General features: G+C 35.4%; 12 protein-coding genes and 2 long non-coding RNA genes across 25 annotated transcripts; 7 read left to right on the forward strand and 7 right to left on the reverse strand.

The window, feature by feature from the left end:
* Positions 1–2,793: 2,793 nt before the first annotated feature.
* LOC122526377 (ionotropic receptor 75a-like) lies at positions 2,794–5,446 on the reverse strand. The gene is made up of 9 exons (XM_043649756.1): positions 5,329–5,446; positions 5,045–5,214; positions 4,482–4,794; positions 4,290–4,413; positions 4,040–4,198; positions 3,754–3,962; positions 3,475–3,689; positions 3,094–3,362; positions 2,794–3,010 (listed from the first exon to the last, which is right to left on the reverse strand). Exons 1-9 carry the CDS (start codon positions 5,444–5,446, stop codon positions 2,794–2,796), a joined length of 1,794 nt encoding a protein of 597 aa, XP_043505691.1.
* Positions 5,447–5,826: 380 nt separating this feature from the next.
* Positions 5,827–15,151, reverse strand: LOC122526378. The gene is made up of 25 exons (XM_043649757.1): positions 14,618–15,151; positions 14,372–14,471; positions 13,464–13,612; positions 12,828–13,073; positions 12,552–12,758; positions 12,297–12,453; positions 11,502–11,545; positions 11,240–11,421; positions 10,847–11,155; positions 10,645–10,772; positions 10,399–10,563; positions 10,092–10,306; positions 9,788–10,002; positions 9,328–9,596; positions 9,061–9,270; positions 8,454–8,548; positions 8,212–8,381; positions 7,806–8,114; positions 7,605–7,732; positions 7,344–7,505; positions 7,071–7,279; positions 6,772–6,986; positions 6,290–6,561; positions 6,010–6,216; positions 5,827–5,920 (listed from the first exon to the last, which is right to left on the reverse strand). The coding sequence occupies exons 1-25, from the start codon at positions 14,664–14,666 to the stop codon at positions 5,827–5,829; spliced, it is 4,506 nt and encodes a 1,501-aa protein (XP_043505692.1). The 5' UTR covers positions 14,667–15,151.
* On the reverse strand, positions 8,795–11,306 carry LOC122526573 (glutamate receptor 1-like). Its single transcript, XM_043650076.1, has 9 exons — positions 11,235–11,306; positions 10,847–11,155; positions 10,645–10,772; positions 10,399–10,563; positions 10,092–10,306; positions 9,788–10,002; positions 9,328–9,596; positions 9,061–9,270; positions 8,795–8,978 (listed from the first exon to the last, which is right to left on the reverse strand). Exons 2-9 carry the CDS (start codon positions 11,138–11,140, stop codon positions 8,912–8,914), a joined length of 1,563 nt encoding a protein of 520 aa, XP_043506011.1. The 5' UTR covers positions 11,141–11,155; positions 11,235–11,306; the 3' UTR covers positions 8,795–8,911.
* Positions 15,152–15,815: 664 nt separating the features above from the next.
* Positions 15,816–16,759, forward strand: LOC122526341 (male-enhanced antigen 1). Its single transcript, XM_043649709.1, has 3 exons — positions 15,816–16,079; positions 16,172–16,243; positions 16,309–16,759. The coding sequence occupies exons 1-3, from the start codon at positions 15,903–15,905 to the stop codon at positions 16,528–16,530; spliced, it is 471 nt and encodes a 156-aa protein (XP_043505644.1). The 5' UTR covers positions 15,816–15,902; the 3' UTR covers positions 16,531–16,759.
* Positions 16,760–16,901: 142 nt separating this feature from the next.
* Positions 16,902–21,413, reverse strand: LOC122526340 (sodium- and chloride-dependent GABA transporter 1-like). Of its 4 annotated transcripts, none has more exons than XM_043649706.1 (14): positions 21,323–21,413; positions 19,934–20,266; positions 19,629–19,848; positions 19,367–19,468; positions 19,113–19,281; positions 18,834–18,966; positions 18,529–18,663; positions 18,330–18,433; positions 18,100–18,224; positions 17,911–18,023; positions 17,702–17,833; positions 17,412–17,615; positions 17,154–17,321; positions 16,902–17,080 (listed from the first exon to the last, which is right to left on the reverse strand). In XM_043649706.1, exons 2-14 carry the CDS (start codon positions 20,192–20,194, stop codon positions 16,979–16,981), a joined length of 1,968 nt encoding a protein of 655 aa, XP_043505641.1. In that variant the 5' UTR covers positions 20,195–20,266; positions 21,323–21,413; the 3' UTR covers positions 16,902–16,978. The 4 variants fall into 4 exon arrangements, with proteins under 4 accessions (XP_043505641.1, XP_043505639.1, XP_043505642.1 ...); XM_043649704.1 differs by having other exon boundaries at positions 21,171–21,407; XM_043649707.1 differs by having other exon boundaries at positions 21,304–21,405.
* Positions 21,414–22,933: 1,520 nt separating this feature from the next.
* Positions 22,934–26,655, forward strand: LOC122526329 (protein zer-1 homolog). The gene is made up of 9 exons (XM_043649690.1): positions 22,934–23,756; positions 23,852–24,140; positions 24,211–24,508; positions 24,581–24,786; positions 24,862–25,033; positions 25,176–25,499; positions 25,577–25,726; positions 25,853–26,105; positions 26,212–26,655. Exons 1-9 carry the CDS (start codon positions 23,300–23,302, stop codon positions 26,409–26,411), a joined length of 2,349 nt encoding a protein of 782 aa, XP_043505625.1. The 5' UTR covers positions 22,934–23,299; the 3' UTR covers positions 26,412–26,655.
* Positions 26,656–27,923: 1,268 nt separating this feature from the next.
* LOC122526463 (DBIRD complex subunit ZNF326-like) lies at positions 27,924–35,884 on the forward strand. Of its 2 annotated transcripts, XM_043649882.1 has the most exons (12): positions 27,924–28,123; positions 28,904–28,975; positions 29,091–29,293; positions 29,362–29,429; positions 29,520–29,597; positions 31,559–32,028; positions 32,862–33,021; positions 33,192–33,362; positions 33,519–34,013; positions 34,112–34,247; positions 34,341–34,566; positions 34,746–35,884. In XM_043649882.1, the coding sequence occupies exons 1-12, from the start codon at positions 27,939–27,941 to the stop codon at positions 35,311–35,313; spliced, it is 2,832 nt and encodes a 943-aa protein (XP_043505817.1). In that variant the 5' UTR covers positions 27,924–27,938; the 3' UTR covers positions 35,314–35,884. The 2 variants fall into 2 exon arrangements, with proteins under 2 accessions (XP_043505817.1, XP_043505818.1); XM_043649883.1 differs by lacking the exon at positions 28,904–28,975.
* Positions 35,885–36,900: 1,016 nt separating this feature from the next.
* Positions 36,901–38,727, forward strand: LOC122526466. Its single transcript, XM_043649885.1, has 4 exons — positions 36,901–37,215; positions 37,298–37,803; positions 37,897–38,082; positions 38,176–38,727. The coding sequence occupies exons 1-4, from the start codon at positions 36,980–36,982 to the stop codon at positions 38,427–38,429; spliced, it is 1,182 nt and encodes a 393-aa protein (XP_043505820.1). The 5' UTR covers positions 36,901–36,979; the 3' UTR covers positions 38,430–38,727.
* Positions 38,728–38,815: 88 nt separating this feature from the next.
* Positions 38,816–40,192, forward strand: LOC122526467. Of its 2 annotated transcripts, none has more exons than XM_043649887.1 (4): positions 38,816–39,210; positions 39,425–39,646; positions 39,727–39,933; positions 40,008–40,192. In XM_043649887.1, the coding sequence occupies exons 1-4, from the start codon at positions 39,066–39,068 to the stop codon at positions 40,169–40,171; spliced, it is 738 nt and encodes a 245-aa protein (XP_043505822.1). In that variant the 5' UTR covers positions 38,816–39,065; the 3' UTR covers positions 40,172–40,192. The 2 variants fall into 2 exon arrangements, with proteins under 2 accessions (XP_043505822.1, XP_043505823.1); XM_043649888.1 differs by having other exon boundaries at positions 40,020–40,192.
* Positions 40,193–42,681: 2,489 nt separating this feature from the next.
* On the reverse strand, positions 42,682–51,365 carry LOC122526465 (leucine-rich repeats and immunoglobulin-like domains protein sma-10). Its single transcript, XM_043649884.1, has 8 exons — positions 50,905–51,365; positions 48,943–49,111; positions 48,000–48,133; positions 47,008–47,269; positions 45,273–45,542; positions 44,757–45,002; positions 44,457–44,658; positions 42,682–43,572 (listed from the first exon to the last, which is right to left on the reverse strand). The coding sequence occupies exons 1-8, from the start codon at positions 51,294–51,296 to the stop codon at positions 43,355–43,357; spliced, it is 1,893 nt and encodes a 630-aa protein (XP_043505819.1). The 5' UTR covers positions 51,297–51,365; the 3' UTR covers positions 42,682–43,354.
* Positions 51,366–51,574: 209 nt separating this feature from the next.
* LOC122526468 lies at positions 51,575–57,708 on the reverse strand. Of its 5 annotated transcripts, none has more exons than XR_006306072.1 (4): positions 57,414–57,708; positions 57,011–57,359; positions 56,216–56,943; positions 51,575–56,128 (listed from the first exon to the last, which is right to left on the reverse strand). It is a non-coding gene; the product is annotated as an uncharacterized LOC122526468 (long non-coding RNA). The 5 variants fall into 5 exon arrangements; XR_006306070.1 differs by having other exon boundaries at positions 56,216–56,550; positions 56,626–56,943; positions 57,011–57,708; XR_006306073.1 differs by having other exon boundaries at positions 51,575–54,438; positions 55,185–56,128; positions 57,011–57,708.
* Positions 57,709–57,976: 268 nt separating this feature from the next.
* LOC122526469 (large proline-rich protein BAG6) lies at positions 57,977–64,971 on the forward strand. 2 transcript variants are annotated; one of them, XM_043649890.1, is made up of 21 exons: positions 57,977–58,298; positions 58,400–58,499; positions 59,224–59,344; positions 59,428–59,637; positions 59,719–59,917; positions 60,001–60,119; positions 60,184–60,325; positions 60,399–60,522; positions 60,597–60,800; positions 60,867–61,086; positions 61,166–61,285; positions 61,362–61,608; positions 61,718–61,977; positions 62,039–62,200; positions 62,290–62,374; positions 62,445–62,562; positions 62,637–62,940; positions 63,042–63,175; positions 63,247–63,546; positions 63,621–63,728; positions 63,840–64,971. In XM_043649890.1, exons 2-21 carry the CDS (start codon positions 58,437–58,439, stop codon positions 64,260–64,262), a joined length of 3,663 nt encoding a protein of 1,220 aa, XP_043505825.1. In that variant the 5' UTR covers positions 57,977–58,298; positions 58,400–58,436; the 3' UTR covers positions 64,263–64,971. The 2 variants fall into 2 exon arrangements, with proteins under 2 accessions (XP_043505825.1, XP_043505824.1); XM_043649889.1 differs by having other exon boundaries at positions 57,978–58,298; positions 62,039–62,203.
* Positions 64,972–73,452: 8,481 nt separating this feature from the next.
* On the reverse strand, positions 73,453–75,295 carry LOC122526432. Its single transcript, XR_006306051.1, has 3 exons — positions 75,041–75,295; positions 73,625–73,841; positions 73,453–73,543 (listed from the first exon to the last, which is right to left on the reverse strand). It is a non-coding gene; the product is annotated as an uncharacterized LOC122526432 (long non-coding RNA).
* A 944-nt stretch (positions 75,296–76,239) lies between these two features.
* On the forward strand, positions 76,240–119,409 carry LOC122526241 (protein groucho-like). 2 transcript variants are annotated; one of them, XM_043649526.1, is made up of 12 exons: positions 76,240–76,889; positions 94,579–94,676; positions 95,838–95,901; positions 101,022–101,066; positions 103,953–104,090; positions 107,313–107,598; positions 110,025–110,050; positions 114,153–114,296; positions 114,631–115,232; positions 115,316–115,591; positions 116,386–116,989; positions 118,140–119,409. In XM_043649526.1, exons 1-12 carry the CDS (start codon positions 76,827–76,829, stop codon positions 118,245–118,247), a joined length of 2,454 nt encoding a protein of 817 aa, XP_043505461.1. In that variant the 5' UTR covers positions 76,240–76,826; the 3' UTR covers positions 118,248–119,409. The 2 variants fall into 2 exon arrangements, with proteins under 2 accessions (XP_043505461.1, XP_043505462.1); XM_043649527.1 differs by lacking the exon at positions 101,022–101,066.
* Positions 119,410–128,332: the final 8,923 nt, after the last annotated feature.

A 128,332-nucleotide genomic window follows, 5' to 3' on the forward strand; every position in this document is an offset into this window, starting at 1 on the left:
ATGCCATTATATACGACTAAAACAGAATAGTAAAGTAAGAAAGAAAGGGAGAAATACTTATGTTAAACTTTCGCATAATAGCATAAGCTCGCGTCGTCTTGTACATATTAAACTTTTATTTTATCTTATATAAAAGAGAGATAGATCGAAGAAAAATAATTATTTCTATGTTAGAGAATCGAAAGATCTCAAAAACCCACGCAATATAATATATATCATTTTTATCACGCGAATATTCTTTTCAAAAGGAAATAAGATTTTCCTTTTTCTTTTTTTCTTCTTCATTTTCCAATATATAAGTGTCGTTCGTCTCATTTCGTAACGAAACGCAAACGTGAGCCTAAATTTATGCGAAAGTTCTATACATCGACTGAGTTGTTACGTGTACAAATGTTAATCGTCTAAACGATCCCCGTTTTGTTGATCTTCAACGTTCGTCTTCCGTGACGTTTCGTTGTTAATTTAATTTGATTTTTATTCATTTATTTGATTTTTCCTCGTCTTTTTAAAGAGCGAACGAATAAATAGCAACGTAGCACGTATGGCAAAAATAAAAGCAAACGAAAGTGCAAAAATCAAAGCACGATCTATTTTTCATTGAGTTTTTCTTTCGCGATAAGCAAAGACGTTTGGTAAAATGATGATGTTAAACCTTTCGTTACGAAATGCTATGGCGCGAGTAGGACCCGTATATGAATTACTGGAACGAAAGGATTAATATTTATATATTTATATAAATATATATATACATATATAGATATATACGTATAAATATAATTATCAGGCGTTAAACGAGAAAAAAAAGGGAGGATAAGAAAAAATCTTCATTAATTTGCTTTATGCCTTATTCATATTTATCGTAAGTAATAGTTTATATCGATAGTTGTTTATTGAACTAAAAATTTACTTGTGTATCAATGAAATGCGATTAAAATGTTGATATTACACTTGTTCAAATGCGAACAGCGTTATAATAAATGCGTTATTTTATTCCTACATCCCTTGTTACCTAAAGACTCATTTTTTCACCTTTTGCAAAACATGTTGCATTATTATATTTTAACTTTAGGAATACCTCGTTAATCAGTTCGATGATTCTTATGTAAAGTTCTATGAATACGATTACATCTTAATTATTATGTACTATATAATTAACACGGAGAGAAAAAAAGCACCATATCGGTAATAGTAGTGAACTTCCTTTATCTTATTTACAGTCGGTAACGGCAGTTTTCTACCTTTAAATAAATCGACCGTCGGTAATAGTAGGTTTCTAATTTCCAAATATCGACAGTTGTTAATGGCAGTTTCTACTTTAATAATATTGACCGTCGGTAAGATTTTCGTTTAAAAAAATATTAGATAGAAATTATTTAATGTTTCAAGTATGATAAAATAGATATGTAACATTTAAAACAATCTATTACTAATTCGTAAGCAACATTATCAATTAAGTATAAAGTGATATCTTATGTATCATTCTTTAGAAAGAAAGAGCCTATTATCTATCCATTGCAACTATGATTTAAAAAAGAAACCTGTAGAAAAAATATTATTCTAGGACTGTAAAAATGAAATGAATGAATCCAATGCAATCTCTTTCATACATCGCAACTTTAACTTCAACAATTTTGGACTACTCCCTGGTACCTGTAAATAAATAAAAGTTATTAAAAACATTATAAAGTAATTAGTTTCTCTATATTAAATGGATGGAAGAAACCAAGGAAAGGGGTAAAAAAATATGATATTAATTAGGGATTTAAAAGAAACTAATTACAATTATAATGTATATGGTAAGCGGTCTTTGGCTAGATTTTACTTGCAATGGAATGCATAACATATAAAATATGTTAAACATTATACTGAAAGTAAAATACCATTGCCCAGGTCTAACCACGAGGAGGTAACCGCTTCTGAAGACCCGGGATGTGCATCCTGAAGATGTCCCCATCCGAATTAAATTGAAACCAAAGAAAATGAAATGAAAATGATCACCCCGTGAATGATTTTTAATGAGTCCCACTCTTATGCCCCACCCTAAGAGTTTTATTCGGAAAATCTTTACAATTACTATATTAGATATTATTTTTTGTAGTAACTTAGTATTCTTATTTTTCCTATTTCTTTATTTTTATTTTTTTTATATAAATGTAAAATCACGCGTTTAAATTTAATTTTATTGCAACGGTAATTAGAGATTTGATAAAAAGTAAATAAAGGATTCAATTGAAAAGTGCATCTGAGAATTGGACCACTTATATGTCAGGCTATTGTATCACTTGACTGTATGACTAATATAGTTTGCTTTTTGTTACAGGTGATCATCGTTGGATTTATCATCAAACCTTCTGGATTCTTTTTTATTTGAGTGGCTTAAATTGCTTCATTTTAAAATATATATATAAATGCATTTCTGAAGGCACACACATGTTTATACATTAAAAATTAAATATAATTGTTTCAATTTCTTTTACAATATAATTATACTATATATATTATCATATACTATCAGAAAATACTGTGTTCTTTGATAGTATTGAACAAAAATGAAACTCGGTAGATAAAAAAGGGGGACTTGTAAGCTTCTATTAATTCTTAATTATTTTTTAAGACAGAATTAAAAACTATATTTTTGAAGTCATATAAGTATGTTTATTAAAAAAAAAGGAACACTTCTTTTAACCTATATGATTTTCTAATATCGTATTTAGTTTACAAAGAAATATATCGAAATAATTTTGTTTTTTAAAACACTATTACATTGATATTTTATTTTAACTTAATATTATACTATTGTTTAGGTTTCGTTATTAGGAATATAATATTTTCTATTAAACAAATAATAATAGATAATATCATACCACTTATTAAAAGTAATATGATTGGAGCAGCTTCATATATAGTTACACTTTCTATGGAACTTGCATCATGATTACAATAGGGTTTCCGAACGAAGGTTCTTTTTAATTCTCGTTTGAGAAGACCCGTGGCAAAAATTTTCATAAGCCTATATTTAAAAAAATTATCTCTCACAAAAAATCTTATAATTATAATTATAGTAAAAAATAAATTTATAAGATTTAATCCTACCCTATCTTTCCAACTTCGTGATAATATCCTTTTTTATTTGTATAAAGAGCTACTCTTGTTGGTCTAAGCCAATGAATTTCTGTTAATTGGCATATCATTTTTTGATCGAAATAATTATTCATGTAATAATATGCATGTTCAGGAACGCAATGATAAGCAAAACCGCCATCCATTATTTGTCTTACCCCTTCCTCTACTTCCATTATTTTTTGTTGTTGTGGTTTTTGCGACCAATAATTTTTAAAATATATCATCTCTGGATTAGTATCCTAAGAAATATTATTTATAATCGTTAGATAATTGATCAGTTTTTATTCAGAATAGTGCTGCTACATTAACGTAATTCATTTGTTATATATGATCTTAAAGACTTAAGATTACCTGTAATAAAATATTCATAATAACAGTATTTTCTGATGATAGTTTCATTTTGCTAGCTACTAATATATATAAAGAATCATTTAATTTATTAAGTGGTATGTTTAAACGTGCCGATACTATTGATGCTGAATAATAATTGTATATTAATAAGCCATAAACTCCTATTTGGAAAAGAGCAATGCGACTGGCAAATTTAAAAGGCATGTTTTGTGCACCTAATTAAATTCATTAGATTAGAAAATTTATATTGAACAAATTTACATGTTTAATATTTCGTACCTTGTTGACATATGGCACCCAAAGTTGTTAACAATGAACTTCCATAATCCTGACTTTTAATATGCTCTGATTTAATGACAAATGAAAAAATCAAAAAAGAAATGATAAAACAAGTGAAAATCATGTACCAGGAGTTCCAAGCTAATGGCCGGAAAATGCTACTTATTTGTATCGTTGTCGACGGTAGAGTTAAAAACATAAAGCACGTACTACGAAATAAATACTTATAGATTAATCAAAAAGTACAAATAAAAGAGTAATCAATTTGTATAATAAAATTTATTACCGTGCAGGCATAATTTCCATAAGCACTTTAGCAACATCAAGTCTTTTAGGAACAATAAGAGAGGGTTGATATCCTATATCAACAGTTCCTTCAATCAAAGAATCCATCATAGGTCCGTTAGTATAGTTCGACCATTTAGTGAATGCTTTAACATGCATGCTATTAGAAACATAATCATTTTTCATTAAGAGTTAAAATATTCAATGCTAGAAAATAATTGATAGCTAAATATATATCAAAAATATTTTACCTAAGATTAAAAATGTCGGCAAAAAGTCCTACCAAAGTAAAACCAAATTTAGGCCAATCTTCCAAATTAATATTATCGTGGTCTTCTAAATATTCTAGTAAAGGAATATTTTCGGGTTTTCTTTCTAACTAAAATAAATTTTTTTTTGTTAATTGATAGATTATCAGATAAAAAAAATTATTTTATATTCACTCACAGCACTAGATACAATGACTTTCAATTTGTGAAAGTTCCATCTTCTTAAAATTTTTGCTTTTGATAAAAATATTTTCAATCCAGTATCTTTATTCCATGTTGCATATCTGGTTATGTTGAGTATACCACCTCGTTCTTTATTAGGATTGTAAATATCATATAATTCGTAATAATCATAATTTGGAATGGAAACGACAAAGTCCGTGATAATACTGAAGGCAGTATCATTTAATTTATGCAAACAGTGACTCATATTTTTTGCCAATATTAACCAATTATATGCATAATCGTACATACGATGACTAGTACTCTAAATTTAATTCCATATTATTACAAAATTATATTATTTATATAAATAATACATATGAATATAATAAAATTATTATATTATTATATAATTTTCTCAATTCTTGACATTTTTTCAATGAACTTTTTATCAGATCTCAGTAAAAATCACGTTTTTTAAATTAATATTATAATTCATATTATTAAAAATTCTAAATAGATCATTTTTTTGGAAACTTTACTCTAAATATCGAAAGTAACGATAACAGTCATACTTGGTTAAAAATCGCTCTTGCATTTTGATCTTGACATCGTAAATCTACGAAAACACCTAATCTCCAATAACTAACGTTTAAGAATTTGTAAAAATTGTATTCTGCAGATGGTCCTTTTATGGATACCGAAATTCCTACTTTGTTTAACATCTTGATTATCTGAAAATCATCTATACAGATCGATCGATTGATTAATTATAATTATAATTATTAAAGAGTTTTTTTAAAGAAAATTACAACAAAAAAAAGAAAAAACAATCTATGCGAAGTAAGTTTCTACTCACTAGTAATATTCCCACAGGAAAATCCAACGACAATAGGTACCCTTTTGTAAATAAAATAATCTCGAATGATTTCGTTATTTTGCGCAAAAGCAAGATGAAAAAATAGAATAATAAGCATATTTTTAATATACATTGTTATAATTTTTTCTTAAAATACATGTGCACGAATACAGGATTTGAACGACAAACTAGACTGTCCGTATTTGTCCTTCTTCAAGATAGAAGTCTATAGTTAGTTTTCTATTTTGCATGTGACGTTCTGTCAGTTTCGTACACGACTGCAATCGAACACAGGAAAAATGACTTATTATTTAAAGTACTACAGACTAATGGAATTCACTGCAGATTAAAAAATTATAGTTAGCATTACAATATCGATTTCTCTTTATTTCTATTACCCTCTATTTCTACTTGGATTAATCATTTGGATTACATCGAAGCAATATTAATATGCAAGTTATAGTTTTGAGTTATAGTAAAATATAATATTTTAGCAAATCAAATACTAAGTAATTGAAGTCCATTAGTGCTATCCGTTTTATTACTACTTTGTTTCGATAAGCTAGAATTGTCTCTTTCCGATGTAAATTTTCTGCAATTTTGAAAAAGGAAAATCATAAAATTTTCAAACATATCTCGAATGTATGGATAACATAAGAACAACAATGTAGAACAACTTACTGTGTGAATCGATAAAAATAAATATTTTCTATCAAGCAAATACCACTTGAAATTAAAACACCTAATGACAGTAAAATAAAGGCTGCTGCTGTTTCGTAAATAGTAATACTTCGCGTAGACAAAGCATCTTGTTGACACTGAGGTTTTTTCGAGGACCAATACTTAATTTGCCGACTTCTTAAACCACTGCTTTGCATTTTGATTAGACTTAAATAAAATTATATAATCGTACGTGATTTCTATTGTAAAAGGGAATAATAAAATTGTTAAGATACTTTACCCTACTCTCGCTATTTCCAAAAATTGAGCATTGTGACTGGAATACATTCCCATGACTGATTCCTTGAAGAGATGAATTTCCGTAAGCTGACATATCTGACTGGAATCAAACATCTTTTCGATGTAGGGATAAGCAGTGTTGGGATCTGTGTGATAAGCAAGAATACCTTGCCCAACTTGTCTGATACCTTCTTCTATAGGCAAATATCTTTTTGATTGCGGCAAAGGATCCCAACGTTTTTTCCTGAAATAATCTGATTCCCAATTCCATTTCTAAAAATAGAATAAATATTAATGAACATTTTTTATCGTTCGACATAAAATACAGAGTGTTCCAAGAGTTGCTTTACCAAAAACAATCTTGACACAGACCTGTAATATGAAAACATTGTACACAACATTTAAATAGATAATAAATGTTTTTCTATTCGAAAAAATAACTTTTGGGACACCCTGTATAATAATGATTTAACAGTATTATACTTTTAATAGATAATTCAAATATGGTACAGCTTCAGCAGCAATACGCATATGCGTATCGGCAAGTACAGCAACGGAATCTTCTATTTTATCAAACGGTTCACTCAAACGAGCCGAAACAATACTACAGGAATAATAATTGTACATCATCCAGCTAAAAAAGAGTATTTGTACCACGGCCATACGACCGACCAAACTTCTTGGAAATAAATACGCTCCTAAGATCAAATATTTCAATTTATTATAAATTTCTATTTATTTTTTTTCTTAAAAATGAAAGAGAGAAATATATTAAAATGTACCTTGTTGACCCATGATACCAATAGTTAGCACTACAGCTCCAAAACCTTTTTCGCTTTTCACATTTTCACGTTTCAATATTAATCCGACGATGATCATAGAAATGATCATGAAAAGTGCATAAGCATCCCAAATACCTGTTGTAAAAGGTTTTAGGAACAAATCCAATTTGATTTTTTTCGTTGGAGTTGAGAGTAACATAAAACAGGGTCTGTAAAAATATAATTAGATGCGACGAGTATTTTAAATAAAAAAGAAATTTATTTTTCTCTAACCGAACTGGCCAAGCTGCGCCGATCAGACTAGCAAATTCTAATCTTTCGGACACCATAACTCTCGGATTGCTGGCAATATCGATATAATTGTCTTTTAGAAGTTCAAACATTCGTCCATGTATACTATTTCTATCCCAATAATATATTTCTCCTGCGTGTATGCTATATAAACAAAATTATCCGTTGTGTAAATACGTATGTGTGTGAGTAAATCATTTCATAATAATTAAGTTTATATATAAACAAAAAAATTAAAATTACGTAAAATTAAAAAGATCACCAGTGTGTGATATCATAGCGTATACAAATTTGTGCATACTTTCTAAGGATCTAGTATTGATATCTTTCATGTAATCAACTAATCGCATATTTTTAGGCCTGTATTGAATCTACAAAAAATATGTAGGTACTAATCATTGAAAATCGTTAAAAGTAAAATTAAAAAAAGAATGAAATACTTACTACACCAGCTATTTTTAATCTTAAACCATTCAAATTTCCTCTTCTGATCAATTTTGGTTCCTTTAAATAAATATTCAAATTTCCATGAGAATTCCAAGTGCCATATTTAATGACGTTTAGTGAACCACCCCGATATTTGCAATGATTAAATACATCATACATTTCATAACCATTTTGATTAGGTATAGCAACAACTACGTCAGTGGCCATGCTGTAAGCTGTGTCGTTCAAAATCGATATGCTTTGATTCAGATTTGATCCTAATATCAACCAACTGTATAAATAGCTGTACATGCGATGTTCCGAACTCTGATCAATAAAATAGATTTAAACAATTTTTTTTATTTTCATATCTTTCCAAAGATTGAACACCTTGAAATTATTTTTAAAAGTGTATGTATCTTACTTCAGAAAAAATATATTCAAGACTTTCATTACGACAACGTAGGTCTACGAAAACACCTACTGCCCAATGATCGCTGTTTAAAATCAAACGTATGTCTGGATTTGAATAGAAATCTTTTATGATCGTGAAGGTTCCTAAATGATTCAGCTTTCTCAAAAGATTAAAATTACCTGGTGAAAAATTCAATGTTTCATAGAAGTTGATTGTTGTGTTTTTAAAGATATTTTGTTATAATTACGTACTCGTAACATCACCACACGAAAATCCAACAATATTCTTGACATTTTTAAATGCAAAATAATCACTAATGAAATCATTGTCCTCGGCATTAGTATATAGAATGATAAATAATAAAATAATAACTCTGATATTCATCTTATTTTATTATCTCTTCAATTGTTATACGATCGAACGCTCCGATGTCATTATGAGTAGTACTTTTTCTATTCTAATTGTATAAGGATATATTTTTATATATTTTTATATAAGCGGTTTATAGATTTTTCAAAAATATATTTATTTATTCATACATTTATAGAACTAGAAGGTTATTAATAATTCTTATCTTTTTAAATATTTCCTTAGCTACATCGATCTATAGTGAGTATTATAAATTTTTAAATATTTATTTATTTATTCATAAAACTAGAAGGTTATTAATAATTGTAATCTTTTTAAATATTTTCTTAGTTACGTCGATCTATAATTGGTAATAATTAAGAAACATTTCTGCTACTTGTGTATCAATCCATATGTTTCCTATTGATCTATCAATGATCTATAAATGTAATATACGTAGAAGAATTTTTTGTTGATATTTTTTATTATCAAAAATAGTTTAATTTCTACCTTTTAGACCAAAACCAAAAAATGATATTTTCGATGGCGCATACACTCAATGATAAAACCATGCCAACGATTAAGAACAACAAAACAGGGGTAGCTTCTTGAATCGATATGGCTTCGGCTATAAGTATGTTTGATGGACAACGAGGCTTCCTAGCAGACCAACGTTTCAATTCACGATCTCGTAAACCCGCATTGTTCATTTTCGTAAATCTAAAGAAGAAAAGTTTTCTCATGAATACGTTAACAAAATATTAATCATTTTTATACCCAATTCTCAGGATTTCAGTGAAAGGACTGTTTTGTCTGGTCCATAGTCCCAAAGTCGTTCGAAGAAGATGAACTTCCATCAATTCGCAGATCATACGAGTTTCAAAAGTTTTTTCGATATATGGATAAGCTGATTCCGTTAACGTGTGATAAGCAAAACCACCTTGAGCTACACGATTTAATCCTTCCTCTATTGGCAAGTGTCTCGTTGATTCAGAAAGCTTTAGCCAACGATTTTGATAAAAATATCTTACTTCCAAATTTGGTTCCTGTAATATATATATACAGTATTTACAGTACATTCAATATTTAATACATTCACAGAGTGAACTAAAAGTTTCAAAATCAAATATATTTTGTTAAGAAAATAAGCGTTTTTCTTCTGACAATTAGATTGTTAAATAACAAAGCTAAAAACTTTTAGGCTTACTCTGTACTTACATGTATTTTTATAGTTTACCTGTAATAACGACTTAATATACTGAGTAGGTTCCATAGCAATCTTAAAATTACTATTGGCTAAGCTAATTAATGAATCATTCATTTTATCTCCTATATTTTTTAAACGATTCGAGACCATACTAGCTGAATAATAATTGAAGATTAACAAACTGAAGAACATGATATGTAAAAATGCAATACGACCCGCAACTCCTAAAGGAATTACAGCTGACGCTAGTGTACAAAATAATGATTTATTATTATTAATATTAATTATAATATACATATTTTTATTGATAATTATGTCATTTAGATAATCGAACCTTGTTGCGATAAAGCTCCCATAGAAGAAAGTATCGAAATCCCACAGAGTTCGATGAAATCATGAAAACCTTCTTTTCTTAAAACAATGAGTAAAATAAATGCTGTGAGAGCTATTATAATTAACATAGCGTACCATACACGAATAGCTAATGGTCGTATGAATTGCGTTGGTCGTAATTGAGTAGATGATATCATACGAAATAAAAAGCATGTCCTGTTTAAATAAAAATTACTTTAAAGGAAAATAAAAAAAAAATATAATTATAATTATATCTAAATATTTAAGTATATGTATGCGTTATGTACCGTACAGGCCAAACAGGAGCAATAATGTCGCCATAATTTAATCTTTCGGTAATAATCATGGTTGGATTTACACAAATATCTATTATACCTTCTTCAAATGCTGCGAATACTGGTCCACGATTACCACCACGTTTTTGCCATGGATCTATTTCCGTAATATTCATTCTAATATAAGATCAAACCAAGTCAAATTTATAAAAAATATTTATACAGTAAATTAGCACAAGAGTTTGAATATTTATTTACGTAAAATTGTAGAGTTCAGCAATATGAATCAAAATAGCGTACATAAATTTCGAATGACTATCTTTCGATCTTTTGTCGTAATCCAATAAATATTTTTCGATTGGAATATTCGGTAATTTGTGATCGAGCTGTAGGAAGAAATATTTTTATATTAATTATGACTTATATGTGTAATAAGAATATTTGAAAATTAAATACTCACGAGTACACCAACATTGAATTTCATTCCTTGAAAATTCGCCCTTCTACTGAATTTGTGTTTGACCAATGTAACATACAAACCAGTTTCTTTGTGCCAAGTACCAAATAATACAGTTTTTAAGGATCCACCATGATCCTTGCATAAATTATAAACATCGTATAAAATGTAACCACGAGTCGATGGTTCGGCAATAATTACATCAGTAGCGATATTAAAAGTACTATCGTCGATGATTTTTAAACTTTCTTTTAAATTATGACCAATGATCAGCCATTTGTGTGATTCGTCATACATGTGATATTTCGATGCCTAAATGAATGTTAACGATTAAATAAATAAATCAGATACAAAGATAATTTAATCTCATAAACGATTTAATAATCTTCACCTTACTTTTGAAATAAGTCTGCTAACGTTTTGATTTTCGCATCTCAAATCTAAAAATATACCTAAATAATGATTATTAGGGTTCAAAAATCTCTGTAAAATCTTATCGGATTTAGCCAAATATTCATTCTTTAAGATTGCAACGTAAGTATGTATATCGTTGAACGATCTCACCAATTTAATGTTATCTGTTTCGAAGACAAAAAAAAATAAAACGATCATAAAAAAATGACCACACAATTTACCACACAATAATTAATACACTTACTCGTCACGTTGTAACAAGAAAATCCCACGACATTAGGGATTTTTCTATGTTCAAAGTAATCTCGAATGAAATCATTTTCGTTGATACAGGATATGTAAATAAGTATATTAAACACCATGAAGCATTGAAGATAGAAGCGATACATGATAAGAAACAACTTCTTGCGCTTGTTAGCAAGATATTGATGAGTTCAATACTTTTGTTTCTTCATTTATTAATCAGCCGTATTCTTTAATGAACATCGATTATAATCGCGCAACGTAACGAAAAGTGACAGGAACATGAAATATTACATACTATACACCCAACCATACGATTATTTATTTATCGTGCGAAGTACAGAGAGAGAAAATAAAAGATTTTCACATATTGAACCTATTGAACTTAATTAACATCGTAATTTGTACTTACATATGTACGTAGAGATTTTGTAATTAATTTATTTGTTTTGGTATTCAATCAAACAATCGCAAATGAAACTTTATGGAGATCCGAATGAAAATTGAGGTACACGTGCATGTGTGCATAATGCGTAAGCAAACACGTAATTCTACATAAATAAAGTAACTTACAAATGACTAGTACTGATTATTTAATCGCATATATATACACGATCGTTATTGTCTTCCATTTCAAGTTCGATTAACGATTAATAATTCCTCATTCTATTGCGAACGGTGGTTCATTGTTAGTGGACAAGTAGAATTTTCCTCGTAATCTGTTGTTAAAGATAGTCGTTAATATTTATATTTTTGGGAGAATTTGTAAAATTAATAAATATTTAAAAAATCTTACGATGTGGATGCGTATTCTCCCATTAAGACGATCGGATTGTAATCGCAACGACCTTCCTTATATTTTTCCCAATTTTCACAAGTTCTTGCTTTAAAACCCGAAGTACTGCCAATGCTCTCCGTCATAAACTGATGTGCACGAGAATGACTACAATAGGCTGCAAATACAAAGTAATCAAAAAATACAATGTCAACGTATATGAATAATTTATAAAATTTCAACAAAACATTTTTGTACTATTGAAAATACACTAACTGGTCGTTGGTAAGAAAGAACATCCAGGTTGAGGGAATTCCCCATTATTGGGATAAAAATCAGCATGACCTAAAGGTGCTAAAAATCCAAAAGCTGGTCCACTCGTGTGAATAACGTCAACAAATTGTGCATCCGTAGGATCCAATCGAAATTCTGGATCAACGATTCCAGAAATCGTTTCAAACAAAGGACTCGCAGGATCCAGACCTTTAAACGATTATTTTTTATTCAATATTTTATGCAAATCATGATCAATGATCTTTAAATTGTTCTTACCAGTTATTCTACCGATACGACCGTCGAGATAAGCACCGGCAAAACCTGCCACGTGAGAACCCAAACTATGACCGATGATATGAACATCTTTATACTCAAGATTTGATTCTCTGTTAAGAAATTCGAGAAAATCACCAAGGAATTCTCCAACTTTGCGTGTGTTATTTGCAGCTATTGGATAAACGTCTGTTGCTAATATACCCCAACCGACAACTATCACATTTACATCTTCGTGTAACAAATATGCTGAAAAAAAATAATGTTGTCTTTTCAATTATTATTATACGAAAATTTATATGCATTATTTATATTATAACTTTCATTTCAATGATTCTCTTAAAAAAAGGTCGATGAGAAATCAGATTAGTTTTTTTTCTTCTTCTTAAAATTACGTCAAAATCTTAGGAATGACTACAAGATAAAGAGCATTAGTTTCTTAAAACGATCAATTAAATGCGTTATCGTGTTGACCCTTGAACCTGACGGCGTCGATTCCGTGTTTACCGAAACGATTTGACCATGATTGTCATGAAATTTCTCTAACTTCTCTTCGACATTTCAATATTCTAGAAAATTCTTCTTTTCTTTCGTTTTATTTTTGATTATTTTTTATTCTATTTGATTAATAACGCTCACCGTCTATGAGTCCTCGTATCCATACTTCATTACCAGTATCGCTAAATCCATGAACGATGAATTTGGTTGGACGACTTTCGTTAAAGTGAGATGCATAAAGGACTTCTGTATTATTCAAGAATAATTGTTCCTCACCGAAAGGATTTTCCCTGTATAATCATATAATTATATTTAATTCATCGGTATTTAGATCGTTACGTTAATTAAAAAAGAAGTTAATAATTTCATCGTTCGTTATTTCATTTTATCCAATGCAAAAGATATTGTATCTCAAAAGGAATTAATAAAATTAATTAATAAAAATAAAAAGGCACAGTTCTCCCTTAAATTATTTTCTTTAAGCAAGAAAATATCGAGACACCAGTTTAACATCCATTTTTAGTAGTGGCGCCTCATTTTATCCTCCTTTTTCAATCTGGACTATCGGCATAAGACGTAATGAAAGAAGAAGAAGTAGAAGAAGATGAAGATGAAAAAGCAAAATAAAAAGAAATAGAGGCGCGTCTGCGATATTTACGCATGAATGATAGTAAGTCGAGCATCAGCGCTGAGAATAGAATGCGGACGCTCTTTGATTGCACGTATCATTTAAAAAATTAATGGTTCGTTTATAGCAGCGCATAACATTGGCTCCGGCACCAGCAAAAATTTTCTCATATCGATCGATCCACGACAAGAAAGGGCAAACGTGCGAATCTTCGACCTCGCGACTTTGCATATTGATCATAATCTGATTGTGAGTAATGTACAAGGTATAACGCGAACATCATTTTTTTATTTATTATATTATTAAATTTCATACGTGTGTGTATTGATTTATGCACAAATTAATGACGATGCTAATTTTATACTTTTTTTTACCGTTAATCATAAAAAAATAAGAGAAATAACATTTTATATTATCATACCTGGTATATAAATTAAACGTAGCTGGTTCTCTTGGTACCTTAAAAACCGACTTGATCGTTTCCACGTCGTTTAACAGCGTGTTTTGTGGATGCGCATAAACTGAAAAGTCATGATCAAATGTTAATTATCATCAACTTTTTACGAATTATAATAGATATATTTATTCCTGATATTATGTACTCAGATACGTGTCAGTGTTTATGTTAATTTTAATTATGTCGAGTGTTATACTCTTGTTTTTTTACCCGATATGAAGGCAGTTGCTAAAAGAATGTAGGATTCAACAAGTGACATGTCTTCTTGTGCGATACCACTCGACGTTGCACTGGATTACTACTGCACTCGGTTTAGTAGCGGGGCGCCATTCATCCTATGTGATTTCTTCTTCTCTGTGATGTACGATAAAACTTGGAGCCCTAGTCATTAGCTTAATTAATTACGACAGACATTCGAAGTCTTTCAAGTAAACGCAAGTTCAGTGATTAATTACCCCCACTTTATACGCGTCTTCCTCAAATTTATGTTTCTTCTATGAATCTTTTTATTCTTATTTATTCTTTTTTGTCGTGAGAGAGAAAAAACGAGCAGTTTAATGACGAAATAAAGTTAGAGGACGAAATGACATTCGCGATTAGTAGTCACAATTTTAGATGGTTTAATCAACGTTCCGATAATGTAATCCAAGTTAGATATAGCGCAATAAATTCTGCTGTGCTTTCCTGCTACAATTTTCTACGATTATCAATGTATTTTTCGTAATTCTAATAAACAAACACACACACACATTTGTTAATTATTATTTTATTATTTTTATTTCTTCTTCTTCTTCTTTTTTATTAGGATTTCGTCCTGTTATAATAGCTTTTTTTTTATTGCTATTTCTAGGAGCGATTTTATTGTTTTTATTTTTATTGTATTTATTTAATAATAATAATAGTAATAATAATACTAACGTTAAAGTTTTTTAATTTCAAATTGTTTATATTATTGTTTTAAAGTTTAATTTTTTTAATTATACTTTAAGCGTATTAGATATTTATTATAGTTGTTTTGTGTTAGTATTCTAATAATTAAACATTTTTTATTTTATTCCTTGAATAATTTATCTTTCACCATTGGTTGCGTCTTATTTTTTTTCGAATTTAAATTTTCGCGCGTTTATTGGAAGATGGCGCCCTTTCACCATATTCAATATTATGACGTCGAAATTCTAGAATCAGCTGTGATGTGTCAAACATTATGGGTATTTACAAATGTTCTAATTTCTGATATATTTAATTCGATATATATATTTGTTTATAAATTAATAATATTTTATAAATCTTTATTATTTTGTCACATAAACGTAAAATAATTTAATGATATTAAAAAAAATAACATTTATTTTTAGGAAAAAAGAAAGGTTAGGTATATAATAAAAAAATAATATTAAATATTTTTCAACTATCAACTTTAAATAGGGTACAAAAGAAAAGATTCAAAATATATATTTATAAAAAATATGTTTAATGTAATATATCTTAACGCACAATGTCTCCTGAACCTACTGAAGAACCTATAGAAGAAAGTTTAAATGTACCTAATTTAACCGTCGATACAAGGATGACAACAGATTCTGAAAGTGAAGATGAAGATGTTGGAATGACTGGATATATGCCATTATCTCAACTACCTACTGATAGCGATCTTATATTAGAAGACGATGAAGTTTGTAATAATATATTTTCAAATATTAATTATACGTGCATATATACATAATTATTTCATTATCATTTTCATATTCGCTACAATATTTTCAGGACGATGAATGGATATCTCAAACTGGAGAAATAAATCATGCGATACCTGTATCATTAAATGATTCACAGCAGGTAAAAATATTAGAAATGATTACATTTCATTCATTATCTAATCAATTTATTTATAAACATTTCAGCTTTGTTTTAGCGAAACAATAGAAGTATGGTCATCACCGTCTAATAGATCTAATATAGATATGGACGCAGATAAAATTAATCAAGTTAAATCAATGATGGCTAGTTTTACATTACCGTCCACTGCAATTCCAGAATGGGCAAATACTATTTCCGAGGAAGAATGGAAAGAACAATTAATTGATCGTATAAAAGAGATGCAAAATAAAGAAAAGTCAGACTAAATAGTTTAATAATACCTTTTAAATATTGTGCATAAAATTATATTCAAAAGATCAAAACACTATCACACATTTGTATTATCGTAGAGTTTACGAAATTTATTTTTTAAGATACAATATTTCTTGTGTCAAATATAAGAAAATATCATTTTGAGTATGTGCTATTATGAATAATGTATGTTACGTGAATATGTCCGTAATTAGCGACGTATTAAACTATATTTAATCTTAATCTTTATCTGGAAAATATTGTTATCATTAATAATTACATTATTTCATATATTGTTCATCTCTCTCTTTTTCTCCTTCTTTCTCTTTCTCTCTCTTTCTTATTTCTTATTAATATTTCATATGACATTATTTTTCATGTTTAATATAAACGAGTTCACTGACAACAAAATATTTACAGTATATAAAAAATAATAATAATAATAATAATAAGATTAAAAACTTATAATTCAAGTCCTGAATTAATGGCAGCAGTTTTTGTAGTATTTAATTTCCTACGTAATGTTGCAACATCTTCCTCTATTCTTACAAGCTTTCGAAATTTCTATAAAAAGAAAATTAAAATTATGTTATCACATACATGTTAATAAAGTATTGCTCACATTCCAATAACATACCTCTGAGGTAGTTCCAGGTGTAACACACCAAATATAAACCATATAAACGGGAATACACATCATAGATGATAAGCCACACATCCACCCCAAAAGATGACTCCACCATGGGTATTCATATGAAAGGTATTTAACAGGGCTAAATTTAATTATATTAAATATAAATACACCCTATATATATAAAAAAAAGAACAATTATTATCATTAAATCTTAAACCAAAATAATATATAAAAATTTATTGTATACAATAATAATCTTACCACACAAACCGCTGGTGTAGTGAATAGCCAACATATCTTCCACCAGCAACAGGGATAGTAACCGATCATATCTCGTATACCATCATAAAAACGATTAACTCCGAATGCCCATGATACTGCGATACACTCGAAAAACATCAAAAATAGAAGACAAAACCCACTGACGGCGTAGGAATCCAAAAGTTGAAACACGTACATTCCTCCCTAATATCAACATAGTTAAATAAATTGTATGCTCAAAGTAGAACTAGACTTAACGTTGCAATTTTTTGTATACATGTAACGCTTACCTCGGTTATGCACAAAAGACCAATTAAATACGAGATAAAACAAACAAAAGCGATGAATATTTCCTTGCGTTTTCTTAAAAGTTGCGGCCATTCATCAACAGCTGCAGTTATAAAGCCTTCCACGGTACAAAACTGTTAAATAATACATTTTTCATAATATCTTAATTATAATATATTTTTAAAATATCAACTACCAAATTGCCGTTTACCTGACTATCCAAACCGATCAATAAAAGCATTATGAAAAATAAACACGACCAGATCGATGCCCCGGGCAATTGAAGTACTGCCGAAGGATAAACTAAGAAAGCTAAACCTGGACCTAGTATAAAGAATTTTAAAATGAAATCAAAAACTTGATAGAAATTATTTGAGTAAAACGTACAAAAAAAAATTACCGGAAGCAGCAACGTCGGCAACTGGTTTATTTTGTTCTTGTGCCATAAAACCCACCACAGAAAATATGACTACACCACTGAGCATACTTGTACATGAATTAACTGTACAAACTATAAGAGCATCTCTGCAATGAAGGAACACGTTAATTATCAATATAATCTAACTTAAATAATATATATAATTGTAATTTTAATAAAAAATTATATATTGTTTAATTGTATATACACACTTATAAACATTATTATTAAATTTGTTGTAACTTCCGAGCGCAACGAGAGCACCTAGTCCCAGTGCATAAGAGAAGAATATTTGCGTCACTGCGTCTATCCATACCTACATTTTTTATTTATATTAAAAATAAAATTACAAGATATTTTTAATCGTGACGCTATAATACAATTATTAAATTCGAAAAAATTTGTGTCTACCTCTGGATCACCAAGTTTCGTAAGATTTGGTGTAGCGTAATATTTCAGACCTTCAATCGCACCTGGTAGAGTTAAGCCTCTTACTAATAAAACTGCTAGCAATGCGTATGGAAACAACGAAGTGAAATAAACGACCTATACGTAATAATAATAAATGATATATTGTTATTTCTAAATAATTAATTTTTCATTAATTGTAAAAGCTTATATATATAGTAAGGACCAAAACTGATTCAATAGCGAATATTTTTGTTTAAATTATTCGCTATTGAATCAGATTTGCTATTTACTGTATATTATCTTACCTTTCCTGTCCATTTAACTCCTTTCCAAATACAAAAATAACACATGATCCATACGACGGCCAAAGTACCTGCTAATTCCCATCTTATTCCACCCACGGCATCAACACCTGAAGAAATTTGAAGTGTGCGCCTCCTTTTATATGAAAAAGATATATTAAACATTATAATGTAACATTAAAAAAAAAATTTTTTTTTTTAATATTAATATCAAACAAATTATTTTATTTATTAATTTAAAAAAAAAATTAAGAAGATTTGACAAAATAAATTAAAACTTACTCCCAAAACTCTTGGACTGGATCCTTGAGTAATGTATGACTGAAGTTACCGATCGAAGTAGCGCATACAGTGTCCTCTTCGTCTGGCCAACAAACAGCTTCGAGACGTTCTGTGGGGGTGATGCAAAAGTTCGTGTTCCATGAATTGCCACAAGTTCTCCATGGCACATCTTTCAAAAAATATATCAACATATAAGACAAATATAAGACACTACATTCAAAAGATAGCAATCTTATAATCATATACCTATTTACCTGACTGTAGAGAAACTAAGAAATAGAATAGTGCCCACGCCAGTATAATAATGTAATAAATATTTGTCCAGCAGGAGAGCACGCAGGTTGCATATCCAATACCTATATTTTATACCTTATTATAATAAGATCTATGCAAATAGGATTACATTATACAAATACATAGTCAAATATTAAAAATGTATTTCCTTGTTTCACCATTTGTGCTTTCTACTTACCGCACAAGAACAAAATTAATCAATTAGAAATGACTTCTTCGAACCTTTAAAAATCGGAGCAATTTGAAAGACTCCAAGGCCACCTATGGTCATCATTTGACCCAAGGATAGTTCCATTAGGAACATGGGTACACCGGCAAGTGCCAAAGCTATGAAATAAGGAACCATAAAGGCACCACCTCCATTCTTGTAACAAAGGTAAGGAAATCGCCATAAATTTCCCAAACCGATGGCGAGACCTACTACCGATAAAATAAATTCCACCTTGGAGAACAAGAAAATAAGAATTTAAGAATAACTTATTAACGGAACTATTTAATTTCGTCTAGCGGACACTATAGTAAATCACCTTGCTGCTCCATGTTCCTCGCTCCGGTAAATCTTGGTTTTCCTTTACAATAGTTGATTGTAGACATTGAATAGCCTCAAATCGGAAATCTTGTTCCTTACCACCATTTGGTACTCTCAAAGGTGGTTCAGAAAAAAGGGCCTTCAGTTCCTGGACTGGATTTGCTGGATTAATCTGATTCACTGAATTTACCAATTTCCTCGAAAGAGGACTGGTGGACCTGTCTACCTTAGATCGTCCAGCCGTTCCGGTGGAAGGCATTATTATATATCCAGCAAAACGTGTACAAACACAACGCTATTCACCTCATCATATTTACACGTACGTACGAATCTGCGAATTTAATTTAATTCTTAAAAAGCAAAAACGGGAGAGAGAGTGGAAGAGGAGAAGAAATGAGGAATTGAGGGAGAAACAAAGGGACTCTTAAATAGTTATAACGATTGAATTTGCGCGTTTCACGACCAATATTCGGGACCGCCGTCGCCCTTCGGCGTCGTATTTTGCCCATTGTTGCTCGAGTGAAAAATTGAAGGGATTATTATATAGTAAATGGTTGCTCGGTAAAAGACAATTTGGTCTCGCGTTTCGAGGTCTTAAATATTCAGCGGTCATCGTCATCACGTGAGACGCATCTGTACAAGGGTCTTGATGATGATGGATGACAGACAACGAGCCACTTCCGGGAATCACAACGTTTCATCAATGTTGTTCCCATCGACCAACCTTGTCCTATTTTAGGCGAACGATTGGCGAAAGATATATTGTTTTAACAAAATATCGTAACTTTGGATGTTTATACTCGCGATAGTCTATCATGTTTAAACAAATAAATTCTTTTCTACAGTATCGAAATTACGAGTTGACTAATACCATTAACCATTAATATTTTCTTGTTATCCTATATTTATACTAATGGACAAAAATAATTGTAATTAATAATAATAATAATTCTAAGAGATTTTTTCTTGCGATATCTTTAAACTATTAATACATACATTGCATAAACTTTTATTAACAAGTGATTGCTATTACGAATAATTTATATAATTATCCTTATTTAATTATCGTAATATTACTATAATTCGTCCAACGTCGGATTAAATATTACAAACACGCTGCCGTCTTACCAAAATGCTTTGATCATTATACCCAAGTAATAAAAGGAACTTTTTCTGGTTCTAAATACATTATATTTAACTTTGTCATGCTGTCATAAAGATAAAACAATACGTACTATATAGTTACGTGAGATCAAACTTGAAATAACAGAAGTGCGTAACTTTTCGATTGGATGCGTGAAGAAGAAAAATAAAAGTAGACAAAAAATAAAAAATAAAAAAAAAATAAAGAACTAAGAAAAAAATTACAATTTAACGTAGTACGTACACGTAGCTCGCGTTACTTGAATTTCGCACAGGATAAGTTCACGTATGAAGAGCGCAGAGATTTCTGGTGTACCCTGCAGATCTCCCCCACAATAGCGTTCAGTCCCCCAAGCACCAACACACTTATCGATTCATTCAACAAATTAGTGCCACAGTGTCAATCTATATTTAGGCTCTGCTATGTATACGTTATCATACATATATACATACATACATACATACAAACATACATACAAACATACATACATCTATAATGTGTATACAGTAAAAACTCTGATTTATCATATCGATCTTTGTAAATTTCTTTCATTTCTTCCAACGAAGATATTAACAATTTGTTTAAGAGATAACAATGATCAGATATATAGCTTTTTTTCTTTCTACGCTTAAAAAAAAATGTTAGAAATATAATAATTAATTAGTGTATTTTGTGAAATTTCTTATCAATATCACGTCAGTTCTTTATAATTTATTACGTATTTTCACGTATTTTACTTGGAAATATACATATCGGTGTATAATTGCTCTTTAAAAATAATTATTTTTAAACATTTTCAAAATTAATATTGATAAGTGAAAAATTAGCGAGAAATGTAATTTACTGTCAATTCAAATTCACGCTACAGGATAGAACAATAAAGATGTTACAAGTATTGTTCTCGAATCTACTTATAATTAGTATAAAATGTAATATTAAAATCGAGAATATATTAAAATTATTGTACCTGTAAAATTGACAAATTATTTAAAAACAATAATAATTATATTACTGTTTTTATGTTAAATACAATACAGTTACATCTGTTGCCATCTAGTAGTATAGTATCAAAACAGCTTCAGTTTATGTCGATATACAGAGTGGACTAAAAGTTTCTAGATGGTCCAAAAATTCCTATATCATTTTAAAAATCAATTACTATATTTTGAGACTTTTTAGGCTAACTTCTTGTTTGCCAATTACAAAACCAGAAGGCTAGTTTGTAAAACTAATTTGTAGGTGTAAAAGTATGTTAATGTAACATGATATTTAATTAACCTTTATACATCTTATTTGTTTTATATTTATCCAAATGAAAATGAATCTTTATTATTTATCATATTTACGTGGCATTCGAAGATTTCTATCAGATTATCTTTACATCACATTTAGATAATCTAACAATAAGCTAAATCTACATCGTTATTTGTATTAACAAATAGGATCACGTTTATAGATCCAATTGCAGATAAAACTGTTACAAGTAAATATAGATTTGCAATAAATTTTAACGCATCAATATAGATAAGAAGTAATATCGACAATGTTATCTAATATATTATTACTTATTATTTTACATTATGGTACAAAAATATTACAGATAACAAAAATGTCCGAATATTACTAATGAAAAAAATTTTAAATTTTATGTAAACCCCCGATTATGTTTTTTTTCTTATTTAATAAAATACTATAAATAATCGGAAAGAAAAATTTGTAATAAAAAAGTAAGAAGAAAAAGAAAAATAAAGAATGAAATTTCTTATCAAATTTTTACTAAATATCTATAAAAAGTGTAATAGTTCTGATTATCATCAGAGTACAAACTGGCGCGACCAGTGCAACTTGGATCAAAGTCGAGTATGGCGTCACTACGGTAGTCAAGTGAAATGTCAAAATTGCGGAACGTGAGTATATACACATTCGATTAATGCTCGATCTACCTAAAATTCTAGAAAGTTTTCGACGTAACGACATCATATCAAGTAATTTTAACCAACGCATTACAGTGAATTTTATTAGCACTGTATATAATAATTGAATTAAATAGATAATTTATCGTTAGAAGAATATTAGAGCACTGACAATAAATTGTGAGATGTTTGTGCATTACCAGCTGATAGGTTTTGACATATTTGACAGTAGTGTGTAATTGCATAATTGTATATAGCGTGCTCTGATGAACAATTGTATACGATTTAATAAAAAAGGCCATACAGGATGGCAGAACTGGATGATCTATATCATTCAGATCAGTATCTTGGTCCAGAGACGCTTATTGATCTCTGCTTCAAACTAATTTGTGACAATCTTGATATCATTTCGATCAAAGATAAGCATGGTCATCGTATTCTTCGCAAAGGACTTACCTTCCCTGCAGAAATATGCCACAAATTTATAGAACATATGCAACGAAGTAAAAAAGGAGGAAGCGATGACTGGTTTATTTCTATTTTCAAAGATACAACGGCAACCAGACTAAGACGTGTTAAAATAACAAATTGTAATTTAACGGATGCTTCTGTTCAAATATTAATGAAGCATAAACTTACTGATCTAGAACTCACCAATTGCTGTGACTTAACAGAACTTTCTATTGAACATGTGAACGCCAATTCTGAAAATTTACGTAGTCTAGTATTTCATGGAGTTTCAATAGCCCTACCGATAAGACTTGGTAATAGAACATTTAGAATAATGATTATTAAATAGTATGATAATAATACCATAACAATCCTATTAAATATTTATATACGCGTATATTTTTTTTAGTTGCAGATGAAAACTCTTCTAATTACTACAAACGTGGCTATGTATTTAAAACGCCAAATTTAAGACGCTTAGCATTAGGATATGTTGGTATCCCTGAGAAGGAATATAGTTTACTTTTGGCAGGATTAACTAATTTAACTCATTTAGATTTATCTAATCATTTTCAAGGATTGAACTTTGAATTTTATGATCAAGTTCCAAATTTGTTATCGTTAACATTGTACAATGTTAAGGTCAATGTCGACCCAATAGCATTTGTTAATAACATATGCCATTTGAAAAAACTTAGGTATGCAGAAGTTTTTTATGCTTATTATAAGAAATAATTATTGTTTTCATTATGAAAACTTATATATTAGGCACTTGGACATTTCACAATCCAATTTCATACAAGGACAATTTGAGCATCCTAACAAAATTTTAAGACGCATAGTAACTGGATTGCCTGAATTAGTTTCTCTAGATATTGGAGGCACTAATCTCGCTGGAAGAGGAGTTGCCGAAAGACCCCTTGAAACAGTTTTAGAAGATTTAGCAAATAATGCTCTTTGCGATATACCTGGTCTTGCATCTAGAATCAATAATCCATTACAATTTTTAGGTCTTTATGGAACTGCTCACGCAGCTTGTAAAAGACATGATATACCAGCAAAAGTGGTATGTCTTGAATAATTGTAATGTAATGTTTGTTTTATTATCATATTACATTATTTTATGGCATGAATGCAGATAGCAGGAGATGCAAATGAAGATCAAATATTAATAGCGGCTCATGTTTGCATGAACAACAAACAAGAGTTATTACAAAAAGTATTGAGTGATCTCTATCATGTATTCAGATATGAAAATTGTCAAAGAATGGATCAAGCACTTCATACTGTATTAGAAGCGATGGAAAAGCATTCATATCATAAACACATACAGATATCTGGAAGGTAATACATTTTAATGAATGCAAATATCATTTCTTCTATTATAACATTTGATACTTAAGAAAATATTTGTTACAGTGCTACTTTATTTTACATAGTAAAAATGAAAGAGAAGGGAGATCTAGTTGTAGGCGTTAGGAAAAGAATTATAAGCACTTTATTGACAGGAATGAGTCTCCATAGAGACGAAGAAATTATGATGCGTAATGGTTGTTTGGCATTATGTCAATTTCGCATACCGCAAGATGTGGTTAGTATTTACTTTTTATCTTTATCATATGTTTATAATTTTAATTAAATTGATTTTATATTTATTGTATCTGCATAAACAAAACTATTTATAAATATCTATAAAAAATAAGAGAATAACATAACAATGTTTCTATTTACAGATGTTTAACTATGAAACATTAGTAAAAGTGCTCTTACATTCTGCTAAACATGCAGAGCCAGAAGGATTTGTACAACGTATCGGAATATATTTATTAAACTCTCTAGCTTGTCAAGTTGAGGGGAAAGAGAAGTGTCTTTTAGGCAAATTAGGTTGTGTTAAAACAATGCTTGAATTAGTCGAATATAGAGTTGTATCTGGAATATTTGATGATGTCTTAGAAGTTGCATGGTCAACAATGTGGAATATGACAGATGAAACGGCCATAAATTGCCAACGATTTTTAGATGAAAAAGGAATGGTACTATTTCTTAAATGCGTAGAAGTATGTATATTTATTTTCTAAGACCCTATATAAGTATAAACACTTGACACATAATTATTATTATTTTTTTTTTTTAGCAATATCCGGGAAAGGAAGAATTATTGAGAAACATGATGGGTTTGCTTGGTAATGTTGCTGAAGTAAGCTATTTGAGAGTACATCTTATGCAGCATCAATATGTATGTGTTTTTGCCAACTTATTATGTTCCAATAGTGATGGCATAGAGGTATCACATTTTATTATTTTAAAAATCTTTTATTGTTCTCGAACAATTTACTATCATTAATATATATATAAATTAATTAGGTAATCTCTATATATATATATATATTATTATTCTATAAAATAATAGGTATCTTATAATGCAACTGGTATACTTGCACATATGGCATCCGATGGTGTTGAAGCTTGGACACTTGATAAACCAAGTCGAGATGAAGTTTTAGATTATATGGTCCAGGCTATTGAAAGATGGGATTTATCAGCAGAACGTAATATTAATTATCGTTCATTTTTACCCCTCTTACGTTTACTGGATGTATACCACACTCCGGAATGTCAGCACTGGGCTGTGTGGGCACTCGCAAATTTAACTAATGTTTATCGTACGTATATCTACAAATATTTTTCTTTATTTTAAATAATTTTCTTCTCTCTCTCACTCTGCTACATACAAATTTCTTATTAATATTTGAATTTATGTTGAAATAGCACACAAATATTGTTCGTTAGTTATAAAAGAAGGAGGAATAGAAAAATTAAATGCACTTAAAGTTCATCAAAGGCCATACGAACGTATCAAAGAACTTGCAACAATTGTAATAGAAAATTGTTGTCAAGATAGCAGTCATTCCAATGATGGGAATTATCTTCAAGCACACTCGGATGCTGAATATAGTCTTGATGGTTAAAAAAAAGAAAGAAAGCAGAAAATTGTCATTAATATTTGATTCATGTGCAACTCATTATTGAATACAGAATGTTCATCCGTAGTATATAAAGATTTAAAACTAACAATTGATGAAAGTGTGTGGTGATTTTATATCTATAGTAACTATCATAAAAGAAAGAAAGAAAGAAAAAAAATATGCAAAAACGATACGTAATGAGACGTTACCTTATCCTAGAGATTTTCTCAAAGGTAATATGTAAAAAGAAAAAAAAAATTTCCGCCTCCATCCCCCTCGAAACAAACAACAAATAATTGCTTAAATATAGCAAAAACATCTTTTAAAGGTGCGCTATAATGATATTCATATAGCGCGTTGTTGATTCGTTAGTGGTAATCCAAATATTTATAGTCTTTATTAATAGTATTCACTATATTAATAATCAATCATTAAAATCAGAAATTATTTTTATCAATGTAAATATTTATATCTTGTATCATAAATTGAATCTCCGAGATAAGAATGATTGTGACATGATTATATAATATTTCTATTTTTTTGTTTAATAAATATTAGATCACGCATAAATTGCGTTTAACAGTTGTACATTGGCGTTGTTTTATGTAATTCAATACTTTAGCTTTGATCATTCAGCTGCTGAAATATTGTCTACTAGCACTATTGTGTAGATATTATTTATTAATTAATTTGGATAAATAAAGAAACTTAAAAATAATACAGCGTGTCAATATATGTCACACTGTAAATAGAGTTGATGTGCACAGGGAGTTTGAGTGAAATAGATTTATATGTTTTTGTAAATTATCGTTGTGGGACTTATAATAACAAAAACAGAAAAAAGAAAATGTGCCCATACTGCTGACATCAATTGCTTAATTAAATTGTTCATTATATATAGAAACACATGTAATCCTAAGTACATATAAATACATACATATTTTCCATGCTAAAATAATAATTAGCCAACCTATTTCTATAATAAGCATTAAAATGATGATATAAATGTATAATGAATGTGAGAATAATTTTTGAACTATTCTGTGTATAATATAAGTTCATATGAGACTGATATTATGTGTATTATTACTTATTCTTATACAATCCTTTTTATTCTCTTTCTCTTTTCTTACATAAATAAACAAAATGTGTTGTATATTTCTTATGTATATGTTTTATATATTTGTGTTGTATATTTTCTAAACTATTTTGATGTGATAATAACTTCCTTAAAAAAATATGCATAAATTTGAATATATTCATTTATCGAGCCAAACAATCGAAACTTTCAACCGACCTATCGAATAAATCTATTTGATAATACGCGTTAAATTGAAACTCTAGTTGTATAAATAAATAAAAATATATATAAAAATCAATCTCTCTCAATACATAATGATTTTATTTATTTTCTTTCTAATTGCGATATCGATAATGAAAAGATATTTATTAAAAGCAAAAAAATTAATACTTCATTTGTATCATTTCCGGTAAATACTTCTTACTTCCGGTTAAATTCTTTAATTCCGCATGGTGGCCCCGGTGGACTGGGATAGAGGTGGGACGCTACACTTGGAGAGGCAGACATTTTATTTTCGAACGTACGTCCCAGTACATCCATTGGCACGTACCGAAGAACTTAATCTAGAAATTCGTCGAAAATACCATCAAATAATACTTACTGATCAACTAGATCGTTCCACATTTCAAAGAAGGTAACAATATTATTATATATTAACGAATAGAATTCTTTTTAGTAAACGCATATCGAATTTGTTAAATTTAGCCATTTAGTCGCGCCAAACGAAAACGGTCTTATCGATTTGCGTGCTATTAGATTTCTAATGCTTTTCAAAACGATCCACGTTTAACTTCAACGATAAAAAGGTATTGAAAATTAAGTGAAAATATTAATATACTCGTAGATATATTTAAAGCAGCAAAAAAACTATTCCAATGCTATATTTGATTCCGAGCAGCACTTTATAAAGCATCGAAGGTACTGATTTTTTACGACGTATATCTTGTAAGCATAATCATCGGCACGATGATTCATTTATTGGAATGATTCTAATCATTTTGTTAAATTCGATTGTTTAATTATTATAAGTAGCTTATAGTGTATAATACGTGCATACATACGTGTACGTATGTATCGGCATCCATATACGTGAAAATGCGCGTGCGTTGCCTAGAATGGCGTGTGGTATGTGCATAGATAGCACAAGTTATGCATTGTAATACTAAATTCACCTTTATTACTATTTTCTACATTGTTTATAGATGATTCAATGTATATAGCTTGTGAATTATACTCTTTAGCTATTTTATTTGGAATATATTTAGTTTTTACTTACAATTGATTAATAATCAATAGAGCTGAGATGTTGGATATATATTATTAAAGAATATTTATTATCTCTTATACATTAGAATTTTGATTGAATTTACTTCAGTCAAGATATTCTATAAATACGTACCCATTTTGTTCGTAGACCATTCTCATCATATCTGACGCTTGTAACTCATCGGTATACTAAAATGAGTTACGGCTACAACAAATACAGGTTAGTGTTAGCGCTCAGAAGTGTTATAATGCACACATAAATATTATCGCTATAAGTAAAAATTTGAAACAAATAATAATTCGTATAATATTTATTTGATATTTATTATTGACAGTTCAACCATGAGTTCTCGTGGACGGGGATTCAGTTCACGTGGAGGTAGTTCATACAGAGGTCGAGGAGGTGGAGGAGGAAGCGATTGGGGAGGAGGATCTACCGGAGGAAATATGTCTAATAGAGGAAGTTATTCTTCTTCGAGAGGAGGTAGATTTAAATATTCTACCACTGGTTATGATTCACGTTCTAAATACAATTCAGGTTAGTTTATACCAAAGGGTATTGAATTGCATCTATTAAATAAATATTTAATCGATTATTTCTTATAGGCGGATCTGAAAGGTATTCGAGCAGAGGTGGAAGGGGTGAACATTCAAATAGTTACAAACGCCCACGTGTAAGTATTAATAATAAAGAATAAATACATATAATTTAGATATTTTGGATGAAATTTTTAATATCACTTTTGCGTGTTCGTTTTTGTTAGGATTCTTATTCTGGTAGAGATGACCATCGTTCCTCCGGAGATTCTACCCGTAAAAGGATTAGAAGCGATTCTTATCAGGTATGTACACTATGAGGAGATATTAGATAAATTTTAATGTGAAAAAGTTGTGAAAAAGTCTTAGGCTACTCCATTCTGATTCTACATTCCTAAAGGTCAAGAAGAAATTATCGACCTTAATTAAAAAGGTCGTCTTCAAATAGTTTCTCGAAATTTAAAAAAAGAAAACGTAGTATAACTTTAAACGACTGTCCTGAAAAGTTTTTTCATTTAAAATATAAGTTTATTGAATATTGAAAAATTAAACAATTTGCTTCTATTTAGCTGCAAAAACATTTTCAGGACATTCGTCTGTAAAGAGAAAAGAAAAGAAAGAAAAAAATTTTATAAGAGAAAAAGCAGGAGAAAAGGTATTCATAAGATGTCATAATTTCCTTTCAAGCGACGAGCCAACGGCTTCTTGAACACCCATTCTTTTTGCGTTGGGACACTACTGGTGGAACACTACAAATGCATCAAATAAAAGATGAAATATATACCTAGATGGTACTTAAATTATTATCCACGCACAGTCATGAAAGATAATTGAGCAAACAGACGAATTAATGTAGAAATACGGATTTTATTGTGCTCATATTGCATCAGCATTGTTCTCTGTATATAGCAATATGTGCTATGAAACCAATTTCGTGCACAGTTAGAAATCGAATTATTGAATCAAATATTGACAGCATCCCCGCATTGCTCCAACAGTTGATACTACAAAGTAAAGCTACTATAACCTTATATATATACACACACAAAAAATGACAGATTTTCTAAATTATATACTTTGAAGGAGGTGCGAATTTCTTGACTCTGAGCAACGCATAGACCTTTCCAATACAGAGAACATGCATCTTATATTGATTCCGATTACTAAAAACTGAGAAGGTTATAATAAGTATCAAGTTTTTATAAGTCAATGCATCCACTTATGCATGATCTGAGATATATAAACTTCCCAACTATAAAAGACATACCAGAAAGGTTTAGAAAATAAAAGTATGTACATATATGTCAATGATCAAATATCTATCAAATATTTTTCTCTCTTGAGTATTTCACTCTTCTGAAGGTTATATTTTAAAAAAAAAATATATATATATATATATACACATACATACGTACGTACATATGTATATATATATGTGTGTGTATATATATGTGTATGTATATATAATATCGTATAAAGATTAATCTCTTAATTAGTTTCATTTCGTTCTCAAGTTAATATGATGATAATCAAATGGCAGAAAATGAGAAAAAATAATCAATAAGTAAATAGAAAAGGATTTTTTACTATTAATATTATTCTATATGGTGCTACTCTTTCCTTCAGGAAGTTGGAAAGGTCTATTTCAAAGACTTCTACGTACAATTTTACAGAATTCACTTGATATCTCAAAGAAAACTAATAAATACTGGTCAAATAAATTAATATTTCTCAAAGATAATAGAAAAGAACGAACGTAAATCACCAAGAAACAATATATATACATACATATATATATATATTGAACTTCCGGAAAAGTATAAAAGTTTAAATTATGAAAAAAAAAAAGAGCAATGTGCAATATTAAGTTCATCAACGTTATTTAGAAATTACTTTAGGGAGTTAAATCTATAAGGTATAATAAATCGGTGATCCAACGAGAATGGGTGTAGTGAGGTTGGACGATTTTAAAGTAAATGATTGGCCCTGCTATTACAAAAAAAGTAATATGAGAAAGCTCGAAAAAACCTACGGAAGCTAGATCAGTAAGTCATTGAAAATGACATTAAACATACTTCTAGGAGAATGGAATCAAAAAATATATATATATGTCTAAATGATAGGAGAGGGAAAGAGGGGAGAGATACTGCATAAATAAAATATAAAATAAATACACGCATAAGTATGTATGTGATAAGAGAGAATGACAGGAATGGAGAAAGAAAGAAAAGAAAGGGAAGGAGCACAATTGAATTTGATTTGGCAGGGTGGAGGTGGTAGCGGTAGCGGTTCGCAGAGGTACTCGTCGTCGTACGGTGGTTCATCGACATCAGCACCATATGATGACAATAAGGGCTCGTCATCGTCGGCGGTTTATGAGGACAAGAGACAGAGCGAACGAGCCTCGTCATATCACCGTTCGGAGGACCGTCATTCTGCTTCACGGAGCTATGCACCTCCGCCACCCCCTCGCATTAGCGAGATGGCGCCCCCGACTCAGAGATATACCTCTAGTCGAGGAAGAATATCGCATCAAAGCTCGAACTACAGAGGTCGCATTTCCACTCGCGGCAGCGGTCGAGGGGGTGGATTTCATCGGATGAGCTCTCGATCGGACGTCATCATGGCTCGCAAGCGTACCCTACACTCACTCGACTATCGGCGCAAGCTGCTAGGTTCGCGTTCGCGAGACTACATCCAGCGTGTGCGCGTGCCAACTACCAAATTGCGCAGGAGGTAACTAATTAATAAGTCACTTACCAACCGCAATACCGTCCTAGTAGCCTGCTTGCTTACCCGTCAGTACACGAACTGGCTATGTCAATGACCTGAGAGTCACGATGACGATATAGACATTAATAAAATGGTAAAAGAAAACAAACCTGACACAAATGATATCGCACGAAAACAAATGTTTACATATATTGCTGAGAGGCAAACTTTTGACAGGGTCGTAATACCGAGGGAATTGATCATAAAAATAAATATGTAGTGCGCATTAATACGATGTCTGTGCGTACCATCTCCAAATGCAATGTAATTACTTTTGATACGAGAACTAAAAATACTTGTACTTTATGATGTCATTACTTATCGTTCTTCCACATAGCAGTGACTAAATAAATAAAATAAAATAAATAAATAAATAAATAAATAAAAAAAGTAAAATAAATAAATAAAAAAAAGTATATATATAAACAAAAAATATAAATATATATATATATATAAAAATGCAGTAAAAGAACGTTATTTCTAATATATATATACATATATAAGTATTTTAAGACCACGCGAACATGCGAAACCACAAGAGCACAATGGCAATGCAAAAAGGCTGAAATAGTTGGACCTTTATTGCTAAACGAAGTGCATTCTCATTATGGGGGATAAGAGCAATGAATACTATCGCGATATTTGCTGTATATCAACTATGAAAAAAAAAAAATATATATATATATAATAAATAAAAAATAAAACAAATTTTGATTGGTGATTAAAAACGAAAGACAAAGGAACCAGAACAAAATGAAGGGAAATAATGTAAGTCAAAAACCAATTGCTGTCATTAGTAGCGGTACTACTAGGCTATCCGGAAGTAAAAAGGAGTCAGGATCAGGAAGCAGCATGAAGGACAAGGATAGAGAGATGGCCAAAGCTATTAACGCTGAGTTTTCCGACGACGACGATGAAGACGATGATAACAAGAGTACATGGGATGACGAGGAGAAGGTAATTTCTCTAATTAAAAATCTCTTCACTGTGATGCCTGATATATATTATCGCAGGCATAAAATATATAATTCTCAATTAATCAAGAGAAAACTCTAGAAAACACTGTGCTTCTTCAAATTCACCGTTGTATAATTACTACTATTTCTTCCTAACGTTGTTAAATCCAGCCACATGAACGAGATGACGAAGAAGAAGAAGATGAGGAAGAGGATGAAAAAAAGAAAAAAGATGAAAAGAGAAAAAAGGAAAAACAAGAGAGAGAAAGACAAAACACCGAAGATGAAGAAGAGAAAGATGACGAAGAAGTGAAGGAGGACGAGGAAGATACGAAACAGGAGGTAGGAGGAATATTCTCTAGAATTGTCACATTTTCTACGAGAAATCTCTAGCTCTCGTGCACTCACACACTCACGCTCTCACTCTCGCTCTCTTTGATCTTAAAAAAAACTTTAAAAAATCTTAAAGCAACGTATTTTTTGCTGCGTATCCTTTAGGACGAAGAAGATGACGGCGATGATGAAGAAAGAGATGAAAATGATAAAAATGAACATGGTAGAAATGCTGATTCGGAGGAATTACCTAGTAGACGCGATGGAAGGAAATTCATCAAATTGAATTGTCCACACTGTGCGCACCGTAGTGTTACATTTAAAGAATATTCTCTGCATTTATACTCTGGACGTCACAGTGCAGCTATGAGACGTATCGCATCTCGACACAAAGCTACTTTAACACGTATGAGAGTTTTACAAAGACAAGAACAACGACGAGTAGAAGCACGCGATGCTGCTCGCGGCACTTTACCCTCTCGTACCATGTTCTGTCCTATATGCAAACTAAACTATCGTTCTATCAAAGCTATACATCAGTTGTCCGAATCGCATCGTCAAATGAAACGATTCCTAACACCATTTTGTCGTGTTTGTCGTATACAATTCAGATCGCCAATGCTCTTCGAAACACACATGTGTTCTCTCGATCACATAAAGGTAAATTTTTCCTTTTAAATATTCCAAACTTATCGAATTATTATTTTCTTACAAATATGTACGAAGGTACACTCGAGTTTCTTCTTTTATCCTTACAGAGGAAAAGCGTATGGAAAGAAAGAATGAGTACTGGAAATGGGGAGCCTGAAGCAGATTCCAGTGCTCCAGAGGAAGACGATAAGGAAGTCAATCTGGACAACTTTATGACTTTGGATTCAGTGGGTGATGTTGATGGTAAGCTATATACAAATTTCTTACATTTTTCTTTTTCTTTTTCTTTTTAGATCTGCTTTTATAAAAACAAATATAAAATTGTACCTTTTGCAGAGGACGAAGAAAGTAGCGATAAAAAGAAAGAAAAACCGACAGATGGTGAAAATGTGAGCGAGACTGAAAAAAAGCCCAAGAATAAACAAATGATTAAAGTGGGAGCAGAATATATAAAACGCGTAGAAGTACAATTTTGCGAATTGTGTAAAGTTTATCTGCCTCGTAGTGAAAACAGTGAAAGAGCAGTGGCGCTTCATTGTTCCACTCGAAGTCATCTGAAACGGTAATTGATATAAGTAAATAATAATTGTATTATATTATTATCGTTATTATGCTATATCATATAAAATAAAATAATATAATACAATATAATATAATACAATACATAACACGCACGCACAAATATATATATATATATATATATTACTTTGAAAAATTTCGTTTCTATATATATATATATAGGTATGTACGAGATAATGACGATAAAGCACTTAGAAGAGAAGCTGAAAGAATACACCTTCAAACATCGTCGTCTGTAAATACAAGTACTAATTCCAATACGATCAACGCATCTGACGCCACGAAAGCTTCAACGAATTCTGAAACTCCTACATCGACTAGTGGTATTCAGCCTTTATCCGGTAATAATGGTAGTAACAATGTTATAGAAAGTGTGAAAATCACCGAACAAAAAGTAAATGCTAATGAAACGGAGAAAAATACAAAAGTTAATAAAAATGGTCAGGGAGATGAGGACGATGATGATGATTATCATGGCGATAGCAGCGTTAAATTATGGGATGACGTTGATAAAGATTTAGGTGATATATTAAGAGAGACCGAACCTGGAACCAAATCTAGCGACGACGAAGATTCCCGTTATGATCGTTTTCGTAATTCAGATAAAAAACAACAACAACAGCATGGAAAGGAAAAGGAAAGAGATAATGAAAAAATCGAGGGAAATGATAATGAAAGTAATAATAAAAAACAAGATGCAAAGATAAAATGTGAGAAAGTGGATATATAATTATCTTGGATAAATTGTTCTAAAAAAAACAGTACGTTTCACTCATACCCTTTTCTACGTACATTATTATCTTTATATATAATTGTCTTTTAAATCTGATAACTTGGCGTACAGTAGTTAAATATTAAGTTTTATTTTATATCGTGGAAGAAACAGAAATGTACGATTATAGTACTTGTACATTAAGATATGTAATGTTTCTTTCTTGTATTTAGTTACAAACTATTCTAAGACACAGCTGTACGAGCTAAGAAAAGTTCATAAGTTGAAATTTTTTTCGTTTTTTGTCGTCTCTTGTCATCTTTTGTCATCTTCTGTCATCTCCTTCTTTTTAAAGCTAAGAGCTAATTTTTTTATTTTAAAATGATATCAAAAATATTATAATCAAGTTTTTAGGGACTCTCATTAAAAACAGAATGTAATTAAATATCAAATAGAGTTTTGCTACACGGTACCAAACTTAATTAGCACATTTCGGTTTTTCTTTGGTGAGATAAGGGCATGTTTGAAATGTATATTTTACATTACTCTTGTAAACTTCATAATGTTCAATTCCTTTGTAATTCAAAAATTATTTCATACGCACATGTCTAGCAGCAATACAAAAATTACAAACAGTGCTGTAAAAAAAATAACTTTTCATATAAATATCTCTTAGTACAATTGTGCAAAAAAATATATTTAATTCTTTGTGAATCCCAGGTATGTGGAGTAACAACAAAGACGGTAGATATTGATTTTTAATTAACATGTAAATGAAATATATAATAAAATATGTCACTGTAGACAATGAATAAATAAACTTGAAATTATTAAATACGTTCTTATTTGTCTTGAAAATATTGTAATTCCAAAATATTATCACTTATGTATTACATATAAAGAAACACGTAACATATATTCCTAGATTTTATATAGTTTATTTTTTTTTTTAAATCCTTTTTCTCTAGTTTATTGTTTATTATTTATTCAAACATTTACGGGAATTATCCATTGTTACATGACCAGAGTAAATAATGAAAGATAAAGATAATATAAAGTTAATATAAATATAAATAAATAAATTAAAATATAAAAAGAGAAAAAAAGAAAGAATACATACATGTAAATATAAATAAATAGATAATATATACACATAGAAATTAACCATACTCAAGAATAGACTTAAAATGTCTGAAGACTCTATAAATAAGTCCCCCAATGCACTAATACTACGGGAAATAATATTAACGTAATGTGATTTAAAGGAAAGATCGGATGAGAAAATAATTCCTAAATCACTAATAGAATCAATAGAGGATAATTTGTAAGAGTCAATAAAATAATTAAAAATTTTGGTGCTCTTTTTACGACTGAAATGAACAATATGACATTTAGACAAGTTGAGAGACAATTTATTATTTACACACCACACATGAAGTCTATTAAGATCTTCATGTAGAAGGTAAACACTGCGAGGGCTATCAGTACTATTAAAAATTTTGAAGTCATCTGCATAGAGTAAAAATTTGAAGTTCTTAAGAACATGCCCAATGTCATTAATAAAGAGAACAAACAAAAGAGGGCAATATTTGTCCTAATTCACACCTATTAAACACATAATAACGAGCGATGTTCATTTTTTTTGAATCTTTATCCGTTTTAACAAAATAATCTAACTTTACAAATGGCAACTGTAAGTTCAGCGTTAGTAGTTAATACTGCAGATCAGAATATTTCTAACAGTACTGCGAGTAATTCCGTTATCGATAATACAAATTATGAATCACAAGTAACACCATTTTTACAATGTTTTGTTTGTGATGTAATTGTGAAAGGACGTTATTATTTTTTAGCAACATGTAAAACACAAAGTTCTAAATCTAAAGTTATTGAAAAATTAGGAGAATTGGTCGGTGAAAGGTATCGTTATTCCAGAATTTAATTATTTCAGCAATTTCTAATAATTCAAATTTTGATTACAATGAATATGTATATATTTCAGGTATATGGTTGTTATATCAGAAGATGATGTGATTTGTCGGAGCTGTGCTAATCTTATTAACACACTTGATAGATTGGAAACAGAAATGTGTAGTATCCGAGAAAATGTTTTACGATTTTTAGAACAAAAATATTCACTAAAAGAAGGAGAGCTACTAGATAACAGTGAAAAACCCAAACTTTCTCAACCACCTCAAATAACACGATCTAATACTCGTAATTCTTGTAATCGTTTTAAAAGTAAAGACGATTTATTATGCGTTAATACTATGGAGCATAACAAAGGTAAAAAAAATGTTTGGATGCAATGCGATAAGTGTAAGTATACTACGCATCACAACTCGTTTATGATTCATCATATACGAGATTACATAAAGCAGCAGAGAATATTTTGTGATAAATGTGGTATACAATTCTCTGGAGATTATCAAGCAATAAATCATGAATGCGACGTGAATAAGCAACAAAACGAAATGGAAGTTATAAAAGATCATGAAAGAGAAAAAGGTAAGGATCTAAACATGTATATTTTTAGTCAGATATATATATATATAGAGAGAGAGAGAGAGAAATCCGTTTATAATCATTTTTGTATAATAGGAGTTTCTATAAAAGATAATAATGAAGATCTGACAAAAATGTCTGATATAGAAAAAAGTGTACAGCAAAATATGCCCATGTTACCATTCCATACTTATTCACAATTGCAAATTACCAATGAAAATATACCAGTAATACGATTAGCAAATTCTGAAAGCTTACACATTCCAAATATTCTTGAACATGGTAAGCGTAAGAAAACATCTCTGATAAAATGAAACCAAACGAATATTCTTTTCTAATAATAAAATATAAATTGTTATTAATTATCCATTTTAGATGAAACATCTACTTCGGATCAACCAATGTATGTTAGAATTTTACAGCATATTAATGTCAATGACAATTTTATGCATCCTACAGAACTAGCATCTACGCATAATGACGTTGATATGATGGTTAAAGTTAAAGATAATTCAACTAAGCAATTATTAACTTTAACAGAAGATGGAAATTTGGAAATGGTAGAGGTAACATGTTGGAATGACATGCAACCAATAGATCCAGATCCAGATACTGATATGCATTTCTGATATATAAAACAAAGTCAATTAATAATAATCATAATCGTCATCATATTTTACACAAAATTTTCATCCTATAATAATTACGAGAGATGATTATATAAAATAATTTCTAAGTTGTTGGATATTGATATATTTATAATAGTGTATTAATATCTATTAACTACTTTATCTGCAAGTTTCTCAGTAATTTTCCGTTGTTTACTATATATTAAATAATATTTTATGATTGTTCTGTGATTCAAAAATTTGTTCTCTTAATCTTTAGCTGAAGTCAAATGGTTATTAATAAAAAAAATTATCTTAATTCAATGGATAAGAATATTTGAATATTTTTGGTAACAGGAACTAATCAAATGAGATACTAATTGACATAAATAATACGTTGATAATGAATTCTTATACAGTTAATATTAAAAATGTAAAAGAAAAGAACTTAAGATTAGATATAAATATAAAATTTATCATATGTAACTTTAACATTTAGAGGTTGGAGGTATTCTGTTTGATATGTTGGCAATCCTGGAAATTTGAATTCGTTTGAGCGTACAAAAATGGCCGCCATATACGCTTGAACAGTTACCTCGTCATGTTATAAATAATGATTAATTAGTTTTTTCTGAATTATGCAGTATATCATACAGGATGGAAATCGAAGAATACGAATGTGATATGGCCCATGTTTTACAAAATCGTGACTTTACTATATTGGACAAATTATCATCATGTAGTTGTGAATTTCGAAAAAACATCGTTTCGAAAATTGCAAATGCAATGGCTGATGAAAATGGTAAATATTAAAAAATAAATAAAAACAATTTTCTGTCGATTGATAATTAATAATTTTCAAATGCAGTTTGCAATGATGTCAAGTTGGAAATTAATATTTTTTAATTATGTTTGTACGAATCCATTGTATAATTATTGACAAATTTTGTTTTGGTATATGAAAGAACTGTGTGAAAGAAACAATAAATATTATTTTACTTCTCTTTTTTACACAGAATATGCACAAACAAAGAGATCGGATGTGGTTAAGGTATCACAGTTAAAGAATCAAGTAGAAACATTAAAATCAGAAATGGATGATGTGATGTTAAAGCAGAAGATAGTAGATAAAAAGATTACGAATACAATCAAACAAGAAGAAATATCAGAAAAAGATGTAGCAGAAATCAAGGCACATAGAGACAATTTATCGTTGGAGTTAGTTGATTTGAAACAAGGTACCTACTTCTTTCCATAAAATCTATATAGGTATACATTTATGTGACAATAAGAAAAATGTTTGGTTATATTTATGTAGAGATACAGGAAAGAAAAGAGAAAAAATGCAATGAGTGGAATGCCATTAAGAGAGCTATAAATATTTACAAATCTAATTTAAATTTTGGAATCGATATAGAACTCAATGAAGATTTTGATGAAGTGAAGATATCATTTTTTAGAAACTATGAAAGTGCAAAGGATAAATATTATGTGAATTTGATTAATGAAGACAGATTATGGAAAAGTATGTATTTTAAGTTTCTGTCTTTGGGATATTAAAACTATAAATATCTATGTAAATAATTAGCTAATACTTAGTTTTTATCATAGTCAAGGAAATACACCCTACGATTAAAGAAGAACACTTGATCGATCTAAAAGGCACTGTTGATTTTAATAGACAATCAAGGATATCAAACATCACTGCATTTCTCTGTCTTTTAAGGATTGTCTTTTTAAAGTATTATATGGACGGAAATTAGAATTATACATTATATACATTATATTGAATTGAAATATTAAATGCTTTTATTATAATACTATTGCTATACTAGTGATGAAACCTTCTCACACTTATTCGATACTACCAGAGAGGTCGCATCTTTTTCCATCTCTCTGGAGTAAACAGCACACAGTTTTTGTCTTTTGTTTCTTTGGACAGGTCACCCATCCATGTTACTAACCATGCCCACATGAGTTGGCTTTAATGATCATGCCGGGAACTAGTAATCCAACGTGGCTAAGCCGTTGACTGTACAATTTCATGTTATGGAAGATATATATATATATATAATAATTAGAATAGTAAAGTCTTTATTAATAAAAATGAATTAATTGAAACACCCCTAAAACGATTTGTTGTAGCACTCCAACCATACACTTATTGATATGTTCTTATTAAAATTTGAAATTTACCATCGTTACAGTATAGTGTTTCTTTATTTGTCAATATTTATTATGTAGTACGAATAATGGTTACTCCTAGATTTTCATTTACTTAGGTATATATTTATGTTGGAAATAAGAAACTGTAAATCACAGTAAAGATAAATTACTTAAAGACTAAGTTATTAACAGGTATCTGCTTTGTCTTTTCTATATTTATATATGGCACCTACATTTAAATCAAGTTTTACATCCGTTATTATGGGTGCTAAAGTTAACTAATTTTATTTATAAAAATGAACAAACATTCGTGTACTAATGGCTAATGAAAGAAAATAATTTATACTACTAATATTCTTTTCGATAAACTAAAATCACCAATTTTTTCTACATATTTAGATATTGCGTAGCACCCATAAAGTTCACTAATTTAAAATACTTAACAATTAAATTACATCTTGATTTTGAGTTCTAGCTAATGTAGCTAGCAGTCGGCGCTAACGGCTGTCTTCTACATAGACAAATATTTATAGCTCAAATTTGTTCTTTTTTTTTAATAATCTCATCAATTTCTGTTCTAAAAAGTATTTCAGATACAAATAAAATGGAATGAATTTTTGTCAAGATATATTGGGATACTGGGGAACAATTATATTAAATGTTTCTTTTAAATAATACGTTCTTAAATAATAATAAATTGTAGAATGTGACTTTTGTTCAGATCAACATTAGAATTATTCGCAAGTATCGATAAACGTATAAGAAAAATCTGTTAACAATATAAGAGACCAAGTTACTCGGAAAGGGCCAATGTATCATGTATGCATAGAGAGACACGCTTATAACAATTCATCCCTATTGGCACTAGTTAACGAGAGGGTCAATTGATCGCCCACTTCCAATCAGCCTATAATATCGTGTGCAAAGCTTAAACTAACAGATTTCATTTACTCCATTGACCCATAGGGCCAATCGTTAGCTCAGCTATCGAAGAAATTAATTATGGATCGAAGTCTGACCGATGGGAATCGATGATTTACTATTACGTAGAATGACAGCCGTATTAGCACGGTATTGACCATATGTGATAAGATTAAAACCTAGCAGGCGACACGATTCGAACGATAAATAACGACAACTAACAAGATATTTCCATACAGAGAGAGAGAGAGAGAAATATTCCAACGAATGGCATAATTAGCAACGTTTCCAAGAGAATCGTCGTATTTAATTCGTTAGAAGAAATAATTTTGAAACGACATTCTAAGTCATCAAATCGTATTTACCTGATACATTATTATTAACGCAATACTAATTAACGATTTAATAACACGTTAGATTTGAGAAGAAATTATCGATTTAGATTTTTCCTCGATAATCTATTATATCGTCTAATTATAATAATTCGATCGTTGTTTGCTTATTACATATCTATTCTGTTTTCTTGGTAAATTTACTAAAAGATAAACGAGTTATTCATAAATATAACAAAATGTATATATTTTTAATGGCTAATATTTATCCGGTCAGTATTAAAGCGATTGGTAAAAGATTTGTTTATCATTGTATTTTATTGAAAATATTTGTAAATATTGTTATTTTGTCAGTATTTGAAATAAATGATCAGTATTTTTATAGACTTACATATACATACATATCGATAATTTATTTTACAAAATATTTATCATTAATTAAGATAAATACTGACCGAATAAATAGAAGTAAATTATAATGAATCGTTGAAGCGTATATTAAATCTATCAAATTTAGAATATACCCGTTAATATATTTTTTTGTTATGCTCGTTAGTATTCATCGTTGGTAACACATATTTTCTTCAGGTTTATAGAATCAACGACGAAACGATAACGTAAATGTATTAAGAAAGTTATTTACATCGCATACAATAAACATTGTCAATCATTAAGCCGAGACTAATGATAAATCGTTTATTTTCATTTTCATAAAATCACGATTATTCCTATTCAACTTATCTATATGTATATATATTTTTTTTCATAACAAAAGAAAAATAAAAGGATAGAAATGATAATTTTGAAATAATTCAGCTGCCGGACGTTATAGAAAAATAAATATGATTCGTTAAGACGTTGAAATTCTATTTAATTAATTAACAGACTCGCACACATGGGTTCGCGACTGTTTCTATTATAACATAATTGGCGACATATACAGAGCATCTTTCAAAAGCGTTTATCTATCGATTAACAAAAAGCTTCAAGGTTATATACATTTAAAACAGTATACAAGAAGCAGCAATTCTCTCTCTCTGTTTAACTAGATAGGACCACGTTAGTATATATATATATTATGGTATATATGATGCATACGTTTGGAAAAAAGTAAGTTTGCATATCAAAAATGAAACTACCTTGGGATCTTAATACCGTATATACCTATATATTACATACATATGTCGTCCAAAAAAAGGACATGATTTCGTCAATTTTCACGAACTAACAAGTACTAGTATTTGATATGTTTCTAATATCGGTAGCAACACGAAATCTCTCCTCAGTCATTGTGTATGTTGAGTTTAACTAACCAGAATGCGATGTTGGATTATTTCGACGATATTTTCGGCGAAATGATTCTGGTTCGTTCTATCGGGCTCCGAACGAACTTGAGATACTTTTCCTTCGTGCTTTCCAGGTACGGAATAAACACACCGAGTAACTCCTTCGAGGCGATGTACTCGCTTCTTTTTACTGACTTACTCCAGGTCGACCAAGTTTAATCCCTCTAACTATTAAGAAGGATTATTCGAGGGTCGCTGCAAAGGAAACATTAGTCCCCGAGGCTGTCGCAGCAGCCAATAAAAGTGTCGGTGGTAAGGGTGGTAAAGATGACGTTGATTCCAGTATTACTGACGATGTCGTTGTTTCACAATTGTTCGCAACTCCGTAAACCTTTGCGTGATTTACCTCGAGGGCAACAGTCAGGTCGGCCAGACCCGCGTCGCATAGTACCGGATTGTCTATAATAAGAAATTCCAAGAATTTTAAACTCATTATCGTGTTTATCCTTTAACAACAAAGTTATGGCTTGTCATTCGATCATTTTTAACGTCTCATTGATAATATGGACTTCAATATGGACTTCAAAACATTGATTAGATCGATATGTCGTTCGACTTTTATAAGAAACTAAATACATATCTACATTTTTTTTCCGTTCACGTTTTTTGGATCTTGCATTATGCAAATTCTTCGGATACAATAAAAAAAAATTAACGGTGAGTATTTATACGAGTAACAAAGAAAAAAAGAATAGGTAAGAGAAAGAGAGAGAGAGAGAGAGAAGAGTCCGAAAAATATCGAGACTAGTTGAGATAACGTGAAAGGGTCGTGATAACAGCTAAGCAGCCACTGTATTAACAATAATAACAAGCATGATCGGCCACGTACGATACAATAAATAATGAGAGATGGCGCCACAAACGCAAGGGTTATCGCGATAAATGTAACTCCTTGTAACAAATAATGTATGTACGCCTCGCTCGGGCGCCAAACGGAATCACGCTGCTATCAGGGAATAATTTATTTTCTACCGCCACTTGTCCTCGCTCTCTCTCTCTCTCTCTTTTTCCCGTACTTCTTCTTCATCTTTCTTTCTTCGTTCGTCTAAACGACGTGTTTATTAATTACATACTGGTGCCCATTCAGTAAATGCGTGTCGACTGATCTAATCATTGTAAGGGTGAAAAGTCAATTGAACTAAGATCATGATTTTTTGAATGATTTTTTTTTTATTAAATCAATGTTTAAGTGTCTCGGTTAAAAAAAAGAAAATTCTTATGATCTATATCTTGTTAGTTGAAATAAAATAAAATAATAGAATAAAATGGAAGAGATGACTCACCTTGAAGGTATATACGTAGAACATCTGGGACACCGTGAATCGTGCAACGCGTATTTGCAACCAATTCCGGCATTAGCGTTCGTATCTGATTCGCACTAACGTCTGCGCAGCAGAGTACAGGAAAACCACGGAAATCTCGACCAGAGAGCGTTAGCAAACGATTATGCGAAGCGTTTAATTCTTCCAAGGCAGGCAACCACGTCTGATTATATCAAAGAATTCGTTTAAATTTCCAATCAAAAAGAAAAGAAAGAAAGTAAGAACGGAAACAAAATAAGATGCGTTTATTTTCTTACTTACCTCAGAAGTATCCTCGAGATTGGAGAGTTCGTTATGAGATAAATCAAGAATTCGAAGACGATCGAGCCCGCGAAGATCGCGAAGGGATATCCTTGGACCGAGAGCATTATGACTGAAATTGAGTTTTTGAAGTTCCTTCATGCCGACGAATAGAGAACCTTCTAAATTTGTAAGCTCGTTGTGTTGTAGTCGCATGTCCTGAATATTACCACCCGCTATCTCATCACCTTCCTCTTCGACTAAATTCTACAAAAATCCAATCGATCTTTTTCATTCATTTTTGTTTTAATTTTAGAACATCGTAAGAGAATGATAAAGTATATAATAATTCATAAATATTGGTATTATTATAAACTATAGGGTTATATACCATATGTATGTATAGTAATTTATGATTGCACTTCGTTCCACAAAAATTTCTATTAGTAATTTAAAAATTATATTCTATATTTATAAAATATGCAGTATTTTTTAGCATAAATAAAAATGTAATTGCTATAAAGAAATGTTGCTTACCTCCGATGGCGTTCTTCCTCTACGTAACCGAACTATTCTATTGTTAGAAAGATCGAGTAATCGTAGCTCACGCAAACCGCGTAACGAAGCAAATGAGAACTCTCGTAGCTCGTTGTGCGTTAAATTGAGGCATTTGAGAGACCTTAGAGGGTAAAGGGCACTATTGGCCCCACTTCCATCTTCGTTATTACCACCAAGAGATTTCAAAGAGTTATGTCCAAGTTCGAGGTCTTCCAGCATCTCAACTTCCACGAAGTCCTCTTCCTTCAACTGAAAGGAAAACATTCAAACTCTTTTCTACGAACTTAATAAAGAGCTCTTTTTTAAAACTAATTCTACATTAACAATCATCCCAAAAAAAGTCATTTTCTTAAATAGTAAAACGTCTAATGTAAAAAATAAGAAAGAAAGAACGAAAAAAAAAGAAGAAAAACATAAAAAGAGTCAATGAATCGTTGAAAGAACTCAATGACCGTCGTCGAAGTCTCGCTCCATTTGAAACGACGTTAAAACGATGATAAACTTCTCTCTCGTGAACTCGGCATTTGCACACGGAAAAACACGCGAGAGTAAGTAAATAAGTAAGTAAATAAGTAAGTAAGTAAGTAACGTAACGTAACGTAATGTAATTAAATGTAAGTATTAGATGTATATAGCAATTAATTCGATTTATTGAATTATTAACAAAATTTAGTATTTATTTATAAAGTTATCTGTTACTCTTCGAAATAGTCTCCATTATTTTCGATGATTTGGGTTCATCTTTCAATTGTCGAATTCCTCGACGAAAAAAAGATTGGCGATTTTGATGCAACGAATTAATTGTTACGCTTAATGAGTAACGTAAATACGATTGAAAATGATCGACGTGTCGCGACGATTTCAAGAAAAAAAGAGAGAGAAAAAAAATGAACGTTTTCTCGCTAGATAATGGACGCATCTAACAAGTAAGTATGCGCATAGCTTTCGTAGTTTCTTCTTGCTCAAACCTCCCATAAAAATAAAAAAAAGGAAAGAAAAAAAGGAGAGAAAAAAAGTAAGAAAAATAGAAGAACATCATATAAGCTTGCGTCATGATAAATAATCGTAAACGTCGAGATCGAAGCCCCTTAAGAATCGCTTTCTACAGATAAGCCGATCTCTCGTAGTTGGGGGCTGAGAAAGAATTTATCCGATAAACGTCCGCTCGAATGAAGCTTTAATCTGCGCGACGGAACTACTCGGCATAATAATTATGTTACGTTGCGGTAATTGACTTAATGCACGGCACGCTCTAGAGAGACGCCTCCGCGCGAGTCCCTTGCTTATACCGATGTAGAAGAAGAGAGATGCTGTTTGCGGCTCCTCCCCGTGCAACGGAAAGAGACAGAGAGAATGAAATATATGTATGTAAGACGAGCTTCACACGAGTACGAATTCTTACATGTATCCGCGCGTGCTCGATATGACGTTCTCGGGGTTCTCTTATACACTTCTAACTAATAAAACAAACTATGCGACCTTTCCTTTTTTTCTTTTTTTTATCTTATAGATTGCTATATTTATCGGGTCAGTATGTTCAAATATTTTTGACCGGTATAAATTGTTACATTCAACTTTTTTTCTATATTATAAATAATGATTTCCTCCCCAAAAAAAAAATAAAGATGTTAGTCGTAATTAATTTTTGACAAAAACACATGCGAGAAAAAAGAAAAAACGAATACATTATATACGTGTACTATCGTTAATTTACCTCTTGCAAATCATTGTAGGAAAGCTCGAGAAACTTGAGACGTCGTGCCTTTTGTAGAGCCCCGCTTAATGTACGTATCTTATTGTGCTGAAGGAAGAGAGATTCCAAACGGTGAAGATATCGAAACTCCATCGGCAGATGAGTCAGCTTATTGTCCACGGCGTATAGCATTTTTAAATTGTGCCCCGAGGACGGTAATTCGCCGTCCAACGACGTGAGCTCGTTCGAATTTACGAGCAACCATTCCAGTTGATTCAGATCACTAAGAAACGGAAAGACATATTTCATTTCTATTTTTTTTTTATTATTTCTTTACTTTCTCTCTCTCTCTCTCTCTCTCTTTTTCTTTTTATCTCTGTCGTTCTGTGTAAATGTGTGAGTATCTGTCGCGAGGGAAAGTGAAACATATTTTTCAGATCTATGCTTCTATTGAAAAAAGACGAAAAGCTAATATTTTTTTTACTTTTTTTTTATAACGCATAACACCATAACACGCGCACTTGAGTTAATTCGAACAGCTCCACATTTTATATTACTCTATAATGTATAAAAAAAAAGAAATGATTGTTTTACTATTTGCATAATCTAACCAAATTGTTAATCATTTGTTCTTGTTAGCATTTCGTATGCCTAAAATATTGAATTTTAATGCATAGTTTTTGTCTTTTGAAAGAAATGCGCGTTAAAGGGTTAACCGATAAAAGTTAATACACGTGATGACTCATAGCGATCTTAATTGTATCCTTCTCTCGCGTATATCCTCGTCTTAATCGTTCGAGTCGATCAAAGAGTCCGTTCGTAACATAGTCGATGATGAATAGAGCCAATTAGATAAATGGTACTATCAGAATAGTAAATATCATTGTACCGTGAGAGTAAAACGTGAAAATTGTTCGCGATAGATCTATTATTACCTGTCTAATTATTATTAGTTCCTTTTGAAAAAATAAATGATTATTCCAATCGAATGAAGATGAAGATATTTCTCTTACCGTAAAGTGCGGTTCAAAGTGTGAAGCCGGTTTCGGCCTACGTGGAGATGCTTCACCAACGGTGGTAAGGAACCTGGCACCATCTCGGAGATGGCATTTCCTGCCATCGACAGATGCTGCAACGTCGGATTATACTGCAATAAGAATAACCGAAAAGATTTTGATATGTACACGTCGAAACATTCTTTAAAATAATAAATAATTTAAGACATATATATATAAGTACAAAGATAAGTTTGTTAACATTAAACGTAACCACGACCGATCGAATGAACATTTATTTTATTATTACTTAAGCCAGTATCAAATTGATAATCATTTGCATTCGATTGTAAAAAATATATTATTGTTGTTAAAAACCGGTTACAAGTAAAAATAGGTTTATACGAATCGTCGATAAGTTTAGCGTTCAAATTTCGTTGTACTATGTCGTAAAAAATGTTGAAATAATCCAATTTCACGATTATCGTTTAATGCGAAAGGACTAGATCAAATATAACATCGTAGTCGAATGGACGTCGAATCATTTGAGTTGTCTCATTGCGACAACAACAACGACTCTTTAATACAATACGTAAAGAAAAAGAAACGTGCATTTGAGGCACGAGGCACTCGTTTATAAACGATTCTACTCGCTTAGAATCGCGAATCATCAATTGCAACTTTAACATTGTCGCGGTAATTCGACGCACGTGAATCGTCACGTGTGCGTGCGAAGCATACGTTATAGGTACATACATATATACGACTACATATGCATACATACAAATATTCCGTCAAGTTCTTTGAAAAACAAACTTCGTGTAATCTTTCTTTTTCTTTCTACGGTGCATTACTCATGCATTACAAGAAAAACAACGATTATATTCTCCAGCGTGTAATAAATAATAATCGATAGATAGAGAAATCTAAACGGATTATTAATTAAATTATTATAACTTACCTTAAAATCGTCGAGATCGATACGACTTATGTGATTTCTGCTAAGATCCAGAGTCCTCAGTAACGAAAGATGAGATAAAATGTGTCTTGGTATCGCTGGGACATCGTTATCGGCAAGACTTAAATATTGCGTCCGTTCCAAGCCAGCAAAAACGTTACCCTCAACGAGCCTTCAAAATAATATAATAGTTGGTGTTGATAAATTCAACTTTTTTTTTTCCCTTAACTTTCAAATATTAATCCTTCGAAAGATAAGCTAGCGATAAGCAAAATCGAAACTTTCTTTTAGGAGAAGCTGGAAAGGCATCTCCTTTCGATAACGCGTTATCTTCCTTCTTGAGTTTAAACCACGCACGTATTCATTCTCACACACGCGAGCTTGTCCTGAGAAACACGTGGCCTATTCGTATCAATGAACAATATGCAAACGTAATGTGTCACTTTCAAAACATTTTTATTCGAAAATTTATCCGCCTTATCGTATTCTTATTTAATTGTTCGATTATACGGAAAATTGTATCGCATTTTTTAAACAAAAGGATTAGAGATCGGACGAGTTTAAGATCGATCGAAAGCTTCGATTTAATTATCTAGGGAAAACGTATGACGCGAATTTTCAATTATCGCGATCATCTCCGGCTCGAGAAATAATTGAAATTAAAATGAATTGCTTTTAATCGGAAGTCGACAAATCCCAGGACAAATACGTACGCGTTTGGATGGGTTGTTGCGAAAAGGGTAGGGATGAGGGGGGAGGGAGGGGGATGGTGGACGATCGCTATCATAGGATTATTCACTTAACTGGTTTGCTCGCGGACCGTTTCATTATTTAATTATTGCAAGACGATAAACGCAGGGCTTTCCGAGATAACTCTTTCGAAAAGGTCAACGATTATAAGACTCCATTCTTACGTTCGTGTTTCTCTATGTTTCTTAGCTCGTGAGAACGCGCCTTTTCGCATTCGAAGATCGTCCGCATTTCAAGGACTCGCATTTTCCTTCGTTTCTCGTGGTATGCACGGCAGGATAATCAAGGAAGACCGGTGTACACGTAGACGTTCTTTGTCTTGTTCGGGATAAAAATTAGAAGAATCATATTTTTCTAAGAAATGAGAAAATTCATGGATACTACCACTGCTACAGCGCGTTTCCGTTAAAAACTGCAGATAAACGTCTAATCTATTTTTTCTTTTTCTTTTCTTTTTTTTTTTTATGAATTAGAACTTAATCGCACAATAATGTGTTTTAGTTTAATAGGAAAATCTTAGCTCGATGTTCGCAACGATAATTGAGTCCTGGGATATCGATGCGCGTGTCATATTTGCGAATACGCGTGAATTCCCAGTCGTTGGATAATCTAGGAACGCTCTAATGTTATTGTTTTTATTATCGCATTTGGTTTGAACATCGTAGCCGAAGAAAAATGTTAGGTCGAAATTACGAGAACGATAATATCACATTTGTAAAACGTCAAACGCGTGATAGATAGATGGAACGAGAGACGGGGGGTGGGGGCGGGGCGGGGGAGGGAAAACAGTTGGGACGATATAGTCGAGTACGTACGAACGCGCGCATAGGGGAGTGATCAGATTTCGATCGGTTAGAAGAGATGGTGAAAAACATTTCTCACCATCGGTTTACGTACGATCCGAGAAAACGATAAGAGAGATAGCACGAGTCGAGGTCATGATATACTGAATTAGTTAATCATATTATTATTTTGAAATGATATCGTTTAATCGATCAATTTCCCGAGTTATAATATAACGAATAATATTTCAAATAAGTCCTTTGTTTCCAATAGAATATATACAATAGGTACAACAATTACATAGCAAAGGTTATTTCAACGTATTATATTAACGTATTCAAATTGAAATAAAATTTGATAAAGTTTCCAAGTTTGCTCTCATAAAGAAGTTATATATCTATTAAAAATACAAAAAGCAAATTTCTAACTCACCCGAGATGATCGTGATTTAATTCGAGCTTGGTGATTGACATCTTGAGCTGTTTAAAATCGTGTAGCGATATATCCCTGAGATTGGAATGAGAAACTTTAAGGGTGATTTGTTGTTCGGGAGTAAACTTCCCTCTAAGGGCATCGGCTAGTTGCTCGAAGGAGTCCAAACGTTCGCAGGCGACCTCGATGCGTTCCCCGTGTCCCCCGTGATGAGGAGGAGGAGGCGCTGGAGGAGCATTGTTGCCGGCATTGCCCGTGGTCTGAGCCGGATTGATAACGGGATTGGAGAACTCCTCTTGTCGGCAGGTGCATGGACTTATTTCGCGCCTCACGGCACAGTGAAGACTCGTACTCGCCGCGAGTCCGAGAAGCGTGTAAAGTAACCCCGACATGACGACGATATACCTTCGAGTATATCTCGATTTTATTCACAAAACACTCGATGACGAGACACGCGCGATAGAGAGATACTAGCGGTACGAATGATCGCGTTCAACTGTCGCGAAACCAAGTGCGAGAGGGAAGGAAGGAAGGAGGGAAAGGAAAGGAAAGGAAAGGAAAGGAGGAGAGAAAAAGAAAAAAGGGTTTATTGACGAGGAACGAGAACGACGACACGACTACCTCTAAACACTTCTGTTTTACCCTCCTCTTCTTCTTCTTCTTCCTCTTCTTCTAACAATCCCAAATAAGACTTCCTCGCGGTTTAACGGCGGAGGGTACGTCGTCGAGCTGGTCAACGCTCGTAAACCTCCCTCTTCGTTCGGAGTTTCGGGTCCGATTGTAAAAGTGTAACTTAATGACAAGGACATGTACCAAAAGGGTTCTATATCTTTCCTTCGAATACGTCTTTCCGTCTTTCGCTATTCTTTTCTCTATTATTATTTCCTTAGAACGGCAACGATGAATAATCGGACACCGAAAAATAAAAAGAAAACAGAGAAGAGACAAAAAGAAAACAGGAGAACGGGATGAAACTGACAAGAAGCACACCGACTGTCGCGGAACACACTGGATTGTTAACTGGACTAAAGCCAGACGTGCACCACCGGCGCTAGTCCGCGCTATTATCTACACTGTCGCGATCCACATCTTGCGCGGGGTATATAACGCTCTGCTCAAAAACGCGGGTGAAAGCTGCCCGTTGTCTCCCTCTCTCTCTCTCTTTCTATGTGTTTTTTTTTCTGCGTGTGTTCGCGACGGGCAAGCAAGAAGGCTTATCGTCGCCAGGGGGCCCTCCTCTTGGCGCCACGGACGCGGCTATGGCATTAAGCCGCGACGCGACGCGCGAGACTTACTTATAGTCGCAAACGTCGTCGGCGCCGCGCCTCCGGGAGGTAACGTTCTCGGGCTTCTCCTTCTTCTTCTTCTTCTTCTTCTTCTCCTTCTTCTCCTTCGTTGCTTCTCTGCTTCTGCTTCTACTGCTACTGGTGCTTTTGTTGCTGCTATTACTACTTTACTGCTACTACACTACTACTACTACTACTACTACTGCTACTAACACTGCTATTGCTCTGCCGTGCCGTTGCTTCCTCCTCCTTTTCCTTCTCGCAGGACTCTTTACTATACACGTATGGACCGTATGTTATGCGTGCTCTCTCTCTCTCTCTTCTTAGCACCCAGTCTGCCTATCTCTTTCTTTTTATCTTTCTTTCTCTCTCTCTCCGACTCTTGCTTCACGACGAGCCCGGCCTACTCTGTCCTCCTCCGTTGGACCTCGTCTCGTTCTCTTATCCGTCTTTCTCCCACTCTATTCCTCTCGCCTTGGCTCGAGCGCGTACTCGGTAGCCGTGCTGCTTACAAAGAGACGAAGAAAGAGAGAGAAAAAGAGAAATAGAAAGAAACAGAGAGAGAGATAGACAGATGGATGGATGTCCGTGTTGTCCTAACCGCAGACTTCGTCTTCCGTCAATCGAGTCTTCAAGAAACGTCTCGAGATCGATCCTATCGTCGGAAATCTCCATTTGAAGAAAATAAAACAAATATATATATATATCTTTTCGTGATTTTCTTTTTTCCCCCTATTCGATCTAAACCCCGTGTATCTTATCATTTTGTTCGATCTTACATATCTTTATACCGTTCGAATTAATTTCGTCGATCTAACGAAAAGCATCGATCGCATCGTTGCATATGCGAACGCTGTGGTGTTTGCACCGATAACGAGAGCGTTGCTTAACTTTTGACCTTTGCTTCGGCTGACTACTCGGTAAAGAAAATACCAGATAATTTTTTCTAACTTTTATCTTTTTCTTTCTCTCTCTCTCTCTTTCTCTCTTCCTCGATCTTACACATTCCGGTGTCTTTTTCTATTTCTTTTTTTTGTCGCTCTCCTTTAAAATCTTAACATTGTATATCGACATTTCAACTTGTTTCCTCTTTCAATGAAAATCAATTCGATCGGATCTCTTCTTGAGGTCTTATTCGATATTTTAATCGATAGTTAGCTGGAGAAAGGAAATTTTAATCGTGGAATTTTCGATGATATCGATCTAATCAAAAATAAAAACGCGTTCCGAGCCAGGGAGAAACTGGAGCATCAAGCGAATCTAATTGTAAACGGAAGAATTCGTACCTCGTGAAATTGACAATAGCGGGACACAATTTTATTCGTCTATTTAATTTTACGTATCAATGAAGTGAGATGAATTATTGTCATGAATTATCTTTTTTCTTTTTTTATCTAATTATCAAAAGAAATTAAATAAGAGAATTAAATGCGCGTCGAGTTTGATTATAAGATTTTTGGATTCTAATAAAGAAAGAGAGAGAGAAAGCTCGAAGGTAAGCGCCATACATATGGTATGCGCTGTCCTGAAAACCATAAATAAAGTTCGACGGGAGATGTCGCCGGTGCCAGGAAGTCATTAGTGACTCTTCTCTCTCTCTCTCTCTGTCTCTCTGTTTTTCTTCTTATCTTCCTTTCCCCCCTCTAGAAGCTAAGTCTACGATGCTCCATTTCTATCGCAGGTAAGTTGCCTTGTCCCTGTCCTGAATTCTTACCTATTGAATGCCTTCTAATTCGAATGTAAAAGAACGAAAAAGAAAGAAAAAAAAGTAAAGAAAGAAAGAAAGAAAGAAAGAAGAAAGGAAGAAGAAAAAAACAAGTGATTTCTTCTTTAGGATCTTAAGCTGCGGATATATTTTTTTCGAGGCGTCAACTGAGAACGAATGAAAAACGAGGAGAGGGCGCGAACGGATTTCGAGGTGGACGAACCGACGTGAGCTCCTTTGGAATGCCGGGTTCGGTTCTTCTTCTTCTTCGTCGTCGTCGTCGTCGTCGTCGTCGTCGTCGTCGTCGTCGTCATCTTCGTCGCGATGCTCCTACTCCGATCTTTACGGATGTCAGTCGCGTCACGACGGACGGATGTAGCTATTAAGAGCGCGGCCGTCGTAGATTTAGGTAGGTGTCGGACTCGGTGACGCGTCATGTCTCAACGACTCGACTTATGCACGATCGTTCGAGATAAAACGATTTTTCGCAAACTGACATCAGCTGAATTTGACTCGTCTTTTCGCTACTTCATACCGAATGGCCTGAAAATGATTATCATCTTTTTTATTGTTCTTTCATTTTAAACTTACAATTAGTGCGTAGATTAGAATCAATTTTGGTACTGGCTTAAATAATAAATAAAATAGAATGAATACGCTGTTAGAAGAAAACGTTTGAATGTAAGTTTATTTGGTCGAGTAAATAGATAGAAGAATAGCTAATGAGGATGATACCGAAATGAAGTTCGTAGGTACATAATAATGAAGTCATGACACAGTTCGCGTCCTGTTGTTTTGATGACAAAATGTTTATCCTTAAAGGGATCTTATATCCACCCTTCGGTTCGATCATTTCCAAAAGCGATCCCATCTCTCTGTCTGTTCGCTTTGGCGAGGGTGGGGAGGACACTTTGCATGCCGAAACATCGATGCATGGACCGATGCACCGGACCGTAGGAAGAAACCGGTCGTTTCGCCACGTACCTGCGGTTAGCAAACGAGACGAGGACAAATCGGGATCCCGTCGTCCCGCGCTTGGCAAATTCGGGAGCCGTGACCGCTCTTAATATCTCTACATAGGAGGATGGTATATAAAAAGAGAAAGAGAAGGGGAGAAAAACAAGAAAAAGAGAATAAGAAGAAGCACCGCGTCGAGAGAAACAAGGCACGAGCTATTTGATCGCAAGCACGGAGCGGAGAGAAAAGAGAAGGGAGAAGTTTAACGGCTGTGATGTGTGTTGGTTAACGAATGCGAGAATGCGACCTGGCGCCAACGCACACACAGTTACCTTCACCGAGACACGGGATTCTCAACAGCAGTGGCAACACCACCACCACAACAACGACACGTGAACACCACCATCATCATCCTCGTCCTCTTCTTCGCTCGTTGCTCGTCTTCTTCCTCTTGCTTCTCATCCTCCTCCTCTTTTTGATGCGGTTATATCGTTTCTTCCTCGGCCTGCTGCTACTTACTCCTGGATATCTTTCTACGTTTTGCATAGTTAGCAAGACACGCACGCAAACTTCTCCTTTTCTTGTCGTTTGAGAAATACGACGATGACGAGGAGGAGAAGACGAGGAACGGGACGAGACCCGAGGGCTTACGGGGGAGTCTCCGAACAGAGGAGAAACGATTAACAGGAGGAGCCGAAAAGACCGGTAGCGAATTAGAATACACATATATGCCATATTTGTTCCAGAGCTACCTGCCAGAATCTTGCCACGTAACGACGCACGTGCTCTTACATTCTTCATTCTTCGTCGTATTTTTTATCAATATTTTTTATTATTTACCATCATTTACAGTATCATTCGCTTCGATTTGTCAAACTTTTACCCGATAATCGAGGAAAAGTAACGCTTTTAATTAAATCGAGCCGAATGAAAATTTACTTCTATTTTTTTTTTCCTTTTTTCAAATAGAGATAATATTATCGACGAAGAAATATTTGTCAAAATTTCGATAAAAACATCCCTTAAAATAAAATCGTCCGATCAATGAATATGAGAGCCACTGTGAACGCGTGTTTACGATGAGATTTAAAAGAGCAACTTGCTGCCGCTCTCCTCGGTTCGCGGCTATGGGTGAATCCGTCAATTTTTCATATTCCACCCTCCCCCTTTTCTTCTCTTTCTTTCTCTCTTTATCGCATTTACGTTGGGGGCTTTTTTCCGAGCGGACACCGGGCGCCAGGCCCCGCTACACGACACAAGAGACGGCCGTCACTTCCTGCATACAAAACCGAACCACCATTAACATTCTTCGCTTGTGCACGATCAGATGCATTATCTTCTACCGATACAAATGTCTACACACGTCTCCTCTCACACTGCGTTCATGCGAGAGAAAGAAAGAAAGGACATGTTTCTTCTCACATATCCATGCAGCCGTTCGTTCCTCTGTCGATGTCCTAATCTGAATAATGCGATCGCCGGGAGTCTTCTTCTCTGTCTCTGTTTTTTCCTTTTTTTTTCATTTGCAGTATGAATCTCACGCGAAATATCGATGAAGCGTCTCGAGATCGGTTGATATCGTTAAGGCATGCACCCTATGGATGTATTTTGCCACGTTGCATTCTTTCATTTGCAAAAATTCACGTATCTCGCGCTTTTTCCTTTTACTTATACTTTTTATTTTGTCTATTTCTAAAACTTACGAGAGAGATAGATAAAAAGATGAAAAGAACGTATTCTTAGGCATACTTCTTAGGGTACACGTATACTTACGCAGAAACACAGAATGTGATACATAAGCAATTTGATGACATTGAATTTGTTCGCGATGACGCGACGTTATGAGAGGGCACCAAAAGTTCATTGTTACTCGCGGGGCCTTGATCCCTCGCGGAATAATTTACGAGAGGGGAGCAGCCAGCAAAGCAAGTAGCGTGAGTAGAGCTCTCCGCAAGAAACATTGTGCCAGTTAAACGCGTGCCTTCCTCGAGCACGCCTCATTAAAGGAGGTCACAGTTGGCGCCAACTATCCAGGAAATTCTCTAACGTCTCTCTCTCTCATAACTTTTCTTTTCTTCCTGGCGTTACTTTCTGGAAAATAAATGAAAAATATTTCTAATTATCGTGGAATCTTTAAGAGATAAGATTACGATCAAACCGGTAGTCGATTTAAGACTTGGAGATTCGTTTTTGTTCCTCTTCTTCTTCTTCTTCTTCTTCTTCTTTCTCTGGAAAATGATTGACAAACTACTATAACCATATACTCTACTATTATTTTATTTCTATTACAACGAATTTCCCCGCAGTTGCAAATCGTTTCTACGATAATGCGATAATTTGTAATTCGTCGTAGAACGTCAATTAATGTAATTTAATACGTGCTCGATCGAGAGACTTAAGAGTTGTTAGATTATACTTAATTAGCATTTATAGAGAAGGCGAGGAAGCATAGTCGGCTCTTATCGCGATCTGCGTACTCGCCACGTTATTATTCCTATGTTCGTCAACTACGACAAATAAGCATTAACCGAAGAATCTAAGCAAGTAACCAACCAACCAACCGTTAAAATCTCGTGCAAAGCATAATTATGCGCGTTAGGCGTGCTAGGAACGTTGGTGTTGTATATACATGCTACTGGTATATACGCAATCCTTCATGTTATTCGTCAGTGCAGTACTTTTCCTAATTGCACAGGCTTTAGTTGGAGTCTTAACGTCCTTTTATCGCCGTTAATACACGATCTGTTTTCGAATCAGCTGATCTACGCACGTCTCTCGCGATCTACGTCGCGCAATGAAATTTAAATGAACCTCTAAAAGTGAGCTGTTTCACGTGGGATTTAAATTGAGCAAGACATGAAGTTGTATGAACAAGACGAGCCATCTCGTGGTAAAACGAGGAAACTACTACGCTTGTTATCAGTGGTTCTCATATCCGATGAATCACGTATTGCTTTTAATTCTCTCTCTCCCTCTTTCTCTTTCTCTCTCTCTCCCTCTCGCAATACCAATCGGAATTCTGACGACGTAGATGACGCTACTTTTTAATGTTTAAGAAAGAAGGGAAAAATAAAAAAGAAAGAAGAAAAAAGAGAGAGGCCGACTTCGGCATAGGGATTACTAGCTCGTTTATGTTGGCTGCGCACCTTGTGTCGATAGTAAAGGGAATTCTGGGTAGAATAACGTGTGTCGTGTTGCCCGTTACTGTGAAATATCGACACCCAGAAATATCATTTAAATAAGTCGAACTATGCGATCGAAAAACGGAGTGAACTGATTTTAAACGTGTTATTATAATCATTATTTAACGGAATCATTTATTTTGCTTAATTAACTGCGATAAATTTTCTTCAATAAGATATTATTTGTAGCACCTAGCCGACATCGTTGATAACTCTTGTGAAATCATTTTCTCACCTATTACACCTGCATCAATCCTCTGCATCGTGAGATTAGATTTTGATTCATATTACATTATTATTCGATTAACTAACATCTAAACGTTTCGCGATACAACGTCGTTATATATCAAATTTCATTATTTTAGTATCGAAGGAGCGTTTTGATCCGCATTGTGATCAATCATGATCAACCTTACGGTGAAGACTTTAGATTCGCAGAATCATGCATTCTCTTTGGAAGACGACGTAAGTTTATTATCTATAACATTTTTATATCATCGTATAAATACTTCTATTCGTTGTTCTTTTTTATGCTTCGATCGTTCGTCCTCTTACTTTTACGAATCTTCTCTAATATTAATTTTATTGATTTAAAATTATCCTATATAGGGAATTATTGATTTATGGCTATCTAAGAAGCTCAATTAAAATAAAAGAAAAGAAAAAAAACAAAAAAAAAATTATGTAATTTATTTCTCTGAATATAAATATATATATAAATAAATATATAAATATAATATATAATCAAAGAGATTATTTTTTTCTTAATTTATTATTCTGATGAACACAAAGGATACATATGTATTTTTAGATTTGTAATGTAATAACGTTGTAATTGTATATATGTGTGTGTGAATCATGGACAAAGGTTTCCTCTATGTAAAAGAATATTCTAAGCTATATCTATTCATTGATTTTTTTTTTACCCCTCTTCTATGTTACTTTATATATATGTGTGTGTATATATATATTTATCATAAGAAACTATACATTCATATATATAAATATAAATATAAATACAAATATAAATATAAATATAAATATAAATATGACATTTAGAAATTATTGGATTTAAATTGATTCTAATAGTACCTTTGAATTATTTCGAATGTAGATATTTTTCTAGAACATTCGAAATGCATAATATATTGGAATAGATATGTTTGTAATGATGCTTTGCATTCCACAGCAAATTACAGTTCGTAGATTTAAAGAACATATAGCAGAGTCTGTAGCTGTGCCAGCTGATTCACAGAGACTTATTTATTGTGGAAGAGTACTTCAAGATGATAAAAAATTAAATGACTATGGTAAAGATTCAATGAGTGCTTATTTTTTTTTTTTCTAATAAATTCAACCGATCTAATCTAATAAAATGGAATCATTCATTTAGACGTAAATGGTAAAGTTATACATTTGGTGCAAAGTGCACCTCCTCAACCTGGGCAAAGAAATAATGATAGTGGACAAAGTCAAGGACAACAAAATCAAGGATGGCAAAATCAACAGAGACCACATTATCGTTTCAGTCATGCTCAAATGCATGGAAATGCTATGTATTTAGGTGCTATGTCTGTACCAGCTGAAATTGTTGAAGGACATGGTTAGTAATTATTATTATTAATATTTATACACGCTTTTTGAATTTCACATTTTGCAATAATGCATTATTTGTATCTCTTAGGGTTACCAGTGCCACAATTAAGTAACAGTCTGTCGAATAGTCGTTTAATAGTTGCTAAACGTATGCTCAATCGTGCAAATGAATTGATGGATCGTCTTGACGATCCTTCAGCACCCCTACATCCTAGTACATCGGAAAATAATCAATCTCCATTACCGCAACAAATACAAGTACAAGATATAGAAACAGACCAGGAAGAGTAAGAGTTCATTTAATAATTATTTACATTAATTTTATAATTAATAAATATACTTGTGTAATAAATCAATAAATTCTGCAAAGTATTTTCAGAATCGCAGAAGGTCGGCAGTCAACTGGAACTAGACTTTCGGAAGCTGTAGCAGCTGCATTAGGAGTCGCAATCTCTGCATCAGGTGCCAGCAATGTTACCTTATTAAGAGGTAAAAGTGTAATAAATCATAAAAATCTAACATAAATATGTTAATATCTGATAAATATGTATAGGAAGCAATGATGATGCTAATGAAGGAAGAACTACTAATGAGGCGCAAGAAGATGCTGAAATGGAATCGTCTGCACAATCACAAAGCGAGCAACAGGGAACATCAAATGCAAGTGGACAAAATAGCAGACGACCACCTACTCAGTAAGATATATTTTTCTTCTGTTTTGTTTGCTATACATTGAAATAATAATAAATTTATTGATTTATTTATTAGATTGCCACGACCTCCACAAATGGGATACTTATTAGACAGATTATTGAGTACTCAAGATCGTTTAAGACCATACATCGAACGCTACCGTGTACTTATGTTGGCTGATCCATCATTGCCTCCAGGAGTAAGTGAATATAAAAACGAATTCCTAATAATCATTAATATTCATATATCTTACATTATAAAATTACTAATTAGCCTGGAACGCCAGAAGTCGTTGAAGAAACTCAAAGAATGGTGGATGGTGTTAGTGAATGTTTACATTACTTGTCTCATTCCTGCCATGCTTTAAGTGACATAATTGTTGATATGAGACAACAACCACCAAGAAATTTACGATGTCGACCTATTATCATACAACATTCTGCTATTCTGCAAGCTGGTGTACCGATCCAGGTAGAGGTGAGCATAGATCACGAAAGAGATATAATGTGCACATAATTATATTTTATATAATTTGTCTGTTAGGCTCATATTAGTTTACATGGTCGCAATGCAAACAATAATAACGGTAATGAAGAAACCACTGAAACTACAAATGCCCAACAACCGTCAGATATTGTTGTAGCTTCGGGATCGATCGAAGTTACAACAGAGGATAATAATCAGCCACAAGAATCTAGTAGTACACCGCCTTCTCAACCATCGGAACAACAGCGACCGCAAGAACCACCGCAATCGCAATTTGGTAATTATATTTGTTCAATGATATTTTATACAAGATTTATGTATCGAATAAGAATATTAAAGCTATCCTTTCATGACAGTGTTTGACTTGCCAAATAACGTTGAAGTATTGATGGAAGTCAGTCCTGATAGTAATATGGAAGCTTCTTCAGGAAACGAACCAAATCAATCTGGTGAAAACAATAATAATAATAACGCTGGTACGTATATTTTAAAAATACTTTCTAGATAATTACTAAGCTTTTTTTTTTAACATGACTCTCTCTGTCTCTAAAGTTATAATACCATTGATAGGAAGAAGCAGTGGAAATACTGCTGGCATATTTCCTTGGGGTTCTGCTCCCACGCCAGATTTTCTACGCAATTTAATGCAAGCAGTTGCTGGTCATATGGCGCAAGGTGGTATCGCTACGGTTCCATTAACAACACGCACCACAACTACTACTGCAGGAGGAACCCAACAAACGGTTGCTGCAACAATGGATAGTACATCTACTAATGCTGCACAGAGCACGCAAGCTCGGTAATGTCAACGTAATTGCATAATGTGATCGTAGAATATTCTTTGTTTATGTTTCATTCAATGAATACGTCGTAACTCGGTGATTATTAAATAATGAATTTTATAACAGAAGTAATGTAGGAACTCATCCAACTACCGCAACTCAAACTCGTAGTACCTCACGTCCTCACGTTTTCCATCAACATCATGCACATCCACTTGGTGTTGGAATGAGCATGGGTCAAGGACTCGAATTTGATCCATTTCTTCCCTGCAATTCTCATCATGTACGTCGTACACCGACTAGTACACCAAATGTTACAGTCAATTCACAATCTACCAGAGCCAGTCAAACGCCTGCACAAGAAACTCAACCTCAGGCACAAACAGGTAGAATATATATTAAGTATCTAAACCGATGGAATATACATTAGTTTATTACATTTTACAGCAAGTACGTCTACAGCAAGCAGTACTGCTAGTTCTACCAGCACAGCTTCGCCAACTTCTAGCCAAAATACTACACCCAATCCTATAATTAATTTCTTACGTCAAATGGTAGGAGGCACAAGTGGACAACAACAAACTAATATAAATGTTAACAGCAGCAATAGTGGTGAAATTTTTTCATATTATCTCATATCAATTTCAATATTAATACTAAATGTAGTATAATAATACTAATTAAAAATATCTTTTAAGACCCTGATTTAGCGGAAAGTTTTGGAAATATGATGCAAATGCTTGGTAATGGAAACATTCATATAGGAATCATGGGAGATGGGGGGTATGTTTGTTCATTTTACAAAATTATCAAATAAATAAGAATTACACATGAAAATTATTTTATATTACAGAGGTACTAATTTAGTTGGTGGAAATGTAACTCTTGCTAATTTATTAGAAATTAACGATCCACAATCTCGTGAAAATATTACGGAAGAAAATTTACTCGCTGAACTAGCTTTGATTTTTGTAAGTATCTGTAAAAGTTATATTGATTAAACAAAAAGTTGAACTATAAATAACTACATGTAACATTATTCTAGGCACGTTACATGACTGTAGAAGATGTCGTTCGACTAAGACTCGGAAGATCAGAACCAATTGCTAGGCTTCGAACACCATTGAGATTTTTGTGCTGTGTAATAATGAATAATTCAACTGCACCTGAAGAACAAGAACAAGTAGTGGAACGTTTAATTTTACACTACAGACCACATCTCCAACAACTTTTAGAAAGGGCGGAGGATGGTACTGGCAGAAGTGGTTCTTCCGTAGACCTTTGCGCTACGATCGAATTATTATTGTCACGGCATTGCAAGGAAATGTTAAGACTCGTACTCGATCCGAGTTAGTTTATTATAAAATTTTATCAAATATAATATGTAAAATATTTAATATTAATATATATATATATTTACATATATTTAGATATATTTACATATTTGTAGATGTTGATGACAGAAGATTCGGACAGGAAATATTAACAATCGTAAATACTTTGGGAAGACAATTGTGCTCTGTGCTTCGATATTCTCTTCGCGGAGGACAAGCAGGTTTAGAGTCTGTTGTAGGCCGTTTTATGGTAAATTACAATAACATTATTTCAGAACTAGAAATCTGATTCTTTGTAATAATTCGTTGTTATTTTTTTAGTACCGTATGGTTAATGCCGTTAATCCCTCATTTCGGCAATGGATGTTAAATACTTTTATTGTTCACTTCCGCACTTACTCATTACGTATTCCACAACCACCGGATTCCGACATTCTTCCACTTCTCATATATAAAGATACTACTGCACAAACAACGTCGGGATCTTCAACGGTATCGCACGAATCGACATGTTCAACGCAAGAACAGTCACAGCAGCAACAACAACAATCGCAATCGCAATCGCAATCGCAATCGCAACCACAACAACAACAACCACAGCAACAACAATCGCAACACGAGGTAAATCATTTGTTTTTATAATAAAGGTACATACATAAACAGAAACGAAAATTAATAAACGTTTATTGTCACAGCCAATGGAAACAGAAACTATGGAAGAAAAGTCTAATAATGAAGCGTCTGTACCCGATGAAGGAGAAGATATTCCAGAAACATTTCCAGGACACGAGTCGTTACCTTCGGTAATCATTCAATTTAAAAATAAATAAATCATTTCATAAGATATTTTCTTTTTTTATCAGTATTGAGAATGAAGATTATATATTTTGGATAATTAAAAATGATCATTATAGGAATGGATACCTATAATCGCACGCGATGGAGTAAGACAACGACGTCAATTACAGATGCAAGGAATGGCGAATAGTGCTGTAACAACTTTCAGTGATGCATACATAGGTAGTTTACCAACGAAACGGCGCAAACTTATCGAACAACAAAAGCCACGATTATTAGTTAGTCCAACTCCTAATCACTCAGCCATAACGGCATCAGTAGAGCGTTTAGTTCGAGAGGGTGTTAGTCGTGCAGGAATCGAGGAAGTTGAAGGGGCCGCCGTTGCAGTAGCAACAGATCCTGGAGTTAGACATGCCTTTGGTCAGGCAATAAGGGACTGCTTAAATCCACGTAGATACGGTACTCCGGATTTCCCGGATCCATTACGTTTTCCAAACGCAACTAAATATTTTTCAGATCAAGAAAGATCATCGAAGTAATAAAAAAGAAGAAAGAAGCTAAACAATAAAGAAATGACAACAAAATTGCATATGGCCTGTGTTTGTGATTTAGAGTATCTAGGAGGACTTAGGTAGCATAATCAATGATCATGAAGAAATAAAAAACCTTTAATAACGCATTGTATTCGCGATCTGTTGTCATGTTACTATTATCTTTAACCTGATTATAATTAAGACAAAGATTCGTGTATAATATCTCATTTTACTTGAAATTATAAAGGTGTTTTAATATACATATATATATATATATATACATATATACATATATATATATGTATATTATATATTATCTAATATTTTACCAAGAGGTCTTTTTTTATCCCAAAGCACTTCTTTTAATATTATTATACAAGTGTATAAAGCGCTTCTCAACGCTTTGTAAATATGTTTAAATATTGCTACATTCAACGAATGTATTTCTGCAATATTAAGCAAAGAAAAGAGGAAGAATTTACAATCTATTTGCTACCGGTCGCTCTACCTTTATACTCTAAACATTAGGATGAGATCACCTTATATAAACGTATCGATATTATCATCAGTACATTTTTAATAGTGAAGTGACTTTCGCTAGAAATATTGTTATTACGACAAAATTCAAGTTATTATCGATTAGATTTAAATGATTACAGCTGTAGCAAATTCATCGGATGTACTAATTATTACTAATTATATTATTATCACAATACTCCCATTGTCATATCTTTTATTACTATTATTATTATTATTATTATCATCATTATTATTATAATTAGAGTTTAATTATTCCTATTATAATTATTATGATAAGTATATATATATCTATATGTATATATATAATATGATCCATATTTATATATACATCTATAAATAATTCTTCTTATACGTATAATCTCTTCATTTAAGCATTAATAATTAAATTTAAAATTCTTTTTCCACACACAATATGCACTATATATATTTATAAAAAATATTTCCTTGGCGTATCCGATGGTATTGTAAACGTTGATATCAAAATTAATGAAATCTATAAAGTGTTCGATTTTTATCAGTGTATACGACAAATTCTTTTGTCACGTATATAAATTAATAGAAAGTAGGTCATATATAAATGTGTGTGTGTTCTATAATCTTATATTGTATATGGGAAATACTAGTTTGTAATGTGTACGCTTTGTTAAATAATGCGTTATAAAGTCAAAGAAAAAAGAAAAAGAAAATACCATAAAATGCGTTTGTAATTTTTGTAGATATATATTTTCATCATCTCAGCCTTGAAATAATTTAAGAATTACTAACTTTTATACACAACTTAAGGAGACACCTTGTCATTATTAATTACATTATCGTAAAACGAATTTCATATAAAAAAAATACAATAATTTTGCGTGTTATTACACGCGTAATATGCGTTTATTACACGAATATTAAATCTCATTCTTTATGGTGTCACATGAGAAAATTATTTGTGTGACCGATGATGAGTCGTATATCTCTTGTATGTATATATATATATATACACACTATATATATATACATATAGTAAAAAAATAATTAAAAAGTATTTTTAGCATATCTAATATATATATATATATATATACTAACATATATATATATATATATAGGGACCGTAAGTAGTGTCGTTTTTTACATTAAATTCAAACACGGTTTTAAAGTACACAATGAGCTGATAAACGATAAACAAATATTGACATGCACAGAAACGATATTATTTTCTGGTTTCCCTAATATATATATATACATATACGTATATATAGAAGAAAAAAATTATGAAGTAAAAGTATATAATAAATTTATTTAAAAACATTGCGAAGAAAATATTCGACGACCAATGAATTCATATTTATTTAGGACATCTACTTCCGCATAAACCTTTTGGGACCACGAAGTTTCACTAATCCTAATACACAAATGAAGTATACAAATTAAAACATTCTTAAACTTTTTTCTAGCAACTATTAGTCTTTATATATTCTAACAATATGTATAAGTGAAATGTTAGAAAAATAATGAACGTATTTATTTACTTAAACTTTGAGAAATTCCATTCTAGGAAATGCATTTTTTTTTCTTTTTTCTTTCTAATCAATTAATTTCTTCGTTCTTTCGTTAGAATAAGGATAGAAATCTTGTAGTGTTTGCTAGATAGTACAAGAATAAGATCGCAGATGGCACGATTGGGTCTTCTTTCTACACAGATAACTTTGATGAAACTGCAAAAATATATTATTCTCGTATATCTTATTATTATATCTTATTTTAAATGAAAATTTTAATATATATTAAAATAACATATAAAAAAAAATGCATATCTGTTTTTTTTGCTTAGTGCATTCACATTTTCTAATTTAATCTCATTATCCTCGCGTGCTTCTAACACTTTCACTTTTGCAAGTAACGTTCATCCAATGAAAATATAATGAAAATCTCATAAAAAGATTGACCAAATTTCCGCGTAATTAGATAAAATATATATTTTAAGCTCGTAAGTTCGTTCGGTCGGTAAAATATATACTACATCGTAGAAAATAAATGTGTAAAAGTGTAACCTGAGTATTGGTAGGGTTTAACGGTGAGACTCTAAATCACAATCGGCCATATTGGATCGTAAGTCACGCGAAACAAAAGTCGTTAAACGAATTACCATTGATGTTAACGAAATTAAACACTCTTGATATGAAAAGCTGTCCTCCCCATCCTTTTCTGTCCTATTCCGTGTTATCGCTGGACGACACGTTGATGCATGGAACGATAACGAGATATATTTCTCTTAAAACGAGCGAATCAACGACGCGCGAATGCCAATGTTCGTTTGCGGAAGGCTGCAACTTTTAAAATATCAAATCAAGTCTTATCTATTCTCTTTATAGAGTAATCAAACAATTTTTTTCTAAGTAATTATATTCCTTGTATGTTCTAATCTATTCGAGGAAAATAATATATCAAGATATACGCGCGCGCGCGCGCAAAGAAAAGAAAAAAAAAAGAACTTAACACAATGATTATGAAAATGATCTAAATCATGTATAGATATATATATATTTCCTTGCGAAATAATGTGACATTTAGACAAACACAGGGAAAATATATAATAAGTACGTGTAAATTTATTCTTGAAAGATAATTCTTTCGTGTAATTATACGTGTGAAAAATAAAATACCTAAGCGAAATGTTTGACTTATTGTCAAACTACTTTATAATTACCGGGCTCAAATACATATACCATATGTATACCAACCATGTACGTGCGACGATGTTCATGTACGTGCGAGTACGTGCAAATAGGTTTATATGTATGTATATATATATTTGTAAGCGATCGGACGCGCAATTTTTCGAATATTTCGTGAAAATCGAATGACCGTGATGGTAAGCCGAAGCGCTCATGGCGCATTCGTAAATACGAGCGTAACGGTATAAAATCGGTAGGCGTGTTGGTTACAGGAGGCGAGTTTCAAGCCGACCCGACTCTCTAACGGCCAACGTGGCACGATTGTTTCTCGCTTTTTGCCAACGCTTTATTTTTCAACCAAGTCGACCGAACTCGAAACGCGTAATAGTTAAATTCACGCGACGCGCTATTTCGTTGTTTTGTTTGAATTGTCCCTCGGACGACACCTATCCTCTCTTCCGCATCGTTATTTTATTTCTCAACGTTGACCCCACCCCCCCGCCCCTACACTTTTCTAATTCTTTCATGCTCGACTAATAACTGTGTTTTCATTTCTTCAACGCGATTTCACACATCGTGTTCTACATTTCCTTTATAAAAACTTTATTTAAAACTACATATACAATGACTATACTTCATTTAAACAAATAGTTAAGAAAATAATATGTCTTAGAGATTTATTTCTTCTGTTTTTTTAAAACGGTCATTTTGTATTTTTTGCTTGCGAATTGAAATTCTAGAGAAAATTGTTTTCAAAAGTAATAATATATATGTCTTTATAATTTATAATAAATATTTTATAATGCTTTCTAGTTTTTTAATAAAACAAACAAACGTTACTTGATTTATTTGTTATTACGAAACAATTTCTGATGTCTCCTTTATTTTTCAAAAAAAATAAAAAAAGAAAAAAAAAACAAGGCAAAAAAGAAACATAGTCTCACCGTATCTGTATACAGTAATTAAATTGAATGAAAAGTTAAAAGATTTTTTTAGGTCACTTTTCAAGTGTTTATCTTTGAATGATTTGCAGAAGTAGTAATTTTTTTAAAAGTCGTTTGAAAAAAAATTCAAGCGAAAAAAAGTGTCAATCGAGAAAAAAAAGCCGTCGCCGTCGATCGAAAAAAATTGTCGACCGAGAAAAAACTCGTCGATTGAGAAAAAACACGTTGACGGAGAAAAAACTAAATACTTTTTTATGAATAAGCGAAAAGAAAGAAAGAAAGAAAGAAAGAAAGAAGGAAAGAAGGAAAGAAGGAAAGAAAGATAAAAAAGAACGACCGTTTACTTTGCTTTGTCTCGTACCTGTATCTAGAACACGTTTACAATTTTTTATCTGCTACAGGTTCATATATACACGATGACCGTCGGTTCTTGTGAAATAAAAAGGACAGCAATAAAAAAAGAAATAAAGAATGAAAGAAGAAATGAGAAAGAGAGAAAGAGAGAAAGAGAGAGAGAGAATGGGAGAAAAGAGTTTTCGGAAGTCACGAGGGATCGAAAGGCGGTGTGGTATTAATTGGTCGAAGAAGGAGAGTTTGGATCTGTAAGTGGCTGGGTGCCGCTATCCCGTCGAACATTTTCTTTTCTTTTGATTCGTTTTTTTTCTCTTCGCGGTTCGTGCTACGGAAACGTTCGTTCGTCGTTTCGCGTCGTCCTCTCTCTTCCTTGTCTCGCTTACGAGGAGAGGAGATTCCCTCCTTCGGCGTTTCTCAACGTGCAGGATCTCCCCGCATTGAAAAGAGAGAGCAAGAGAAAGAGATGAGAAAAAGAAGAAGGTATAGCCACCTTGCTCTCGGTTATAACCGCGTCTATGTGCGCACAGTACACGAGTCCACACAGCGTAGGAAAGGCACATAATAAAGGTCGTAGAGCTTGGTAGGGAGTAAGAGAGAAAGAGAGAGAGAGAGAGAGAGAGTCGGAGCAAGATAGACAAAGAGGGAAAGAGATAAAGAGAAAGAGAGATAGACGTAGAAGAAGACGGTAAGAGTCCGCGCGGAGCGAACGAGCAGCCGTCTGGATGGCGATTGGAGCGCCCTCGTTGGTCGACTGGTTCGTCTTCTTCCGGCAGGATTGGCCTTTTTCACTGTCGACGCCTCTTTATTCGTGTTTGGGCGTTGCCCAGGACTTTTTCCTGTGCCGAGGTTGGTCGTGCGAACGAACAAGCGATTCTTATAGGCCGATCATCGGACGATGCTTTTGCTCGGAGACGAGAACTAGACGACTCCGCGTTTCTCCGCGCGGACAAACGTTCGGGGCCGAGGTTAAGACGCCTTGGCAATCAAGTAGAACTTCGCCCGAGCAGACTCGCTCTTCTCTTCTCTTCTCTACTCTTCTGTATTCTACTCTACTCACTCTACTCTACTCTACTCTACTTACTCTACTCTACTCTACTCTACTCTACTCTACTCTACTCATCTCTACTGTACTTTACTCTACTATACTATACTATACTATACTCTACTGTACTCTACTATACTCTACTATATTTTACTATACTCTACTATACTCTACTATACTCTACTATACTCTACTTTATTATACTGTACTTTACTATACTCTACTTTACTCTACTCTTCTCTTCTATTAGTGGTGGTGGTGGTGGTGGTGGTTATCGAAACGGGGGTGAACCAGAGCCACGCAAAGGACGGAGATAGACTAGGGGAGTGAATCAGAGAAAAAGAGAAAGAGAAAGAGAGAGTGAGACTGGATATATGTCGAAGGCAGCCATATTTAGAGAAGGAAATCAGTGAAGAGCATTTCACACCGTGTACCAGCTTCCTCTGCTTCGCCTGTCTTCGTTTCGTCTTCGTTTCGTCTTCGTTCTTTCTTCGTTCCTTCGTCTTCTTCTTCTTCGAGAGCTCATCTCTTCTTGCCTCTCGATTTCCCGACTACGTCGCAACTCTTTTCTTCCTCCTTCTTCCTCCTTTTCTATTCTGACGGATAGGAAAAAGTGAGCGGTTTTCCGTTTACTCTCTTGCGGCCCGTTTCCACGCCGCTGGGAAATTATACTCCCCGTCGATAGATAGTACGAGGAGATCTACTATCTAGCCTCCTCTCTCACTAAAAGTCCAATCAAATTGACGAAGGTGCGCAAAGCTTATTCGCTCCGAACATACTGGTTTTTTGCTTACGTCCAAACGGCCTTCGTTTTTTCCACCATTTTGTTCTTTTTTCCTTTTCAACGTTCTTTTTTTTAACCAAGATAGGAGGATAGTCATGGATATTCGAAATTCTTGCGCCTCCGTAAATTTGATCTTCCATCGATCGACCATTTTGTTTTCTCTCTCGTTTATATGCTTTAGCGAATTTACCCTCGCCGATTTTTTTATCTTTATTTTTCTTCTTTTTCTTTTTTTTTTTACCACTATTGTATCCCTTTTCTATCCACCCCCTCCACTGGATAAGAAATCATTCCAAAACATCTTATATGAAATGAAACATAATCTCGCAAATACGAATGAAGTAAATCAAAATAATCGAGTAATCAATTTGTTTCTATTATCTTCAACCTAATTTTAACAATTTTTAAATAACGGAAGAACGAAAATAAAATATATATAGGTATGTGAGAATAAATATACTTTTATAAAAAGTACCAGTCATTTTCAATAACTCTACGCGAGAAACAACACACACACACACACACAGACATACACATATATGTAAATACATATAACAAAAATTTGAATATATATATATTTTTTATTTTTTTCAGAGAGGGTTTGCATTTGTCGAGAAAAATTTGTCAAACTAACCTGTGCACACACGCACGTAACACGGTGATACGATGGATGAGAAGAAGAGTGCAGAAAGGGAAAAAGAGAGAGAAAGAGAGAGAGAGAGAGAGAGGAATATAATCACGAGGCTCGAATCCGGCCAAGCGTTCGGAGCTGGATAGTAGAACTTTTCGAGCGCTTTTTTACCACCATCGTCGTCGTCGTCGTCGTCGTCGTCGTCGCGTCGTCGTCGTCATCGCTATCGTCCTTCTCTTCCCTTTCCCTTTCCCTCTCCCTCACCCTTTTCCTCTTTCTCTATTTCGTTCTCTTCGTTACCGTCGACGACGAAGCGTCGCTCGAGGCTTGAGAGCTTTTTCTGCATCGCGCCTTCGCGGTACGTAATGTCATTTCGCCCCGCTTCGATGCAACGACGAAAACCCTCGTTCTCGGCTTCCACCAACGTTCCACCTTCCTTTTTTTCCCCTTTCTTATAATGCTTTCTACCTCTCTCTCTTTCTCTCACTCTCGTTCGCTCTTTTATATTACACTCACCGCTACGGTAGAGCGCCCTGTTAAGAGTTTACCGTATGGCAACGTATTTTTTTCGATACACGACATATACTACTACTACTACTACTACTACTACTACTACTGCTACGTTCCTGGGAGTACAGTTCCAAGCCTCCGTTTATCATCCTTGGACTCATCCCCAAGCATTTCTTTCTCTATTTTTTTTTCTTCTTTTCTATTTTGTTTTTTTCTCCTTTTCAGAAAAATGTTAAGAAAATATAACAAGGAAAAAAGTATGATTTATTTACAAATTATAAGATCTATCCGTTTAGTATTATTATTAATAAGTCGACCAGCATATAAGCTCGATAAATTGTCAAGGAAATGTTAAAAGAGGACTAACAGATAAAAGAATATTTTTATTATCGACTCTTTCCTCCTCCTTCTGATAAAAAGAATATTGAGAGAAAGGGTTAACGAGTTTTGTTCCGCAAAAGCAACTTTAGAGAGATAGTACGATTCGACTGACTCTACTCGATACAACATATCGGATCGTTTCTCTCCATGAGCTTTCCATCCGTCCTGCTGGAAGGCTAACGAACTATCGATGATTAATCGTCAAAGCTACCGACCGATATTCCTACTACACGTGTATTATCCATGTAGAGAAAGAGGGAAAGAGAGAGGGAGAGAAAGCCCGACAGAGATAGAGATACTCTCTTTCTCTTTCTCTCTCTCTCTCTCTCCGTTCACGTTTAAAGATTTTCTTTCCGTTATTTTTACTATTCCTTTCTATAGAGATATCATTGTGTTTGCACGATCTTTCTATCGAATCTAATGACTTTTCATTCACGCTTTGATATATCACATGTCTCTTACGCATAATAATTACAATCTACACTTATTTACCAAGTTGATTACATGGTTTTGTAGATATATATATAGAACAAATATTAAATTATAAATATAATTCTTATCTATCAAGATCGGATTTTTATCTTCTTTTAATCTTTGTTTAATATTTAAAAATAAACCTAACCGCTTATATTGTTTAATCAGATACAAGGAATATATATGTGATTACATCGATGACGGAATCTAACTGAGCAGTTTTGAGAATAAGAAGTTAGAAAAGAAGTTTCTGGAAATAACCTCGAGAGTCCCCGTTTTACGATTAAATTCATTCCGATCGATTTATAACATACACAAGGTAACGTGTAATCTAGTACACTGTTATATTATATAGTATACCACCTATCAAAAATTCACGAGAGCTTCTCGTCCTACTTCGCGAACGATTACATCTAGACCACTTGTAAATGATGCGAATGGTGTTTTTCAAGTATATTTTTATCTTAACGAGTAGACAAAAATTTGAAATGCGATTAGAATGAAAAGGTTTCTTTGATAAAAAAAAAAAAGTTAATTTAGAAAACGTGAAAACAAACAGAAGAGTAGATACTTAATAAGTATATATTAAAGTTATGGTTAGCAAACACGCGTTATCTTAATACACCGTTGTATTTCTTTAGATGGAGGAGGAATTTTTGTTGGTTCGGTTGGTAAATTATCGAGGAAGATCTACGTGGGCGCAAACACGTTCAAATACAATCCTGACGTCTCTGTAACGCGAAACGCTTTCGCCGGATATCGAGCGGACGTGTACCTACCACGCACCGATTGATGGCCGAGCCAATTGGCAGCCGAGCACTTGGCAAGAATGATGCAATTAACCAATAAACACGCTTTCCAACAAGGCAACTGCACAAATGTACTCCTATGTGTACGTATCGTATCTATGTGCATGGATGGGAGAGCACGGTACTGCTCACAATGACGATACCAATGACGCGCCACCCTACAAACGTATATACACCCATTCTCTTCCAACACATCCTACTATCTACATATGCGTATACAAACAGTAATACATATATACCTAGCCTATAACATATTCCTACTACTGCCGAGATGAACTTCATACGTTTACCACGTTTCGTCGGTCCATCGAGTTTGCCTCGTGACGACGATTCCGTTTACATTCAATGGCCTTACCGAACGAATTTATCCTTTCCAAAGTTTCCATCTGACATTCCACAGATTTTCACAATTGTTTCCAGTCGTTCTTTCTTTCTTTTTTCGAATCTTTGGAACATCTGGAAAAATTCAATATTATTCTATTACCAAAATATAATTCCCCAAAGAAGAGAATATTTCTGTTAACAATTTTTCTATTTCTTTCTTCTTCTTGTTTTTTTTATTCTCTCATCGCTTCTACCGTAACCGCAAAATATCGAAATTTCGCTCAAATGAACTTTGCCAAAGCGACTGGATAACCGGGTCGATATGCACGAGGCTATCAAAAATGTCACGTAATCTTTTAACATTTCTGTTCCAACTTTTAAGATAGCACGGAAATATATAAATGAAATTTTTATTGCTCTTAGTGTAAAACGATCCTTGAAATAATGTTTAGCAAAATATCGTTTATTGGGATTAAGGAAAAACATATTGCAAAATCTTTTGTGTTTTCTCGATGATTTATCACGTGTATCAGAAATCTATCCTGTAGGCTCTTAAAGAACGGATAAAGATCCGTAGTGTTGTATTATTTTGCAGAGTGAATTACTAACGTAAATAGTCGATAACTAGAAACGATCTACTCGAACGATGATATATTGAGAAGTCGTTCGTTCGGAAGTCAACAATCCGATAACTCTTATCTTTCTTTTAATACTTTAACTATACGTGTGTGTATATACACGTGTACGAGGTATGTATATATGTACGTACAATATATCTGATAGGGATAAAATAATTCTTTCAAAGCTTTTTATCCGTGCTACGAGTACGATACGTCGATAAGTCGTGGGAGAGATATCGAGGAAGAATTTACGTGACGATAGAGCTTCGACAGACGGCGATATTTTTCTACTACGATATAAAAAGATCATCATCGTCATCCTTGTCGCCCTTGGTGTTGTTCTCCTTGAGTACTACCTATCATTAAGTTTGCAATATGCTTGCGAATTTTATAAACTTACGTGATCTTTTAAAAGATTATTTCCTATCTATTTCAAGTACAACACAATTAGTATTATTCGATTTAATAATGATAAATAATTTAATCAACCTATAATACTCTGCGTCTTTTCTTACGATTCTTGCTACATTGTCAAACAAATTTGTCGAACGTAGTATAATGATGAATAAATAGTTTTTCAATGCAAGGTCGTTTTAAACGTTATTTTGTTTTAGCTCCTTCGCACGTGGCTAATTATAAGATAAAAGTAGGTAGGCGAGATAAGGACTTAACTATTATTGTATACAACTTTACACATATATACATACTTACACGCAGAGAATGTTTTTCCGTAGAAGCGTGGAATTTTTTGAAAAGCTCGATATATGGTGAGTACGTTCCTCGGTTAAATTTAGAACGACAAGACGAGTATTTTAGCTTGCTTGGTTGCGTTTGCCTTCTTCTCTTTCGGAGTAGTAGCAGCAGCACCACCACCACGCCATCGCCACCACCATCACTACCAGTACCACGAAATAGCTGGCAAGATTAAGTATCACCGTGTCGAGTGCAAGAAAGGGCAGAGTGATAATAACTGTTTGTTGAGGGTCGAGAGGAAAGGTCGTCGAAGGTTGCACCGTACCCGAAGAAAAAGAAGGAGAAGAGGGTTGAATTACATTCTCTGTAGTAGTGTCGTATATGCGGGTAAACTCCTAACGTAGAGATACGCGTGTTCTTTGTGAAAGAAACAAGAGACTAGGAAACGGGGTTGAAAAAGAGAAGAAGAAGAAGAAGGAGGAGGAAGAGTCGCGGTCGTTAGCGAGACAACGAGAAGGGTGAGCGAGAGTTGCGAGAAGTCGAGGATGAAAACGGTTGGCCGTCTGTAAGAAGAGCGAAAATGAAAACGTGCCAACCAGGCTGCTGCGGGCTGATACGGACCAGAGAGAGATCCTAACTTGAATAAGGAAGATTCGTCAGCTTGAACGAGATAGATTCAAGCGTGGTAAAGGGCGAACGCGCCAATGGAATGACGAATTACTTCTTTTCCTGAAGGGGAAAGGAAAACTAAAGGGGACTTAGAAAGAAACGGATTTCCTTTTATTTTGACGTTCAATTCATTCTTGAAGGGAGGAGAAATACGAAATGATATAGATTGCTATTAATTTTATAGAACAAGAAAGAGTTAACAAAAATATCTCTCTCTCTCTATTTTTTTTTATCTTATTTATATTTAAATTTATATAAAAAGTGTATGCCTAAACTTAAATCTAATTATAATAATACTTAAATCTATAAGGGGATATAATAAAAATGTAGCGAAGGAAGTCTAGAAATAGAGAGAGAGAGAGAGAGAAAGAGAGAGAGAAAAAAGAATAAAAAGGAAAGCGTAGGGGACTCGGAAGAAACGATCCATGTCTGGGTATGGTTAGGGAGAGAGTGGTAATGTCGAAAGAGAGAGGACGTACAAGCTCGAGACCACGTGGTGCGCGGCGACTGAGCGGAGGGGATGAGAACGCCGCGGTGGTGGGGACAAGCTTCTCGAGTCTGCGGTTGATTAGTTGATACCCGTCCGCCGTGGAGGATAGTTCGTCGTTTGGTCTTATTTTTCTGCGCGGTAATAGTTTCTCACGCGAGTTCAAATGTGCATAGTGTTTAACTAAAAGTGATCGTTCCGTAGTTAACAGTTAATTTTCGTCCAATCGGATAATTGAACGAAAAAATAGTTTCAAACGTAGCTTATTTTTGGTGAATAATTGCAGTGAATTTTTGTGCGAGTGCGAGGACGGGAGAGAGTATCGTAGTGAAATAAATAAATCGAATAAAAAGGGAAGCCAAGAAGAGTGCGTGCGCGATCGAGCGTTTAGAAAAGCGCGAAGCGAGGAAGTAACGCGCAACGTTACGCGTCCGCGTTATTATTTTTTCTTATTATCTTAATTCGTAGTGAATAATTGTGCATACATGCTATGATCTGGGATACAACTGGATATACTTGAGGAGGATAGAACGGTGATATAAGAAGAGAGAAAAAAAGGATAGCGAAGAGCGACGGCAACGAGGTGGAGGCATCACCAGGAAAGGCCACGGCCTCGTCCTACCCTCTTGGAGGAATTCTCGCCACAAGATGTACCCCAGTGCTGGCATAAATGCGGCAGCTGTGGCCGTGGCAGCTGCGGCACGACACCCGGTAAGTACAACTACTTTAAATTTACTTTGCCCGCCGCCTTATTTCCCTCTTTTTTTTCTTTGTCTTTCACGATCATCGATTATATTGTTTTCCAACGATTTTTTATATCGAGATAAAATGTCGGGAATACCTTTTCTATGTAAAAATATTGTTACGAGTCATATGCGTTAGATTTTTTCGCGATAATTTTATTATAAAAATTTATTTCCGTAAAATATTGGTATACGTGAATTTAGATAGTAGACCGCATACGATGATTAGCACGATATTAACGGTATGCCGAATTTTGCTCATACATTTCGGTGTGCGTTGTTCCCATTGACTGAAATAGAATAAAGAAAAGATAATCGTTTTTATCTTTAGTTTTAATATCGTGCGAAATACTACTTACGTAAAATTACCGTACAGGTGGCTCCTTGAAAATCCATAGAGCATGAGATAGAAGGAGGCTATTTCGTTAAGAAATTTACGAGCCCGTCGGCTAATAACTCTCGTCTCTATCGTACGAGAGCGCGAGCTCGATGATTAGCTAAACCGTTATAAACTTAAGCAATATATCTTCCGTAATACGTATGTCGCACTTTCAAAGCCGAGATTCCCAAGTTGTCTTCGTCATCATCCTCGTCCTCGTCCTCGTCCTCGTCCTCGTCGTCGTCGTCGTCAGAAGAAGCAAAATGGTTCGTACTTTCTAAAATATCTGTTCGTTTTTGTCGACTCAAGAATGAACGATTTGATTCAACGAATATTTTTGCTAAACATTAAATCATTTATTCTTGGCAGAGCTATGTGTATACTTACTTAACTACTTATCTATGAATAGAAAGGAAGTCTTATTACCGTGAAAATGCCTTAGACGTATTCAATCATTTTTAGATTTTATCTGATCCGTCGGTTGGACTAAGCTCCTCCAAATATGTAATTCAGGTAGTAAGCTTTCACTTTTGTCAACAACAGTAACAAAATAGATAATTATTTTTCCTGTCGTTTGTTACTTATTTACAATGTCTATATAGAAACAGAAAATTCAAAAAGAAAAAAAAAAAGAAAAAAGGAAAAGGAAAAAGAAAAAAAAAGAAAAGAAGATGAAAGATGGATAAAAAGAAAAATATTATTTTTTGTCCTTGGCATCAAATGGAAAAAAAGGAAGAAGGGAAAAAGGGAAAAAGGGAAAGAGGGAAAGAGGGAAAAAAGGAAAAAATGAAAAAAGGTTAAGAATATTAGGTAGGTAGTAGTAGGGTCTGGATATATATTGAGGCCAGTTACAAAGCGTCTAGCTCATGACCGCTTCTCTCGACTAATATCCAGCGATTATCGATACAAAGCAACCGTGAAAGTATCCTCGGCGTGTTCTACTCGGGATCGCAACGTTCTGCTTCGTAGTCTGTGGTTTCTTCCTCGGTATACCGCCTCGTCGAGCATAGAGATTACAAACGGAATTTAAGCCCTCCTCCTCCTCCTCCTCCTCCTCCTCCTCCTCCTCCAACAGCCAATTTACGTCTACACGAAGGAACGAAGCGCGTGCACATAGACCGACAGTGTCTTCTTACAGAGTACAGTCATTAACTTGAAATCATTTTATCTAGATCCTCCTTTTTTTACCTTTTTCTTTACAGATATATCGAATCTTTAATATTTTTTTTTCCTTTTTCTCCTTTTCTTCTATTTTTACAAGGATAAACTATTAATTAGGATACACTTTTGTATGTTGGTTGGTTCTATTGTCAAGTTTTCAGTTACTATTTCAACAATGCCCCGAAATTTTACGATATATTTATTTTAGCCTATGGCAGGTAAGAAAATAATAACTACCCGTGAATAATAATAAAATTTTATCGACCACGAAGCTAATGCATAAACCCTGGACAGTGCAGACAACGCAAAGAAATACCATTTTAATGTAAATAATTATTGACCGAACTTCCTATTCTTTTTTTTCTTCTTTTTTTTTTTCGCCGCTTTGAAACTAGTAGATGTTCGCGTTTATTCAAAAAACACACAAAAAAGTCTTTTTTTATATATAGAAATAAATTCTTAGGATTACTGATCAATCTTGAAATTCTTTTTTTTTTCTGTTTCTTTTCTTTTTTTTTCTTTTTTTTTTTTTTTGGTAAAACAAACTCGTAAATAGATTTTAGACTAGACGTAGCACTAAATCGAATATCGAACGTCGTAAAACGTTGGGATCGTTCTCGCATACTCTCGTCTATCGGCGTCGAAGCGTAAAACTATCTCCACGCTTCGCGAAGCATTTAACGTTGTGGGTCCTTTCGAACGGGTCACTACACGATCGTATATCATCTAGTATGATGAACGTTGCTACATTTTAGGGAAGACGAAAAAAAAAAAAAATGATCGTTAAGAAATTATCTACGAGTTGCATCTTTATACCTGGACCCCTCTAATCACTTTGTCTTCGTCGAGGAAGGAATGGTTTCAAATTTTTCGAATCATTTTTCCGAAAGTTAATCATTGAGAACAAAAATGCAGACAATGCCGAAATTTTTGTCTCCAAATGTGACACAAATAATTGTTAAATATTTTTTTTTTCCGCTAAATGGCCGGTATACATACATACAAATAAATATTAATGTAATTGTTAGTATAAAATCGTTTTCTTTGTTACTAAAATATTCTTTATTTTATTTTATTTTTATTAATCGGTATAATACTGACTATTTATTTTAAAAAAAAAAGAAAATACAGATAAAAAATATTGACAAAGCTATGACCCTATAGATTTCGGTTCTCTCATATAAATTTCTATTGAAAACTTTCTCTTTAGATTGAATTCTCAAGCAAATTTTCGTCAAAAATAAAGCTGACTCGCTCCGTAAATATTTCATTGACAATGAGAGTAAAAAGAGACGAATGTGAGGAAAATTTTCTTTTCCTTTTTCTTTTTTTTGGTTTTTACGAACAGCAAGTTCTTTCTTATTCTCGTTCGAGTTCGATGGCCGTTAGTTTATGTTTCTTTCAAGCGTAACGTTTCAAAACCAAAGCAGGAGGATAGCCGGTCCGAACCAAAGCGCGAATGATGAGAAGAAGAAGAGATGACGGGGAGAAGAGGGCGAGGGAAAGGGAAAGAGGAATATAGACAGTATTGTCGAAGCGGAAACTACACAACCTCCCTTCCCCCGCCCCCTATCGATGTCATACCGTTGAAATAAAAACGTCGATCCGGCAAATATTGACGATTTTTCGTGCGGCACATAGGATGTCTAGAAAGAGACGGACGGACAGAAGCAACGAGCGCGAACGCACACGAAACGATTCTTTTTTTTATTTTTTTTATATTTTTTTTAATAGATCGTTAGGTATTATGTACCAACGAATTCATCGTGCGTATTTATTTTCTCTTTCCACGCGTTGTAATATTTTTTTTCTCTTCTTCGTTTTAGTATTAAAAAAAATTCGCGTTCGCGTTCACAGCGGTCGATCTCTCCTTCGGCAACGCACTCGAATCTTTTTTCCTCATTGATCGAGCCGAAAAAGAAAGAGTGCACGCGCGTGTTTTCCGCCTTTTTTCTTTTTTTGGTTTTCCTTCAATTACGTTATACGTTTCCATAACGCGTATAAAAGGACTCGACGCGACTAACGAACGAGATCGAACTAGGCGAGTTTTCATTTTTCGTTTTCGTTTCGTCTTTTCGTAAGAGAAAATAAGTTCGCATACATATATATATTTGCAAGATTGGATTAGAATGTAGGTGCAGTATATATGCATGTAAATATATATCTACGTATAGTTGTGTGTGTGTGTGTGTGTGTGTGTGCGCATAACCAAGGGTGAAGAAAAAGCAAGAACGAGGCGACAACGAGCGAGACCGACGACGGAAAAATATTTGGCTGCCGGGCAAATTTTTATTCGACCATAAACAGCAGCAGCAGCAGCATCCCCCTATGGAAATGGATGAGAGAGAAAGAGATAGAATATATGTATAGGTCGCGAACGAGGTTCACACGATAACAGCACCCCCTTCTAGTACCCCTGGTGTATCCGCAATTACGTTATATCCGTGGATCGCGTTGCGCGTCACCGCATATACAAACGCTGTAGATGAACGATAGATATAAATAAATAAATAACTAAAAAAAAAAAGGATACATAGATAGAGATAGCACGGAGGAGACAGATTTTAAATTTGATTCTGTCGCGTGATATATTTCAAAATGGCGGCAGCCCACTTTCGATCTATCCAGCTACTAGTATATGTATATATATATGTATTATATACTATATACTTTTGCCGATCGACAAAATCGTTTGCGTGTACTTCGTCCATCCAGGATAAAAGCATTGTCGTCGTCATCGTCGTCGTCGTCGTCGTCGTCGTTGTCGTCGAGATATGTCGACGAGAAATGTGAATTATTTCATTACGGATAAAACCATTTTTGTCTTCTCTTTTTTTTTTCATTTTTTCATTTTGTCATTATTATTATCATCATTTTCTTTTTAACAAGATGGTGCCTGTTTGTTTAAAATAATGTGCTGTGAAATAACTATTAAACTCATTTTTTGTTTTAATTTTGTCTTAGACCACTTTCATAATTATGGGCATAAATATGCAATAGAATATTTCGGAGTCTTGTTTGCGAAACATTTTTACAGATTTATCCGTTAATTCCATTAACTCGCTCGAAAGCTTGTAAAATCGACAGTGTTCTTTGGTAGGGTGGAGAGTTATGCCACTGGTTTAGCTTTGAACACGATTGGGGAAAGAGTGTTGTAGGGAGGGTGGGGTGATGGTTGGTGGTGGTGGTGGTGGTGGTGATGACGACGACGACGACTCGAGTCGAAACGGACACGAGGGAAAGCGCAGGCAGGCAGGCAGGGTGGTGCATTGTTGACAAGTGCCTCCAGTGTAAACACAGGTGCACGCTCTTTGGAATAAAAAATGACCCGACTATACGATCGGCTTCGACATAGTTCGCCATATTTGCTCGCCAATGTCATCGCGTTCCTCCGTTTGTTTGACCTATCGTTACTCGCTTTTTTCTCCGCCTTTTTCTCTCTCTCTCTCTCTGTCTCTGTTTCTCTTGTATTCCTCATCTCCATATATTTTGGTTCTCTCCTCGTCGTCGTGGAACGGATGATTCTATTTAATTACATTCGTTAGGAGAAAATTTGGAACATTTATTTATCCTGTTTGATATTTCGATGGACAAAAAAAAAATACACAAGTATACGTGTACCATTTCGTGCACCATCGATTTCGAGTGAGCTATTTGAAAAAAATCAAGTCGTCGTGGATAGATATACACACATACACATATATACGTATGTATGTGTATATCTACATGCGGGACGACGACGATTCCACGTTTCGAGTAATTTCGAACGCGATGAAACGAGGATGGAAAAGCATAGCGGCACGGAACTGGCACGTGCAAACATTCCCGACGGTGAGATAACATACCGAAACGCGATCTTCTCGCTTCGACGAAATTGGCACGATAATTGAAGGACCAAGAGAGAGAGAGAGATAGATAGATAGAAATAGAAAGAGAGAAGGAGAGAGATATTTCCGGTGCTTAGAAAAGTACATAAAGTAGTAGAAAAAGGGTGGCATCGAGTAGCGAAGCTCGTAATTGTTCGTTCGGTGATTCGTATTACTGATAAAATAGGAAGAAGAAGACAAACATATGTATGCATGGATGTACGTGGTACATACGTATGTATGATACGTATGTATGATTGGTGAAATGAGAGAAAGATAGAAATATAGAGTGGTAGTGGTAGATGATGGAGAGGAGAGAATCGGAGAGCACCACGGTAGAGAATATAATCGGTAGGATCAGGACGAAATTGAAATCGAGAAAGGGTAGATAGAGAGAGATGAAAGCAATGCAGGTGGATGGTTGAAAGTGCGAGGGAGCGAAGAGGAAGCAAGCAGCAGCAGCAGCAGCGTGGTTTCGCGAGAGAGAGAGAGAGAATCCCACGAAATTCGAGGCCCGCGCGCGGCCGCAAGCTTCCGCACGAGACCGCAATATGCATTGTTAATTACACGGGATGAATCGTACCGCGGAATGAAGCGAAGCGCGTCGCGCGTAATCGTCGGCTATTGTAAATCTCGCGTACGTGAAAATAGCCGCGTCGTTGCGATCTCCAACGGAGATCATCGACTATAGCCCAGCCCTCCCCCTGTATCACGCCCTTCTCTCCATTTGACAATATGCTTTGTTCAAAAATCTCTCTTCCCCCCACCCCCGTTTTATCCATTTCATAGGGAAATAGTTTATTTGTCAATTTTTATTTATTTTTTTTTGGTTTTTATTTTATTTTAGCTAGTAATAGTATCCACAAAAATTTGCCTTCTTGAGAAAATAAAAGATATTAATTGTTAAGTTAATTTTAATCTTTTTTCTCGTAGATAAAATAATTTATATCATCGGTTATTTTGATTATCGTTAGAACGAAGTGAAATCTTTGCGATATTTTAAAGATCGATAGCAGTTTCTCGTTCGTTTGCACGATTTTTAATTGAAGTATACGATATAACGTTGACATACACATATAAGAATATAAAAACACAATTTTGCGTGCGCGTTGTGCTGCTCGAATAAATTGTCGAGTGTAACGAGAAGAAGGAGAAAAAGAAAAGAATGATCGTTTAGAAGCGATCTCGAATCACCGCAGCTCGTTAATCTCTAGACGAATAAATGGCGATAATGATCGTTGTTCGTCGATGATAAACCAGGATTTAACACTTCCGTAGATCCACCAGTATACAACTTGTACATACATATATTCGCATACACGTTTAATTCATTTCGATCGAGTTATCGTTGTTATTATTGCTTCTCGCGTATCTCGAATTCCTCGGAACAGGATCGATTCGCGTGACGATTCGATGATCGATGGATCTCGAAAAAAAAAAGAAAAAACATATACATTAAAAAGAAAAAAATAAGTTCTTTATCGATGTCGCGCGTCATCGAAAGGATTTATCGAGAGATTATTTTCCAATCCAATCGAAAATAAATAAATAACATAAAAATGATCATTATTGCTTATTATTTTCTTTTTAATAATATTTTTAAGTAAAACAGAAATTTTAAACGAGATAAGATTTATATAAACAATTCTTTTTGTTTATCCTTTCGACAACCGCGGATTTTTCATTACCCAGTTAAACTCGAAATAATTAAATGGATAAAATAAGAATTATACCTTTAAATTGCATATATGTTTTTTTAAATATTGAAATAAGAAAAAGGTAATTTTAAAATACGACTTCGTGGGATTAACGGAAGAAGAAAAAGAAGAAAAAGAAGAAGAAGACGTTGTAGAAAACAATAACGACGCTTACTTCCCTGTTATTCACCGAAGTGAATATAGGAAACGAAAATGAGACAAAGTTTCCTCTTTCTTCGTATAAATCGTTCGATTCTAAACGGGAGCGTTGATAACCTTTTTCGTTTGTTGCCGTCGTGACTCATTTTAAGATCTTGCATTTTCCTCGGTCTCCGATGCTGCTTGACCGAGTTGACACAGGCGGTGTTATTGGCGCTCTGGAGGGCCGCTGGGGCTGTTTACGTACAAGCTGTACAAATATTATTTCCGGACAAACCGGCCCGTCGTCCTCCTCGTTGTCGTCGTCGTCGTCGTCGTCGTCCTCCTCCTCCTCGTCCTCTTCGTCGATTATTATGAAACTCCAGGCGGAAACTTTCAACGGTTCCTTCTTATCCTTCCTCTCTTTCTTTCTTTATCTTCTTTTTTCCTTCCCTTCGTCTCCCTTTTTAAAAAAAATCCCCGGTCGAGATCCCAACTTTGCCATCCCTCGTATAAATCATTCATTCTTTCTCGAATAGTCAAGATTTTCCTTTAACTTTAGCTAAAAAATCATTTCCTATATCAATAAAAGGAAAAATATAAGTTAGACAAATAAATGAACCGAGCAGATATTTTTGTGCCTCCAAACTTCTTTTCTTACAATTTATTATCTGTTAAAGCTAAAAGGATCGTATGTCAATGATTTTATTTATCTTACAAAAAAAAAGTATGTATCTTTGGAAAGAAGATAGTTATTTGGACAAATATATGTATCTCTTGTAGGACTAGCAACAGATTTATAATAAATATACATAACGTAAATCGTTTTAGGGCAGTTCTTTCTTCTTTTTTTATTTTTTTCGAAAAATTTCGAGGCCCATTTTGAAGAAAATTTTGTTGACTCGAGTAAATGATTTTATCTTGTTGGTATCATCTCTCTTACGGGAAATCGTTGAAGCACTCTCGATAAATACATAGTTCTTGTGTACGGATACGCACATAAATACTGGCGCGTATAATTTCTATTGCCTTTAGCAGCACTTTACTCGTAGGCGTGTATCTCTGAATCTGGAGAGGCACTCACTTTCCCTATCGTCCGGTTGAAATTGCCTCGCGATCGGGCCGTAAGCAATCGACTGGAAGACCGAGCGTTTCACTGACCAAGTGAAAACCTTCCGTTTTATCGTATCGACAACGTGTTTTCGCCTAATCGCGTCTCTAATCGCCCGTTTAATCGCTATTTCTCTCTTTTTCCTACATACATATCATTATAATAGTCATTTCGTACAATTAGACAAATTTACTTTGATCATCCTTTAGCGAATGATAATTTCTTGCTTGTAATTAGCAGATACCGAATTAGGTAATCCGAGAAACTTTCGTGTCTATATATAGATTTCGGTTTTTTATATTTCATATATCTTTATTGATTAAAACGACACGAACTTTCTTGCTTACCTGATATTAATTAAGAATTTATACGTAGTATATTACGCCGAGATAAACTAAGAAAATCCGCGACGTTCTAATCAGTCGAGATAAATGATAGATAGAATTTTTAAAATGGACTCGAGTGTATTCTTGTCTATATTATTATTATTATTATTATTTGATATATGTTATTTTTTAATTCTATCTTTGTTTTACCGTACGACAACGTACGGACAATTTTCCACGTTGTTTTTCTTGTATTTTTTTTCTTTTTCTTTTTTACTTAACAGATTCTATTACACGTTGGAAAATATATTTTTTAACGATCGATGTCGACACTTTTAATGACACAATAAATATACGCTTTCGAACGATAGTTGAAAACAACGATGAGCAAAAAGAGAGAGAGTGAGAGAGAGAGAAGAAGAAGAAGAATAAAAAAAAGATAAGAAGAGAGATTTAGCTATTTGAAATAAGATAACGCGAGTATAGGTAATTTGCGAGGAATAAGATAGAAGGATATAATAGCTAGTAGTAACCTATAACGCAAAAATAGATGACCGGAAAATAGAAAGATAGTTTTGGAATAAAGCCAAGTAATTTATGTTGCCTTTAAGACGACGACGCAACTCAAACGAACACTAATGTAAGATGTGAGAACTCGGTTTACCTTTTCCTTTGATCGTTTGCTGCCTCCTTTCCAACTTTCGTCCAAGATTTTCTCTCTTTATGGATCATTTCATTGGAATTGTGACGATTCTACTACGTGGATTTCAAATTTTTTCATTAAAGACTTTAACTGCATAAACAGTCATCGAGTATATACATTGTAATTTGAACAATTTAAAGTATTAGTAGAATATATTACGGTGTTCGATATACGTTGAATGATTGATAATTAATCGAAGGAAATGTTTAATGTAATCGAGAAGCACGAATTATAAGTGTAATCATTGTTATTTATGAAAGTCGATCAAATTTCTTTTATCGATTTTTGAATTAAACTTTATAATAGATTGCGTTATTTTGTAGATATATGTTGCATACATTTTGCATATTCTGACGTGCATATTTTTATGCAGTAGTTTTAACAATGAAAAAAAAAAAATAATTTTTACATCGGTCGTCTAAGAAAACCGTTATTTACGAAAAGTGTCCTACGAATAAGGGTGTGGTAGATTACTTCGATGACAGATGAAGCGGTAAAAAATATTTTAAATACTTTTCTATACGGATTTACGAGTTGGGCTGCTAACGTTATAAAAAGGAAAAAGGACAAAAAAAAAATAAAGAAAAAATATGATCCTTTTGAAAGTAAAGAAATGAATAGGAAAAAAATGAAACTGTGAAAAAGAAAAATAAGCATGCCACAAAATTCGTGCTGCTTCGAATAGCGTATCTATCTTCTAAGGACTCGATTCCATAGAACCATAAATAACATAGACGTTTAGGTGTTTCTTGGATGTAAATGATCCACCATGTATATCTCTTAGAAGAAGAGATATCTAGAATTTTAGGAAGGAAGGAAAGGTTATTCCCCGATGGTTGGAATCAATGGTTCCATTGTCATCGTGGGAGAGAACTCTTCCTGTAGAATGTCTCGACGAACAAAGGAGTACCTGGAACCGATTCGTAAGACTTACCTACTCCGTAGTACTAACTCCCCGTGTCCTTCTTTTATAGTCAAACGTATTGGCCCCCCTCCCCCTCCCCCACTCCATCCCCGCCCACGCTCGGTCCTTCTTTTTTCATCTTTCCTTCCTTTCCCTTAATGTTTGCCGCCTCTTCTTCTTTTCCTTTTCTTATTTTTCTTCTTCTTCTTCTTATTCTCTTCCTAAGAATGAAACCCGACGAAAAACTTGTATGCCTGAATACAATTGCCACGTTCCGCTTTCGTATTTTTTTTTCTATGACATTTTGAACGTCATATTTTTTTTTCCAAACTTGTTAAATGTGTACAAGGTAAGAAATTCTATTCTACACTGTATATATAGGTATTGAACTAGAAAATGGATCTACTCTAATAATATTGACTATTTCGTATCGAGAACAAAGAAATGTAGTTTGAAATAAAAGTGATCTAGTTCTCTGAATCGATTCTATATTTATTCGATGGAGAGAAGTAGAATATTTTTCTATTTATACATAGTCAGTTCCTAGTCCTATTCTTCTTCTTCTTCTTCTTCTTCTTCTTATTCTTATTCTTATTCTTGTGTACATATGTACGGAGCGAAAGATTAGTCTTCCTCTCTCTCCCTCTCCGTCTCCCTCTCCCTCCCCCTATTTTTCTCAAATTCAAGATTATGTGTGACAAACAATAGAAAGAACTCCGAAGACGACAACGATGACGAAGATGGCGTTAGGGGGTAAGACTTATTTGAAGACTCGTTATCAGAGCACATATTTGACACTCGTTATCTTTCTTCGGATCGAACAGGTTGGAACTGTTTCCTCCATCCTTCTTCTCCACCCCTTCCTTCTCGTCGTCTTTCCACGACTCTCCTCTCTTACCTCCTCGTCGCGTGTTTCTCTTCTCTGTTTGAAGAGTTTAGTAAGCAGAGATTAGAGACGAAACGACAACGACGACGATAGTCGTAGTTTCGTCGTCGTCGTCGTCGTCGTCGTCGTCGTCTCTTCTATGCTAGGTGAAATGAATTTATTAAGTGTGAAAAGCAACTAGGACAATTATTTACTTTATTTTCATATCACTTCTCTCTTTCACCAAACTATAATTATCTTCGTGATATCAAAGTGTTGAGAATGTTTTAGCAAACATTTTATTTATTAAGTTAGTATTTGTATATGATAAATATATATGATTAGTATTTTATAATAAAATATCTTGTATCAATATTATAAGACATTTGATCCTGGACTGGTGGTTATTATCTCATTTCTAATATTTGTAAGTAAGAAAGTGTGGCCTAAAACACAAATAATCTTAACTTCTAATATTTGATTTGAATTTATTCGAATGATACACCGTACACTTGATATGATATTCCACGGTAAAGGGACTTACATACATATATGTATATATTTTTTTTTGTGTATTTCGTGACGTAACATAAAATATTGTTCGTAACGTTATATGCTCCGAGTACATTTTTATAGAGAGGGGTGGGGTGAAAGGGGACAGGAAGGGAAAAGGAGAGAGAATAGGGGAAGTGAGAACAAGAGGGTCGCTTTGTGAATAGCCAGAAACCCCTCTGGCATCTCTCTCTCTCTCTCTCCCCTCCTTTAGACACAGTCTACGGTGTGGATTATCGCCAAGGGGATAGAATTGACTACGAAATTGAAGGGCTTTCGCTTCGGGCAATTTGGAACGGACCGCCCTAAAACTGCCGCCAATTTCCGCGTTAATGGTTGAATTCGAGAAACGGTACTTGGACCCTCCTTAGGATTCCTCGTACATTCCTCTCTTTTCCCCTGTGACCTTCTTAGGATGAAAATTACTTTGGCTTGGTAACCGGTGCTTCTGATTCTTGATGCGATTCCAAAGGGAATCCCCCTTTTCCTCGGATTACGATTCCGAACAAGATCAAGATCGGTTCGTCGTTTTGTTAAGGCTTGTGTTGTTAGACTTATCTTTTTCGAATCTCCCTTAGAATACTCTAGAGAAATAAGATGTATGAGGATAAAGCAAATCTAACTTAAATATAAATTTTACTAATACAAAAATTAGGGTTAATAACCTCCAACACTTTTTTTGTTTCTCCCATCATTTGTATTTCTACATCTATTATACGATACAAAGTTTGTGTCTTATACACAATTTTTCGCATACCTGCTATATATATATGCCTAAGTTATACTCAAATTTCCTGATTACATAAGAATATCGTTACGGCGATGATTGTCTTTTAATATAAATTTTGTTCCGTGTACAGCGATGATAGTTGTGTGATTTTAGGTAGACCAAATACGACACGTGAAATTTTTGAGTCTAGCAAATTCTTTTTCCTTTTCTTTTTTTGTTTTTAATAAGAAAAAAATCAAGGTAGAAAAATTTCGTCGAGCATAAAGTAGAGAAAGAGAGAGAGAGAGAGAGAGTTGCCGGCAGGAGGGGGAGAGGAAAAGGGAGAGGCGCTTGTATACGCACGAACGCACGCGCTATAGTCCGTGTACACTGTTCGCAATAATGAGGAGTTTGCACAGACCGGGATCCCGACGTTCTTCAAACAAGGAGAGCAAGGACAAACAGTCGTATATGGGCGGACGGACAAACACGCCACGCCACGAATCACACAGCGTCTATCCGCGTCTCTCTCTCTCTCTCACTCACTCACTCATATAAACGCACACACACGCACACACATACACACACAACAGACACACATATGCACGCTACGGAAGTCTGGCTGACCAAAGAGAGCGAGAGAGGGAGTCGTAACGAACGAAGGTCCTACAATACCACCCTTCCCCACTATACAGACTATCGACCATCACCCTCGCTCAACAAGCACCATAAGCGATATGGTGGCTAATATTTGCCAGGCTAAGCACACAAATACAATACAGTACTGTTTACCTGTCGTCAGTGGCTCTCAAACCGCTCTTTTAGGATCACGATCCATAAACCAACCAACCAAGCTGTCTTACTTTCTCTTAATATCGTATGCGATATAATTGTACTTATTTTTGGGTTTTTTTTTTTACTTATATACTTTTTTTTTCCTCTTTCTTTCTTTTTTTTTTCTTGTACGGGAAGTAATGTAGATTAATTTTCCAGCTTTTATTTGTACGTTGTTAATTTGAGTCATTTCTCTTCGCAATGCGCGAATGAGTCATTTCTTTTGTAAGAACAAATTTTTCTTTAATGTGTAATAAAATGTAGAAATTTTTGATTCTCTTAGAAGTTATTTATCTATTCGAAGAATAAGTATAACAATTTTGAAAATAAGGAAAGCGTTATAAACGAGGCGATCGTTTGTATTTGACTTATTGATTATTTTTATTTAATTGTGTGTCTTATGATTAAGAAAGAACGATAAGGTTCTATTTATCTTGTACTTTGATTCTATCTTTATGAACGTGTATTTTGTAAAGTTTCAAATCTTTTCCGGAAACGATTTGAAAGTTTATAAATATATAATTACGATAATTGCTTATTATCGAGTTTTTATTGACTCGGTTGGATAATGTCGAAGTAAATTAACAAAATTCCAACATTATAAACGTTTCGTATAATCCGTTAGAAGTAAAATTTTCTAGTTTCTTATTTTTCCTTTCGTTTTTGTATTAACACCTGTGCATTTGTAATGGATCATCCTCCCCCAGTTGTATCTTTAAAAAAGGTAACGTAAGGTCTGAAGAAAACATGAGGAGCATTGAATTCGGTTAGGTCGACTTATCCGAGTCCCTTCTACCCTCTGTTCTCTATCGAATTAGCATAAGTAAGCTGGTGTAGCGAGGCAAGGATACGCAAGCTAAGTCGATGTAACTAAATTAGAGACAGAGCCTTCTTGATCTCGTTAGAAACTCGATCGGTGGCCCGTATTCGTGTCCTACGTCGTACCTGCTTAAATTCTTGTCAATGTCTCTTCAATTTCAATACCCACAAACTATCCTATCTTTAACATCATTAATTTCATACATAAGATCACATATTATTAGATCGTTTACGCGTATAAAGGAATTTACAATTTTTCGAATGAAAAACAAAGAAAAATAATTGCGGGAAAAAATTCGATATATCGATTAACGCAACCGACTATCCTTCCTTAGATACTTTTTGTTTATTTCGTTATCTCCTTTTCTATCGGAAAACCGCAAACTCCAGACTAATCTCTGTCTTCCTCCTCCCAATCAAGCCTGTGGAGGAAGCGATGCGTATTAATCGTTTCCTTCTCGACTGCGAGATCATCTCCCAGTAGAAGTGGTCGCGGCATTCTGGCGTTACGGTGTAGGGGTCAGCTGCTCGGTGGTTTGCGAACTATCTCAATTTGCCTAAGCCGCAACCGCGTGGCAACCACGAAACCGCAACTTCCCTCGTCCGTGGGCAGCGTTCGTTCCTCTTTCTCTTCTCGCTCCCCGTCACCCTAACTACTCTCCCTACCACCTCTTTCTCTTCCTCTTCCTCATCCTCATCCTCATCCTCTACCACCTTTCCTGGCTATTGTCTCGCTCCATTCTCCTCCACCTCCTCCTCCTCCTCCTCCTCCTTTTCCTCCGATTCATCTCTTAGTCTCGAGAATTTAGCAACTGCTCCTCGACAGAGTAATCTCCGACCACAGGATCTCCTCTGTTCCGAAGCTTGGCCAAAGCTTGCTGGAAAGCCTTTGGCTTCGTCGCATGCGACAGAGAAAGATAGATAGATAGATAGATGGTAATGGAGGTAACAAGAGGACACCCAACCAACCACCCGTTTACCACCCATCCAACATTGGAGTGTTTTGTACTTTCCTTTCTACGTTAGGTTTAGCGATTCTAACGATGATATCGCACGATACATGGATTTTACAAATTCCAGCCTAGATTCGCGAGTAACCATGAGCCAAGTAGAATTTCCTATGACTCTTATCGCTTTTATCTATTCGACCTTATACGCTACTATGTACATTATCTAGTTTCTTTATATTTTTTAAGCTGCATTAGTAATATAGCGTTTAATAAAAAGAACCGATTAGTCATCGAAACGCAAGATTATGCGAACGGATTGAAGAATACAATACCGAGTAAACTAACGAAATGGATTCTAAACGTATTAGTGGGAAGCTTCAAAGTTCGATCGATTGCGTTACGTTTTCCATTAAAAATGTTTACTTCCTAATGATTATTCTTTTATGTAAGTTATCGATCTTCTGGAAAAATTATTTCGTTAAACCTTTAGGTTAAAGTAGTTTTGTCAATTTTATATCATTATGATATACTTACTGCATTTACGTAAGACACTCATTATATATACAAGCTGTATGTTCCATTTTATTAACATTTCTTTATTCTTGTATTTGTTTTATACGATTTGATTATTATCAATTTTTATAAAATTTCCTCAAATTGTAAATAATAGCCTTACGCAGCAATCGGTATTGTTTGTGACGTCACGTGTCACTCTACTCTAGGCGTTTAGCTTTGTTTTTGTTTACAAGTGTCAGGTCTTTTACAAATTAAAGTAATAATGTTATCGGATACATTGTATAACCTTTGTCGCGATAGTATATAAATGATACGACGAGGAATTATTAGCTTTAGTTGATGCGTACCTAAATTTTTGATCGGTAGTTATACATATAAACATTTACGAATAATCTACGGACGTTGTAGAAACGAGGAACGAAAAAAAAAACGTTGCGAACCTAGTGATCTTTTGATCGTGTAAAAATTGGTTCGTTCGGAAAAGAAAGAGTGAGTGAGATAGAGAGGGAGAGGAGGTGGAGGAGAATTCTTCGTTAAAGAGGGTAGAACCCCAGACACCGTAGCGAGAAGAGAGAAGTCTCTTTTATTGTGTATATCGAGAGAATAGTAGGTACGAGCAGACTTCTTCTCTGGATTTGTAGTCTTTGTCGGTGGTTGAATCGAAGCAGGAGAGTAGATGAGTAGTAAGAGGATGAGGCGGAGAAGAGAAGGAAGAAAAGAGGACTTCCATCTCATTCGATTACAACGGCTCGATTGTTATCGAGGTCACTAGAGGTGCAGAGGTACCTCCCTCTTAACTCGAGGGCGATCTTCTTCCGTCTATCCATCTTTCTCACTTTTTATTTTCTTTCTCTCTTTTCCCTCTTCTATTTCCCCTCCTCTTCCTATCATTCGACGCGCTAAAATTCTCAAAAATACTACTAGCAGATATTCCCCCCTCCCCTTTCAACGTCTTATCTTTCAACAGTTGTCTAAAATCTAGTATCAAATTAAAAAAAAAAAATATTTTCTATCGGCCTCTATTTGTTTCGAGTTATACGTTTAAATCTAAATATCAAATGTCGATACCATCGGGCGGTATCAGTTCGTTGTTTATTTATTTACTTTTTGGTAACTCGATGATCGAGTTATGGATTGGAAACACATATAGTTTGTAATCGTAGCTTTGGAAAAGTCGAACAGAAAGGATCTACAGGTCCCCGAAAACGCGTTTGTAAGCGTCCAAGTGGTTGCGTACAAATATACATATGTGTATATGTATGTCATGTGTATGTGTGTTATACTCGCAAGCACGTGCACGAACGAGCGTCTATATACAGTCGAGAACCTCATAGTTTCGGTTGTAGCGTGTAATCCTCCCGGACACCGCAAACGTGTAATTAACACTTGCTCCGTCTCTCTTCTACCTCGTTCTCTTCTCTCTCTCTCTCTCTCTTCCTCTTGCATACTCTGTTCTAGCTCGTTGTTCCGCGTATACTACATACGATAGTGTAGTTTCACGTACGGGAAGAGGTAATCGTGCGTGCACGCGTGTTCACGCGCACCGTGAACCATCGTCTTCTCTCTCTCTCTCTCTCTTCCTCTCTTCCTCTTTATAGTAGAGTATATACCACCGTTGGTTCTCGTGTTTCCACTTACTGTTTCTGTCTCTCTCCGTCTCTCTTTACTATACGCGTTTGTATCGCTTTCTCCTATGTAACAGCATATACATATCGCGGTGAGAGAGTCTATACCTACCTATTTATCTCTCTCTCTCTTTCTTTCGTGTATGCGAGCGCGCCCACGCTACTCCTCGAGCGAACAGATGTACGGAATTAATTATTCGACGTGCAGGAAACCACCGACGACACGGGTGCTTCTTCGTTCGTACGCAAGTATCGAATTATGTTGGACAAAGCGATGCTTTCACGGAGAATTTCACTGGTTAAAAAGAGGGCCCGCCCATCTTCCATTATTCCAAATGTATTTTTTTATTTTATTTACATTCGTTCATTCATTCATTCATACATTCTTTTTTCTTTCCGAATATTTTTTAATCGTCCTACGACGATAGCTACTTAATTTTTAACAACGCAAAATGAAAGAGGTAGTATAATAATAAAAAACACTTTTGTTTTTGTAATGCAGGGACCACCACAACCAGGCCAGCCATTCAAGTTCACAGTGAACGAGTCTTGCGACAGGATCAAGGAGGAGTTCAGCTTCTTACAAGCGCAATATCACACGTGAGTTGTTCCCATCGTTCCTGGTTCTTTTTTTCTTTCTTTCTTTTCTTTTCTTTTCTTTTCTTCCCTTCCTTTCCCTTCGAGAGGGTCTTTGTCCTTTATCCTTTTACAGAGCGAGTCAATAAATACTGGTTTGTAAAAAAGACCCTGGTTGGTATAAAACGAACGAACGAACGAACGAACGTACGAATGAAATGAAATAAAATGAAATGGAATGAAATGAAAAGTTATCATGAAATTTTATAGAAAACATCAACCCTGTATCTATAAATAATTTCGTTCGATTTTTCCACATGTATGATAAAAAAGAAAAAGAGAAAAAAAAGTTAGCTTTGGTTGTTGGCAACAATGATGTATCATTGTAGAGGGACTCGCTCTGTATATTATGGATCGGTTCTTTTGAACGCGCTCGCGCGTTTCTGGCGCATGAGAGACTGGGAACAAACGCAGCTGGCGGCAGCAGGCTTCTTCTTTGAGGTGCACGCGACGCGCGGAAGCCATAAGTGATTTACGACGAAACGTGGCTATCGGCGAACGCTTAATGCTACTCTTGCGTTCGCGATATTCTTTTTCTTTATTTCTTTTTTTTTTTTATTTTTTTTGTCTTTCTTTCCTAGACCTTTACCATCATAGACTTATAGACAACAACCTTTCCCTCTCTCTCTCTCTGCTAGATTACGCGAGTATATTCTCCTTCCCTCTTTTTCTGTGGGAATACGAAATCGAGGAAACCTTGCCACTTGTCACTGCATTTTTCAACATTCACCCGAAGTAGCATTCAAACTTTACCATCCATCTCTATCATTATTTTCTATTCTATTTATCCCTCTTCGATATATACCGGAACACTTCCGCGACCTTTTGCTCTTTCTTTTCTCTTCTATTCCTAGATCTTTTACTTGTTTTTTTTTTTTCCTTTCTTTCTTTCTTTCTTTCTTTAATCTTTCTACCGTCGTATCGTCGTACGCGTTCATATCCGTTAAATCCTTTGTCTTTGTCCTAAGCTTTTTTAAAAAATTACCTAGAGCATAAAAATCGAAGAAACGTTTCTATAGAAAGCTCTCTAACTTTTTTATAATACTTTTATATATATATATATTATCGTTCATATTATTTTTAATGTCATCGAGTTTTAATAACTTTATCTTTTTTATTGTTCAGATTAAAAATGGAATGTGAAAAGTTAGCCACGGACAAGATCGAGATACAACGGCATTATGTGATGGTAAGCTGAAAAAAAATCATTATCCAAAGTTAATTTTTCCGAGTTTCTGCATCTTCTCGCTTTCTATCTTTCCTCCTGTCTAAACGCATACATTTATACACGCACACGTGCAAAAATACGTATGTACGTACGTTACGTGCATTCTATTTCGAATAATTATGCTCGCTTGAGCGTTAAATCATCGAGATTTTTTAACATTAATTACATTCCCGTGCACGCGCAGACTTTGAGTTGGTTCTTCCTTCTGTTAAAACTTCTCCATTTATCTCTATATCTATCTTTGCCTCTCTCTCTCTCTCTCTCTCTCTCTTTCTGGCACTTATGTTGAACGCGTATAACGTAGGTACTATATATTACATACTTACATAGGTGTATCCATATCTATAGACACATACTCGTCGTCTATATGTATACTTATTCTAGCTTACACAGGAACGAACACGCGGTACAACACTCCTATCATGCATAGCTAATGATACTAAGAGCCAGTGGTGCTCATCGATTTACCGAAGTCACGTTGCTCCTGCTTTGGGTATCTAATGACAAACTAATACGTCGTAATGGCAGACCGTTGTCCAACGGCTGGTTAATGCCTTTGGATTACGTGGTCGTTCTCATTGGCTTGCTCTCTCCTTCTCTCTCTCTCCCTCTCTCTCTCTCTCTCTCTCCCTATCTGTCTGTATTCAACGTTCACACCGCGGTCGATCGAGTTCAGGCAGACTCAGCTAATTACGACAGTCCTGTTCAGCTATCGTACTATCGGCGTGACTTTGCGTGGAAACTTGTCGAAGATAACAAGAAAGCGTAATTAACGAGTTTCTTTTACCTCGACCATCCTCGGCAAAATGTTCTATCTCTCTCTTTCTCTGTTTCTCTCTTTCTCTTCTTTATCTTCTTTTCTTTATTTATTTTTGTTTCGTTTAACAGTTCGATGTATCGCTTAAAAGTCGAAACGATTGTATATATCGAGTTTTTTTTTTCCCCAAGTTGAATTTCCTGTAGATCGATAAAACGCCATCGGTAAAAGCTTTGGAAAAAAAAAAAAAGAAAAAAAAAAGAAGAATACGTTTCTGGACGGGATTGGTGGATGCCGATTGACGCCGCATTGAATTTTAGTCAAGTCGATAGATAACTTCTTTTACGAGCACGTAAAATAAACGACAATGATAACGTCTATCTATTTTTGTTTCTTTCATTCTCTCTCGCTCTATCTATCCATCCATCCATCTATTTATCCATCTATTTCTAGTCTCCTTCGCTGGGTTAGTCCTTTGTCTACTTAACGTTAATTACAATTCCACACGTTCCGAGATTTTGCGCTTTGATGCCAACGAAGAGAATAAAGGGAAGCACAAGTGGTGTGTCGGTGCTGCTGGTATTGCTGCTTCTAAAGCTACACTGCGACGCGTTTGGCTCGCGCTACACGCGTGTCAAGTTTACCAAGTTCGAATGAACCCACCAAAACAGTGGGATCGCTTTCGCGCAAGTTGACCTGCCAATTTTCAAAGGTATTCTCGCGATAGAAACGTCTATCGATTCGAGACTTAACCGCTATCTCGTTCGGATCTATCTAACATTTATCTTCGGGCGTCCTATTTTAATTATTTTCTATTATTACCATTAGTCGAAATCAATTTTTCAACGATATCATATAAAAACATTAAATTGTAGAAATTACGCGATTAGATTTTTTACTCTCGTATCTTATATAAATTGTTTTATTCTATTCAAGAATAAAATAGACCACTTTCATAATTATGGGCACAAATGTATCCTCATTTCGATACATCGAGAATAGAGTCCTAGATATGGGGAGTGGGGGAAGGAATGGATATACGTAGATGAAGGAACGATTCGTTTATCAAAGTTTCAACTATAGGAGAGAAGGCAGAAGGCAATTAATACTTTGGCTCGAGTCGAGGGTTAATGGTTCGCGCGTAATTACTTAGCAACGTATCGCGTTCTATTCTACATTCATCGCGCGACGATATGCGGGACGCGTTTCAACACGCATCTCCTACCAGAATCGCGGTATCTTCATCTCTATCTATCTATCTATCTATCTATCTATCAATCTATTTATCTACCTACCTACCTACCTACCTATCTACCTATCTTCCTTCCCCAACCCCACCTCTTCCCATGTTCAAAGCACGCACGCGTGCGCGCGTGCGAGTGCGAGTCGTGTCACACCGACGTGTATATTTTAAGCGCGTGTACGTGATCTTGTTAGCCACCACGTGCACATCGGCTCGATACTAATTTATTGTTGTCCCTCACGAGCCAGTGGCAGCCAGCAAGCAAGCAAGCAAGCAAGCAAGCAAGCAAGCAAGCAAGCAGCAAGCAAGCAAGCAACATCGGAGGAACGACATAGCGTTGCTGTTTTGTTTTCGGCTCACGACGTGTTCCTGTTTTGTGTCAGGAAGAGTTGATGCCGATGGGTAATAGGTAAAGCGTAGGTGGAAGAAGAAGAAGTATGGTAGAGAGAAGGGTGTCCATTCTCGTTCACCCTCCTTCATTTACCACCCTCCTTCATCCTCTCTCTCTCTCTCTTACCATCTTGTTTTTCTTGTTCGTCTCTCTCCCCCTCTCCCTTCTCTTGAGCATGAACGTTGTACGGACTTAATTGGCGCGCGGAGGCGACTAGTTTAAACACGATTAATCAAGCGGACTAGCCGACACGACGACCAGGAAGAGGAGGAGGAGGAGGAGGAGGAGGATGAAGAAGAAGATGAGGTGGAAATGTAGTTGGTGGAGTAGTAGTAATAGTAGTAGTAGTAGTAGTAGTTAAAGGAAGTCTACTACGTTCGGCGCAGAGATTTATCGACGCGAACCACGAACGAGAACTCTGCTCTTTCGTCCTCTCCCCCACCACCTTCTTTTCCCTTCTAACAGTCTACCGAACACGTTGTCTCTCATAATTCGACTTATTGCAAATCGTGCCATGGCTGGTACCCATCCCACTTCCTTCCTATACACTTATACACGCGTAGAAACTTCTATATAATTTCAAAGGCCGATCAACGCGTTCTCCTCGACACCTTGCCCATCGATAATTATTAATTAATTACACCCGATACCTAGTTAACGATCCCTTTCTTTTTTTTCTTTCTTTCTTTCTTTTTTTTTTAGTCGTTCGACAAGAAAGGTCGACGAAGATGATTCTTCACGCCTACGAGATCCGTCAAAGTCGTTAATCGATACTGCTGCAATTGGAAAAGGTTGGCTGCTCGTTTTCTTCTTCTTCTTTTTTTCTTTTTTATTTTTTCTTTATTAGATCTCAACTACCTTCGTTTAGTTAGCTCGTCGTTGTCGTCCTCTCTACACCTCGCTCCTTCCTTTACTTCTCTTTCATTTCTCCCTCCTCTTCCTCCTCCTCCTCCTCCGCTTCCTCCTTTTCCTCTTAGATTCTCTCGCGAGAGAAATAACTTACTTACGACGCAATTAATTCGTCCGTGTAATTACCGGGCTAATGGCCCGTAAGATTAAGAATCTGTAAGCCGAGTACTCGAGAACGTGCATTGCACACATTTTGCTACTTCCTTCCTCTTCCTTCCTTCCTTCCTTCCTTCCTTCTTCTCTCTCTATTTCTCTTATTTTTTTTCTTTCTCTCTCTTTTTCTCATCACACATAACATAATATAATAAGATTGCTGAAATCGTACCTCCTAAGAGAAAAAAGTATATAAAATGTGTAATTTGAAGAAGTTTGTATATTTTTCATAACTGCATTTAACATTGATTTCATTTATTTGAATAAAATTCCAAATATCTACGCGTTTTTACATAAAATGAATAAAACTTAATAAATGAATATCGTACGACTAATGTAAGGAAGATAACAAAAATTGACTGTACGATTGCGTCAAAATGTCAGATTTACGATTTAGGCAGTGATACAACTGGAGCAACTTTATCCAACCTGTATCTTCACTTTTCTTTATACACTGCTTACAATTTATTCCGATTAAAGGATAATTAATAACACGTTATCATGTAAACGGTGCAACTAGGTACAGTATTAGTCCTCTTCTGTTACTACTATAGCTACTAATATCAGCCAATTATCTCGTTTCTCTGTGACTAATGATCTCCGTGTATGGGACTCGTTCGAGTTCGTCGACGCAAAGGAAGAGAAAGAAGAAGAAGAAGAAGAAGAAGGCTCGTACTAGGAAAATGATTCTTTTTCGATAAAGAAACTTTTAGAAGTTGGGACAGATCTAGAAAACGATGTTAAATTGCTACCGGCGTTGTTTTGTTGCTTGCTTGCTTGCTTGCTTGCTAGTTACCTTGCTCGCTAATGCTTGCCGTGTTAAACGGCTCAGAAAAAGAGTGAGATAGAGATAGGGAAGAAATGAGGAGAAAGTTAAAACAAGGACGACCGCAAAAACCACTGGGCCAGTAATGGTGGTGGTGGTGGTGGTGGTGGTGGTGGTTCCGAGGTTATCCTTGTTGTTTTGTGCAATAAACGTTCGCGCAGCTGAGAAGAAAGTGTTCGATTCGAAGGACGTTCTCTTCGTTAGATACAAAATCCTTAGTAAATTATTCTCGTTATCTCCTTACATACTTACGACCATTCAATTGGAATTAGATGAAAATGTCGCTTGTTTCTACATAAAAAGAGAGAGAGAGAGAGAGAAATTTCGTCGAAGAAAAACAACCTCTAACTAGATTTGAAATCTTCGAGTATATTACTTCGAAACTAGCCAGAGTTGTCTCTTTTCTCGCGTTTTAATTAAGTCGTGAACGAGTGCCGTTACCAAATACGTCGCGAATGAGAAACGTCGTCAGGTAATACTCGCGTATATATATACACACACACATACATCGTAAATGAGTAAATAAGTAAATACATAGAAACGAAGAAGCGAGACACGAATCGTCCTATCAATTTACATGAGAGACCCGAGAAGAGAGTGCAATTAGAGTCGAAACGCCTCGAATTCCGAAAAATTAATTCATTCGACGTTTTTGTTCTTACCATTTCCTATCTTTTTCATTATTTCTTCTCGCAGTTTGCATTTTAACGATCGAACAGACTGCAGAAGAAAAAGATAAAACTTGTATGTATATATATATATATATATATTTTATTTTTCTTTTTTATTCTGTTTGTTACAGTATTACGAGATGTCGTACGGTCTCAACGTCGAGATGCACAAACAGGTAAATATCTTTTGCATAGAAATAATTTAATACATTTTTACAATATCGTTTGCCAACGTCGGTCGAGTCGTGAGGAAAAACGTAGGTAATATATATTGTATATAATATGTACATACATATATATGTAATATATATATATACGATACATGTCTCGTTTGAAACAATATAATAACCGTCGTGTTTCTTTATACGTACGTAAAAATACGTAGCGTTAATATATCGTATTGCGAATTCAAACGTTTATGACTTGTCTAATATTTCCGTCTTTACTATTCTTCTAAAATATAAAATAATAATTTCTCTTTTTTTTTTCATTTTTCGCGTTTATGAAAATTATAAAGAAAATTTAATTTATTATACATATTGTGTTCATTTTTTTGAGAAGGAATAAAGAAGAGATGGTCATCAACGTCTATCGTACAGTTTGTATATACATATGTATTTACATACTTATATACGTTCATGCAATATCCTCTTTTTTTTTTTTCTTCTTTTTATCGTCTCATTCCACTTCTTTCTCTTTATCACGATCCTCCCCTCTTTCACCTTCTCCTCCTCGTCTTCCTCCTCCTCGGTTTCCTCTTTCGAGTGGCGTTTTATTTTCCGACTGCGTTACCGCGCGAGAGGAGATGTCGCGCGTCGTCGATTCTCGTATGTTTGCCAAAGTTATTAAGGTGAGATAAGTTTGCTCCGAGTATATACCGGCGAATAAACATTTGCCGCGATGACTCGACGACACGAGTAACGATTTAACGAAAGAAGAACGTTGGGAATTGTCGATGGGAATGAGCAAGAATATTCTTCTTATATCCTTTCTTCTTCTTCTTCTTCTTCATCTTTTCCTTTTTCTTTTCTTTTTATTTTTTTTGTCTTCTTTTTATTTTTATTACTTTGTTTTCCTTTTTAAAAAGTACGATTACTTCTCCATTCTAACGCCTACGATGATAAAGTATTCTTTTTTTTTTTTTTTATCCATTGATATTTTTCTTCTTCTTGTTCATGCTTCGTTCGATCCTCTTACAAATTATGCAAGGAAAAAATTAACATTTTTAAGTAACCAGTTTTACCGATCTTTTTCCTGTAAACACGTTTCATTTTATATGTGTATTTCATACTTACCAATAGTATTATACAAATACAATATTGCGAACGCATTTGAAGTATTGACGCAGATTACATTTTTTTTTTGTAACGTTTATTTAATTTTTTTTCTCTTTTTCCTTTGTTTTTCTTTTTCTTTTTTTTTTTTTAAGTATATCTTTGAGTTGAAAGTTTAATAAGCAGGGAAGATATAATCGATGTTAACTATATAGTTTTTAATTATAAAATCAGGCTTTTATTAGATACTTTTTGCTATTCTACATAAACTTAATTACTGTGGCTTATGATATCTCTATTGAAACTTTTAGACTCGAGATGATTTATTTAAAAGAAAAAGAAGAAGAAAAAATTAAATGAAGAATCGTACTTTGTACGCGAAGGACGATTTTATGGGAAAATCTATCTTCCATTAATACTTGACTTCTTAAACGCTATATATTTGTACGTATACATATTATAATACTCCAAATCTAAGTATGTCCTCCTACGTATTATTCGATTCTTATTAAATGTTTTGCCGTACTTATTCTGACAGCTTTATCTTTAATCTCTTTTCATTACTCGTCCAATTCAGAGTCTCTCCTTCTCGCGTGGCTTCATTTCTGCGGCGTTGGCACGAGTTAGCCGAGATTAAAATAGAGGAAAGCGTAACCTCTCTTTCTCCTTCTCGTCTAACATAAGCCTGTCCTTTCAAGCTTTCAAAATAAGAGCACTCTTGACTCCAAGGAAACTCCGAATCACTTTACCTTCTTTCTCTCTTTTTCTTTTTCTTTCTCTTCGCTCTTAAAAACGATATTTAAGCTACATAAGTCGATGACACGTCTTTTAAGATCTCTAAAAACCCTCTGTAACCTAATTTTTTTTTCTTTTCTTTTTTTTTTTTTTTACATGTTTCAGACGAAATATATCTTTTTTCTTACTTCGAATTTTACCATTAATAAAAAGTGTAGATTCCAGTATTAAATAAAGAAAATTTCAAATGATTCTTCCGGTAAATAAAAAAATCAAATAAATAAGATTAAGGAATAAAGTTATATTACGTTGATCGGTGAAACGAAGAGAATTTAGAAATGCGATTAATTAGTTAACTTCTATTATAACGTAAAATTTAGGAACATCGTTTCTTAAGTATATGAGTAATCGAATACCCATATATATATTTAACGAATGAATACCGATCACCTATCGAAGAATAGAGTCTTTTAAAAAATGTAAAGGGTTTTTATAAAAACGTCTCTCGCGAGTACATACGCATATGTAAATATACATATAGATATGTCTCTTTGTAACAGTGTGTAGATATGAAAGAAGAGCTATCGTTTGCAGCCATCGAGCATCGTATAATGGCGAAAAATGGAAGAAGAGGATAGAGAAAGAGAGAGAAAGAGAGAAGAGCATTACGCTTTCTCGCTAAGCCACGGTGTTTTTTTTATTTTATACCGGCTGCGCCATAATACGTATAAGTGCTTTATAATTTCTATAAAAGCTCACACAGAGCGTGGAACGCGATATATTCTTCTTCTTGTTCCTCCTCTTTCCTCTTTCCTCCCTCCTTTCATTCCGTCATTCTACCACCCCTATTTCACCCACCACCACCACTACCCTCTCGTTCCTTTCTGGTTGTTCTTACCCAACGACTGCATTTTCTCTCTCGAAAAAAATTCCAAATCTTCGTCTTCTTTTTATTCCTCTTGTACTTTCTCATGGTTTAGAAGCGCTATCATCGTTAACGATAATGGACGATTTAATTACAATCTCGATTTTTTTCTTTTTTCTATTCCGCAGACCGAGATATCGAAGAGACTGAGCGCCATTATCGCTCAGATGCTGCCGTTTCTTTCCCAGGATCATCAACAGCAAGTTGCTACGGCTGTTGAAAGGGCGAAACAAGTTACCATGGGGGAGCTCAATTCTATAATTGGGGTAAGTTCGATTAAATTTTTGAAACGATTAATCTATTTGCTCGCATTGGACGCATCAATCCTTTTTTTTATATATATATATTTACAATAATTATCTCAACGGTATACTTATCACAGACGAAAAATACCTTTTTATTAGTTCAAAATATATTATTAATTCGTTTAACATCTACATTTATTCCGGTTAATAGAATTTTAATTGAATTCTTTTTGCAATCTTACACTAATCTTTTATTTCATTTCATTTCATTTCGATAAGGTTAATAAAAATAAAATACTTTCGGGATAAAATCAAGAGTGGAAAAATCGCGTTAAATCGTAAATATCGAAGATTATTGGTAGAAAAATATTACAAACAAACGAGATGATCTTAAGTCGACGATTATTCCATTCGTGCTTATAGATCAGAGAAGGAAACATGCATTTTGGCCGGGATGATAAGCACGCTCACTCGTTCGAAATTGGCATGCGACCGTGGTGACCCGTCGCGTGTAATTGAGTTCCAAGTTGGTACTCCTCTCCCTCTTCTAACCCTCTATCTATATCACTCTCTCTCTCTCTCTATCTCTTCGCGTGCATGACTCGAATAATTTTCCAGTCGCCGAGAGCAAATCCTAAACGAACGTGTACAGAAATCAACCTCGGTCGGTCGACGTCAAGTATCGAGAATGACTTCAATTATTTCTTCAACGAAACTGATTCTAACATAGAAAGAAAGAGAGAAAAATGTTCGCATATAAAATAAATTAAGTACCTAAATAAAAAAAAAAAATAATTATCATGCACTCGCGATCGAAAGGGTAGGAACTCCAAAGCTATAATAATTTTGTATACCATATAGTATTATATACCGTAAAGAACGAATAAAGGTAAAAGAGAGGAGCGAGGGAAGATGGCCATCTTCGTTTGATGAAAAGGAAAAAAAAAGGAAGGAAAGGAAGGGGGAGAAAAGCAGAAGGGAACGCAAGGTAAAAAACGATCTTGTGGTTCTCGGTAATCAGGTGTTGTATATTGGTAGTATGGTAGGCTACGAAAGAACAGAATGAGAGAGAGAGACAGAGAGAGACAGACGGAGAGGAGGCGGAAGGGAATGGAGGGTAGAGGGGGGGAGTTTGAACGGGGAGACGCGTTCTGGAGGCGATGAGGGCAAATAGACAGAAGCGCCAACCCTCCATGAATATGTATTACTCGGTAAACAGGGCTTGAATCAATATTTCGTTTAATAATACTGCACGCTGAACGCAGCAGCCCTTCGAACTCCCTTCCCTTTCCCCCCGTCCCCCTGCCCCCTTCTCACCATCTATCATTTTCTCTGTCTGTTTGCCTGTCTGTCGATTTAACCATCTCCCTCGTACGCATGCATGCGTTTTCATGCTCAACCCTGCAGAGCCCCACACGGCTTTTTGTCACGCTTACCTCGGTGCGTTTAACGCGCACAGGTAAGAAGAGGGGTTCGAGTCTCACCTTTGTAAGGCCTTTAATCATCCTTACTTTCGATCCGAACGCAAAGAGCCCCTTCTTTTGTAGTTCTTCTTAAGGGATTTTTTGTCCTTTTTTTTCATTCCTTCTAATTGTCGCATTTTATCATAAACGTTGTCCGCCTGTCGAGCCGATTATTCATACCGCGTAAAACGTCGTTTGAAATGATTACCTTTCGCGCCGATTCCGTTTTATTCGAATTCGAATTATTGGCCGATCAAACGTGGAGAAAAATTGTACGTGTCGTTTACATTAGATGGAAGAACAAAGCTCTGATATTTTTGTTCGTATTATCGCAAGGATTAAACTTGCAAGAGAAAGAAAAGCGGAAAGAAAGATAGGATAATGAAGTGGCACGTGATGAATCCGGACGCAAAGCCGAGGTAGAAAGGTTGTAGGGGAGGAAGGAGGGCTTTCTCTGGAGGGTGGCAGGAAACTCGAGTCGGTGTGGCCCTTAAACCGGAAGTCGAGTGGCCGGGGGGCAAATTGCACGGTACTTCCTCACGTACGTGCCGGTAGCGGGCCGCAAATACGTCCCCGGAGAGATAAACGTTGGCTGGTCTTGGCACCGACGGGGGAATCTATGTATATATATGTATACATATATATATATATTCTATATATCTACGTGACCTTCTCCTGGCGATTCATTCCAAGCAAGGAACCTACATAGAGAAGGCAATCCGCAGCCCTTCGGGGCGAGTTCACTGGGCGGAGACGGGGAAATAACTATCGCACACAATCGGCGCGTAGCCCGAGAGGGATTATTTCGTATAATCCACCCCTAGTGCTGGCAAACCCCTCAGGCTCTTCTCTCCCTTCTCTCTTTCTCTCTCTCTCTCTCTCTTTGCACACCCCTAAGTGCCTAAAGTGAAATCCACGATAAGCACGATTCGCACGCGTAACGAGTTTATCGGGATTCCCCCTACTTCCCTTTTCACGTTTGTACGTCCCGACACACGCATACTATCTTACATTAAATTATACGTATATATACAAATGTCGCAATCCCTAGGGCTCGTCGAACGACCCTACCTTCCTCTCCCTTCCTCTCTTCTATTACTCTTCCTTTCCTTGCGCTTTCTATTTTCGAAACCTATTATCTAGAACACGATCAATATTCTTTCCTTCTCACTCTTTCTATAATACATGCAGCGGTTACATACTTGAATAATAGCCTTTGTATTATTTCCTCTCTTCCTCTTTCTCTTTCTCTTTCTCCTCGCTGCCTTCTCAAACGTACGATGCTTGCTAGTCTACTAGCAGCTAGCAGCAGCGCGTTTACGTTTCTACTTCGATGGGATGGGTAATATGAGAAAGGCGAACTTGTGGACAAATACCCGTACCTGCCTGCTTTTTAGAGAAGGGTGGATAATAATGAGGGTTGAATCATTCTATTGACACGTCCATATAAATGTTCGTTTATTTAGGACATTAACCCCCTATGATAAATCACATATTGATTTCTCAATACAATTCTTATTTATCTATTGAGCAAATTTTATACTCGAGAATTCGTCTCTCGAATGTATCGTAATTAAACTTACGTTTGAAATATTGCTTCTTTTTTCTTTTTCTTTTTTTTCTATCGTAAACACTGTTGTCATCAGTTTGCACGTCCTTGTACGAACGTATGAAATGCATCGAAATAAAAAAAAACATTGACATACATCGTGTACACTTACATCCGCGCATACATACATACGTTTCACGCTCGTTAAATATAATTATGTTTTCCTTGCAGACGTTGCAACAACAGAGGTCCGATATTCCACGTCTATTGCAGCAAATACACGCTCAACAACTGCCAGGAGCGGCTATAGCTGCCCATCCAGGAATCCCGGGTCTTCCTGGATTAGGACCAGCTGGTGGTCTTCCGGTACCAACTTCCACTTCCGCGACTTTACTCAGCCTTGGATTGACTCCGGGAACAGCGGCAACACCCGGAACGACTACTCCTCACCCGCTTTCGATGTTAGCTAAACCAGAGATTCATCGCGGCCAACCGGATGATCTCAAAAGCAACGGTGGTCAGTTTTTTAGATATCATCCAGGCGATTATATCGAAAATCTATCAAATTTTGACAATTATATGCGATATCCATACCCATACACAAGTAGGTTGACAATTTTTTTTATATTTTCTTTTCTTTTTTTGATTTAAATAATATTTTATAGAAATTTAATTTGGCATTTGTTTTTTTTGTACATGTCATGATTGATAATAATTGTTGTTTCGTTGGTTAATTAAACGGGTAATAAGAAGAAATCGTTAGGATAGAAATTAAACGACTCGTGTTAGTTGGAAAGGTTTACATTCGTTGATAGAAATGTAGAAGGAGTTTTAATAGCGTGGAATGAAGGACACTTTTTTCGTCGTTTCGAAAAAGGTGGTGCAGTAGTAATACCGTTAGCTATCGCGGAATAGCGAAAGATCGCGTGTTTCTTTTCCTCCGCATAATGATTGCAAACGCGGCTCGCGTTGCGTTGAATTGCGTTGTTAACATGCCTCGCGAGCGCTCGTTCGTTCGTTCGTTCGTTCGTTCATTTTTCGTCGTCGTCCTCGCGTATCGTTGCGAGCTGTTGTCGAGCGAAAGTCTCGATGGGACATGATAATTCACGATGGTACCGGCACACGCGAACCTTATCGTAACATAGTCGAGAAAAGTATATGGAATTATTCGGGTTATAGGTGTACGATATACAGGGTGTACACTTAACACGCGTTCTCCCCTCTATTTTACTCAACGCGTACGAGGGAGTTACCACACTTGTCGTAGAGGCACGAAAACAGTGAAGAGAAAGAACAAAAATTTTTTTAAAGAATATATAGTATACGTTCACATATTCATGCGTGATCTTTGACCATTTTTCTGCTTCAATGATCGTTATCGTAAAAAGTCGAGTTGATATAACCAAAGGACAACATGAAATGCCTCCACGCCATTGTGTATAGAGTAAACGTCAGAAATTGGTGAAAAAAGATAAGACACGATGTGCCCACGGTAATTACAGGTTTGCATTCGACCGAATGCTACGGAAGTATTCGAAACGAGCGCTTCCTCGAGATAATAAAAGGTAAGAAATTACTTCATACGATATGAAAGATCGAGAGAGAGAGATAAGAAAAACAAGAAAAAAAATGATTTTCAAACCAATTTCTTTCACTGTTGTCGTACCTCGCGTACGATCTCCGCACGTTTATAAAAGGAAGTAGGTATTTCGCGTGTCAAAGAAATTAAAATTTATGTCTTTAAAATACGTAAGTTAAAGAATGAATCGTATATAACTGCTTACAAAACGATACTTGTATTTGTACTATACGTCGTTATTAAATGTACGATAATTATTCTTATTAACGAGATTAATTTAAATCGTCGATATATCAACTATATAATACAGTTAAGGAGACACCCTGTATATATTATATATAAATTAAAAATAGAAATATTCGCGCAATGATTTCCGTGGATTGTAGCGATAGAAAACGAAATTTTCTATTCTTTCATAGACGAAACTCGTTTGATCTTGCGATACTCGACGCGTATGTACACACACACATATCATTTCCCGCGTTGAATGAAAAGCTTGCGTTCAGGCGTGGATAAAGAGGGGTGGTAGTGTTGGTATTTTGGTGTTGGCGGTGATGGTGGTGGTGGTGGTGGTCGTGGTCGTGGTCGAAGGGGTTGGAGAGGAAGAGAGAAAGAGAGAGAGAGGAAGAGGGAGAGGGAGGCATCAGAGGTGCAGCGTGCATGACGTTAAAAAAAATATGTAGTGTCTAGGCGACGCAAAGCGAGTGCCAGGGGGGAGGAAGAGGAGGATGGAAGAGGTGTTGGAGTGAGGAAGGGGGGTGGAGGGGGGAGGGACACGGGGGATGGAACAGGACGAGTCGGTTCGCTTGCCCGGAAATTTTCAAAGCGCTTTTCGGGTATCCGCTTTCGAGAGACGAAAGCGTGTTGCGTCACCCTGTTAGCGTACACCGGCGGTTTTCAGCGAAAAGCGCATAAATATGCATGAAGATCATTTATACGGGTGCCGTTTTCCCTCTCCACCCCCGCACCCCTTCTTTCTCTCTCTCTTTCTCTCTTTTTTTGTTCCATAGACCTCGCACATCCCTTTCTATGTTATTAACATTTTATCGACGCGTTTCGCGCGTGTTAGTAGGTATGCGTTTTCCGCTCACTGCTTTTTTCTTTTTTTTTTTTCCTCTCTCGACTCTTTCCACGCTCCATCGGACAAGGAGAGAAAATCGTTTTCGATGATTGAAAAAAAAGAAAAAAGAATTGAAAGGAAATAAAAAGAACGCAAGAGGAGAGAGGGAGGAGGTAGATTAAATGTGAAAAATAATGATTTAAATATAAAAGGATACACTGTGTGTGTTATAAACGTCCGGGATTCTTCTCCCAGTAAAAGTTTAGTCGGGCTAACGAGATATTTTTTTTTTATTCTGTTGCAGGTCTTAGCTCGACCGAGGAGAGACACGTGAGTAGGCGAACAATTTAAACAAAACAATAAAAATTCGATTTTTTCGCATCTTAATCCCTCGAAAGAGAGAAAGAGAGAAACTGTGTGTTTGTGCGAGAGATTCATAAAAGGAGTCACGCGAGCTACGAATTTTCCTATCGGACAATACCTTACGTACATTACGTAGAATATATATAACATATTTATTATATACGTATGAAGTTAAACGATATTTTCTGTTTTATTTTTTTAAATATTTGTATTTTTTTTTTTTCGAAAGCTCGTTCGTGCTGCAAGCGATTCTCGATTGTAACGAATTTCCCCATTATCTGCGTCGAATGTCGGCGCGATGAAAGGCGATAAAGCTGTTTTTTTCTCTCGCGGTCGTAATCAACGCTCGCGCCGAACGTTCGCCTCGGTTATTGCTGTTATTGCATCGTTTATATGCACGTAGCTACTTCGTACGTACCTAGTAGATACACGTATCTACGTATGTATGTGTGTATGTATAGGTGGACGCATCATATGTATGTGTGCGTGTGTACGTGGCTAAATACATGGGTACAAATCTCTCGTCGAAATTTATAGCTACGCGATCTCGCGCATCGTTAAATATTTCTCATTCGGAGAACTGGCCGTATAAATTATTTATCGAAACGTCAAATTAATAATCCGATTAGCCGTGAAATCGTGGCAATTGGACTCGTTGATAGTCGGCGAGGGGAAATGCGTAAACGACGACAACGGGAATGAAGATGAGAAGGAGGATGAGGACGAGGATGAAAATGAGGACGGCTTTTACTGCCAAAAATAGTATTTCGTTAAAGATGAAGATACGAGAAAGAAGAAGGTGAGGCTTTTTAAGCTCGTCCTCTTTCCCCAACTTGTCCAACGTAATTAGTATATTTTGGCGAAGGCTAAGTTCTCGTTGCAAGAAGAAAGAAGAGAAACGAGGGAAGGGAGAAAAGAATGGAAGAAAACAAAATGGAAAAGAAAAGAAATAGTGCTTTTGTAGAAAAAAAGAAAGAAATGGAGATAGACGGAGAGAGAAAGAGAGATGCCCGAGCAAGCACGAGCACGAGCACGAGAGCACAAGCGCATAGTCGAGTCGTAAGTCAGAGAGAAGCGCGTGCAAGCGTACTCGAGCGTGGTGGTACTCAACGTAGCCTCGTGTATAACACGCAGATTACACGCGTGTAACTTTTCGTGCTCGCGAAGGGTGGTAGAAACGAACGAACGAACCAACCAACGAACGAATGCCGGCGTGCCGGCTGCTGCTTTGCGTATATACGCGCTCTCTACGGTGCAATTTATGTTTTCGACGGACGCTCGAGAGCCACGGAAAGTGGCCGCGCGGAAAGAGAGAGAAAGAGAAAGTACATGGAGAAGAGTAGTAGTACTAACAGCGAGAGCAACCGCTGTGTTGTGTAGTAGTTGCTAGTAACGTAGAATAGCGATGGTAGTAGGGCTGAAGTTCAACTACTATACGTTCTGGGATTAAGCACGAAAGTGAGAAAGAGAATGAGATAGAAATAGAGAGAACGGGAAAACGTAACAGACGCATTTTCCACCTTTCTCCGTCACCGTAAAATTACCTGTCCGTTTTCACCTTGTCGAAATGAAATTACGAATTCAAATATGAATTTTAAGCGCACCTGGTAATCTCTTTGTTATTCTAAGAGAAGGAAAGAGAAACGTAGAAGGTAAAGCGTTAAATTTATGCTCGATATATATATCTTCCGTTCGTCGGTACCAACACCAAGTATGCGTGCCTATGCGAATAGTATTACACGCAACATCTACTCGTATATACATAATTTCCGTGTTTCGATTCGATCGTTAATTTAATTCTGCCGAAGAATTAATTATCCTAGCAACGTGAGCCTTCGGTCAATTCTCAAAGAGAGGAGAGGAAACAGAGAGGGAGAGATAGAGAGAGAGAGAGAGGGGCAGCCCCTCGCCAGTTTTGTTTATAACGTGCTTGCGCGAACACTGAATGCATTAATATGTATTACGTGAAATATGTAAATACGTATAAATGTAAATATGTAAAGTGCACTCATATATACTATGTATACTCCTACATACGAATCAGTTAAGCTCTTTTACATGTTAAGAATTCAAATTATAGAAGAATAAAGATACATGTTCCGCAAAGTACTTCCCAGACGTTTATGATGTTGCAAATAAAGAAAAGAAAAATACAACGAAAAAAATAAAAAGAAAAACAAAATTGTTAAATAGAAGCGAAGAGAACGTGTTATTGCGCGTGAAAAGCATGATAGGTAAACGGAGAGAGAGGGTGAGAAAGGAAGAAGAACGAAAAAAAGAAAAGATGTGGCGGTGGGAGGTGGGTGATAGGGAAAAGGTATCGTTTGTGAGACAAGAAAGACCAAAAGAGAGCAATAGAAAGAGAGAAAAAAAGAAAGAAAGAGTGAGACGGAAAAAATAATGGAAAGAAAGGAAGGTAGGCCATAAAGAAGGGCGAGAAGGGAGCGCGGAGCGTGTATTATAGGTTTGCCGGGTCTGTAATCATCGCAGGACCGCGAAACGCCCACCGACGCCCTCTCATTCCGCGTCTTGCCATTCTATTTTCCTCTCTTCTTCCTCTCTTCGTGCTCGAGGCACTTTCCGTTCCGAGCCTGCTGTTCGTGTCCTCCATCCTTTTCTCTTTCTCTCTTTTTCTCTATCATTTTTTTTCTCCTTCCTTCCCTCCTTTCTTCTTTCTTTCGTTTTATATATCTCTCCCTTTTTTTTTCCTTTCATTTTTTCTTTCTTTCTTTCTTTCTTCCTTTCTTTCTTTTTGCTCTCTCCACTCGCAGCCGTAGGTTATGCATGCCCACTCTATAATCATTATCGGCCCTACCAGGCCGACCCCTTTCTTCTCCACCCCCCCAACCCTTTCCTCCTGTCCCTTTTCGTCTCGCAGCTCATTTTCTCTTCTCTTCTCACACTCTTTAGACAGAGAGAAAAAGAGAGAGCGAGAAAAGCCACGTTCGCAAGCCTCGGGCCACCGCGGTTATCCTATCTTTTCCTTTTTTTACAACCCTTTTACCTTCCCCCTTGTTCTCTCTTCCCGTCCATGAATTCCATTATGCTTTATTTAAGCTTGACCGATGGCCGAAGACGACGCGTGCCACCTTGCGATTCGAGAAATTTTGCGCAAATATCGGCTATCTCTCTTTTTTTGTTTTGTTCCAACAATATTATACGATCATCTTTTCGCACGATGATTTTCGCGTAAATATGTAGGCGTAGAAAAAAGGGTGATAAAAAAAAAAGGAACGCGAAGAAACGAAAGCGTGTATTTAATTTCACGATAATATACTTTTTTCGTTTTCATTCGAACCGACAAAAATAAAAATAGGAAAAATTTGTAGGTCGTAATGTAAAGTGTAAAATGTGAAATTCATTGGATCGATGGTGGAACGAATAGGGAGGATTGAACGCGAGCAAGCACGAGGATAATAAAAGTGGACTCGACTAGATCGTTAATAGTGCGGTAATCGCGCTGACAGCCAAAATTACATTTTAATATCGTCCTCGTGGCGGCGGGGCTCTAAACGAGTACGCTTTACGAACCGTTCCCGTTTCACGTCGCCCGCTAAAATCGAAATCGATTACCGCGAAAGCTCGCCTGACGATTGTTAATAACCATCGACGTAGATAATTATGGTTTGTCACGTAACATCCATGTAGAAAACTTCTTGTTCGTATTATCATCTGGCAGAAAAATAAGATATCATTCCTCCTATAATAATATCGATTCGAATAAATTCTTTTAAAACAACGGTTCTAACTTTTTTTTTTTTTTCATACTATCGTAGGCGGACTCCTTTGAATCTCTTTCTTTTTTTTCTTGGGAAAGTTTTGTGGGATGCGAGCACCTCCGAGTCAAACACTTAAATAGGCATTCGTGAGGAGATTGGACGGTGGGCCCTGGATAGCTCGATGGTTAAAGAGAAGTAGTCGCCCGAAAAGAGGAAAATCCGGGTTCGAGTCCCGGTCCAGTCGGTCCAACGGCCCAATTTTTTTCACGAATCCTACAGTCTTTTTTCTTGTCGATAAAGAAAAAAAAGAAAGAAGAAATGTTGATGGAAGGACTTTTTTCGTATTACAGAGAAGTTCCATATCTCCCGGTGACAAGTACAGTCGACCACGAACGCCGCAAGAGTCCCATCACGGTCATCATTCCCAGAACCATCACGAACATTCGATGCACATAAAGAAAATGAAGAAGGAACAGGACAAGGACATCGGACACGTAAGTTCCATATTTCTTAGTGTAGGTAATTTACACGCATAACTATATACGCGCGATAAACGATAAGGATCTTTGGTATTGGAGAAGACTATAATTTAGTCGTTCCGAAGAAATCCCCGATTAATCGGTTGCTCGGTAAGGCAGGTTAGATCGCTATCGCTAATTAGATTCCTATCGAGTGTCGCTAGTTGCATTAGAGAGAGCCGATACATAGGTAATCTCGATTAGATAATCACTATCGTGGAAGGAGGTAATTACGAAGAGAGTTGTTAGAGTCGAGATCGCGTTTTTCTTATTTCCTTTTTTTTTATATTCTTCTTCTCGATTGCAATAGAGCGACGGAGAGAAGAGCGATCAGGATCTGGTGGTGGACGATGCGAGCGAGGGTCCGGCGAGTCCGGTGGTCAATGGAAGGTCGTCTCCTCGAGAAAATGGCATAGACAAGGTGGTAGTGGCACCATTGGGTAGCAGCGTGCAAACGAAAAAAGACATTACGCCGCACTCGCCTAGAAGTGGGACGAGTAGCAATGCGAGCACACCTTCGGCCAAAAAAATGGAAGAACGTGAGAAAGCTACGACACCGATCTCGAAGTCTCTCACGCCTACTTCTGGTTCGGTCGTCGGTGGCGGTGGTGGTAGTGGCGGTAGTGCCGGTGGTGGTAGTGCTAGTGCTGGTTTAAAAACATCGGCTTCGGCTAAACTTTTGCAAGGTCCACCGACCGGTACCGCGGTACCCGGTCCTTACCCTCCTCATTATCCACCCGGGCCACCTCCCCATCATCTCGGGCCAGCTGCTCAACATCCTCACGTTGACATGATCGGCTACAACGGTTATGCGCCACCCAGAGCACCGCCTTCTCTTCAACAACTCTATGATCCCCACGTCACGATGAGGGCACCTATCGTGGGCGCGGTTGGTGTACCCAGCGGCAAACCGTAAGTACGACGGATTCGTCGATCCCAAATTTATCAACGATCAATAATATTCATCTTTTCCGGCGTTGACTTTTGTCTAACAGAGCTTACAGTTTCCAAGTGTCGGGCGACGGACACATGCAACCAGCCAGCTTCCCCTTAGATGCTTTGATGGCAAGCGGGATACCGCGTCACGCGCGTCAGATTAATACCCTAAGTCACGGCGAGGTCGTGTGCGCGGTCACGATCTCCAATCCGACCAAGTACGTTTACACCGGCGGCAAGGGATGCGTCAAGGTCTGGGACATCAGTCAGGGCGGGACTGGGAGCGCGAAGCCTGTCTCCCAGCTCGATTGTTTGCAACGTGATAATTACATCAGGTTCGTGGAAATTATCCATTCTTATTTTTCCATTCGTACAATTTTTCCCTTTTTTTTTCTTTTTTTTTTTTCGTATATTCAATAATAAAGTCCCAAGAAACAACGTAAACGTAAAAATTGAACTTTTATCGCGTGAAAAATACGGATGAACGATATTCGCGTATATTATGACGTTACATTGAAAAATTAATAACCATTCGAAAAGCGGCAGTGATTTATAATGAAAACAAAACCGCAGGAATCGACCAGAATTCGCGCAGAACTCTCTCTCTCTCTCTCTCTGTCTCTCCCTCTCTTTTTCTTTCTCTTTCGATATTTTACGAACGTCAAGCGTATTTTTGCATTGTAATAAAATTCCAAGCGGCAAATTGTTCGCGTTTCGCTCCTCCGCTATGTGATCGTTAATGCTCGTATGTTAATTAAATTTCATACACGTTTCTTGCAATCACGTTTCCCGTTCCTCTCTCTTTCTCTCTCTCTCTCTCTCTCTTTTATAGAGCCTTTACTGGATTTGATATATTTTAGCCCGCTTATATGTAAATTTGGCGCGCTATTGTTCGATTAAAATCTCCGTGAGCATGCATTAATTATCGTTGAAAATACGATCTCCCGATGAACGAATTTTAATACCACCGTCTACATAATCATCTCTAAAGTATTCCCTTACATTATCGCGTTATTTAAATGATGGTATTTTGATTCCACGATGATAAATTATCAGAAAAACGTCATTCCAATGGACGCTAAGCATTGTAAAATGCATTATCGTTTTTTTTTCTCGGGGAATAATACAGATCAGTGAAGTTACTGCCGGATGGTAGGACGTTGATAGTTGGCGGGGAGGCAAGTCAATTGAGCATTTGGGATTTGGCGAGTCCAACGCCGAGAATCAAAGCGGAATTAACCTCATCGGCACCGGCGTGCTATGCCCTCGCAATTTCTCCGGATTCGAAGGTCTGCTTCAGTTGCTGCAGCGACGGAAACATCGCAGTTTGGGATCTTCAAAATCAGGCGTTGGTTCGACAGTTCCAAGGTCACACGGACGGTGCCTCTTGCATCGATATCTCCGCAAATGGGTCGAAATTGTGGACCGGTGGTCTTGACAACACAGTACGCTCATGGGATCTCCGAGAAGGTCGTCAACTTCAACAACACGATTTCACGTCGCAGATTTTCTCGCTCGGTTACTGCCCCACTGGCGATTGGCTTGCCGTCGGCATGGAGAATTCCAACGTCGAGGTACTACACGCTCTAAAACCTGACAAGTATCAGCTGCATCTACACGAGTCCTGCGTACTATCTCTGAAATTTGCTTCGAGCGGCAAATGGTTCGTCTCGACGGGAAAAGACAACCTTTTGAACGCCTGGCGTACGCCTTATGGTGCCTCGATATTCCAGGTAAGAAACATTATTATTATTATTATTATTATTATTATCATTATTGTTGTTGTATATTTATTGCTAAAAGTTTAAAAATCTTATGAAATTTCGCGTATATATATACCGCGTGATAAAAATGATTCACTTTCACGACGAGATTGAACGGGAAAAGAGTTAAAATGTCTATCGGGCGACTAGTAAAATCAAGCGGATGATCTCGTTTCGATTACACTTTTGAATAAAAATTCAAATTCGTTTGAATCGCGATATTCGATTTTTCGAGCCAGACTACTACTAACTCTCGTCACGAATTCGAAAGATCTATAGCCCTTCCATTGTCAGCCGTGTTTCCAAAAATGTATTTTTACATTCCGCTTGGCACTACCCCTCTCTCTCTCTCTCTCTCTTTTTCTTTATTTGTTTTCTACCGCGTAAATCCGCGTGCAGTTTTGGGGAAACCAAAATACGATATCTTTTTTTATTTCCCCCTCTCCCTCAGATTTTACCCAGATAATATATAAACTGTGCGCGATCGTTGAAATCATTCCGCAAAGTAAAATTCGTAGATACGCAATACTTTGATACATACGATACGACAAGGTAGATACATAATACTAATGTTTCGATTTCACGCGAAATTGGCTTCGCAAACGTAAAATTTGATGAGAGAGAGTGCGAGGAAAGTTTTTCCTACGGTGACATTTTTTTTTATCGCGCGAAATGACGTGTATCGTGCCGACCATACGTTTGTTTTTTTGTCTCTTTTTTTTCTTGTTTTTATCCGTTTATCTTTCGCCGTACTTATTATTTTTACTACACCTTTTACTTTATATTTTTATATGTGCCCATAATTATGAAAGTGGTGTCTAAGTGAAAATTAAAAAAAAAAAAATAAGTTTATTAGTTATTTCACAGCACATTATTTGAAACTAAATGAATTCAATGTAATTTTCACGATATTGTCAAAAAAATAAACCGTTAGATAGCGTTTATTATTTCAATATTATATAGAATTCATTTAATGTTCAAATGTAATAATTTATATATCTCGAAACAAGAAATATATGACTTAGAAGACCACTTTCATAATTACGGGCACATATATCTATTTCATCGTTTAAATGGTATTTTGATTATTGGACATGTGTCGATTATCGATTGATTTCAGTCGAAGGAATCGTCATCGGTGCTTAGCTGTGACATCTCCGCGGACGACAAGTATATCGTGACAGGTTCTGGTGACAAAAAGGCGACAGTTTACGAGGTACTTTATTGAAGACAATTTAATGGAGTCTCCACCGTCATCGTCATCGAAGACCATTTTTTCCGAGAGTTCATCTATAAAATTCGTGTGTTACGTTATTTACGAACGACTTTGTTGCCGTTGTTGTTCTTGTTATCGTCATCGTTGTCGTCGTCGTTGTTGTTGTTGTTGTTGTTGTTGCTACTGATGGTCAAAGACTCTTATTACAAAATAGCGGGACAGACAAATGGATTTCTCATCGTAGTTAAATTTAATCTATCGTTGGTGATAAATTTCAAGAAGAAAAAAGAAAAAGGATAACAAAAAACCAAACGAGTGATAGAAGTTCGAATTTTGTAGATCAGTTTTAACTTTGATATTTTTGACAACCGAAACATGATCGGTATGGTAATTATTTTTTCCCCGAACTGCTTCGAATATTAATTTCTTCTTTAATAATTTCGTTTTAACTTTCTTTCTTTTTCTTTCTTTTTATATTAAAAAAAATGATCGACAAAGTCGCGAATTTCGTAAGTTTTTTGAATAAAAGAGTTACTCGAAGACTCGAGGAAGCCTTACTAAAGTTTAAATTACCGTGAAAGAAGGTGAATGAGGAGGAGGAGGAGGAGGAGGAGGAGGAGAATGAAGATGAAGAGGCAAAAGGGGCAAAGGAGTGAAGGATGGGAAGGAAACTGCTCGGAACAACAGCCTCCGATAAGCTCCCTTTTTAAAAAGCGATCTTGAAAAGCGGTTTCGTTCGTTTCGTATCGCTCGACGTGCATATTTGAATCGCCTTTGGCAGTGAGATCAAACATTAATTCTACTTAGGATTAGAAGGGATAGTGACGAGCGGGTACGGCTACGCTTTACTCACGCATATCTTGCCTCTCTTGTACATTTTTGTATATATCATAGATATACTTATAATATAGATATACAAATATATATATATATATGCGTATGTGTATATGTATATGTGTATATATATATATATATACATACATATATATATTTATATATATATGCATACATAGGGAGAGAGCATCACGAGCATACCGTCATATTTTTCTACGTCTACCGACAGAGCTCGGTGGCAAACACGAAAAAGATAAAAATCTTTGTAAATATTCATCGAGATTTAGAGATTATTATACATAAGCGGTTAAGATTCGAGTAATAAAAGAGTATAAAGCGACGCATTTAATCCAACATTTATTTCAAACTTATTTCCTTTTACTTAGAATATGTATTCAACGGACACGAAGAAATAATATTTTCTGGTAGGTAAAATACAATGCCCATATCTTTCTTCAATTTATACAAATGTGCATGATTTATTTTAACGCTTTGATCATTTTATTTATTCGCTTGAAAAATATTTTAGAATAAAATAACAAATTATGATAGAGAAAAGAGAGATTTCAATATATATATACATATTTGCTAATATCGGTAGAATTAGACGATTCGAATGGAGAGAAGGAGAGATAGCAATTTGAATTTGCAACTGGTAGTAGAGGAAGAGTGGTAAAGAACACGGCAGAGATCGCGGTGGTCGTGCGAAAGCTACCATCGAGTAGGTAATTAGCGATGCCATGCATGCACACGGTTCAGCCCTATTCAATGGAAGGTTCATCGACGTAACGTTATTATGATAGCGGCACATTTTGCATATGTGGCCGCCATTGGGATAGAGAAGAGTATTGCGACGAGGGTTGAGCAATAGAGAGAGAGAGAGAGAGAGAAAATGGGATGGGTGGGGGAGGGCTGTGTTGGTAGGGTGCGATGGTGGCTGGATTTGAACGGGGGAAAGGATGATTTTACGCGGGATTTGCCGCACGCTGAGTCGTATTTGCATGGTAATGATATGCGACGCGGGAGGAGGAATGACGTTTGGGGACGTTGTCGGAGGGGGAGGTGGCGGGGGTGAATGAGAGGACGGCCCGCTGGTGGGGGACTTTTACGTAGGTTTAATAGGGGTTAGAACTCTGATGGGTCGAGTACCGAACGCGCCCACGGCATTTCGCGGATGAATCTTGAATATCACATGAGCTAAATACGGATCGGTTATTACGAATAATTCAGGAGAGAGAGAGAGAGAGAGAAAGATTTATTGTATTGCAGGGAAGAGTTTCATCGATACGAAGGAAGGTAGGTATTTTATTAGGTAGTATTACGAGATTAAATTATAAATTTCTATTGGAAGGGTTCCATACGACATTGTTAACACCGATTTTTTACACTCTACACAGTTGTAACCGTCCATTAAGAGCATATACTGTGTGCCAAGCAGTAAGACCTAAATATTCAATCGTTTCCAAGAAAACGAAGAAATGAGTTTCATAAATATTCTTATATACGGGTGGTTCTTTTCAGTAGTTTGTATATTTTAACACTTCGTCGTATGTGAGCCATTTTCGTGCTTGGTTCAAAAATTGTCAACCTAACGTCGCGCGATAGGCTGAGAATTTTTCAGTCTTTCTCGTGTGTTTTAATTCAAGACCCTAAAAACTGTATAGAGTTTAACAAATATCGGTGTTGACAAGGTCGCGTCGAGTCTTTGTCAGATTTATTTATGCTTATACATATTTATGAAAAATATAGTACAAAAAGGTATTCAAGCATAGAATCGTAATCGATAAGCAGCGAAATAAAGGAAAACAAAGAAGTTAGTTTGAAGTGATACGTAGTTACGTGGTACTGTGTAACGTTAGTTATGAAATAAAGTTCTTAAAGCATATGTTACGACATTTGACAACTCAACCAACCGAGCGCTTTCGTGTTGAACTACGACAGAAACGGAGTACCAGGGATAGGTTACGGGTTATAGTCATTAAAATAAAGAAGAAGTAAAGAATAGTCAGTGGGAGAAGTGATTAGTGAGGAGGAGGGGAAGGAGTGGGAGGGGCAATGCGTCTTTTTTTTCCTCGAACGAAAAGCAAACGCAGCGACACAAACGCGTATCCTCTCTTTTATCAGAGCTTAATGTATTCTCATAAGAAATTCATGAGCGTGTTTTGGATCGTATACATCTACATCTACATACATACGCGTGCGCATACTAATAAATATAAGTACATGCATGTATGCGTTGTGTTGTATATTACGTAGGAAAGACGGATGACTCTGTTGATTTTCGACGTCGTTGGAGAAGGATATTTTACGACGTGCCGATTTTTATCCGTTAGAATATACGAGCGAGAGGGAGAGAGAGGGAGAGAAAGAGAAAGAGGACGTAGTTTGGAGCAGCAGACAAGGAAGAAAGGGAACGCAACGGAATGCAACGGAACGCAAAGCGCCCACCCACACGCGAGGCACTAATTTTCCTCTGTCCGTTGGCGTCCCGCTGCGGCCTTGGCGGCAGTGCGCACACAAACGTGGCAAATTAACAGCCACGCAAATGAGCGAGTTCACGCGCTCGCTTTCGTGTTTCACCGGTACACCTCTCTCGTCACAATTGGACACTAATAAACGCGCGCCAACGTATTCTCCATTCCTCTCTCTCTCTTTCTCTTTCTCTTTCTCTCATTCTCGTTGTTTCTCGTCCGCCTACCTCACACACACACACACACATATAACCCACTCGCGTTCTCTCCTGCCAATGGGATAGTACTACAACATTACTTTTTTCTTTTTCTATTATGTTTATTTTTGTTCTCTCTTTTCCTTTCTCCTTTAGCTCCTATTTTACAGCACGAGAGCCGAAGAAAATCGTCCGTCCAGCAAAAACGAAAGGAAGGAGAACATCGACTCGCTTGGTTGCCTGCTCGTCGATGCCCGTACGAAACGAAAGAGAGAACGGTGTTAGTCGACATGCTTCGTTGCACGGAAAAAGAATAACGGGGGTTATATTTTCGAAGCGATTCAATTGCTCGTGGATGAGTGTATGTATTTTATCGGATGGACCACCCCCTCGTTTATCGACGAGGGACGAAGGTTCTACTTATTTACTAGAAGACTTATTGTTCTTATTCTGCAAATAAATCTTTTTCAATTTTCGAAAAGAGAGAGAGAGAAAGAAATAGTTTCGCACAAATATATATATAACGTATATATATATATATGCCTCGTTGTGTTTTTCGATAAATAAAATACATTCTCGATCAAAAATTTCTATCATTTTATCATCAATGTTTTAACAATAAAATAATGTTTATTATCTTTTTTATTTACATTTCGCAATACCCAATAATCCTGTACTATCACTTATTTTATTCAAAATGTTGTTTCTCCCTTATATTTTATGATTTTATTTAATGAAAACGAATTGAAATTCATTGAAAAGCTTGTATCTATAGAAAAAAGCTAAAGTTTTTGATCGTGGATGTACCTATATGTACATATGTAGTATACGTATATCATGTGAAAGCGTTCTTTCGTATATATCGGAATAACAACGAACGGTAAGATAAAAAAGATGGTGCCTTTGGCGATTGCGCTTTCCGGTTTCCTCGGTGTCTAACAAAAATACTGCGATGCCACGAAAAGGCTTGTACGGTTATATACGAAACCGCTCGAACGAATCCTTTCGTGTTTGTTCGATCTTCGCAAGCAGGATATGAATATTCGAGGTCGGTTTCCTATTTCGCGGAATGGTAGACTCTTTGAAGAGAAGATTCCATTTTATGATGAACGTGCACGATAGATACACAGACAAACAGACAGATGGATGGATAGATAGATAGATAGATAAATAGAAAGATAGATACATATGTATATATACAAATACACATATATACGGGTCAATGGAAATAGAAAAATGATCTATACGTTATACCTATATTTTTCTAAAGGAATATCTAGCTAACACGCGATAAAAGTATCGGGTACGCGTATAGCGAAATGATTTTTCAATTTAATCCTTTTAAACAAATACAATATTACGAGAATCATTGATTATATATACGTAAATAAATGGAACGATTGGGGAGTGGTAAAAATGATCATTCGACTCGATTGATCTTGTTTTTAACGCGTGGAAAACAAACTGATCGCATTCGTGAAATCTCAATTCAATCGAAAGCTTTTTAAAACGAGTCGTTTTTCGCGATTCACGTTGAACAATTCGATTCGTTTATTCGCACGATGCAGGATTAATAAATATCGTCCGAATGAGCGAGGAGGGTGTAGATTGGGACGGCACTAGCAGGGGGGCGAGGGGGAGGAGGGGGGAGGGAGGAGGGCTCGCCCTGTTAGAAATATCTGTCCACCCGTCTGGAAATAATTCTTCACCGATCGTCTGCGAGTTACGCGTATCTCGGAAATAAATTGGAACGCGTGTGCTTAAGAGAAGGGGGGGAGAAGGAAGAGGTTCACGGGGAGGGTGAGGCGTATCGCGAGCGCGATGAAAGTCACGTTTCTCCGCCGAGAATCGATCCCAGAGATCCCAATAAACGCCGAAATATATTTTTCCAACGCGACATTTCGTGGATATAAATCTTTGAAATCGCCTGCGATTCGTTTTCACGCCTTCCATCGACGTTCCTCCGGGTTTTCTATTTTTTCCTTTCTTTCTTTCTTTCTTTCTTGCTTCCTTTTCTCTGTTTATTCTTTCGCGAAATAGCAACACCGATATCGCCAGTTTTTAATATCAACTTTTTGGAGAATAAAAGAATAAAAGAAATAAGAAAAAAAACATAAAAATAAAAATAAAAATCCAAGAAATAACAACAATTGTCTGATATAAATTATAGTTGGAAGACCGTCGAGTATTATACTACTCGACGTTGAAAATCCTTTCGCGATGAGCTCAGAAGAGAATTCTAAAGTGAACGAAATGGGTGGGGAAGGGTGGGAGGGGGAATGGGAATAGTCTCGGAGGCACAAGGTGGCAGTTAGCGGAGAAGAGTCGTAAACGCGATGGTAACGCGTGTATGTACGAGCTTTAAAAGTCCTCTGCTACTTCCTCTTATAAGCACCGTACATAAATATATACATGCATTAATGTGTGTATACATATAGATGGAGTAGGAGGAAAAGGAAGAAGAGGGTAGGAGGAGGGTGAGTATATACTTGAAGCCGTTTGCCCGATGAGCTTGGGTACGCTTAAATTTCTCGGTAGTCGGGCCGTAAACGGCAAAACGACGCCAAGAGAAGACAGGATGCGGGAGGACACGAAGGAGGATAGGAAGGAAGGAAGGAAGGAAGGAAGGAAGAGTCGTAGAAATTTATCGTGCGAGTTCACCGCGTCTCGGCATGGCGGAATCGCGGTGATTACACGGCGAAGTAATAGCTTCGCATATGGAGACCAGAGATTCTTGCTCTCCTCCTTGCTCTCTCTCTCCCTTCCTCTCTTTCTCATTCTTTATTTTTCTTTCTACCCTCACCCTATTCTCTCTCTCTTTCTTTCTTTCTTTCTTCTTATACCGCCGTAGCCTTTGGCGTTTACGAGCGTTTTCGGCGAGGCCTTTACCCGCTTTAGCGGCGGCACGTTTTACTTTGCACCTGCCGTCCGACGAGTTTCTTAAATTTTAATTGTCACCGGCGGCGCGGCGCGGCGCGCCCTCCTCTCGACGTAGACGTCTCAACGTTTTCTCTTTTTTGTTTTATTTTTTTTTTGCCTGCAATTAAATTGATAAAGTCCACGGTGAGATGTAGACGCGAGGACGTAAACTACGAGGATCCAGTCTTGAGTGGCTTTTTCATATACCGTGTAGTAGTATATAGAAGGTGCTGATTACACGTCTAGTAAATTGATGTTTAAAAATAGAGGTTAACAGTGATAGATAGGTATGCTTACCTATGTTACACAATTATTATAAAGTAAACGGTGTTTTTCAAAATGATTAGAAACTTTATCCGAACGGGGGAGAAAAAAATCGTACGCTTAAAATGCCGCCTAGGGTCGATATCGTCGAAAGAAAAAAAGGAAAAAAGAGAGAAGAAAAATGTTGAGAAAGAAAAAAGAAAATGTAAAGTTATTTTTCTCGCATGGGTAGTAGTATCGAGGACTTATCGATCGAAGAGGTCGATTAGCGAGATAAGCTTTAACCGACGTAACTTGCTACCGTTTCCGAGTGGGTCGCGAGCGGTGTGCGTGGGGTCGCAGCCCCTCCCTCCTGCCCCCAGCTTGGGCAGCTCGGCACCTCGGCGAGGGCAGGTCGGGTGGTCGAGCGGTGAACGCGAGGGGTGCTGGGGTGCTCGGTGGTAGCGGTGGCTGCGGTGGTTATCCAGATAGCAGATAGCCAGGACGGTGGTCTCGTTTGCGGTTTGACCACCCTTGTGGTGCACTGCCCTAACCACCATACCGCACCATCCGCAGCCGCACGGTGTGTGCAACCGGCGATAATGTCGCCCTTGCTGTGGTGCGATGCACGTCGTTGCACTGCCCTCGACCGATCGAATCACCTCCTACGACCTCCACCTTTCCGCCACCTTCCCCCCCACCCTCCTTCAAACTCAACGTTCAAGCTTTCACGATAAAAGAGAGAAAAACCCAAGTTGCCAAGAGCTTTCGACTCGAAGTAGCTACTACTACTACTGGTAATACGAACGCGAGTATGGCTCGACGAACTTCTTCGAGGATTATCCCGGATTGCAGGGAGAAAGTAGAAAAAGAGAAGGAAGGACAGACTCCTTCTTCTTCTTCTTCTTCTTCTTCTTCCTCTCTTTTTTTATCTCTCTTTTCCTCCGTTGGTTCGATCCTGTTCGAATCTTTCGGTTATCCACCTACGAGATCTTTTTCTCCCGATACACTATTCGAACCTTTCTCCTCGAGAGAAGCTTTTTTCAAGAACGAGAAAAGAAATTTTGTATCCCGGAGAAGCGAGCTGAGATCCTTTGGAAAAATTCAATGCACTAACGGGGTAATCTCGTATAAAAGGATTCCTTTATTTCTTACAAATTTACATAAATAAATAGAATAACGAGTTTCGTGTCTGGCGAAAGCACAGCTGTGGAAGGATGAAAAATTGGAAGAGAGAGAGAACACAAAAGAGGTATAAAAAAGTTAGTGCGATATCTCGAAAAAACATACGGCGGATATGCGTATATATATATATATATATATCTACCATGGATGCAACTTAGTTAGTAGCAGAAGATATTTTAAGTTTGCTTTTTAACTTTCGTCTCCACTCGCTATGCTTTCTCCCTCTCTCTCTCTCTCTCTCTCTCCTCGTCTATCCACACTTAATCTTGGCACTCTGCATACCGAAATCCATTTTATGTTGACGAGAGAATTATCCGCGACATAGTTGAGAGAAAATTTCATGTTTTTTCAGTAAGAGATATTTTTCTCTCGCAAGATACATATTTCATTAGAATCGATTAACATAAATTGCGAGTACACGTTAAATAAAATCGACGAGCTTGTATATAAAATAAATTCGCTGGATTCAGACTGTCATGAATAAATATACGTTAATCAGTTAAATGAGAAAAGAAAAAACCAAACGAACGAACGAACGAACGAACGAGCGAGCGAACGAACAAACAAACAAACAAAAAAGAAGAAGAAGAAAAACGATAATCCGTGAATGAAAAGTTAGTATTGTCAAAATACGTAGACGTCTGTGGGTCTTCTCACGCGAACAGATTTTACACATGTAGAGTTCGCGCCGGACGTTTGTACATACACAAGGTCGCGTCTGTAGAACACGAAGCGCGCCTAACGAACCGAAATGATACCCGTCGGTCGACTCAACCCTCGCGCGCACGTGTGGGTGTGGGTGTGTGTGTGTGTGTGCGTTAGTGCGCCACGTATGCGGATGTACGCTTGGGCCAGCTCATCGACGAGGAGGGACACACGGACACGTGTTACCGCCTAACTGGGAGAACGAACGCTACCAAGCTTAATGCTCCTGCATTAGCGCTAATTGATGGATTGTTTTTAATATTTAACGCTCCGCTTCTTTTCTCACCCTTCTTTTACGTTCTCTCTTCAGAGGAATTCAACTTCTTTCTTTTCTCTCTCTCTCTTTGCGTTATTTATAACGTAAGTACTCTATTTCTTTGTTTCCCTATCTCCGTTATCCGCAATGTGTTCCCTCTTTCTCCGACAATTCCACGCAATATATCCAATGTTTCTCTATTTCTCTTGCTCTCGCGTTTGTCGTGATGTTCTATCTCGCTCTAACATTTGTACCACCGAACGAACCACCTTCCTATCTTGTGCGGTTAGCCGACCGCTAGCCGAATATGTGTGCGCGTGCATATATGCGAGTAAATATAACCGTAGGTCTCACTCGTAAACGTTTACCCGCCCAAAGCGGCACGCTGAAGAGATCGACGAGTACGACAACGATGGCTACGAGAACGAGAACTACGAGAACTACGGGAACGACGAGAACGATGAGAACGACGAGAACGACGACTACGACGCGACTACGACGACGAGCTCGTTGACGAAGAAAACGCGACACGACGACGCAACGGCGATGGCGATGGCGACGTTGGAACAAGACGATCGTGTGCCCGCGACGACGACGACGACGAGGACGACGACGACGACGACGACGACGACGACGACGAGGATGAAGAAAAGGAAGAAGGGTCGCGCGCGAGATAGTCGGCACATACGGTAGTCGCAGATCGGCCAAGCAGACAAGGGGCCCGAGCAAGCAAAATGGAGGGCAGGCGAGCGTAGAATATAAAAGGAGGAACGTGAATTCATATCTTGTCTGGGGGATCTTGCTGCTTTGCTGCTGAGAGACTGTTTTCGAGGAGGTGGAGGAGGAGAAAAAGGAAGAGAGCTAAAGAAAAGGAGGAACGACCGAGTGCGAAGAAAGACTGCAAGAAAGGGAATGAGAGACGAACGGAGGAGAGAAAGAAAGAGACAAAAAGAGACAAAAAGAAAGAGAGAGAGAGAGAGAGAGAGAGAGATAGAACTCAAGCAACCATCCGTGGTTGGTATCATGTCTGTCGCGAGCGCGACGAGGACGTTAAGCGTTGTACCATGCACAAGAGAGAAAGAGATAGATAGAAGAGTGAGAGAGTTTGAAAGAGAGAGAGAGAGAGTGAGATGGAAGAGACAAAGTGCGAGCAAGTTGAAAGAGAAAGACGAAAATAGGAGTCCGCGCGGACTGCGGTCGAACCGTTAGGGAGATCAGCCAATGGGCGCGTTCCATCGACCAATCGGAGTCGAGTTCTCTCGTATCCGAACGACTAATATACCGTCT

The sequence above is a fragment of the Polistes fuscatus genome, unplaced genomic scaffold (assembly GCF_010416935.1).
Source record: "Polistes fuscatus isolate 324 unplaced genomic scaffold, CU_Pfus_HIC Scaffold11, whole genome shotgun sequence".
Taxonomy (NCBI): Eukaryota; Metazoa; Arthropoda; class Insecta; order Hymenoptera; family Vespidae; genus Polistes; species Polistes fuscatus.

What these genes read in the sequence shown, in the direction of transcription:
- LOC122526466 (XM_043649885.1), top strand. Translation starts at nt 36,980, where the DNA reads ATGGCAACTGTAAGTTCAGCGTTAGTAGTTAATACTGCAGATCAGAAT. An exon ending in GGAGAATTGGTCGGTGAAAG is followed by an intron (nt 37,216 to 37,297) that starts GTATCGTTATTC and finishes TATATATTTCAG; the next exon opens with GTATATGGTTGTTATATCAG. An exon ending in TCCAAATATTCTTGAACATG is followed by an intron (nt 38,083 to 38,175) that starts GTAAGCGTAAGA and finishes TATCCATTTTAG; the next exon opens with ATGAAACATCTACTTCGGAT.
- LOC122526341 (XM_043649709.1), top strand. Translation starts at nt 15,903, where the DNA reads ATGTCTCCTGAACCTACTGAAGAACCTATAGAAGAAAGTTTAAATGTA. An exon ending in TTATATTAGAAGACGATGAA is followed by an intron (nt 16,080 to 16,171) that starts GTTTGTAATAAT and finishes CAATATTTTCAG; the next exon opens with GACGATGAATGGATATCTCA. An exon ending in CATTAAATGATTCACAGCAG is followed by an intron (nt 16,244 to 16,308) that starts GTAAAAATATTA and finishes TAAACATTTCAG; the next exon opens with CTTTGTTTTAGCGAAACAAT.
- LOC122526241 (XM_043649526.1), top strand. Translation starts at nt 76,827, where the DNA reads ATGTACCCCAGTGCTGGCATAAATGCGGCAGCTGTGGCCGTGGCAGCT. An exon ending in CAGCTGCGGCACGACACCCG is followed by an intron (nt 76,890 to 94,578) that starts GTAAGTACAACT and finishes TTTGTAATGCAG; the next exon opens with GGACCACCACAACCAGGCCA. An exon ending in TACAACGGCATTATGTGATG is followed by an intron (nt 95,902 to 101,021) that starts GTAAGCTGAAAA and finishes TGTTTGTTACAG; the next exon opens with TATTACGAGATGTCGTACGG.
- LOC122526465 (XM_043649884.1), bottom strand. Translation starts at nt 51,296, where the DNA reads ATGTCGGGGTTACTTTACACGCTTCTCGGACTCGCGGCGAGTACGAGT. An exon ending in CCTACAATGATTTGCAAGAG is followed by an intron (nt 45,543 to 47,007) that starts GTAAATTAACGA and finishes TTTTCCTTTCAG; the next exon opens with TTGAAGGAAGAGGACTTCGT. An exon ending in GAGGAAGAACGCCATCGGAG is followed by an intron (nt 45,003 to 45,272) that starts GTAAGCAACATT and finishes GGATTTTTGTAG; the next exon opens with AATTTAGTCGAAGAGGAAGG.
- LOC122526467 (XM_043649887.1), top strand. Translation starts at nt 39,066, where the DNA reads ATGGAAATCGAAGAATACGAATGTGATATGGCCCATGTTTTACAAAAT. An exon ending in TGCAATGGCTGATGAAAATG is followed by an intron (nt 39,211 to 39,424) that starts GTAAATATTAAA and finishes TTTTTTACACAG; the next exon opens with AATATGCACAAACAAAGAGA. An exon ending in TGAAGACAGATTATGGAAAA is followed by an intron (nt 39,934 to 40,007) that starts GTATGTATTTTA and finishes GCTAATACTTAG; the next exon opens with TTTTTATCATAGTCAAGGAA.
- LOC122526377 (XM_043649756.1), bottom strand. Translation starts at nt 5,446, where the DNA reads ATGCTTATTATTCTATTTTTTCATCTTGCTTTTGCGCAAAATAACGAA. An exon ending in TTCCTGTGGGAATATTACTA is followed by an intron (nt 5,215 to 5,328) that starts GTGAGTAGAAAC and finishes CGATCTGTATAG; the next exon opens with ATGATTTTCAGATAATCAAG. An exon ending in ATGGAAATTATGCCTGCACG is followed by an intron (nt 3,963 to 4,039) that starts GTAATAAATTTT and finishes TTTATTTCGTAG; the next exon opens with TACGTGCTTTATGTTTTTAA.
- LOC122526573 (XM_043650076.1), bottom strand. Translation starts at nt 11,140, where the DNA reads ATGTATGACGAATCACACAAATGGCTGATCATTGGTCATAATTTAAAA. An exon ending in ATATTAAGTCGTTATTACAG is followed by an intron (nt 9,597 to 9,787) that starts GTAAACTATAAA and finishes TATATATTACAG; the next exon opens with GAACCAAATTTGGAAGTAAG. An exon ending in TTTTGGTTTTGGTCTAAAAG is followed by an intron (nt 8,979 to 9,060) that starts GTAGAAATTAAA and finishes GATCATTGATAG; the next exon opens with ATCAATAGGAAACATATGGA.
- LOC122526329 (XM_043649690.1), top strand. Translation starts at nt 23,300, where the DNA reads ATGGCAGAACTGGATGATCTATATCATTCAGATCAGTATCTTGGTCCA. An exon ending in TGCCATTTGAAAAAACTTAG is followed by an intron (nt 24,141 to 24,210) that starts GTATGCAGAAGT and finishes CTTATATATTAG; the next exon opens with GCACTTGGACATTTCACAAT. An exon ending in TATTTCTTAAATGCGTAGAA is followed by an intron (nt 25,500 to 25,576) that starts GTATGTATATTT and finishes TTTTTTTTTTAG; the next exon opens with CAATATCCGGGAAAGGAAGA.
- LOC122526340 (XM_043649706.1), bottom strand. Translation starts at nt 20,194, where the DNA reads ATGCCTTCCACCGGAACGGCTGGACGATCTAAGGTAGACAGGTCCACC. An exon ending in AATTGCTCCGATTTTTAAAG is followed by an intron (nt 19,469 to 19,628) that starts GTTCGAAGAAGT and finishes TATAAAATATAG; the next exon opens with GTATTGGATATGCAACCTGC. An exon ending in TGCCGACGTTGCTGCTTCCG is followed by an intron (nt 18,024 to 18,099) that starts GTAATTTTTTTT and finishes TCTTTATACTAG; the next exon opens with GTCCAGGTTTAGCTTTCTTA.
- LOC122526378 (XM_043649757.1), bottom strand. Translation starts at nt 14,666, where the DNA reads ATGTCACTTGTTGAATCCTACATTCTTTTAGCAACTGCCTTCATATCG. An exon ending in TCGTATCGGTAGAATAACTG is followed by an intron (nt 12,759 to 12,827) that starts GTAAGAACAATT and finishes AATCGTTTAAAG; the next exon opens with GTCTGGATCCTGCGAGTCCT. An exon ending in GGAGAATACGCATCCACATC is followed by an intron (nt 11,546 to 12,296) that starts GTAAGATTTTTT and finishes CTTTGAACATAG; the next exon opens with AAAAATCCCTAATGTCGTGG.
- LOC122526469 (XM_043649889.1), top strand. Translation starts at nt 58,437, where the DNA reads ATGATCAACCTTACGGTGAAGACTTTAGATTCGCAGAATCATGCATTC. An exon ending in CATTCTCTTTGGAAGACGAC is followed by an intron (nt 58,500 to 59,223) that starts GTAAGTTTATTA and finishes TGCATTCCACAG; the next exon opens with CAAATTACAGTTCGTAGATT. An exon ending in CTGAACTAGCTTTGATTTTT is followed by an intron (nt 62,563 to 62,636) that starts GTAAGTATCTGT and finishes ACATTATTCTAG; the next exon opens with GCACGTTACATGACTGTAGA.
- LOC122526463 (XM_043649882.1), top strand. Translation starts at nt 27,939, where the DNA reads ATGGTGGCCCCGGTGGACTGGGATAGAGGTGGGACGCTACACTTGGAG. An exon ending in CGTTCCACATTTCAAAGAAG is followed by an intron (nt 28,124 to 28,903) that starts GTAACAATATTA and finishes TTTTGTTCGTAG; the next exon opens with ACCATTCTCATCATATCTGA. An exon ending in TACGGCTACAACAAATACAG is followed by an intron (nt 28,976 to 29,090) that starts GTTAGTGTTAGC and finishes TATTATTGACAG; the next exon opens with TTCAACCATGAGTTCTCGTG.